Consider the following 144,179-nt stretch of genomic DNA (forward strand, 5'->3'; position numbering starts at 1 on the left):
GACAACGGGAGCGGCAGCAAACAATGGCCGAATGGCAGCGCAGATGGACGGAGTCAACGAAGGGGAGATGGACGCACACCCTAATCCCAAGAGTCGAAGAGTGGTGCAAGCGAAGTCACGGGAGTGTAAACTTCCACCTGACGCAACTTTTAAGCGGCCACGGTTGCTTTAAAGCATACTTGCATAGGTTTGGCCACGAAACAGACGGAGAGTGTCCTGCCTGCGACGGAACGCCAGAGGACGCGGGGCGCATACTCTTCAACTGCGCGAGATTCGCAGCGGAGAGAGAGAGTATGGAGGACTGCTGTGGAGAAAGGCTGACAAAGGAAACACTGGTGAGAGCGATGCTGGAAGACACGCGCAAATGGGAGGCTGTATGCAACTTTGCGTGCGTTGTAATGCGTAAGCTACGCGAGGCCGAGCGCGCCAGAAGACGGCAGACAGGAGGGGCATAGAGTGCCCGCCCGGGCCCTGCGACGCAATACCTGACGGTCGTCCCGCAGGAGCACCTGGCAAACCAAACATACCTACTTAAACACCTAATACTTCTTTCTATACTACTAATTTCTATCCTACTGTATATATCATGTAAACGCTTTTCCCTTCCGTTTTTTCACTACCTAATAAAATATAAAAATTAAAAAAAAAAAAAAAAAAAAAAAACACACACACATCACACAATACAAACCACACCCGAAAGTAGCAGGAGGAACAGAGGAGCAGTGGCAGTGCCAAGGCGGAACAAATACCAGCGTGCCATCATGCATGCATGACAAACAAAACAAAAATACAAACCGAAAACACGAACAGCAAAAAACTCGCTTCTACTTGAAACAAGAAGCCACAGAAACATCTATAGAAACTGAAGCTACAGCAACAACTACAAATTGGCCCGAAAAACCAGTTGGCATATAAATCACATTGTAGGGGACAAATTGAAAGATGGTGCTGCGGGCCGAGCAGAATACAGTTCTGGCACTAAGGCAAGTAGTCCCCTCCCCCATATTATCACCCCTTCGATAGTACATTGACACATTTTTCAGGCATACTTTTGGGGCCTGGAAGCCAGAAAAAATGTCAAGTCTGCTGTTTAATTTAATCCAAATACAAAGGCCATTTGTTGGGAGAATCTGCTGATTCTGAGTCTGAGCTCCAGTGCCTCCAGTGACCTGCCTCGTAGTCTCTGTGCAAATTGAATTTTCTCAGAGCAATCGCAAGCCACAGTAACCAGTGCCTATAAACATCTGAATGTGTAGAATAATTCACAGAGCATAACTAAATGCAGATACAAGGAATCATACGTAATGACCATATCCCTAACGAGCTCCATTGAGGAAAACCCTCACAAACAAATATTATCAGCGGGCCAGAGAGAGAGAGAGAGCCAAGTCCTAAGCATTATTTACTGTACCATGAAGAACTAACACAACGACGACAATAATACCATTGACTGGATTACTGTGCAGGCCAACCGCACAGCACCCACTCCCACTCACAGTCCTTGGCCAGAACCCAGCACAAACATTGAGTTGACTCAATGGCAGGAAATTTAAATGGGAATTTGTCGTCTGTATGCCTGGATGGGACTGTTTATTGTTTATTATTAATAATCGCACAATGAGAACTTAACACTTGTCCCTATTTGGCTCCGCCGGCGCTATATCTCTTCGCTGCAAGTATATTTTGGCCGCCTCCCTTGCTAAAAGGTCGATTGGTGCCGTCCCAGCAATGATCAGAGCCGCGTCGTCGGATACCTACTCTACTAGTCACTGGCAGCACTCTCTCACTCAACTTGGCTGTGACCGCACATCAGTTTGTGAACTTCCGACAGGTCCGGGACTTGGCTCGTAACTTTCTCACCATTTTTTCCCCCCATTTTGGCGCTGGCTAAGTGCATTTTAATTTGTCTTTCATGAAAATGCCAGGCATCGTCTGCTTCGCTCTCTCTTCTCCACGCCACCTGCTGTTTTCTCTGCCTCGGCCATATTCTTCATCCTTTTTTCTTGGTCAGTGCAGCAAATTACAACAAATTAAATTCCCCCAAACTTGCTCCTTGCCAGGCTCCGGGTCCCACCACGGGACAGGTGAGTATGCATATTTTAAATGGTCAACTTCCATCATCTGCTCTCTTCCGCTTTTCCTCTCCTCTCTGTCTCTCTCCCCCCCGTCAAATGCAGTTCATGTCAAAGTTATTTTCATAGCCAATGAAATGGGTTGAAAGAAATGGCAGAGAACCGAAGAAAAGGTAGCCCAAAAATTATATTTTTTTAAAACTTAAAATTTCTCTTGCCGCTCTTGCTTTTTCCGCTTTTTCAGTTGATTCTGACAGTTGGCATAATTGATAAGTCAACGTGGAGCCTGGTGCATGGGGCATGCCAGATATTCCGGGCACGCTCTCACCAAAATTGTAAACTATTTATTTATTTGGCTTCCCTTTTATTTGATTTCAGTTTGTATATACATTGTATTTTAGCATTTGGAAGGAATTGACGCTGGGAAGTTAACAGAACTGAGCAGAAATTATGAATTAGTTATTGCCCATTAGCTCCAAGTGGAGACGGGAGATGGAGAAGAGCCAGAGAGTAAAGGACGGCTAGCGGAAGCTTATGTCTGGCAACACAATTAGCAATTGGCTGCCAAAAATAAAGACTCACCGAAAAGAAAAGGAAGAAAGTTTTTTCCATAACCATCCCGGAACCAAGACGGAACAGTATTAAGATTTTACTAAATCTTTTCAGATATTAATTTGCCTTTAAGGCCGTCTTGTTCTGTGTTCTTCTCTCCTGATATTTCCCCATATAAATGTATTTAACTCCATTATGATTTATGTGTATTATTTATGGCATTCTGGGTTTTTGCTTAACAAATTGCTGTTGACTTTCTTTGTGTGCATTTTCCTAGTTTATTGTTAACATATTTGACAGACCAGACCCCCAAAAGGAGCTCCTTTGAAAAGAAATTTCGTGTGCGGATGCAGGCATTTGCATAGAAACTGTTACTGGACATCCGCCCCTGCTTTATCAGTGGGTCAGCGGTAAAGGCCTCAACCAGTTTTGGCTGGTCAAGAGGCCTATCAGTGGCCATTGGGCCTATCCCAACAACTGATAAGACGGCTAAGAGAAAGGCCCACTGCCACGTTCTCTTTGCTCTCCCAGCAAGAGCAAAACTCTACACACAGAGCCAAGAGAGCGCCAGACGCAAAAAGCAGACGTCGACGTTGCTGCTTCGTGTTGGCCAAGAGCCGACGAAGAGGAATTCGTGCCGATGCCTCTGGTCCCAGCTATGACGTAGACTCTGTCGTCGCTGATGCTGGCGCTACTGGCTCTGTCTCTGCCGCAGTCTCGGCCACTGTCGGCAGCGGCACCGGCAGCGGCAGCGGCACCGACAGCGAGCTTCTGGCGTGGCCAACGCTTGGTTCTGATAAACAGTTTTCGTTTATCATCAGTTTGTCGATGGAACAGTGCGCGACAGGACGTACTCCCGGATCAGAGACTCCAACAGCCCCGACTCGCGTGCTCCACCAGAGACTCAGTTGTGCATCTGTGGGCGTGCGTGTGCCCCTGAGTGTGAGGTGTGTGTTCGCGCGTGCGATTATAAGTGTGTGTGATTCGAACAAACTCTGAACCGCTCCCTTAACAACGCGTGTGATGCACGAGCCAGGTTCCCGAAATTTTTGGCGGTATTTACAACTATAAAATACGTACCCGTTCCCGTAGCCCATCGAAACTTTCATATAAAAATCCCCAACAAAAAACCATTAAAATTTTAACCCAAACAAACAAGAGACAACAAAAATCAGTGAGTATTTTTCAAAAGAATTTCAGCTAATTAGACGGTTTTATGGTCTTCGTTGGGCTTAGTTGCGATTCCGTCTATATTCTCGTATTTATGGATTTTAATTGGGTTTTTAAAATACATTTTCTGTGCAGCAGCAGCATAATTCGTTTCCATCAAATTGCACACGCAACAAGCAACAAGCAGAAAGCAGCGTCTGAAAAAATATTCTGGCGAAAAATGCGTACCGTTCCGACATGAAAAGTCAAAAATTATGCAAATGCAAATCATTTTTTGTTGCTCTATGTTGCCTCCTCCGGATGATGCCTTCCTTCCTTGGCTGCCAAGCGTGCAATATTTAACTTTCGAGTTTTGCATTCAATCCACGTACCAAAACTTGGCCCACACACACATGAGCCGAACTCTGTCCCCGGTCCTGGTTCTGGTTCGAGCTATGGCTTGGGATTGGTCTCTGGCAATGGCTCTGGCTTTGACTTTGGCTTTGGCTTGGGCTCTGGCTCGGTCCACAGCTCTTTTATTGGTAGATGGAAACGGAGATGGGCAAATCCCTGGCATGCTTTTAGTAGACAAAATATGCGCCTCTGGCGCTAAGTTTTTCTGGGCGACATTTGTCACTTTTATTTAAGCACGCAACCAAACCCGGCCCGCCCCGCCCCCCTGCCCAAACGGCTCGTCCCCTGGCAAATAAGATTAACGTTGCTCAAAGTAGTGAGCGCCATAAAACCATTGGAGTGGGCGGCAGATCCTATTCTGACACCGAAACCGAAACCTTAGCGTAAGCCCGAGCCACAGCCAACGACGCACACATGCCCGAGGTGTTTCATTCAACATCAAGTGGCAATGTGGCACGTTCCGCGTTCCGCGTCGCCCAACGCATCTCCTTCGCACTTCACCCGAACATAATATGCCAACAATGTTTAAAAGTTTCGCTGGTTTCGGGGCGAAAATCTAATGCATGGGCCCAGGGCCCAATGCGCATAATTTAGGGTCTAAACAATTTGTATTGCCCAAGCAGATGCCGCAATGAGCCAAGTTTTATGATCTGTCCGTCCGTCCGTTTGGATGTCAGTAAGTCAGATAGGCAGAGCTGCATTAATCCCCTGCAGCCATCAAACGCTCTCGTTCCACAAGCTGTGGCATAAATTAAACAATTGCCGGCCATGCGATTGACCAGCGGGACACTACGCATACGCCTAGTATGCCCTGAGCCGTCGCTTAGGGCCCTCTCTCAAGTATCGACAGAAGCTAAGTCGCTATCCCCGTGGCCGCAATGAAAAATATGAAATATTAAAATTGGCACTGGCCCTGAGAAGCTTTTAAGCAGGCTGACAAAGGAAACACTGGTGAGAGCGATGCTGGAAGACACGCGCAAATGGGAGGCTGTATGCAACTTTGCGTGCGTTGTAATGCGTAAGCTACGCGAGGCCGAGCGCGCCAGAAGACGGCAGACAGGAGGGGCATAGAGTGCCCGCCCGGCCCTGCGACGCAATACCTGACGGTCGTCCCGCAGGAGCACCTGGCAAACCAAACATACCTACTTAAACACCTAATACTTCTTTCTATACTACTAATTTCTATCCTACTGTATATATCATGTAAACGCTTTTCCCTTCCGTTTTTTCACTACCTAATAAAATATAAAAATTAAAAAAAAAAAAAAAAAAAAAAAAAAAAAAAACACACACACATCACACAATACAAACCACACCCGAAAGTAGCAGGAGGAACAGAGGAGCAGTGGCAGTGCCAAGGCGGAACAAATACCAGCGTGCCATCATGCATGCATGACAAACAAAACAAAAATACAAACCGAAAACACGAACAGCAAAAAACTCGCTTCTACTTGAAACAAGAAGCCACAGAAACATCTATAGAAACTGAAGCTACAGCAACAACTACAAATTGGCCCGAAAAACCAGTTGGCATATAAATCACATTGTAGGGGACAAATTGAAAGATGGTGCTGCGGGCCGAGCAGAATACAGTTCTGGCACTATGGCAAGTAGTCCCCTCCCCCATATTATCACCCCTTCGATAGAACATTGACACATTTTTCAGGCATACTTTTGGGGCCTGGAAGCCAGAAAAAATGTCAAGTCTGCTGTTTAATTTAATCCAAATACAAAGGCCATTTGTTGGGAGAATCTGCTGATCTGAGTCTGAGCTCCAGTGCCTCCAGTGACCTGCCTCGTAGTCTCTGTGCAAATTGAATTTTCTCAGAGCAATCGCAAGCCACAGTAACCAGTGCCTATAAACATCTGAATGTGTAGAATAATTCACAGAGCATAACTAAATGCAGATACAAGGAATCATACGTAATGACCATATCCCTAACAAGCTCCATTGAGGAAAACCCTCACAAACAAATATTATCAGCGGGCCAGAGAGAGAGAGAGAGCCAAGTCCTAAGCATTATTTACTGTACCATGAAGAACTAACACAACGACGACAATAATACCATTGACTGGATTACTGTGCAGGCCAACCGCACAGCACCCACTCCCACTCACAGTCCTTGGCCAGAACCCAGCACAAACATTGAGTTGACTCAATGGCAGGAAATTTAAATGGGAATTTGTCGTCTGTATGCCTGGATGGGACTGTTTATTGTTTATTATTAATAATCGCACAATGAGAACTTAACACTTGTCCCTATTTGGCTCCGCCGGCGCTATATCTCTTCGCTGCAAGTATATTTTGGCCGCCTCCCTTGCTAAAAGGTCGATTGGTGCCGTCCCAGCAATGATCAGAGCCGCGTCGTCGGATACCTACTCTACTAGTCACTGGCAGCACTCTCTCACTCAACTTGGCTGTGACCGCACATCAGTTTGTGAACTTCCGACAGGTCCGGGACTTGGCTCGTAACTTTCTCACCATTTTTTCCCCCCATTTTGGCGCTCGCTAAGTGCATTTTAATTTGTCTTTCATGAAGATGCCAGGCATCGTCTGCTTCGCTCTCTCTTCTCCACGCCACCTGCTGTTTTCTCTGCCTCGGCCATATTCTTCATCCTTTTTTCTTGGTCAGTGCAGCAAATTACAACAAATTAAATTCCCCCAAACTTGCTCCTTGCCAGGCTCCGGGTCCCACCACGGGACAGGTGAGTATGCATATTTTAAATGGTCAACTTCCATCATCTGCTCTCTTCCGCTTTTCCTCTCCTCTCTGTCTCTCTCCCCCCCGTCAAATGCAGTTCATGTCAAAGTTATTTTCATAGCCAATGAAATGGGTTGAAAGAAATGGCAGAGAACCGAAGAAAAGGTAGCCCAAAAATTATATTTTTTTAAAACTTAAAATTTCTCTTGCCGCTCTTGCTTTTTCCGCTTTTTCAGTTGATTCTGACAGTTGGCATAATTGATAAGTCAACGTGGAGCCTGGTGCATGGGGCATGCCAGATATTCCGGGCACGCTCTCACCAAAATTGTAAACTATTTATTTATTTGGCTTCCCTTTTATTTGATTTCAGTTTGTATATACATTGTATTTTAGCATTTGGAAGGAATTGACGCTGGGAAGTTAACAGAACTGAGCAGAAATTATGAATTAGTTATTGCCCATTAGCTCCAAGTGGAGACGGGAGATGGAGAAGAGCCAGAGAGTAAAGGACGGCTAGCGGAAGCTTATGTCTGGCAACACAATTAGCAATTTTCTGCCAAAAATAAAGACTCACCGAAAAGAAAAGGAAGAAAGTTTTTTCCATAACCATCCCGGAACCAAGACGGAACAGTATTAAGATTTTACTAAATCTTTTCAGATATTAATTTGCCTTTAAGGCCGTCTTGTTCTGTGTTCTTCTCTCCTGATATTTCCCCATATAAATGTATTTAACTCCATTATGATTTATGTGTATTATTTATGGCATTCTGGGTTTTTGCTTAACAAATTGCTGTTGACTTTCTTTGTGTGCATTTTCCTAGTTTATTGTTAACATATTTGACAGACCAGACCCCCAAAAGGAGCTCCTTTGAAAAGAAATTTCGTGTGCGGATGCAGGCATTTGCATAAAAACTGTTACTGGACATCCGCCCCTGCTTTATCAGTGGGTCAGCGGTAAAGGCCTCAACCAGTTTTGGCTGGTCAAGAGGCCTATCAGTGGCCATTGGGCCTATCCCAACAACTGATAAGACGGCTAAGAGAAAGGCCCACTGCCACGTTCTCTTTGCTCTCCCAGCAAGAGCAAAACTCTACACACAGAGCCAAGAGAGCGCCAGACGCAAAAAGCAGACGTCGACGTTGCTGCTTCGTGTTGGCCAAGAGCCGACGAAGAGGAATTCGTGCCGATGCCTCTGGTCCCAGCTATGACGTAGACTCTGTCGTCGCTGATGCTGGCGCTACTGGCTCTGTCTCTGCCGCAGTCTCGGCCACTGTCGGCAGCGGCACCGGCAGCGGCAGCGGCACCGACAGCGAGCTTCTGGCGTGGCCAACGCTTGGTTCTGATAAACAGTTTTCGTTTATCATCAGTTTGTCGATGGAACAGTGCGCGACAGGACGTACTCCCGGATCAGAGACTCCAACAGCCCCGACTCGCGTGCTCCACCAGAGACTCAGTTGTGCATCTGTGGGCGTGCGTGTGCCCCTGAGTGTGAGGTGTGTGTTCGCGCGTGGGATTATAAGTGTGTGTGATTCGAACAAACTCTGAACCGCTCCCTTAACAACGCGTGTGATGCACGAGCCAGGTTCCCGAAATTTTTGGCGGTATTTACAACTATAAAATACGTACCCGTTCCCGTAGCCCATCGAAACTTTCATATAAAAATCCCCAACAAAAAACCATTAAAATTTTAACCCAAACAAACAAGAGACAACAAAAATCAGTGAGTATTTTTCAAAAGAATTTCAGCTAATTAGACGGTTTTATGGTCTTCGTTGGGCTTAGTTGCGATTCCGTCTATATTCTCGTATTTATGGATTTTAATTGGGTTTTTAAAATACATTTTCTGTGCAGCAGCAGCATAATTCGTTTCCATCAAATTGCACACGCAACAAGCAACAAGCAGAAAGCAGCGTCTGAAAAAATATTCTGGCGAAAAATGCGTACCGTTCCGACATGAAAAGTCAAAAATTATGCAAATGCAAATCATTTTTTGTTGCTCTATGTTGCCTCCTCCGGATGATGCCTTCCTTCCTTGGCTGCCAAGCGTGCAATATTTAACTTTCGAGTTTTGCATTCAATCCACGTACCAAAACTTGGCCCACACACACATGAGCCGAACTCTGTCCCCGGTCCTGGTTCTGGTTCGAGCTATGGCTTGGGATTGGTCTCTGGCAATGGCTCTGGCTTTGACTTTGGCTTTGGCTTGGGCTCTGGCTCGGTCCACAGCTCTTTTATTGGTAGATGGAAACGGAGATGGGCAAATCCCTGGCATGCTTTTAGTAGACAAAATATGCGCCTCTGGCGCTAAGTTTTTCTGGGCGACATTTGTCACTTTTATTTAAGCACGCAACCAAACCCGGCCCGCCCCGCCCCCCTGCCCAAACGGCTCGTCCCGTGGCAAATAAGATTAACGTTGCTCAAAGTAGTGAGCGCCATAAAACCATTGGAGTGGGCGGCAGATCCTATTCTGACACCGAAACCGAAACCTTAGCGTAAGCCCGAGCCACAGCCAACGACGCACACATGCCCGAGGTGTTTCATTCAACATCAAGTGGCAATGTGGCACGTTCCGCGTTCCGCGTCGCCCAACGCATCTCCTTCGCACTTCACCCGAACATAATATGCCAACAATGTTTAAAAGTTTCGCTGGTTTCGGGGCGAAAATCTAATGCATGGGCCCAGGGCCCAATGCGCATAATTTAGGGTCTAAACAATTTGTATTGCCCAAGCAGATGCCGCAATGAGCCAAGTTTTATGATCTGTCCGTCCGTCCGTTTGGATGTCAGTAAGTCAGATAGGCAGAGCTGCATTAATCCCCTGCAGCCATCAAACGCTCTCGTTCCACAAGCTGTGGCATAAATTAAACAATTGCCGGCCATGCGATTGACCAGCGGGACACTACGCATACGCCTAGTATGCCCTGAGCCGTCGCTTAGGGCCCTCTCTCAAGTATCGACAGAAGCTAAGTCGCTATCCCCGTGGCCGCAATGGAAAATATGAAATATTAAAATTGGCACTGGCCCTGAGAAGCTTTTAAGCAGCTTAAATGCTAATTAATTTCTGAAAACAGCCAAAACAGAACAGGCAAAGGCAATGGAAGTGTAAGTGGCATGGAAACGATATTGTCAACATTTGAAGGCGTATAAGATACTGGAGCCCTTGCTCTTGCTCGTAATCGTATCTCCTGCCGTCCGACTCCATTAACATTTAATTTTCGCTGGTGCTCCATTCAAATTTTGGGAGCCACTTCAACGAAATAAATTACAATCAAATGGCTGCGCCAGCCAGCAAAATGTGCCCCGGCAGCCGTAAAGTTTTATATTTCTGCCTTTAAAATGGGGAAAAATTATTAAAAAATTGTGTAATAAAGGGCAGCGACACCGACTGACAGCCGGGCAGGAGGAAGTCAGATGAAGAGCAGACATTAACCTCATGCAGCAGAAACAGCGACAGCGAGACAGCAGCAGGCGAAGGAGCAGGAACAGCCAAAAAATGTTTAGTCATAAACATATTAAAAGCTACTTTGCATAAACTTTGGCCGTCAAGGCTTCTACTCCTTAGAAGCCAGTTGCCTCTGCCGCGGCGGGGACACATTCGCCATTTGCGATTTATTGAAAAGGGAAAAGCAAACGGCGAAAAGCCATAAAAAGCGAGTCCCGTCCGACCGACCCACCGGTGAGGAAAGGGCTACAGAAACCGAAACTGAACAAAAGCGGAGCTGCGAAGGCTGACGGCCTGACGACGAACAGTTGACGACCAAGGAGCGACTTCTAGGAGGGCGCCACCCACTCTTTATTGGCCAGGCCAGCTGACTGGTTAAAGGCTTCATTAAAAACACATTTCTTGCATAAACGTTTTGGTCGAGTCGGCCCGCCATTTGAATAGCAAAATGCGAAAAGCGAACAAATACGATAATATTTTGCATTTGAAAGGCAGCTGTCGGCGTGGAAATGGGAAAACAAACTGAACAACTGACACTGGAACGTGAATTTACTAGTATTCGAGCATGTCAGCCAGCGGGCTGAAAGTGCTGCCAACAATATGAAATTCCAGCTGATATCCTTTCTAAGAAGGATTTGTCTGCGTTGCGTATTTAGTCAGTGAATGGCGGCGGGGAGTTTGAGTAGCGACAGAAAAATAGCAGCAGAAAGCGAAATAGAAACGAGGTGGAACGTTGTGAGTTGCTGCGGACACCGCAACTCTACATTTATACCCGATACTAAGTCAGTATGGCTCTCCTCCGGCAGACGCCGCTAATCTTAAACGACACGACAAAGAGTGCGTGCGAGAGAGACAGAAAATCAGTCTGAGCGTGACGTCGGGCGCTGCGTGGCTACAGAAAATTGATTTCTTGCTTTTGGCTACAAAAATGATCCGATCTGATCCAGATTCAGCAATATGATAGATATGGTCATTATCTATGATTCTGCGTTTTTAGTTTTCTCGAATCTGCAACATTGTGGATGCAACAGATTTTCGTTCTTTGTGTGGGCGGAAGGGGGTAAGACGAAATTTTGAGATATACGTTTTATAGTGAGATCTAACAGGAGTAGGGATACTAAATTTGGTTACTCTAGCGTTAATAGTCTCTGAGATTTGTGGATGCCCCAGATTTTCGTACTTTGCGGGGCGGAAGGGGGTGTGGCGAAATTTGGACACAAACTCGTCTCGGTCCGATATATTAGGAGTGTGGATACCAAATTTGGTTGCTCTGGCTCTTATAGGTTCTGAGATCCTTGAACTCATATTTTGCAATTGGCAAAACCGACCATGAAACCTGTGTGTTAGAGAGAGACAGAGCGAGAAAGAATGAAATTGTTTTCTTGATTCTGGCTATAATAATTATACGATCTGGTTGAGATTTTACACTCTGGAACATATAGTCATCCTCTACGATTCTGCGTTTTTGGTTTTATCGTTTCTTTAAAAATGTAGATGCCACAGATTTTCGTCCTTTGTGGGGGCGGAAGTGGGCGGGGCGAAGTTTTGAAATATACTTGTAGCAGTTACATATCACAGAAGTCTGGATCCAAAACATCGTTGCTCTAGATCTTATAGTCTTTGAGCACTAGGCGCTGAAGGGGACGGACAGACGGACGGACGGACGGACGGACAGACGGACAGACAGACAGGGCTCAATCGACTCGGCTATTGATGCTGATCCAGAATATATATACTTTATGGGGTCGGAAACGATTCCTTCTGGACGTTACACACATCCACTTTTACCACAAATCTAATATACCCCAATACTCATTTTGAGTATCGGGTATAAAAATAGAACGAGGGGCCAACAAAGAGCCAGCGAAATGTACACAAAAGGCTGCATTTGACAGGAGACAGCCTGCCGGGGCAGGACATGGAACTCGGCCAGGACGCTGGCCCACACACACATCAAAAGCACATGCTGCACGCATCGATGGTCCTGCTGCTGCTGCTGCTGTTGCTGTTGCTGGTCTCTCTGCAGCAAGCAGCACCCAGAATTCAGTTCACTATGCCACTAGAACAGTTTAATGTCGTTTAAAGAGTCGCTGCCACAGAACAGCGCGAAACAAAGTCACAAAATGTGGACAAAATGGGAAGAGGCCCTGCCCCTAGTCAGCCGCAAGGGTTCTGGCTGCGGACAATGGCCGCTCCGCTCCACACTGTGCCTGTGCTAGAGTGTTGGCCAGTGTATGCCAGTGTGTTGGCCAGTGTTTTTTTATACCCGATACTCAAAATGAGTATTGGGGTATATTAGATTTGTGGTAAAAGTGGATGTGTGTAACGTCCAGAAGGAATCGTTTCCGACCCCATAAAGTATATATATGCATGATCAGCATCAATAGCCGAGTCGATTGAGAACTGTCCGTCCGTCCGTCTGTCCGTCCCCTTCAGCGCCTAGTGCTCAAAGACTATAAGAGCTAGAGCAACGATGTTTTGGATCCAGACTTCTGTGATATGTCACTGCTACAAAAATATTTCAAAACTTCGCCCCGCCCACTTCCGCCCCCACAAAGAATGAAAATCTGTGGCATCCACATTTTTAAAGAAACGATAAAACCAAAAACGCAGAATCGTAGAGGATGACTATATGTTCTAAAGTGTAAAATCTCAACTAGATCGTATAATTATTATAGCCAGAATCAAGAAAACAATTTCATTCTTTCTCGCTCTGTCTCTCTCTAACACACAGGTTTCATGGTCGGCTTTGCCAATTGCAAAATATGAGTTCAAGGATCTCAGAACCTATAAGAGCCAGAGCAACCAAATTTGGTATCCACACTCCTGTGATATCGGACCTTGACCGTTTCGTGTCCAAATTTCGCCACACCACCTTCCGCCCCCGCAAAGGACGAAAATCTGGGGCATCCACAAATCTCAGAGACTATTAAGGCTAGAGTAACCAAATTTGGTATTCGCACTTCTGTTAGATCTCACTATAAAACGTATATCTCAGAATTTCGCCTCACCCTATTCCGCCCCCACAAAGGACGAAAATCTGTTGCATCCACAATATTGCACATTCGAGAAAACTAAAAACGCAGAATCATAGATAATGACCATATCAATCAGATTGCTGAATCTGGATCAGATCAGATCAGATCATTTTTATAGCCAATAGGAACAAATCAATTTGCACTGGCTACGCAGCCCCCGACGTCACGCTCAGACTGATTTTCTGTCTCTCTCCCACGCACTCCTTGTCGTGTCGTTTAATATTAGCGGCGTCTGCCGGAGGAGAGCCATACTGACTTAGTATCGGGTATAACTGTAGAGTTGCGGTCTCCGCAGCAACTCACAACGTTCCCCTCGTTTTTTATACCCGATACTCAAAATGAGTATTGGGGTATATTAGATTTGTGGTGAAAATGGATGTGTGTAACGTCCAGAAGGAATCGTTTCCGACCCCATAAAGTATATATATTCTTGATCAGCATCAAAAGCCGAGTCGATTGAGCCATGTCTGTCTGTCCGTCTGTCCGTCCGTCCGTCTGTCCGTCTGTCCGTCCCCATCAGCGCCTAGTGCTCAAAGACTATAAGAGCTAGAGCAACGATGTTTTGGATCCAGACTTCTGTGATATGTCACTGCTACAAAAATATTTCAAAACTTCGCCGCGCCCACTTCCGCCCCCACAAAGGACGAAAATCTGTGGCATCCACATTTTTAAAAATACGATAAAACCAAATCGTAGAGAATGACCATATCTTTAAGACTGCAGAATCTGAATTGGATCATATTATTATTATAGCCAGCATCAAGAAAACAATTTCATTTTTTCTCGCCCTGTCTCTCTCTAACACACACGTAGCATATCGGCTTTGCTGAGAGTAAAACATTAGCGCCTTGATCTCAGAGACTATAAAAGCTAGAGCAACCAAATTTGGTATCCACACTCCTTATATATCGGACCGAGACGAGTTTGTTTCAAAATTTCGCCCCGCAAAGGACGAAAATCTGGGGATATTCAAAAATCTCAGAGACTATTAAGGCTAGAGTAACCAAATTTGGTATCCGCACTCCTGTTAGATCTTACTATAAAACGTGTATCTCAAAATTTTTCCCCACCCCCTTCCGCCCCCACAAAGGACGAAAATCTGTTGCATCCGCAATATTGAGGATACGAGAAAACTAAAAACGCAGAATCATAGATATTGATCATATATATCAGATTGCTGAATCTGGATCAGATCAGATCAGATCATTTTTATAGCCAAAAGGAACAAATCAATTTGCACTGGCTACGCAGCACCCGACGTCACGCTCAGACTGATTTTCTGTCTCTCTCGCACGCACTCTTTGTCGTGTCGTTTAATATTAGCGGCGTCTGCCGGAGGAGAGCCACTGACTTAGTATCGGGTATAACCGTAGAGTTGCGGTGTCCGCAGCAACTCACAACGTTCCCCCTCGTTTTATATTCATCTACTTATTTATTTGCTCTATAATATATACTATACAATTTATATTTAACTTAATTTAACGGACAAGAGTATGTTGGGACTAGGGGCCCCGCGGACTGCGGTACTGCCGCAAAGCATTTCTTCGCAGTGGCGTGGACACCTACTCCGTCTGCTCCTTCCGCCTTCTCTCCAAGGACCTAAGCGTTCGCATCACGCTAGAGGCGAACTCCGCGGCCGCTTCCCACACCTTCGGGTCTGCCAGCATCAGCGGCACCAGAGTCTCGGTGCTGACCCTAGACCCTGCTGCTGTCTCCGCTTGAGGTAGCCGCGGAAGCAGCCATGTCCGCTCAGTGCCTGGGTAAGGTAGAAATCCACCTGGCCGTGCTTCCTTTCAACCCAGCATGCTATGCTTGGGATGAGGGTGTGGGTCCATCGGCCTTTGGGTGAGTGGTCATATCGAGTCTGCCATCTGTCTATGCTGGTCCTTCTGGCGGCGTCCTTAATTTCTGCTTTGGAGCGTACCTCGGCTGCACTGTCCGTCATGGCATCATGGATCTCCTTCCTCTCCCTTATCAGCTCCCTGAGCGGAACTTGCCCGGCAATGACTAACGCGGCTTCGTCTGAGATGGTCCGGAACGAGCACGCGATCCTAATGGCGCACAGTCTGTACGTTGCCTCCACTCCTCGCATGTAGCTCCTGACCTTCGCGGCCTCTGCCCACACCGGTGCGGCGTAGAGCATCTGCGACGTCACGACGCTCGTCAGCAGTTTCCTCGTTGCCTGCTTTGGCCCTCTGGTGTTTAGCAGCATCCTGGATAGCGCTCCCGCGGTCCCACCGGCCTTCGTGTGGACGTATTCCAGATGCTCTTTGAAGGACAGGCGCGTGTCGATGAGGACTCCAAGGTACTTGATGGACCTCTGCGATTCGATCGCGGTCCCACCAACCTGCACTCTGGCGGTCTCGACCACTTTACGGCTGGATATCAGGACCGCCTCCGTTTTTTGGGCCGCCAGCTCCAGCCCCGCGGCGGCTAGCCACGCCTCGACGGCTTTTATGGCGACGTTGGCAAGCTCCTCCACTGCGGCAAGTTCCTTCGCTACCGCCACTATTGCGACGTCGTCAGCGAAACCCACCAGGTTAGTGTTAGCTGGCATCGGCCCCGTCGTACATGGCGTTCCAGAGCAGAGGTCCCAAAACGGAGCCCTGCGGGACTCCGGCTGAGACTTCGTGTGCCCTAGAGCCCTGACATGTGTCCATTGTCAGCACACTATTGCTGAAACAGCTGCGCGCTATATTCAAGGTAGCCCGGGATGTTGAAGGACCTCAGTGCCTCCAGCACCCGGGTCCAGTCGGCCGAGTTGAAGGCGTTCCTTATGTCCAGTGTCACCACCAGACAATAGGACTTGGTTCCGCCTCTCCACCTAGTCCCAGCAATGGCTTCCTCCGCCGTTTGTACGACCCTCAAGATGGCGTCCAGCGTCGACCTCCCTTTCCTGAACCCGTATTGGTTCTGGGAGAGACCGCCTGCTGCTTCGATGGCTGCGCTCAGCCTCGCACCGATCACCCTTTCGAAGACTTTTCCCATGGAGTCCAGAAGGCAGATGGGCCTGTAGGAAGAGGCCACCCCTGGCGGCTTGCCCGGCTTGGTTAATAGTAGCAGCCGTTGCCTTTTCCACCTCTCGGGGAACGTCCCCTCCTGGAGGCATTTGTTGAAAAGGCCCGCAACTTCCCTCGGGAGTAGAAGAAGTGCCAGCTTCAACGCGCTGTTGGGGATCGCATCCGGACCCGGAGCCTTCCTAGGTATCAGGTTTCTGCCTGCCTGCAACACCTCGGCTTCCGTAACCTCGCAGATGTCGCTCGGGCTATGCTCGAACCGCAGGGAGCTAGGGATCTGCCGTCCTCGAGGAAACAGTGCCCTGACTATACCCTCCAGTGCCTCTGTATCTGTTGGAGCTTTACTGCCCGCGTTTAGCCTCTTCACCACCATCCTGTACGCGCCTCCCCAGGCGTCCTCTTCGGCGGCATCACACAGCTTAAGGAAGCATTCCCTCTTGCTGTTCCTTATGGCGTTCTTCAGATCCTTCCTCGCCGCTTTGTAGGTCTCGCTGCATCGGGCCAAGCGCGGTGTGCCTCTGGCTCGCTGGAGCAGCCTTCTGGCCCGGTGGCAGGTTCTATGGAGAACCGCAATCGCTTCGCTCCACCAGAAAACTGGATCCTTGTGCTTCCGGAACGTCCCTCTCGGTAGCATGCTCTGGTCGCAGGCGCCTTCAAGTGCGTCCGCCAATTTGGTCGCCATATCGTTGGCTCCGTCTGCATCGTTTGCAGAGTAGCTCTCAAGGGCGCTTGCGAAGGCTTGGGCCCTCAGCGTGTCCTGGCGGTACGCCTTCCCATGCCGGAACGGGGTACCTCTCGATCGGGCAAGGGTGCCCAGGGTGCATAGTATGGCCTCGTGGTCGCTGGCAGTATATACGTCGCTGATCCTCCATCGGGCGTGCCGGGCCAGCGTTCTGCTGGCATAGGTGAGATCGATGATCGACCCTACACCTGCCCTGCTGAAAAATTGTTGGGACCCTTTGTTCAGAAGGACGACGTCCGGAGAGGCAAAAGCCTCCAACACCGTGCGGCCTCTGGCGTTTGTACGGGAGGACCCCCATACCAGGGCCCAGGCGTTGAAGTCGCCTCCGACTACGACGTTGTTCCGTCCTCGCAGATCGCAGCTCAGCTCGTCCATAATGCGGCTGAAAGTCTCCAGTGAGAGGCTGGGTGCCAGGTAGCAGCTGTAGAACCATATGCCGCCTACATACCCTCGGACGAACCCGTCTGCCGACTTGGTGTCGCGCAATTGTGGCGCGTCGACGCCACAGAGCCACAGGGCCGCTTTGCCAGTAAGGTCCGTGGCCCATTCGCTGCTGCTGCCCACCTTATGTGGTTCGCTGAGGAGTGCCACCTCAGAGCCAAGCTCGCGCACCGTCTGCGTCAGGAGATCCTGTGCGGCCCTGCAGTGATTCAGGTTGAGTTGAATCAACTGCATGTCGTCCTGGTTTTGCCGACCCCGCTTCGCGTGGCTGGGCAGTTTTTAGTGCCTGCCTGGTGCGTGACCTCCTTCTTTCCAGCTGCTGAGCAGATGAAGCACGCAGGCTCTTTTTTGCAGCCACTCCTGTCCACTGTACTCTTGCAGTTCCGTGCGATATGCCCGGGTTCCAGGCATCGGTAGCACCTTGGGAGTCCATCTCTTTCCCGGATCCTACATATGGTCCAGCCGATCCTCACCTTGCCGCCTTTCAGGACCGCTTGGCCCAGGGAGAAGGGCAAGCTGACCACCGCCAGCTGGGACTCCGCGTATCCGCGGCGCAGACTGCGGACTCTTACTCGACCCTCGTCAATGTTGAATTGGCGAGTTAGAGCGGCACAGATCTCCTGCTCCGTCGCGAGGGAGTCGATGTCCCGTATCTCCAATATGACCACCTTCGAGTCCTCCGTCATTGCGCGCACAGACGCTCCATCGCCGAGGACACGTGCGATGCTGGCTTTCATGCCCTCAGCACTCTCCACGCTGTCTTTTGCCACCTCCAGCAGAAGGTTGCCGTTTATGGTGCGGCGTACCTTGGAGACGCAGCTTCCCAGGTCGGAAAGCTGGTTGTCGTGTCGTCTGGTGACCATTGCCAGAACCTCGCTGTACGACTTCCCGGGGGCCTGAACTATGACCGCGTCTGGGCGAGCGCGGCGTGCTGCTCTCGGCCTCTTGGCCACCACGCTCCATTCGCTGTCCGGGATTCCGGGGCTCTTGGGCTGCTTCAAGACGCTGGTCGTCGCCACGTCTCCGTGTGGCCGCAACGGGGCCTTTTTAAGGGTCCTCTTGGTTGCGATAGCTCCATTTCGCTGCCTTGGGCGCGTAGGTGGGGTTCCCGGCTCCCCCATTGGACCTTCGGCCACGGATGGCTGGCTAAGTTTACGCCACGGTTCGGTTTGCGTTGCGGCATCTTTCCTCCAGACGGTCGTTGTCTGCTGCTCCTTGTCTGCGCTCCGCGTGCTCTGTGAGCATTTCGGGCACAGGCCTTGGGCGTCGGAGCCTTCCTGCAGCGAGCTTCTACCCGCTGCAGCCTCTTGGCTCGATTCGATGATGTTCGAGTGCAGCTCCTTCATGCGCACGAACAGTGCTCTGGTGGCCATGTTGATGTGGCGCGTATTTTTCTCCATCATCCTGGTCTGAACCTCATCAAGGATTTTTCCCAGCTCCGAGAGGTTCTCAAGGCAGGTAGCCTCCTGGTGGGCCTTGCTCTTCTTGGGCGGCGTTTGCCTCTGGGAACTTCCCGGGCTGGCTGGGTCCCGAACCCTCTTTGGGGTCTCCCTAGAGTCAAGGTCCCGACTCTGCGCCGCTGCTGCTGGAGATGGAGATGGCTCGGGTGCCGGCGATCGGGCGAGCATGCTTCCCCCTTCTGAAGGCGAGCTTTTCATCCTCCTCCATTCCTATTGTTTACTTTAGAATTTGAATTTCGAAATTAAAATCTCCCTCCGTTGGCGCGCAACTCCAGCTCTCTCCAACACTCTGGCAGCCCTGGGTCGATCGGGGCTGTCTGGCAACACCGTCCGTGTGGCAGCTCTACGCGATCACCTGTCTGGCGGCGCGATCAGCTGCTGTGTGTGAAGCTCCGGACGAGAAGAAGAAGAAGGAAGAAAAGTTGAGTGAAAATTCCTTTTTTCCCTCCACCAATAATGTGGAAAGTGGAAGTGGAAGGCGCCAAAACAAGGGTTCACCCCCCCTTCCCCTGCTGCCTGGAGCGCACTGATTGTGCCCCTGCAACAGAGCGGGATGCCGGTGGGGCCGGTTTTTATACGCAGTACGTACCGGTGCGACAGCAACCTGCTCTCAAAAGCTTTTCTTCCAGGTAACACGCGCAGCGCGGATGCTAAAAACGGAAAATCAGGAGCCCGTGATTCAAAACAACCGCACTTGAAAACGCTCAACTCTCCAAACGCTCAACTCTCGTGTTGGCCAGTGTGTGTGTTTGTACATATATAAGCAATTTTCCATTTTTTGTCCCTTTTTAGTTCTGCTTCTTGAAGTTTTAGCTTTTCGCTTTGTTACACGCTGACAGGCAACGGCAACTATGAAAGCGAAACGTAATGAAAATGGCAACAAACAAAATAATTGAAATTTGGTTTAGCTGCGGCAGCAGCGTGGCAGCGGCAGTAACCATGAAAAAATTGGCCAAATGAGAATGAAGGCCAGAACAAAAGGAGCAGCAGCAAGATGGCCACAGCCGAGCCAAGCCAAGGCAGAGGCGAGTGAGCCTTTAAAACCCCCAAAAGAAGGAATAGTAAAAAAAAACCTCAAGAAATAACCTCAGACACAGACCTAGAGCGAGGGAATCGCGCCGAAAGCAATGAGCAGGATGACAATGTCGTCGTATTGTGTGGAGATTTGTCAGTTGATTTTTTTTTTTTTTTTCCTTCTTTTCCTTTTCTTTCCGTATTTTATTTTTTGATCTCTCGTTGCTATGGAAACTTCCTCGGCCGTTGCAAATTACATTTTCCAATCCGCAACGCCCATTCTTGCAGCTTCTGCTTTTGCTTTGACTTTGACTCTAACTCTGACTGTGAGAGACGGGTTTTCCTGGCCATATTCAATTTTCCAATTTCGTATAATTTTCCAGGGAAAGTAAAATCATTTGACAGCAAACACTGTCAAAGCTGGAATGCCCTAAAGAGTGCCCCAGATGATCTTTAATATTCGAGTGCAAATCTTAGTCAGAATCTCATCTTCTTGGGCACTCTCGTCAAGTGCTCAGACAAACATTTGGCCACATTGTTTGAGTTGCAGAGAAATATGCGGAGAACGCCTTAACCCAAACCTTATGGATGGATATCAACTCCAGAAACACACACACACCCACACGAGCTTGCAGAATCGAATTCAAAACAAAACGAGGGGGAACGTTGTGAGTTGCTGCGTACACCGCAACTCTACATTTATACCCGATACTTAGTCAGTATGGCTCTCCTCCGGCAGACGCCGCTAATATTGAACGACACGACAAAGAGCGCGTGCGAGAGAGACAGAAAATCAGTCTGAGCTCGACGTCGGACGCTGCGTAGCCAGTGCAAATTGATTTGTTCCTTTTGGCTATAAAAATGACCTGATCTGATCCAGATTCAGACATCTGATAGATATGATTATTATTTATGATTCTGTGTTTTTAGTTTTCTCGTATCCTCAATATTGTGGATGCAACAGTTTTTCGTTCTATGTGGGGGTGTATAAACGTTTTATAGTGAGATCTAACAGGAGTGCGGATACCAAATTTGGTTACTCTAGCCTTAATAGTCTCTGAGATTTGTGAATATCCCCAGATTTTCATCCTTTGCGGGGGCGGAAGGGGGTGTGGCGAAATTTTGAAACAAACTCGTCTCGGTCCGATATATAAGGAGTGTGGATACCAAATTTGGTTGCTCTAGCTTTTATAGTGTCTGAGATCAAGGCGCTAATGTTTTACTCTCAGCAAAGCCGATATGCTACGTGTGTGTTAGAGAGAGACAGGGCGAGAAAAAATGAAATTGTTTTCTTGATGCTGGCTATAATAATAATACGATCCAATTCAGATTCTGCAGTCTAAAAGATATGGTCATTCTCTACGATTTGGTTTTATCGTATTTTTAAAAATGTGGATGCCACAGATTTTCGTCCTTTGTGGGGGCGGAAGTGGGCGGGGCGAAGTTTTGAAATAGTTTTGTAGCAGTGACATATCACAAAAGTCTGGATCCAAAACATCGTTGCTCTAGCTCTTATAGTCTTATGCACTAGGCGCTGAAGGGGACGGACAGACGGACAGACAGACATGGCTCAATCGACTCGGCTATTGATGCTGATCAAGAATATATATACTTTATGGGGTTGGAAACGATTCCTTCTGGACGTTACACACATCCACTTTTACCACAAATCTAATATACCCCAATACTCATTTTGAGTATAAAAAGGAAAACATGGCCAGGGGAGAGCTCTGAAAAGGCGGATTTCAATACGGATCTGCTGCGATTTGAACTTGTCCAAAGTCTTGACTTTCTCCCGCCCACATACCAAGCGGCGGGCTGCCAAGACATCTGCATTTGTGTGGGTGTGCTTCCGTGTGAATTTCGTGTGCAGTGTTTAGTGGGTTTTGAAGTCCTCGAGGATCGAGGTATTTTTCGCATAGGCCAGTAGTTGCTGTGGCGTCCTCTTGGAGGCATCATCCAGTGATGCCAGCACTGGGGCGCCCAGGTATCTCCTCCTTGCCCTTAAGAGAGCAGGACAGTTGCAGATGAGATGTTCTAGGGTTTCGGTTGCCCCAGGTTCGTCACATTTCCTACAACTGTCTCTGTTTGTGATTCCTATCTTTGTCGCATGCGCCGCAGCCAGGCAGTGTCCCGTTAATATTCCCACTAATAATCTGCAGTCCTTCCGTGGTAGGTGCAGCAGGTAGTGGCTGAGTTTGTCATTGCGTTCCTTGCACATGATTTTCGAGGTTCTGCAGGCGGTGGTACTCCTCCACCTACATTCGGTTTGTGATCCGGCCTGCTTTTCTAGATCGCTTTGCAGCGTTCTGAGGGAGACAGGCATGTTCTCGGTTCTCGTATTCGCCAGCCCGACGCCTTCCTTAGCTAGTACGTCCGCCGTCTCGTTCCCTTCGATGCCCTGGTGGCTGGGAATCCAGTAGATCCGCACTGACTTTGTCGTGCTTAGGGTATCTAGTGCCTCCCTGCTCGCCAAGACATTTCTGGAACTGACTGCGGACGACTGCATGGATCTTATCGCCGCTTGGCTGTCGACGAATAGGTTGACCGCATCGTGTGCTCTTTCAGTGAGAAGAGCGACCTCTGCTGCTTTCCTGATGGTAAAAACCTCTGCCTGGAATATGCTACAATGGTCCGGTAGCTTATATGACAGCCTTATCTCAGGGTCTGTACAGTATAGGCCCGCTCCTACTCCTCCGTCCATCTTGGAGCCGTCCGTATATATATTGAGGTGCTCCGTTTGGTCTCTTCCGATTTTCCAGTCTTCAGGTCCCAAGGATGCAGTTGTTTTTACGTCGAGGCATGTTTGGGGGGTCATGTAATCAGTTGATCTGTTCATTTCCCTTCCAATTGAACTATGCCCGTATTCTTGTGGCGACATATTTCCTGAAGCGATGAGGCGTTGTGCTGCCTTTCCTGCAGTCAGACGGGCGTGGATGTCTAGGGGTTCGATTCCAAGTAGGGTTTCGAGTGCTTTTGTTGGGGTTGACCTCAGCGCCCCTGTAATACAGAGCAAAGCCTGTCGCTGAGTCCTTTTCGTAAGCTTATGATACGTTTTCTTTCCAGTAGCTTGCCACCACACTAAGACTCCATACAGCAGAGTTGGTCGCACCACCGAGATGTAAATCCAATGCATCAGAGCCGGAGATAGGCCCCATGTGCTGCTGAGCATCTTCTTGGATGCATAAAGCGCAATGGTGGCCTTCTTCACCCTTTCCAATACATTGGGTTTCCATGCCAGTTTACTATCCAGTACTGTGCCCAGGTATTGGGGTTGTGTTTTTGGGGTTAGCCTAGTTTGATTTATCTTCGGGGGGGGTCCATATCGGTACCTTGTACCTCTTGGTAAAGAGGATGAGGTCCGTCTTGTCCGCGTTGATACTGAGTCCTACTTCTTCCGCCCACTCGCGTATCTCCCTGAGTGTTCGTTGCATTAGTGAGCTGAGGGTCGATGGGCAAACACCCGTAATAAGTATGCTTATGTCGTCCGCATAAGCTGTTATTATTGGGGCCTTCCTTTCGTATCTCTTGATGAGGTCGTCGACCACCAGATTCCACAGGAGGGGCGACAGGACTCCACCCTGGGGTGTGCCTCTGTGTGCCTCTTTCACCATGGAAGCGGTGCCCCACTCTGATTGCACCCGTCTGCAACCTAGGAGGTTCCTTATCCACAAGTTGATTGCTGGGTGTGTATTAGGCAATTTGTTATTGCTTCCGTAGCCACGTTGTTGAATGTTCCGGAGATGTCCACGAATACTCCCAGTGCTTACTTTTTATTGTGAAGGGCTTTCTCAATGGTAGCTACTACCGAATATAGTGCGGTCTCCACCGATTTCCCTTTAGTATAGGCATGCTGGTTGGTTGACATCAGTCCCCCTACCTCATTCCTGATGTGTAAGTCCAGCAGCTTTTCTAGCGTTTTAAATATAAAGGAGGTAAGGCTTATCGGTCTATAGTCCTTGGGACTCGCATGGCTGCACTTTCCTGCCCTTGGGAGGAAGACAACTCTCGAGGTTCTCCATTGGATAGCGATATAGCCAGTACTTATACAAGCTGTGAATATTGCGGAGAGCCATGGGGTAATCGCCTCTTTGGTCACCTGCATCATGGCTGGGAATATCCCGTCAAGTCCTGGTGCTTTTGTGCCCGCAAAGGAGTCTATTGCCCAGTGGATTCGCTTGGTGGTTAACAGATCTGTTGGGGGGTGTTGTTCCTCGGTTGCTAGGTCCTCGTGCTCTTTGGCATCAGCGACCTCGGTGCAACCAGGGAAATGTTCCTCCATTAGTGCTGTTAGGGCTTCGTCACTGCCCTCTGTCCACTGTCCGTCATCTATCTTTAATTGGCTTTGTATGGTAGGTTTCTGGTACTTTCTCGATGTTGGAGCAGAAGGTCCTCCACGAGTTCCGTTGTGCTTTGCGTATTTCCTTCTTGTAGCTCCTGAGTAGGAGTCTGTATTCCTCATAGACGATCCCTTCGTTCGCTTGTTTGGCGATCTTAAAGAATTCCTTGAGGTTGTCCCTTTGAAGAGAGAGATCCCGGCTCCACCAGAATGGCTTGGACCTCTTCTTCGTCCTCGAGGGTTTGCACGATGTGTGGTAGGCGTCCAGCAACGCGTTGGATAGGGTCTCTAGAGACTTCTCTATGTCCTCCGCGGATTTCACTGTGCCCGGACTCGCGAGCTTCGAAGTAACTGTCTTTTTAAACTTTTCCCAGTTTGTATTCCGGGGGTTTCTATAGACTATTACCTTCGAAGAATGTTTGAAGTCGCACTTAAACTGAATGTACTTGTGATCTGAGAAGGAGGGGCTTTCAAGGACCCTCCAGCTAGATACCGTAGTACTGTTTCCCGTTGCTAGTGTTAGGTCTAGCACGTTGGATGAAGTCGGACCTACGAAGGTGTGCTCCTCCCCGACGTTTGCTATATATAGATTAGTTGCTAGTATAAAGTCTAAGAGTGACTCACCTCTATCATTGATGTCGGTGCTTCCCCACACATTGTGGTGGGCATTGGCATCCGTCCCGATGACGAGTTGATAGTTTTTGGTGCCGGCTTCTGTCACCAGGCTCCTGAGTTCGTCGGGTGGTGCGGGTCTGTCGTGAGCCATGTAGCAGGAAGCCACCAGAAGGCGCTTTTCCTCGCTTTCCAGCATCACAACCGTCAGGTCATCCGTGCTGTAATGAGACATAAGGTAAGCATGGATTCCCTTTCGTACGAGTACGACGGTTCTGTTCCTGCTTACCGATGTTGCGTAGAACAGGTTGTGATTTGAGGACTTTAGTCCGGCCACTGAATTGCCTGTCGCAATCCAGAGCTCCTGGACTAGAGCTATGTCGGCGAGCCCTTGCTCCATGGCGATGAGGAGCTCCGCCGACGCTACCTTGCTTTTATGCAAGTTTAGCTGCAGCACACTCAGCATGGGTGGCTGGCTCACTTGCATCCGACGGGTTGACTACTAACGTCAGGTCACCGTCTTCCTCGTCTTCGTCCTCAAGCTCAAGTCCTTTTCCACCTCGCCTACCTGCAGGGTATGCGCGTCCTTGTCCTCAGGGTGGCGCTTTTTGAGGCGCAGGTAGACGCTACCCATGCCCCACGCCATCTTCCCGAACTTAGGATACAGCAGGTCCTCTGCCTCTTTGTTTATTTGGAGGATCACACATTGGCCCCCCTCGTTGGGTAGTGGGCTACCAATGTGTAGGATCCTCCAGTCGGTCGTTGGCACGTCCGCGTTTTGCCGCTGAAGGAGCTTCAGCGCTCGGTCTCCCTGGATTGTGATGGGGAAGAGTACCTTCGCCTTAGGCTTGGACGGGATAAGCTCTCGGTCCACAACCTCCAGCTTGGCCCCCTCCCACATCGCCTCCAGTCGGCAGACCGTACGCGTCAGCTACCTTAGGGTTGGATCGTCGTTGCACTTTAGGATCTTAACCCCATTTAGCCACCCAGCACCATCGAACGTGGGCATAGGGGCCGCGGGGTCTTCTTCCATGTGTGCAAACAGTGCGTCGACGAGACGCGCGTGCACAAGTGCCACGATCAAATGTCGTTTGGTCACATCGCTGACCTTCGCGTTCGATTTCGATGGCTTCTTGGCCACTTTCGGTGGAGGGGCTGTACTCTTGGGCCCGCGTTGCCGCTTGCTCGCCGGAGTGTCTTTAATGGCACTCTCAGTCGAGCGTTGCCTCTTGGTGGCCATCATCTCTTCCACCTTATTGGCATATTCGCCATTCGACGCCCTCATATGTGGCATCTGGGCGTAATGTAGTCGGCCCTCCTCTACTCGCTGCTCGGCCCAGGCTAGCTTGACCTTCTCCTCCTGGGAGATGTCTACTTTACCTTGCAGCCGGCTTTTGATATTGAGGGCCGCTTTGTATTGCTGGTGCCTGGTTCCGGTGAGCGGAGAAGGCTCTCTTCCTCCGTCCTGCTCATAGAGAGCACGCTCTCCAGATCCGTGTCTGTGTCGACTACGGCATCTGTGCGGCTCAACTTGCAGGCTGCGGAGTGAGTTGTTTTTGTTGTTGTTGTTGTGGCAGTAGCTTTACAACTGACTTGGCCTGCTCCCCAAATCTGAGGTGTGACCGCTGGCGACACGCAGAGAGGATTGCTCCTCCCCGTGCCCGCCGGTGGTAGCAGTCACGCTTCCCACCGACGTTTGGGTTGACATCCCAACCCGTGCTTTATCCTTCTTCGCCTCCATATTTGGCCCGAGGGTCCATACTGGTTAATATTTTTCGGGGGGACCACCCCCGTAGCGTTTTAGGCCTGACGCCGGACCATAGCCTTAGCTAGACACTGCATTACCCCGGACAGAGCAAGCGACAGTGCATTACCCTTGTCCGGGGTAATGCAGTGTCCATTGCCCAGCCGGCACCCTCGTGGAGGGTTCAGCTAGAGGATTTCCGCCAGCTGAGTAGGTATATACATTGTACATATAATTGATTTTCCCAATTACAGGTAAGCATAGGGAACACTGTCGCAGACACATGATCGGGGTGATTACGAATCCAGGTATAATTGTAGCCAACAGGTAATTGCCTGTATTATGCAGTGCTGTTGCTGCTGCTGGTGCTGTGCTCCTGCCTTGCCACCAGTACACAGTACACAACTGCACAGGCAGCACTTCTTGTGGCATATTGGGGGCGGCGTGGCTCTGTCGCCTGTTCAGGGACGAGGCGTCGCCAGCCGCAATTCCTATTCCTATTTCTATGCACAGCATTTTTCCTCATCAATTTTTTACCGGGGACAAGCTCAAAGCAGGATAGTGTAAAAGCGTGACAGAGAGAGTTGGATAGTGTTCAGTCTTCGCCAGTGAGTTAGGGCCAGAGCCTATTTAGGCTCTAACTCCGACATTGGCCAATAGATGGTTTTTTCCTGACCTCATGTTAATAGGAAGCTAGGTTCGAAGGCGCGCATTCTTGCTGTGCTCGGGTCCAGCTCGTCGGATTGGTCGGGGTTCTTTCTCCCCTAGCTACACAGTTTTCCTGACACAAATCAATATAATGCGCTTCAAAAAAAAAAAAACAGGATCTCGACGTTAATATCACTAACCAAAAAAAAAAACTCATTTCCACTCTGCGCCGATACGCATTTAGAAAACGCTTAGAAAAAGTGTAGTTCGTCTTCTGTCTGATGGAGGGAACAGCGGTGATGTATGTCCCTAGTCTTTACCCACCCAACCATGACAAACGCGTTTACATTCGGGCGTTGTCCCATTTCAAAGATTCAACATCTTCTAGTGCATTTTGAGGGAGATAAGCATAAGTACTTGACGGACGGAGACAATATTTAGTTTAGGCAGACATATTCATGATTACCAATTCATTTTATTTTTTTATGTTAAATGTCCCTAACCATAAGAGATTGTATTGATATTTTTTTATATAAATTACAGATATAATCCGATACCTTACATTTACAAATAAACAAAAAATATACAAACTTCCTTCTTCTTGGATCAGCAAAAAAAAAACTTAATTATTTGAGCATTTGAGGGGGGAAATATTCTTTCAAATCAGTATATATATATCTACTTTAACAAACTTACGCCTGCATTGGTGTATAGGCATTGTGGTTTCAGCCACTAGTGGTACTCACAGTAATTGGTTAAACTCATCTGTGTATCGTTGGGCCCAAGATGACTTTGACGGATTCATTTGTATACGCTGTGTAATTTAGAGGTTGGTCAGTATAAATGTATATATATATAAAGAGAAACACATTATCCCAAACTCATATTGCTCAGTTTTCAAAATCTTCAGTTACTTTACAAATTTACTCATTGGAGGAAGCTATTTAGTTACTACATTAATCAACACAATGATAAACGAGATATGAATATGTGGATCTAAACAACTGGTTCTTAGAGCAGCAGCGTATAGATTTTTATGTGATAATGATAAAGGCAAACGGGAACTTGCACTTGAAATTTAGCTTGAGAAGCACGGGAATCAAAATAAAACAAAAATCTGCTGACAGCAAGAGTGGTTCTGAGGCAATGTGGTTTAGGCTAGCCTAATTACTCAATCCTTTGTACATTTTCGTAGGTTGGTGACGATTATGTCCTCCGGCTTTTTGAGATCGGCAGGTTCAAACTGAAGTTCGGACATCCAGCAGTGGTGTATGGTGGTTGGTCTTTCACGAGCCGTAAATGATTTCCGATATTGAGCTAGCCCAACGTCAACGGTTCAGCTTTGTTGTTTTAGTAGTTGATACCGTAGATTGGTTGGCCGGCTTGGCTGTATTAAGATTTTCCAGTACTCCTATCCGTAAATAAAACTGTGTCAGAACCTTATCTTTCCACGGTGGACTAACGTACCTTTGCTTCTTTCAAGAATTTCACTTTATTTGCACTTTTCCCAAGGGTAGTTCAGCTAACGCCACTCTTCGGGTTTATTAATCCAAATAAACAGTGGATGATTGGATAATAGTGAAAAATTGGAAGTTATGTAACTCCACGTGTCTTCACCATTCACTCTGCGATTGCTATCACGAAAATCTATACATACGTGTGCCGTAAGTGAAACTATGCAGGGGAATGATTTCACATGAATAAAATCTATTCGCCTGTACCTATTGCATTCCCAAGCTGAGCTTTAATCTTTAACATAACTGTGCAATCGGATGATCTTCTGGATCTCCTGCATTCCACCAATTTCTTCGAGCTATGCTAGCGAGGGCGGTATGAAAAGTATCTTTCTAGAAAGTGTACCTAACTTGTTCGACCTTTTCCTTTTTCTTTTGATTTTCGAATAGTTGGACACTACAACCACAGATAATGAAACAAGACCTGCTCGAAGGTACATTATCTGAAAAAAATGCTGTTATTTATTCTTCACCTGAATATCTTTGAGATGAAAAACTCCAATCTGACCTGACGGTTCTGATGCTGGAAAGCGAGGAAAAGCGCCTTCTGGTGGCTTCCTGCTACATGGCTCACGACAGACCCGCACCACCCGACGAACTCAGGAGCCTGGTGACAGAAGCCGGCACCAAAAACTATCAACTCGTCATCGGGACGGCTGCCAATGCCCACCACAATGTGTGGGGAAGCACCGACATCAATGATAGAGGTGAGTCACTCTTAGACTTTATACAAGCAACTAATCTATATATAGCAAACGTCGGGGAGGAGCACACCTTCGTAGGTCCGACTTCATCCAACGTGCTAGACCTAACACTAGCAACGGGAAACAGTACTACGGTATCTAGCTGGAGGGTCCTTGAAAGACCCTCCTTCTCAGATCACAAGTACATTCAGTTTAAGTGCGACTTCAAACATTCTTCGAAGGTAATAGTCTATAGAAACCCCCGGAATACAAACTGGGAAAAGTTTAAAAAGACAGTTACTTCGAAGCTCGCGAGTCCGGGCACAGTGAAATCCGCGGAGGACATAGAGAAGTCTCTAGAGACCCTATCCAACGCGTTGCTGGACGCCTACCACACATCGTGCAAACCCTCGAGGACGAAGAAGAGGTCCAAGCCACTCTGGTGGAGCCGGGATCTCTCTCTTCAAAGGGACAACCTCAAGGAATTCTTTAAGATCGCCAAACAAGCGAACGAAGGGATCGTCTATGAGGAATACAGACTCCTACTCAGGAGCTACAAGAAGGAAATACGCAAAGCACAACGGAACTCGTGGAGGACCTTCTGCTCCAACATCGAGAAAGTACCAGAAACCTACCATACAAAGCCAATTAAAGCTAGATGACGGACAGTGGACAGAGGGCAGTGACGAAGCCCTAACAGCACTAATGGAGGAACATTTCCCTGGTTGCACCGAGGTCGCTGATGCCAAAGAGCACGAGGACCTAGCAACCGAGGAACAACACCCCCCAACAGATCTGTTAACCACCAAGCGAATCCACTGGGCAATAGACTCCTTTGCGGGCACAAAAGCACCAGGACTTGACGGGATATTCCCAGCCATGATGCAGGTGACCAAAGAGGCGATTACCCCATGGCTCTCCGCAATATTCACAGCTTGTATAAGTACTGGCTATATCGCTATCCAATGGAGAACCTCGAGAGTTGTCTTCCTCCCAAGGGCAGGAAAGTGCAGCCATGCGAGTCCCAAGGACTATAGACCGATAAGCCTTACCTCCTTTATATTTAAAACGCTAGAAAAGCTGCTGGACTTACACATCAGGAATGAGGTAGGGGGACTGATGTCAACCAACCAGCATGCCTATACTAAAGGGAAATCGGTGGAGACCGCACTATATTCGGTAGTAGCTACCATTGAGAAAGCCCTTCACAATAAAAAGTAAGCACTGGGAGTATTCGTGGACATCTCCGGAACATTCAACAACGTGGCTACGGAAGCAATAACAAATTGCCAAATACACACCCAGCAATCAACCTGTGGATAAGGAACCTCCTAGGTTGCAGACGGGTGCAATCAGAGTGGGGCACCGCTTCCATGGTGAAAGAGGCACACAGAGGCACACCCCAGGGTGGAGTCCTGTCGCCCCTCCTGTGGAATCTGGTGGTCGACGACCTCATCAAGAGATACGAAAGGAAGGCCCCAATAATAACAGCTTATGCGGACGACATAAGCATACTTATTACGGGTGTTTGCCCATCGACCCTCAGCTCACTAATGCAACGAACACTCAGGGAGATACGCGAGTGGGCGGAAGAAGTAGGACTCAGTATCAACGCGGACAAGACGGACCTCATCCTCTTTACCAAGAGGTACAAGGTACCGATATGGACCCCCCCGAAGATCAATCAAACTAGGCTAACCCCAAAAACACAACCCCAATACCTGGGCACAGTACTGGATAGTAAACTGGCATGGAAACCCAATGTATTGGAAAGGGTGAAGAAGGCCACCATTGCGCTTTATGCATCCAAGAAGATGCTCAGCAGCACATGGGGCCTATCTCCGGCTCTGATGCATTGGATTTACATCTCGGTGGTGCGACCAACTCTGCTGTATGGAGTCTTAGTGTGGTGGCAAGCTACTGGAAAGAAAACGTATCATAAGCTTATGGAAAGGACTCAGCGACAGGCTATGCTCTGTATTACAGGGGCGCTGAGGTCAACCCCAACAAAAGCACTCGAAACCCTACTTGGAATCGAACCCCTAGACATCCACGCCCGTCTGACTGCAGGAAAGGCAGCACAACGCCTCATCGCTTCAGGAAATATGTCGCCACAAGAATACGGGCATAGTTCAATTGGAAGGGAAATGAACAGATCAACTGATTACATGACCCCCAAACATGCCTCGACGTAAAAACAACTGCATCCTTGGGACCTGAAGACTGGAAAATCGGAAGAGACCAAACGGAGCACCTCAATATATATACGGACGGCTCCAAGATGGACGGAGGAGTAGGAGCGGGCCTATACTGTACAGACCCTGAGATAAGGCTGTCATATAAGCTACCGGACCATTGTAGCATATTCCAGGCAGAGGTTTTTACCATCAGGAAAGCAGCAGAGGTCGCTCTTCTCACTGAAAGAGCACACGATGCGGTCAACCTATTCGTCGACAGCCAAGCGGCGATAAGATCCATGCAGTCGTCCGCAGTCAGTTCCAGAAATGTCTTGGCGAGCAGGGAGGCACTAGATACCCTAAGCACGACAAAGTCAGTGCGGATCTACTGGATTCCCAGCCACCAGGGCATCGAAGGGAACGAGACGGCGGACGTACTAGCTAAGGAAGGCGTCGGGCTGGCGAATACGAGAACCGAGAACATGCCTGTCTCCCTCAGAACGCTGCAAAGCGATCTAGAAAAGCAGGCCGGATCACAAACCGAATGTAGGGGGAGGAGCACCACCGCCTGCAGAACCTCGAAAATCATGTGCAAGGAACGCAATGACAAACTCAGCCACTACCTGCTGCACCTACCACGGAAGGACTGCAGATTATTAGTGGGAATATTAACGGGACACTGCCTGGCTGCGGCGCATGCGACAAAGCTAGGAATCACAAACAGAGACAGTTGTAGGAAATGTGACGAACCTGGGGCAACCGAAACCCTAGAACATCTCATCTGCAACTGTCCTGCTCTCTTAAGGGCAAGGAGGAGATACCTGGGCGCCCCAGTGCTGGCATCACTGGAAGATGCCTCCAAGAGTACGCCACAGCAACTACTGGCCTATGCGAAAAATACCTCGATCCTCGAGGACTTCAAAACCCACTAAACACTGCACACGAAATTCACACGGAAACACACCCACACAAATGCAGATGTCTTGGCAGCCCGCCGCTTGGTATGTGGGCGTCAAGTCAAGACTTTGGACAAGTTCAAATCGCAGCAGATCCGTATTGAAATCCGCCTTTTCAGAGCTCTCCCCTGGCCATGTTTTCCTTTTTATACCCGATACTCAAAATGAGTATTGGGGTATATTAGATTTGTGGTAAAAGTGGATGTGTGTAACGTCCAGAAGGAATCGTTTCCGTCCCCATAAAGTATATATATTCTTGATCAGCATCAATAGCCGAGTCGATTGAGCCATGTCTGTCTGTCCGTCTGTCCGTCCCCTTCAGCGCCTAGTGCTCAAAGACTATAAGAGCTAGAGCAACGATGTTTTGGATCCAGACTTTTGTGATATGTCACTGCTACAAAACTATTTCAAAACTTCGCCCCGCCCACTTCCGCCCCACAAAGGACGAAAATCTGTGGCATCCACATTTTTAAAAATACGATAAAACCAAATCGTAGAGAATGACCATATCTTTTAGACTGCAGAATCTGAATTGGATCGTATTATTATTATAGCCAGCATCAAGAAAACAATTTCATTTTTTCTCGCCCTGTCTCTCTCTAACACACACGTAGCATATCGGCTTTGCTGAGAGTAAAACATTAGCGCCTTGATCTCAGACACTATAAAAGCTAGAGCAACCAAATTTGGTATCCACACTCCTTATATATCGGACCGAGACGAGTTTGTTTCAAAATTTCGCCACACCCCCTTCCGCCCCCGCAAAGGATGAAAATCTGGGGATATTCACAAATCTCAGAGACTATTAAGGCTAGAGTAACCAAATTTGGTATCCGCACTCCTGTTAGATCTCACTATAAAACGTTTATACACCCCCACATAGAACGAAAAACTGTTGCATCCACAATATTGAGGATACGAGAAAACTAAAAACACAGAATCATAAATAATAATCATATCTATCAGATGTCTGAATCTGGATCAGATCAGGTCATTTTTATAGCCAAAAGGAACAAATCAATTTGCACTGGCTACGCAGCGTCCGACGTCGAGCTCAGACTGATTTTCTGTCTCTCTCGCACGCGCTCTTTGTCGTGTCGTTCAATATTAGCGGCGTCTGCCGGAGGAGAGCCATACTGACTAAGTATCGGGTATAAATGTAGAGTTGCGGTGTACGCAGCAACTCACAACGTTCCCCTCGTTTTGTTTTGAATTCGATTCTGCAAGCTCGTGTGGGTGTGTGTGTGTTTCTGGAGTTGATATCCATCCATAAGGTTTGGGTTAAGGCGTTCTCCGCATATTTCTCTGCAACTCAAACAATGTGGCCAAATGTTTGTCTGAGCACTTGACGAGAGTGCCCAAGAAGATGAGATTCTGACTAAGATTTGCACTCGAATATTAAAGATCATCTGGGGCACTCTTTAGGGCATTCCAGCTTTGACAGTGTTTGCTGTCAAATGATTTTACTTTCCCTGGAAAATTATACGAAATTGGAAAATTGAATATGGCCAGGAAAACCCGTCTCTCACAGTCAGAGTTAGAGTCAAAGTCAAAGCAAAAGCAGAAGCTGCAAGAATGGGCGTTGCGGATTGGAAAATGTAATTTGCAACGGCCGAGGAAGTTTCCATAGCAACGAGAGATCAAAAAATAAAATACGGAAAGAAAAGGAAAAGAAGGAAAAAAAAAAAAAAAAATCAACTGACAAATCTCCACACAATACGACGACATTGTCATCCTGCTCATTGCTTTCGGCGCGATTCCCTCGCTCTAGGTCTGTGTCTGAGGTTATTTCTTGAGGTTTTTTTTTACTATTCCTTCTTTTGGGGGTTTTAAAGGCTCACTCGCCTCTGCCTTGGCTTGGCTCGGCTGTGGCCATCTTGCTGCTGCTCCTTTTGTTCTGGCATTCATTCTCATTTGGCCAATTTTTTCATGGTTACTGCCGCTGCCACGCTGCTGCCGCAGCTAAACCAAATTTCAATTATTTTGTTTGTTGCCATTTTCATTACGTTTCGCTTTCATAGTTGCCGTTGCCTGTCAGCGTGTAACAAAGCGAAAAGCTAAAACTTCAAGAAGCAGAACTAAAAAGGGACAAAAAATGGAAAATTGCTTATATATGTACAAACACACACACTGGCCAACACGAGAGTTGAGCGTTTTCAAGTGCGGTTGTTTTGAATCACGGGCTCCTGATTTTCCGTTTTTAGCATCGGCGCTGCGCGTGTTACCTGGAAGAAAAGCTTTTGAGAGCAGGTTGCTGTCGCACCGGTACGTACTGCGTATAAAAACCGGCCCCACCGGCATCCCGCTCTGTTGCAGGGGCACAATCAGTGCGCTCCAGGCAGCAGGGGAAGGGGGGGTGAACCCTTGTTTTGGCGCCTTCCACTTCCACTTTCCACATTATTGGTGGAGGGAAAAAAGGAATTTTCACTCAACTATTCTTCCTTCTTCTTCTTCTCGTCCGGAGCTTCACACACAGCAGCTGATCGCGCCGCCAGACAGGTGATCGCGTAGAGCTGCCACACGGACGGTGTTGCCAGACAGCCCCGATCGACCCAGGGCTGCCAGAGTGTTGGAGAGAGCTGGAGTTGCGCGCCAACGGAGGGAGATTTTAATTTCGAAATTCAAATTCTAAAGTAAACAATAGGAATGGAGGAGGATGAAAAGCTCGCCTTCAGAAGGGGGAAGCATGCTCGCCCGATCGCCGGCACCCGAGCCATCTCCATCTCCAGCAGCAGCGGCGCAGAGTCGGGACCTTGACTCTAGGGAGACCCCCAAGAGGGTTCGGGACCCAGCCAGCCCGGGAAGTTCCCAGAGGCAAACGCCGCCCAAGAAGAGCAAGGCCCACCAGGAGGCTACCTGCCTTGAGAACCTCTCGGAGCTGGGAAAAATCCTTGATGAGGGTCAGACCAGGATGATGGAGAAAAATACGCGCCACATCAACATGGCCACCAGAGCACTGTTCGTGCGCATGAAGGAGCTGCACTCGAACATCATCGAATCGAGCCAAGAGGCTGCAGCGGGTAGAAGCTCGCTGCAGGAAGGCTCCGACGCCCAAGGCCTGTGCCCGAAATGCTCACAGAGCACGCGGAGCGCAGACAAGGAGCAGCAGACAACGACCGTCTGGAGGAAAGATGCCGCAGCGCAAACCGAACCGTGGCGTAAACTTAGCCAGCCATCCGTGGCCGAAGGTCCAATGGGGGAGCCGGGAACCCCACCTACGCGCCCAAGGCAGCGAAATGGAGCTATCGCAACCAAGAGGACCCTTAAAAAGGCCCCGTTGCGGCCACACGGAGACGTGGCGACGACCAGCGCCTTGAAGCAGCCCAAGAGCCCCGGAATCCCGGACAGCGAATGGAGCGTGGTGGCCAAGAGGCCGAGAGCAGCACGCCGCGCTCGCCCAGACGCGGTCATAGTTCAGGCCCCCGGGAAGTCGTACAGCGAGGTTCTGGCAATGGTCACCAGACGACACGACAACCAGCTTTCCGACCTGGGAATCTGCGTCTCCAAGGTACGCCGCACCATAAACGGCAACCTTCTGCTGGAGGTGGCAAAAGACAGCGTGGAGAGTGCTGAGGGCATGAAAGCCAGCATCGCACGGTTCCTCGGCGATGGAGCGTCTGTGCGCGCAATGACGGAGGACTCGAAGGTGGACATATTGGAGATACGGGACATCGACTCCCTCGCGACGGAGCAGGAGATCTGTGCCGCTCTAACTCGCCAATTCAACATTGACGAGGGTCGAGTAAGAGTCCGCAGTCTGCGCCGCGGATACGCGGAGTCCCAGCTGGCGGTGGTCAGCTTGCCCTTCTCCCTGGGCCAAGCGGTCCTGAAAGGCGGCAAGGTGAGGATCGGCTGGACCATATGTAGGATCCGGGAAAGAGATGGACTCCCAAGGTGCTACCGATGCCTGGAACCCAGGCATATCGCACGGAACTGCAAGAGTACAGTGGACAGGAGTGGCTGCAAAAAAGAGCCTGCGTGCTTCATCTGCTCAGCAGCTGGAAAGAAGGAGGTCACGCACCAGGCAGGCACTAAAAACTGCCCAGCCACGCGAAGCGGGGTCGGCAAAACCAGGACGACATGCAGTTGATTCAACTCAACCTGAATCACTGCAGGGCCGCACAGGATCTCCTGACGCAGACGGTGCGCGAGCTTGGCTCTGAGGTGGCACTCCTCAGCGAACCACATAAGGTGGGCAGCAGCAGCGATTGGGCCACGGACCTTACTGGCAAAGCGGCCCTGTGGCTCTGTGGCGTCGACGCGCCACAATTGCGCGGCACCAAGTCGGCAGACGGGTTCGTCCGAGGGTATGTAGGCGGCATATGTTTCTACAGCTGCTACCTGGCACCCAGCCTCTCACTGGAGACTTTCAGCCGCATTATGGACGAGCTGAGCTGCGATCTGCGAGGACGGAACAACGTCGTAGTCGGAGGCGACTTCAACGCCTGGGCCCTGGAATGGGGGTCCTCCCGTACAAACGCCAGAGGCCGCACGGTGTTGGAGGCTTTTGCCTCTCTGGACGTCTGGATCATCGATCTCACCTATGCCAGCAGCACGCTGGCCCGGCACGCCCGATGGAGGATCAGCGACGTATATACTGCCAGCGACCACGAGGCCATACTATGCACCCTGGGCACCCTTGCCCGATCGTTCCCCGTTCCGGCATGGGAAGGCGTGCCGCCAGGACACGCTGAGGGCCCAAGCCTTCGCAAGCGCCCTTGAGAGCTACTCTGCAAACGATGCAGACGGAGCCAACGATATGGCGACCAAATTGGCGGACGCACTTGAAGGCGCCTGCGACCAGAGCATGCTACCGAGAGGGACGTTCCGGAAGCACAAGGATCCAGTTTTCTGGTGGAGCGAAGCGATTGCGGTTCTCCGTAGAACCTGCCACCGGGCCAGAAGGCTGCTTCAGCGAGCCAGAGGCACACCGCGCTTGGCCCGATGCAGCGAGACCTACAAAGCGGCGAGGAAGGATCTGAAGACCGCCATAAGGAACAGCACGAGGGAATGCTTCCTTAAGCTGGACCCCTGGGGAGGCGCGTACAGGATGGTGGTGAAGAGGCTGAACGCGGGCAGTAAAGCTCCAACAGATACAGAGGCACTGGAGGGTATAGTCAGGGCACTGTTTCCTCGAGGACGGCAGATCCCTAGCTCCCTGCGGTTCGAGCATAGCCCGAGCGACATCTGCGAGGTTACGGAAGCCGAGGTGTTGCAGGCAGGCAGAAACCTGATACCTAGGAAGGCTCCGGGTCCGGATGCGATCCCCAACAGCGCGTTGAAGCTGGCACTTTTTCTACTCCCGAGGGAAGTTGCGGGCCTTTTCAACAAATGCCTCCAGGAGGGGACGTTCCCCGAGAGGTGGAAAAGGCAACGGCTGCTACTATTAACCAAGCCGGGCAAGCCGCCAGGGGTGGCCTCTTCCTACAGGCCCATCTGCCTTCTGGATTCCATGGGAAAAGTCTTCGAAAGGGTGATCGGTGCGAGGCTGAGCGCAGCCATCTCTCTCCCAGAACCAATACGGGTTCAGGAAAGGGATGTCGACGCTGGACGCCATCTTGAGGGTCGTACAAACGGCGAAGGAAGCCATTGCTGGGACTAGGTGGAGAGGCGGAACCAAGTCATATTGTCTGGTGGTGACACTGGACATAAGGAACGCCTTCAACTCGGCCGACTGGACCCGGACGCTGGAGGCACTGAGGTCCTTCAACATCCCGGGCTACCTACGGAATATAGCGCGCAGCTATTTCAGCAATAGGGTGCTGACAATGGACTCTAGGGCATACGAAGTCTCAGCCGGAGTCCCGCAGGGCTCCGTTTTGGGTCCTCAGCTCTGGAACGCCATGTACGACGGGGTCCTACGCCTCCCGATGCCAGCCAACACTAACCTGGTGGGTTTCGCTGACGACGTCGCAATAGTGGCGGTAGCGAAGGAACTTGCCGCAGCGGAGGAGCTTGCCAACGTCGCCATACAAGTCGTCGAGGCGTGGCTAGCCGCCGCGGGGCTGGAGCTGGCGGCCCAAAAAACGGAGGCGGTCCTGATATCTAGCCGTAAAGTGGTCGAGACCGCCAGAGTGCAGGTTGGTGGGACCGCGATCGAATCGCAGAGGTCCATCAAGTACCTTGGAGTCCTCATCGACACGCGCCTGTCCTTCAAAGAGCATCTGGAATACGTCCACACGAAGGCCGGTGGGACCGCGGGAGCGCTATCCAGGATGCTGCTAAACACCAGAGGGCCAAAGCAGGCAACGAGGAAACTGCTGACGAGCGTCGTGACGTCGCAGAAGCCGCGAAGGTGAGGAGCTACATGCGAGGAGTGGAGGCAACGTACAGTCTGTGCGCCATTAGGATCGCGTGCTCGTTCCGGACCATCTCAGACGAAGCCGCGTTAGTCATTGCCGGGCAAGTTCCGCTCAGGGAACTGATAAGGGAGAGGAAGGAGATCCATGATGCCATGACGGACAGTGCAGCCGAGGTACGCCCCAAAGCAGAAATTAAGGACGCCGCCAGAAGGACCAGCATAGACAGATGGCAGACTCGATGGGACCACTCACCCAAAGGCCGATGGACCCACACCCTCATCCCAAGCATAGCATGCTGGGTTGAAAGGAAGCACGGCCAGGTGGATTTCTACCTTACCCAGGCACTGAGCGGACATGGCTGCTTCCGCGGCTACCTCAAGCGCTTCGGCCACGAGACAGAGCACTGGTGCCCCGAGTGTGGCACAGGCATAGAGGAGGACGCTCGCCACGTCCTCTTCGACTGCCACAGGTTTGACCTCGAGCGTCAGACATTGGAGACAGCAGCAGGGTCTAGGGTCAGCACCGAGACTCTGGTGCCGCTGATGCTGGCAGACCCGAAGGTGTGGGAAGCGGCCGCGGAGTTCGCCTCTAGCGTGATGCGAACGCTTAGGTCCTTGGAGAGAAGGCGGAAGGAGCAGACGGAGTAGGTGTCCACGCCACTGCGAAGCAATGCTTTGCGGCAGTACCGCAGTCCGCGGGGCCCCTAGTCACAACATACTCTTGTCCGTTAAATTAAGTTAAATATAAATTGTATAGTATATATTATAGAGCAAATAAATAAGTAATATGAATATAAAAAAAAAAAAAAAAAAACGACACCAATAGAGACACACACACACATAAAAGGGGATGGGAGGAGATAGACAGACCGTGAATCGTGTGAAATGTCAACACTGTGACATGGCAAAGTGGAAATGGTAATTGCGTGTTAATTGCTTTACGCGTTCCAAGTGCTTTCACTATGCACACGGTGGCAGACGGCCTCTTTTCTCTTTTTTCACCATCTCTCCAGGCAACGCAACTAATCAATCTCTCACTGCATGGCCGTATCCGCATCCATACACCCGTACACCCGTACACCCATGAACATAGTACTTGCCATAGCCACAGATATAGCCATAGCAGAGACTCATACGTTTTGAGATATAGCCCGGCATCAGAGTGCAAGAGAAAATTGCGTTTGTCGGCGTTCGGCCATTGCCGGCCATTGGCTGTAACACGTTGCGTATGAGCAATATCTGTGCACGTGAGTGTGTCCATGGTATGTTGGATGCGTGCCTATTCACATTGACTGCAATTGATTCCTCAATCAATGCTTGGGAATGCGATATGCGATGGCCAAGAACTTCATATGTCCATCGGCAATCGTTTCAATATGCATAAACATCCTGCACATAAGCCAAGATTGATATGGAAATTCATTGAAGAAGCAATAGCTATAGAAACGCTGTTCTAACAAGCAAACAACCACTTCTAATGTACTCCTTTAATCCACTCTTCTGTTCTCCTGTCAGAGAAACAATTCTCAAGGCACTCAAGTGAAAATTCATTAACTATAATTATGATTAGTCAAAAGCCATTCCCATTCGATCATTGACATGGGAAGGCCACTCCGGCTCCACATTTGGGATATCATTTCGGGTGACATGTCAACATGTGTTGAACCCGAAACCCTCCCGACCAGTTGCCCCCTCAGAAGACATTTGACTGTCAACATGTTTATTATTCACCTGTGCGTGAACACAGAGGCCATGTTGTTAAAACTTTGGCACATTACGCGAAGAGCAGTAGAGGAGGCCGGCTGGTGCCTGGAGAGGGACAAACAATTGGCAAGAGCAGCATTTGAGAGGCTGGCTTGAAAAATGTAATAAAAGTTCCCAAAATGCGCCGTGTTTGCTTAAGTATTTTTCAGTTAGGAGAAGGAGAAGGAGTAGGAGATGGAGCCCAGAGAGTGAGACGTAGCAGGCTCTAGGGGTAGGTGTCGGGTTGGGCAGCCCCTCTACTGCGGCATCGCCGTGCTGCGTGTGATAAATGCGACAAAGACATGTGTAAAATATGCTTCATGTGCGTTATTATTGCGTTTTATGGCCAATGGGGAAGGGACACACATGCACACAGGCCACCCCTCGCACTGAGGATGCCTGTAGACCCCACCTGACAATACACATTCCGAGATGTCGCCGTTGGGGTTTCTTTCACTTTCTTTTGCTGACTTGTCGAAATGCTCCAAAGTGTTTGAATATCTTGGGCGCAGGCATTTGGAGAATGGCGGAAATTTAGTTTTATACCCGATACTCAAAATGAGTATTGGGGTATATTAGATTTGTGGTAAAAGTGGATGTGTGTAACGTCCAGAAGGAATCGTTTCCGACCCCATAAAGTATACATATTCTTCATCAGCATCAATAGCCGAGTCGATTGAGCCATGTCTGTCTGTCCGTCCGTACGTCTGTCTGTCTGTCCGTCCTCTTCAGCGCCTAGTGCTCAAAGACTATAAGAGCTAGAGCAACGATGTTTTGGATCCAGACTTCTGTGATACGTCACTGCTACAAGAATATTTCAAAACTTTGCCCCGCCCACTTCCGCCCCACAAAGAGCGAAAATCTGTGGCATCCACAATTTCGACGATACAAGAAAACTAAAAACGCAGAATCGTAGAAGATGACTATATCTTTCAGAGTGCGAAATCTGAACCAGATCGTAAAATTATTATAGCCAGAATCAAGAAAACAATTTCATTCTTTCTCGCTCCGTGTGTCTCTAACACACAGGTTTCATGGTCGGTTTTGCCAATTGCAAAATATGTGTTCAAGGATCTCAGAACCCATAAGAGCTAGAGCAAGAAAATTTGGTATTTGGTATTATAGCCAGAATCAAGAAAACAATTTCATTCTTTCTCGCTCTGTCTCTCTCTAACACACAGGTTTCATGGTCGGTTTTGCCAATTGCAAAATATGTGTTCAAGGATCTCAGAACCCATAAGAGCTAGAGCAAGAAAATTTGGTATCCACACTCCTGTGATATCGGACCTTGACCGTTTCGTGTCCAAATTCGCCACACCCCCTTCCGCCCCCGCAACGGACGAAAATCTGGGGCATCCACAAATCTCAGAGACTATTAAAGCTAGAGTAACCAAAGTTAGTATCCGCACTCCTGTTAGATCCCACTATAAAACGTACATCTCAAAATTTCGCCCCACCCCCTTCCGCCCACACAAAGGACGAAAATCTGTTGCATCCACAATATTGCAGATTCGAGAAAACTAAAAACGCAGAATCATAGATAACTACCATATCTATCAGATTGCTGAATCTGGATCAGATCAAAAAATTTTTATAGCCAAAAGGAACAAATCAATTTGCAGTGGCTACGCAGCGCCCGACGTCACGCTCAGACTGATTTTCTGTCTCTCTCGCACGCACTCTTTGTCGTGTCGTTGTAACGAACCGTTCTTTTCCCGTCTGATGCAGCTGGGCTGGCTCAGCGGTAAGAAGGCACGGGTTGGGTCTTGTACTGGTATGCTAATATGCTTTATTGGTATCTTAAGTCTATCTTACGCTATTCCGACTCCGGTGCTGGTTCTCCTAGTGGTTCTCCTCTGTGGTTCGATGAGCGTGTCGCTCCCTGGGCCCCCCACGGCGTCGCCGAGCGTGGCACCACCGGCTCTACTGACTGGGGCTAGCGATTCTTGGCACGTGGCCCAAATCCGCCTCTCAGTCAGGCGCCTGACGCGTTCGCTCTCACTCGACTCACTTGGCTTTTCGGCCCGAGGGTGCCTCACTCCTGGTGGGATGCGCGTCAAGCGTGGCACCGTTGGTTCAAGGGATTGGGGTCTTTGGCTCTTGGCTGCACGCTCGAGTCCGCCTCTCAATCCTCACACGACGCGTTCGCTTTCTAACGTTCTTTTCCCTTCGCTTGGTCTCACTCTTGGGGATCACTATTCACTTCACTCTTGCTAGCTCCGTTTGCTGACTGTGCCCGTTCCTGTGCCCTCCTCTTATAGGCTCGCTTCTGAGTCGGCGCCGCCGATGCCGCCTGGCGCTAACGGCACTTTCCGCCATGCGGTGCCCGTATTTTTCCATCGGCGTTCCTTCATTCCCTTGTCGCTTTCCAACGGGACCTGGCTGGTGGCGTGATCTCATGACCATATTTGGTCATGCGCTGGGCCACTGCCGGCCCGATCCCGTCATCCCGCTGCTCTCTCTCCAGGGGTCCTCCCCTCTCATCTAGGGTCCCCGGGAGAGCTCTCCTCGGGAATTCGACGCCTCCGGATATCCCCGGATAACGGCCGTTAGCGCTTAACCCTATACTGCCCCCTACGTGTGGGAATACCTTAGCTCACACTTCCCCCTTTCTTTTATTGGCGGAAAACCCCGGTTTTCCGCGTCCCAGGTTTGGGATGCTTCAAAAACACCCCGCGACCGGCGCGCGCATGCTTTGTTCTCGACCCGGGTGCCCCCTGGCGACCTCTTTCGGCCTCACGCCTTGCGGTGTTGCCGTATCTCTCCGATGAGCGCGATCGATTCGATTCCCCCTTATCGATAGTTCGCATAGAATCTTCTTTTGCCCCGCCCGATATAGGGTACGGTCGCTATTCTGACCTACTCGATATGACACAGCGTTGCCCTTACGCTCCACTCGATAAAGCGTAGGGTCGTTTTTGTGATCTACTCGATATGTCACAGCGTGCGTATTCTACTTCCGGATCGCGAATTCCTCAATGGACTGGAAACGTACTATTTTCTCGCGATGCCGGGTGTTTTCTTTGTTTATCTTGTGCGCGTCTGGTTTTCCCTACTACCCTTCGCTGGCGCGCATGCCTTCCGCCGGCCCTCTGGATGCTTCGGGTAAGTTTTCCTCCCGCTTTGACGCCTTCCGCCGCCTTCATTCAAGCTTCACCGATCCCCCGCTGTTCCTCTGCTGCAAGGTAAGACCATGATTTTTTTTTTTTTTAAAACACCCCTTTTTTTTTTGGTTTTTTTTTTCTTTTACTTGTTCTTGTTTTCAGTTACCTTTTTTCCCCATTCTTCTTCTCTACTCTTCTTTTCTCCTCAATACCTAGCCGATCGGTGGACACCAATAGCCGGTACCGGATGCCACCGTCGTTGACCAGACGCTTCACCCTCCTTGCGGTTGGCTTTATCCGCGCGAGAGAGCGCGTGACGACGGCCGGCCACTCCTCGCGTTTGACGGACCGCCACTGTGAGTTGTCCGCCGACCTCGTCTGGGGCCACGATGCCTGGCGCTGGAGCTCGGGCCGGCGCGCCTCCGCCCGCTCCCCTGGGCACGACGCCTGTCGGCCCAGCTTCGGACGCTCGCCCTGGCCGGGTTCCGGCCATCGCCAAGGACCTCTCTCCCATGGCTCCGGTGAGTGTTGTTCCGCGGCCTCGTCCTTCTTCGCTTCCGCCGTTGCTCTCGCGCCGTCATCCGCTTCGCCGTCGGTCGCCACCTCGACTTCGGGTGCCGCCGCTGGGCCCTCCGCCGTCAGTGATGTTGGCGTGTTCGTCGTACCCTCCGTCTCGACCTCTGCCGTCCCCCCGGGCGCCTCCTCGGGCACCTCTTCGGCTGTGGGACCACCGCTGGGCCTGTCGACTCCTGTGGCCGTGCCCGCCGCCTCGGGTCCCGCTCGTCACTGGCGCGTGGTGCCTCCTCCCACAGTCGAGCCTCCCTCGCCTCTTGCCCGGGCTGCTGGGGCGCGGGCCCAGAGGCCCACGATATGTGCAGAGTTTGCACGTGCCACATCATGCCGTCTCGTACCGCGGAGCGCACCTCCTGCGAGACGATGGCGGCTCCCTGTGGCCCGTGCCAGTGCTGCTGCTGCTGCTGATGCTGCTGCTGCTGATGCTGCTGACGCTGCTGCTGCTGCTGCTGATCCCCTTGACCGCGCGCGTTGTCAGCCGGCGGCCGACGCTGGAACAGCTCTTCCTCTGCCCCCGGTGAAGGTGGGGCCTGCGGCCGTGGCTCCTCCTCGGACTCGACGTGTTCAGGGGGTGGCTGCCAGAGCTCTTCCTCCTCCACCTCGGCTCGTCGTAGCCTCTCCTGCCACTCCTCTTCGGGCGACTGTACTCGAGCCGCCTTCGGCGCTGGTGGGCACTCCGCCTCCTCCTCATCGCTGGAGATCACCGCCAGCCCGCCTGCCGCGCCCTCCGCCCGCGTCGCCCTTGCCTTCTCCGCTTCCGCACGCAGACGCGCCATCTCCCTTTGCTCCGCTGCGTCGATCCGGCTAATACACCGCCATTGGTGCGCGACGTCCCGTTTGTGGCGCTCCGCCTCCGCTTCTTGCGCCGCCTTTTCAGCCTCCTGCGTGGCCTTCAGCCTCTTTGCCTCCCATACACGCCGTTGCCTCCGCTCCTCCGCCGCCGCGGCCAGCGCGAACCGCCGGTGCCATTCCGCGAGGCGTCGTGCCTCAGCGGCCGCGTTGTTTTCCGCGATGTCGGCCTGCGTTGCCTGCGGCTCTTTGACCGCGGTTTCGGTCGGCGTTGTCTGCGGCTCTTTGACCGCGGTTTCGGTCGGCGTTGGCTGCGGCTCCTCGACCTGTGGGTCTGTCGGCCGCTGATCCCCTCGCCGCGCCGTCGACCTTCCCCTTGTGCGTGCCGACGACTCCTCTTCCTTGGCCGTACGCGTCGAACGCGTGGACGCCCGCTTCGAGGCCCGCTCACTGGGCTCCTCCTTCCGCGTCTCCGTGCGCCCCCTCCTTCCGCACTCAGGCCGCTCCTCGCGCTTGCTGGGGTGGGGCTTCTCGCGCTTGCCGGTGCGGGGCTCTTCGTGCTTGCTGGTCCGGGGCTCCTCGCGCCTGCTGGTCCGGGGCTCCTCGCGCTTGCCGGTGCGGGACTCCTCGCGTCTGCTGGTCCGGTGCTCCTCGCGCTTGCCGGTGTGGGGCTCCGACCGCGGCGAGGAAATACCATCCCAGGACCAGCTCATCTATTACTCCGGGCAACACGAGAAGCGGGATTGTAACGATCTTGTCCCCGAAGGCCAGCTCCACCTCGATCTGGGAATTGATTTCCCGGCTGCGTCCGTCAGCCAGCCGCACCAGCTTCCTCGTCTCTTTCTGTCGCCTCTCTTCCCCCAGTCTACTCGCCGCCTCGCAGCTGATAAAACTGCTTGTCGCCCCGGTATCGACCGTTGCTTTCCAGTTGCTGCCCGCGATCCTCACCACCGCCGACATCTGGACATCCTCCTCCGTGAGTTCTCCTATGAGCTTTGGGGGGCTTCGTCTTGCGACCCTGGCACGGCCCTCCGCGGCTTGGGTCGCGGGGCGTTTCCCGCTTTCTGGCAGCACTGCCATGTCGGGGCTCCTACCTTGGCGCACCTCCAGCAGAATGTTATAGGTCGGCCATTGCATGCTTGTGCCCAATGGCGGTCACTTCCGCATCGTCGACACGCCTGGGCTGGGTTTTCCACGAACCCAGCCTCTATGTTCGTGTTCGCTTGGTCGTCCCGCCGCGTTGAGACCGGCCTTTTTTCCCTTGTCGAATCAGAGCTGGCTGTCGTTTCGCCCTGGCAGCGGCGACATATCTCCGTTACTGCCGGACGAGCGAACGGATTGTTTGCTTTTGCCTTACTCGCCGGACACTCCCGTTGGAACTCCAGCCGGTCCCTCTCCTGAGCCTCAAATTCGTCGGCCAGCGTCATCATGTGATCCAGGTCTCTGCACCTATGTGGCCGGATGAGTACCCTCAGATCGGGCATGCTGTTGTCTCTAATGAGCTCCAACTGCTCTTCGGGCGTGCATTTTAGTGGCCGCATGAGGGTCTGCATCTCCACCATGTAGTCCTTGAATGGCTCTCCCCATCTTTGCTTCCTCAACCTCACCTCCTGGAGTAATTTTTCAAAATACCCCCTCGGCAGGAAGTATGCTTGGAAGCTACGCGCAAATGCGTCCCATGTCTGCCACTGCCTGTTGTTGGCTACAAACCACATGAGCGCCCGACCCTTTAGCAGCTCAGGCATGGCTCGCGGAATTAAATTCCTGTTCCAGGAACTCGAGTGGTTTCGCCGTTCCGTCGAACCGAAACGACCACTCCCTGACCTGCTTGGCGACGTGGGCAAAACTCGAACTGGGCGGTCTCGTGGTTTGTTCATCGAGTCCCCGTCGACGATCCTCCCCTGCTCTCCCTTCTTCCAATCCCTGTGGGTTTCTCGCGCTCCCTTGCTCCGGCTGTGCTGGCCTGGTTGGCTTCTCCCCACTCTCTGCCCGCGGTCGGCTAGGCGATCGGCTTTTCACCGGGACCGCCAGGCTCGCGATGAGCTCCTCTTGGTCCTCGGACGGCCGTCTCCACAGCTTTACTTGCTCCGCACTCGCCGGCAGCGTCAGGCGCTCGTATGGATCCGCCCCGTCCTCCATCTGGGCCGCGGTCACGGCTCCTCCCGCCTTCATCTCCCAGGCCTCGAGCGCGTCCGCATACTCCGGTTCCTCTCCGTGCTTCTCTATCCACTCCTTGAAGATTCGGCGCATCTCGGTCTGAGTGCCTTCCAATCGAAGACCGCACGCCCGCGCGCACTGGACCAAGTCCTCTTTCCTCAATGAATGAACCCATCGTACCGCCCTTCCCAAATGCACTTTGTCTTTTACTTGTCGAGAGGCCCCACGTTGGGCGCCAGTTGTAACGAACCGTTCTTTTCCCGTCTGATGCAGCTGGGCTGGCTCAGCGGTCGGTAGGCTCGCTGCAACAATATTTGTATGTTGCCCCGACGACAAGTAAGAAGGCACGGGTTGGGTCTTGTACTGGTATGCTAATATGCTTTATTAGTCTATCTTACGCTATTCCGACTCCGGTGCTGGTTCTCCTCTGTGGTTCGATGAGCGTGTCGCTCCCTGGGCCCCCCACGGCGTCGCCGAGCGTGGCTCCGCCGGCTCTACTGACTGGGGCTAGCGATTCTTGGCACGTGGCCCAAATCCGCCTCTCATTCAGGCGCCTGACGCGTTCGCTCTCACTCGACTCACTTGGCTTTTCGGCCCGAGGGTTCCTCACTCCTGGTGGGATGCGCGTCAAGCGTGGCACCGTTGGTTCAAGGGATTGGGGTCTTTGGCTCTTCGCTGCACGCTCGAGTCCGCCTCTCAATCCTCACACAACGCGTTCGCTTTCTAACGTTCTTTTCCCTTCGCTTGGTCTCACTCTTGTGGCTCACTATTCACTTCACTCTTGCTAGCTCCGTTTGCTGACTGTGCCCGTTCCTGTGCCCTCCTCTTATAGGCTCGCTTCTGAGTCGGCGCCGCCGATGCCGCCTGGCGCTAACGGCACTTTCCGCCATGCGGTGCCCGTATTTTTCCATCGGCGTTCCTTCATTCCCTTGTCGCTTTCCAACGGGACCTGGCTGGTGGCGTGATCTCATGACCATATTTGGTCATGCGCTGGGCCACTGCCGGCCCGATCCCGTCATCCCGCTGCTCTCTCTCCAGGGGTCCTCCCCTCTCATCTTGGAACCCCGGGAGAGCTCTCCTCGGGAATTCGCCGCCTCCGGATATCCCCGGATAACGGCCGTTAGCGCTTAACCCTATACTGCCCCCTACGTGTGGGAATACCTTTGCTCACACTTCCCCCTTTCTTTTATTGGCGGAAAACCCCGGTTTTCCGCGTCCCAGGTTTGGGATGCTTCAAAAACCCCGCGCGACCGGCGCGCGCGTGCTTTGTTCTCGACCCGGGTGCCCCCTGGCGACCTCTTTCGGCCTCACGCCTTGCGGTGTTGCCGTATCTCTCCGATGAGCGCGATCGATTCGATTCCCCCTTATCGAGAGTTCGCATAGGATCTTCTTTTGCCCCGCCCGATATAGGGTACGGTCGCTATTCTGACCTACTCGATATGACACAGCGTTGCCCTTACGCTCCACTCGATAAAGCGTAGGGTTGTTTTTGTGATCTACTCGATATGTCGCAGCGTGCGTATTCTACTTCCGGATCGCGAATTCCTCAATGGACTGGAAACGTACTATTTTCTCGCGATGCCGGGTGTTTTCTTTGTTTATCTTGTGCGCGTCTGGTTTTCCCTACTACCCTTCGCTGGCGCGCATGCCTTCCGCCGGCCCTCTGGATGCTTCGGGTAAGTTTTCCTCCCGCTTTGACGCCTTCCGCCGCCTTCATTCAAGCTTCACCGATCCCCCGCTGTTCCTCTGCTGCAAGGTAAGACCATGATTTTTTTTTTTTTTTTTTAAACACCCCTTTTTTTTGTTTTTTTTTTTTTTACTTGTTCTTGTTTTCAGTTACCTTTTTTTCCCATTGTTCTTCTCTACTCTTCATTTCTCCTCAATACCTAGCCCGGAATACCTCCTGCCGATCGGTGGACACCAATAGCCGGTACCGGATGCCACCGTCGTTGACCAGACGCTTCACCCTCCTTGCGGTTGGCTTTATCCGCGCGAGAGAGCGCGTGACGACGGCCGGCCACTCCTCGCGTTTGACGGACCGCCACCGTGAGTTGTCCGCCGACCTCGTCTGGGGCCACGATGCCTGGCGCTGGAGCTCGGGCCGGCGCGCCTCCGCCCGCTCCCCTGGGCACGACGCCTGTCGGCCCAGCTTCGGACGCTCGCCCTGGCCGGGTTCCAGCCATCGCCAAGGACCTCTCTCCCATGGCTCCGGTGAGTGTTGTTCCGCGGCCTCGTCCTTCTTCGCTTCCGCCGTTGCTCTCGAGCCGTCATCCGCTTCGCCGTCGGTCGCCACCTCGACTTCGGGAGCCGCCGCTGGGCCCTCCGCCGTCAGTGATGTTGGCGTGTTCGTCGTACCCTCCGTCTCGACCTCTGCCGTCCCCCCGGGCGCCTCCTCGGGCACCTCTTCGGCTGTGGGACCACCGCTGGGCCTGTCGACTCCTGTGGCCGTGCCCGCCGCCTCGGGTCCCGCTCGTCACTGGCGCGTGGTGCCTCCTCCCACAGTCGAGCCTCCCTCGCCTCTTGCCCGGGTTGCTGGGGCGCGGGCCCAGAGGCCCACGATATGTGCAGAGTTTGCACGTGCCACATCATGCCGTCTCGTACCGCGGAGCGCACCTCCTGCGAGACGAACGGCCCGATGGCGGCTCCCTGTGGCCCGTGCCAGTGCTGCTGCTGCTGCTGATGCTGCTGCTGATGCTGCTGCTGCTGATACTGCTGCTGCTGCTGATCCCCTTGACCGCGCGCGTTGTCAGCCAGCGGCCGACGCTGGAACAGCTCTTCCTCTGCCCCCGGTGAAGGTGGGGCCTGCGGCCGTGGCTCCTCCTCGGACTCGACGTGTTCAGGGGGTGGCTGCCAGAGCTCTTCCTCCTCCACCTCGGCTCGTCGTAGCCTCTCCTGCCACTCCTCTTCGGGCGACTGGACTCGAGCCGCCTTCGGCGCTGGTGGGCACTCCGCCTCCTCCTCATCGCTGGAGATCACTGCCAGCCCGCCTGCCGCGCCCTCCGCCCGCGTCGCCCTTGCCTTCTCCGCTTCCGCACGCAGACGCGCCATCTCCCTTTGCTCCGCTGCGTCGATCCGGCTAATACACCGCCATTGGTGCGCGACGTCCCGTTTGTGGCGCTCCGCCTCCGCTTCTTGCGCCGCCTTTTCAGCCTCCTGCGTGGCCTTCAGCCTCTTTGCCTCCCATACACGCCGTTGCCTCCGCTCCTCCGCCGCCGCGGCCAGCGCGAACCGCCGGTGCCATTCCGCGAGGCGTCGTGCCTCAGCGGCCGCGTTGTTTTCCGCGATGTCGGCCTGCGTTGCCTGCGGCTCTTTGACCGCGGTTTCGGTCGGCGTTGTCTGCGGCTCTTTGACCGCGGTTTCGGTCGGCGTTGGCTGCGGCTCCTCGACCTGTGGGTCTGTCGGCCGCTGATCCCCTCGCCGCGCCGTCGACCTTCCCCTTGTGCGTGCCGACGACTCCTCTTCCTTGGCCGTACGCGTCGAACGCGTGGACGCCCGCTTCGAGGCCCGCTCACTGGGCTCCTCCTTCCGCGTCTCCGTGCGCCCCCTCCTTCCGCACTCAGGCCGCTCCTCGCGCTTGCTGGGGTGGGGCTTCTCGCGCTTGCCGGTGCGGGGCTCTTCGTGCTTGCTGGTCCGGGGCTCCTCGCGCCTGCTGGTCCGGGGCTCCTCGCGCTTGCCGGTGCGGGACTCCTCGCGTCTGCTGGTCCGGTGCTCCTCGCGCTTGCCGGTGTGGTGCTCCGACCGCGGCGAGGAAATACCATCCCAGGACCAGCTCATCTATTACTCCGGGCAACACGAGAAGCGGGATTGTAACGATCTTGTCCCCGAAGGCCAGCTCCACCTCGATCTGGGAATTGATTTCCCGGCTGCGTCCGTCAGCCAGCCGCACCAGCTTCCTCGTCTCTTTCTGTCGCCTCTCTTCACCCAGTCTACTCGCCGCCTCGCAGCTGATAAAACTGCTTGTCGCCCCGGTATCGACCGTTGCTTTCCAGTTGCTGCCCGCGATCCTCACCACCGCCGACAGCTGGACATCCTCCTCCGTGAGTTCTCCTATGAGCTTTGGGGGGCTTCGTCTTGCGACCCTGGCACGGCCCTCCGCGGCTTGGGTCGCGGGGCGTTTCCCGCTTTCTGGCAGCACTGCCATGTCGGACTCCTACCTTGCCGCACCTCCAGCAGAATGTTATAGGTCGGCCATTGCATGCTTGTGCCCAATGGAGGTCACTTCCGCATCGTCGACACGCCTGGGCTGGGTTTTCCACGAACCCAGCCTCTATGTTCGTGTTCGCTTGGTCGTCCCGCCGCGTTGAGACCGGCCTTTTTTCCCTTGTCGAATCAGAGCTGGCTGTCGTTTCGCCCTGGCAGCGGCGACATATCTCCGTTACTGCCGGACGAGCGAACGGATTGTTTGCTTTTGCCTTACTCGCCGGACACTCCCGTTGGAACTCCAGCCGGTCCCTCTCCAGAGCCTCAAATTCGTCGGCCAGCGTCATCATGTGATCCAGGTCTCTGCACCTATGTGGCCGGATGAACACCCTCAGATCGGGCATGCTGTTGTCTCTAATGAGCTCCAACTGCTCTTCGGGCGTGCATTTTAGTGGCCGCATGAGGGTCTGCATCTCCACCATGTAGTCATTGAATGGCTCTCCCCATCTTTGCTTCCTCAACCTCACCTCCTGGAGTAATTTTTCAAAATACCCCCTCGGCAGGAAGTATGCTTGGAAGCTACGCGCAAATGCGTCCCATGTCTGCCACTGCCTGTTGTTGGCTACAAACCACATGAGCGCCCGACCCTTTAGCAGCTCAGGCATGGCTCCCGGAATTAAAATTAACTCCAACCCCTACATGTCGGCTGACCACTCGATCTGTTCCAGGAACTCGAGTGGTTTCGCCGTTCCGTCGAACCGAAACGACCACACCCTAACCTGCTTGGCGACGTGGGCAAAACTCGAACTGGGCGGTCTCGTGGTTTGTTCATCGAGTCCCCGTCGACGATCCTCCCCTGCTCTCCCTTCTTCCAATCCCTGTGGGTTTCTCGCGCTCCCTTGCTCCGGCTGTGCTGGCCTGGTTGGCCTCTCCCCACTCTCTGCCCGCGGTCGGCTAGGCGATCGGCTTTTCACCGGGACCGCCAGGCTCGCGATGAGCTCCTCTTGGGTCTCGGACGGCCGTCTCCACAGCTTTACTTGCTCCGCACTCGCCGGCAGCGTCAGGCGCTCGTATGGATCCGCCCCGTCCTCCATCTGGGCCGCGGTCCGCGGCTCCTCCCGCCTTCATCTCCCAGGCCTCGAGCGCGTCCGCATACTCCGGTTCCTCTCCGTGCTTCTCTATCCACTCCTTGAAGATTCGGCGCATCTCGGTCTGAGTGCCTTCCAATCGAAGACCGCACGCCCGCGCGCACTGGACCAAGTCCTCTTTCCTCAATGAATGAACCCATCGTCAGCTCCTCATTTTTATGCCCTCGCGATACCAAACTCAATACCGCCCTTCCCAAATGCACTTTGTCTTTTACTTGTCGAGAGGCCCCTCGTTGGGCGCCAGTTGTAACGAACCGTTCTTTTCCCGTCTGATGCAGCTGGGCTGGCTCAGCGGTCGGTAGGCTCGCTGCAACAATATTTGTATGTTGCCCCGACGACAAGTAAGAAGGCACGGGTTGGGTCTTGTACTGGTATGCTAATATGCTTTATTGGTATCTTAAGTCTATCTTACGCTATTCCGACTCCGGTGCTGGTTCTCCTCGTGGTTCTCCTCTGTGGTTCGATGAGCGTGTCGCTCCCTGGGCCCCCCACGGCGTCGCCGAGCGTGGCACCGCCGGCTCTACTGACTGGGGCTAGCGATTCTTGGCACGTGGCCCAAATCCGCCTCTCAGTCAGGCGCCTGACGCGTTCGCTCTCACTCGACTCACTTGGCTTTTCGGCCCGAGGGTGCCTCACTCCTGGTGGGATGCGCGTCAAGCATGGCACCGTTGGCTCAAGGGATTGGGGTCTTTGGCTCTTCGCTGCACGCTCGAGTCCGCCTCTCAATCCTCACACAACGCGTTCGCTTTCTAACGTTCTTTTCCCTTCGCTTGGTCTCACTCTTGTGGCTCACTATTCACTTCACTCTTGCTAGCTCCGTTTGCTGACTGTCCCCGTTCCTGGTCGCGGCCCTCCTCTTATAGGCTCGCTTCTGCGTCGGCGCCGCCGATGCCGCCTGGCGCTAACGGCACTTTTCGCCATGCGGTGCCCGTATTTTTCCATCGGCGTTCCTTCATTCCCTTGTCGCTGTCCAACGAGACCTGGCTGGTGGCGTGATCTCATGACCATATTTGGTCATGCGCTGGGCCACTGCCGGCCCGATCCCGTCATCCCGCTGCTCTCTCTCCAGGGGTCCTCCCCTCTCATCTTGGGTCCCCGGGAGAGCTCTCCTCGGGAATTCGCCGCCTCCGGATATCCCCGGATAACGGCCGTTAGCGCTTAACCCTATACTGCCCCCTACGTGTGGAATACCTTTCCTCACACGGCGTCTGCCGCAGGAGAGCCATACTGACTTAGTATCGGGTATAACTGTAGAGTTGCGGTGTACTCAGCAACTCACAACGTTCCCCCTCGTTTAATTATAAGTATTTGCACTTGAGACGGTTTCTCGTCGGAGCGAGATCATTGCGGTCCCAGGCGGCCATTGGCGACCCCAGAGCAGTGAGAAGTGAGCATTCACAGGGGACGGGAGACGGGGTCGAAGTCGGAGACGGCAGCGAGTCATCTCTCCCCACGGCCACATAATCCATAACGGGGAGCACAGAGCAAACATCGCACAGAGCACATAATCAAAGGAAGCCTCAAAAAAACAGATAAAACGAGGGGGAACGTTGTGAGTTGCTGCGGAGACCGCAACTACAGTTATACCCGATACTAAGTCAGTATGGCTCTCCTCCGGCAGACGCCGCTAATATTAAACGACACGACAAGGAGTGCGTGCGAGAGAGACAGAAAATCAGTCTGAGCGTGACGTCGGGTGTTTCGTAGCCAGTGCAAATTGATTTGTTCCTTTTTTATACCCGATACTCAAAATGAGTATTGGGGTATATTAGATTTGTGGTAAAAGTGGATGTGTGTAACGTCCAGAAGGAATCGTTTCCGACCCCATAAAGTATATATATTCTGGATCAGCATCAATAGCCGAGTCGATTGAGCCCTGTCTGTCTGTCCGTCCGTCCGTCTGTCCGTCTGTCCGTCCCCTTCAGCGCCTAGTGCTCAAAGACTATAAGAGCTAGAGCAACGATGTTTTGGATCCAGACTTCTGTGATATGTCACTGCTACAAAACTATATCAAAACTTCGCCCCGCCCACTTCCGCCACCACAAAGGACGAAAATCTGTGGCATCCACAATTTTAAAGAAAGAGAAAACCAAAAACGTAGAATTGTAGAGAATGACCATATCTTTAAGACTGCGGAATCTGAATTGGATCATATTATTAATATAGCCAGCATCAAGAAAACAATTTCATTTTTTCTCGCCCTGTCTCTCTCTAACACACACGTAGCATAGGCGGCTTTGCTTAGAGTAAAACATTAGCGCCTAGATCTCAGAGACTACAAAAGCTAGAGCAACCAAATTTGCTATCCACACTCCTAATATATCGGACCGAGACGAGTTTGTTTCAAAATTTCGCCACACCCCTTCCGCCCCCGCAAAGGACGAAAATCTGGGGATATTCAAAAATCTCAGAGACTATTAAGGCTAGAGTAACCAAATTTGGTATCCGCACTCCTGTTAGATCTTACTATAAAACGTGTATCTCAAAGATTCGTCCCACCCCCTTCCGCCCACACAAAGGACGAAAATCTGTTGCATCCACAATATTGCACATTCAAAAAAACTAAAAACGCAGAATTATAGATAACGACCATATCTATCAGATTGCTGAATCTGGATCAGATAGGATCATTTTTGTAGCCAAAAGCAAGAAATCAATTTGCAGTGGCTACGCAGCGCCCGACGTCACGCTCAGACTGATTTTCTGTCTCTCTCGCACGCACTCTTTGTCGTGTCGTTTAATATTAGCGGCGTCTGCCGGAGGAGAGCCATATTGACTTAGTATCGGGTATAACTGTAGAGTTGCGGTGTCCGCAGCAACTCACAACGTTCCCCCTCGTTAGTTTCTCGTATCGTCGAAATTGTGGATGCCACAGATTTTTGCCCTTTGTGGGGGCGGAAGTGGGCGGGGCAAAGTTTTGAAATATTCTTGTAGCAGTGACATATCACAGAAGTCTGTATCCAAAACATCGTTGCTCTCGCTCTTATAGTCTTTGAGCACTAGGCGCTGAAGGGGACGGACAGACGGACGGACGGACAGACGGACAGACGGACAGACAGACATGGCTCAATCGACTCGGCTATTGATGCTGATCAAGAATATATATACTTTATGGAGTCGTAAACGATTCCTTTTGGACGTTACACACATCCACTTTTACCACAAATCTAATATACCCCAATACTCATTTTGAGTACCGGATATAAAAAAAAAAACGAGGCGGAACGTTGTGAGTTGCTGCGGACACTGCAACTCTACGGTTATACCCGATCCTAAGTCAGTATGGCTCTCCTCCGGCAGACGCCGCTAATATTAAACGTCACGACAAAGAGTGCGTGCGAGAGAGACAGAAAATCAGTCTGAGCGTGACGTCGGGCGCTGCGTAGCCACTGCAAATTGATTTGTTCCTATTGGCTATAAAAATGATCTGATCTGATCTGATCCAGATTAAGCAATCTGATAGATATGGTCATTATCTATGATTCTGCGTTTTTAGTTTTCTCGAATGTGCAATATTGTGGATGCAACAGATTTTCGTCCTTTGTGTGGGCGGAAGGGGGTAGGGCGAAACTTTGAGATACACGTTTTATAGTAAAATCTAACAGGAGTGCGGATACCAAATTTGGTTACTCTAGCCTTAATAGTCTCTGAGATTTTTGAATATCCCCAGATTTTCGTCCTTTGCGGGGGCGAAAGGGGGTGTGGCGAAATTTTGAAACAAACTCGTCTCGGTCCGATATATTAGGAGTGTGGATACCAAATAAGGTTGCTCTAGCTTTTTTAGTCTCTGAGATCTAGGCGCTAATGTTTTACTCTAAGCAAAGCCGCCTATGCTACGTGTGTGTTAGAGAGAGACAGGGCGAGAAAAAATGAAATTGTTTTCTTGATGCTGGCTATAATAATAATACGATCCAATTCAGATTCCGCAGTCTTAAAGATATGGTCATTCTCTACAATTCTACGGTTTTGGTTTTTTCATATCTTTAAAATTGTGGATGCCACAGATTTTCGTCCTTTGTGGGGGCGGAAGTGGGCGCGGAGAAGTTTTGAAATAGTTTTGTAGCAGTGACATATCACAGAAGTCTGGATCCAAAACATCGTTGCTCTAGCTCTTATAGTCTTTGAGCACTAGGCGCTGAAGGGGACGGACAGACGGAAAGACGGACGGACGGACAGACAGACAGGGCTCAATCGACTTGGCTATTGATGCTGATCAAGAATATATATACTTTATGGGGTCGGAAACGATTCCTTCTGGACGTTCAACACATCCACTTTTACCACAAATCTAATATACCCCAATACTCATTTTGAGTATCGGGTATAACGAGGGGGAATGTTGTGAGTTGCTGCGAACACCGCAACTCTACGGTTATACCCGATACTAAGTCAGTATGGCTCTCCTCCGGCAGACGCCGCTTATATTAAACGACACGACAAAGAGTGCAAGCGAGAGAGACAGAAAATCAGTCTGAGCGTGACGTCGGGGGCTGCGTAGCCAGTGCAAATTGATTTGTTCCTTTTGGCTCTAAAATTGGTCTGATCTGATCCAGATTCAGCAATCTGATAGATATGGTCGTTATCTATGATTCTGCGTTGTTAGTTTTCTCGAATCTGCCATATTGTGGAGGCAACAGATTTTCGTTCTTTGTGTGGGCGGAAGGGGGTGGAGCGAAATTTTGAGATACACGTTTTAAAGTGAGATCTAATAGGAGTGCATATACCAAATTTGGTTACACTAGCCTTAATAGTCTCTGAGATTTTTGAATATCTTCAGATTTTCGTCCTTTGCGGGGGCGGAAGGGGGTGTGGCGAAATTTTGAAACAAACTCGTCTCGGTCCGATATATTAGGAGTGTGGATACCAAATTTGGTTGCTCTAGCTTTTGTAGTCTCTGAGATCTAGGCGCTAATGTTTTACTCTAAGCAAAGCCGCCCCTATGCTACGTGTGTGTTAGAGAGAGACAGGGCGAGAAAAAATGAAATTGTTTTCTTGATGCTGGCTATAATAATAATAAGATCCAATTCAGATTCCGCAGTCTTAAAGATATAGTCATTCTCTACAATTCTACGTTTTTGGTTTTCTCTTTCTTTAAAATTGTGGATGCCACAGATTTTCGTCCTTTGTGGGGGCGAAAGTGGGCGGGGCGAAGTTTTGAAATATTTTTGTAGCAGTGACATATCACAGAAGTCTGGATCCAAAACATCGTTGCTCTAGCTCTTATAGTCTTTGAGCACTAGGCGCTGAAGGGGACGGACAGACAGACAGGGCTTAATCGACTCGGCTATTGATGCTGATCAAGAATATATATACTTTATGGGGTCGGAAACGATGCCTTCTGGACGTTACACACATCCATTTTCACCACAAATCTAATATACCCCAATACTCATTTTGAGTATCGGGTATAACAATACTCATTTTGAGTATTGGGTATAACAAGGAACTGAAGACAAACGAGGGGGAACGTTGTGAGTTGCAGCGGACACCGCAACTCTACAGTTATACCCGATACTAAGTCAGTAGGAGAGAGAGCCACTCCGGCAGACGCCGCTAATTTGAACGACACGACAAAGAGTGCGTGCGAGAGAGACAGAAAATCAGTCTGAGCGTGACGTCGGGGGCTGCGTAGCCAGTGCAAATTGATTTGTTCCTTTTGGCTATAAAAATGATCTGATCTGATCCGAATTCAGCAATCTGATAGATATGATCATTATCTATGATTCTGCGTTTTTAGTTTTCTCGTATCCTCAATATTGTGGATGCAACAGATTTTCGTCCTTTGTGTGGGCGGAAGCGGGTGGTGCGAAATTTTGAGATACACGTTTTATAGTAAGATCTAACAGGAGTGCGGATACCAAATTTGGTTACTCTAGCCTTAATAGTCTCTCAGATTTTTGAATATCCCCAGATTTTCGTTCTTTGCGGGGGCGAAAGGGGGTGTGGCGAAATTTTGAAACAAACTCGTCTCGGTCCGATATATAAGGAGTGTGGATACCAAATTTGGTTGCTCTAGCTTTTATAGTCTCTGAGATCTAGGCGCTAATGTTTTACTCTAAGCAAAGCCGGCTATGCTACGTGTGTGGTAGACAGACAGGGCGAGAAAAAATGAAATTGTTTTCTTGATGCTGGCTATAATAATGATACGATCCAATTCAGATTCCGCAGTCTTAAAGATATGGTCATCTTCTACGATTCTGCGTTTTTGGTTTTCTCGTATCCTTAAAATTGTTTATGCCACAGATGTTCGTCCTTTGTGGGGGCGGAAGTGGGCGAGGCAAAGCTTTGAAATATTTTTGAAGCAGTGAGATATCACAGAAGTCTGGATACAAAACATCGTTGCTCTAGATCTTATAGTCTTTGAGCACTAGGCGCTGAAGGGGACGGACAGACGGACGGACGGACAACCGGACAGACGTACAGACAGACAGGGCTCAATCGACTCGGCTATTGATGCTGATCAAGAATAAATATACTTTATGGGGTCGGAAACGATTCCTTCTGGACGTTACACACATCCACTTTTACCACAAATCTAATATACCCCAATACTCGTTTGAGTATATTCTTGATCAGCATCAATAGCCGAGTCGATTGAGCCATGTCTGTCTGTCCGTCTGTCCGTCCGTCCGTCTGTCCGTCCCTATTAGCGCCTAGTGCTCAAAGACTATAAGAGCTAGAGCAACGATGTTTTGGATCCAGACTTCTGTGATATGTCACTGCTACAAAAATATTTCAAAACTTCGCCAATGTTTGAGATGCCAAGCTTTTTTGGCACCTATGTGTTTCAAAAATGAAAAGAGATTTTGGGTTAAAATTTATAATTCGTATTTAATCTTGGTGGCTTAGCGGAAGCCGATTGCTTGCTATTGCCAGATAAACTTTATGCGAGATCGATATGCAACCAATGCGCAGAGGGGTTAGCATAGAACTAAACTATAGACGACGGCGTTAGATCAAAGTGATTGCCGAAGTGGCGGCAGCAGATCAAAGTAGTTGCCGACGTGGGGGCGGCAGAGAGCCCCTTTAGCGGGAGAGCGCAGCAGCTCTGCAGAACGTCAACGTTTTACAACATAGGCGGCTTTCTCTGCTCATACAATAATAATGTTAAAGTTACGGTTATTCTTCAGCGGCTGGCCCGAGCATACTCCCCCCGTTGGGAGCTAGTCTCTCACAGATTCCTTAAGGGGCAGCAAACATAGCCGAGTGACGGCCCTCCTGATGTTTCCTGAGGATGTCTTCAGGTCAGCGACGCGACACCCTCCGTCCTTGCCCAAAACGACATCGACCACTCTAGCCAGTGGCCAACGCATTGGAGGAAGATTTTCGTCCTTCACCAGAACGAGGTCGTTCTTGCAGATGTTTTGCGCGGGGGTCCGCCACTTCGCGCGCTCTTGCAAAAGAGTGAGATTCTCTTCGCGCTAACGGCTCCAAAATATTTGCTGTAGTTGGGTGACCCGCTGCCAGCCATCCAGACGATTGTAGTTCAGCTTCGTTAGGTCAGGCTCGAGGATTTGCTCATGGGGGCCGCCTAAAAGCAGATGAGCAGGAGTCAAAACGTCTAAATCATCAGGATTTTCTGAAAGCGAGAGCAAAGGGCGAGAGTTGACAGTTGCAGTGATCTGACAGATCAGAGTGCGCAGCTCGTCGAAGCTAAGCACAGATGGTCCAACTGAGCGGTACAGGTGATATTTTGCGGTCTTCACGGCCGCTTCCCACAACCCGCCAAAATGCGGAGAGCGAGGTGGGATGAAACGCCAGTCGATCGAGTCAGCCAAGCAGGATTCGTGGACCTCCTTCATATGCGGTTCGCTCAGACAAAGCTTCTTTAGCTCCAGAAGCTCGTTCTTGGCCCCAACGAAGTTTGTCGCATTGTCCGACCAAATTTGACTTGGCCTTCCTCGAGTGGAAGTAAAACGCTTTAGTGCGCCTAGAAACGATGCGGTGGTCAAATCCTTTACGAGCTCCATGTGTATAGCCTTAGAAGTGAAACAGATGAATACGCTAATGTAGCACTTGATCGGAGGCCTCGTGCGGATTTCTGATCGGTAGAAAAAAGGTCCACAGTAATCTACTCCAGTGACTTCAAAAGCTCGAGATCCTTCCAACCGTTCCTTAGGTAGGTCTCCCATGATGTGTTCGACCATGCGCGGCCTAGTCCTGAAGCATCTCAAACATCTGCTGACGACCCTTGACACTGCCTTAACACCTCCAATGGGCCAATATTCCAGCCGAATTTTGAGTCTGAATTCCATTTGGATTTGGACTTGCACCTGGTCGGTCAAGGTCCTGACATTCGACATTCATTAATGCGATTAAAACTGCCACAGTTCAAGTGCTCGAGCAGCAGTTGCAGTTCCTAGAACAATAAGCAGGTGAATCAGAGCCAGAACCTAAAACGTGGCCATGGCCAGGGCCTGAGACAGGACCAGAAGAAGACCAGTAGAGGACAGCAGACTCACTAAGCTGGCTAAAGCCAAGAATAAATTACTCCCTGCCTGCTCTCCGACTCTCTGTCTGTCTCCCAGCCCAATCCTCGACTCAATCCTCGACGGCCATTGCCGGCGGCCATGTCGAGCAAATAAACAAACAATTAAAAATAAAAGCGCCAGAACAGAAACTACTCGGAGGAGGGAAAAATCCTCCCGCAGATCCACAACGAAGTGGCTATACCCTTAGCGCAAAGTTCCTGCCTCTATTCACAGTAATTCCACGTTTATCGCTAGACAAAGCCACTCGGAATAGTCACTAAGCCCGACTATCCCCCTCTCTCTGGTGAGGATAGCGTTGGGCGATGGGAAGGCGAAGGAATGTCAGTCAACGTGCCGTATGAGTGTTGTGTCTGCTCTGCTATACTTTGCTTCCATGAGAGCTTTTTCCTATATAGCTGTAGTTTTTTTCTCCAGGCTTCTCCCAGTGGCTCCGACGGGCAGGTAAACAGAACAGTGGAGCCCCCACACACACTCAGGCACACTCATGTGTGGAGACGGTACGCCGCACCATAAACGGCAACCTTCTGCTGGAGGTGGCAAAAGACAGCGTGGAGAGTGCTGAGGGCATGAAAGCCAGCATCGCACGTGTCCTCGGCGATGGAGCGTCTGTGCGCGCAATGACGGAAGACTCGAAGGTGGTCATATTGGAGATACGGGACATCGACTCCCTCGCGACGGAGCAGGAGATCTGTGCCGCTCTAACTCGCCAATTCAACATTGACGAGGCTCGAGTAAGAGTCCGCAGTCTGCGCCGCGGATACGCGGAGTCCCAGCTGGCGGTGGTCAGCTTGCCCTTCTCCCTGGGCCAAGCGGTCCTGAAAGGCGGCAAGGTGAGGATCGGCTGGACCATATGTAGGATCCGGGAAAGAGATGGACTCCCAAGGTGCTACCGATGCCTGGAACCCGGGCATATCGCACGGAACTGCAAGAGTACAGTGGACAGGAGTGGCTGCTGCATCAAATGCGGGGAGAAAGGGCACAAAGTTGCCGAATGCAAAAAAGAGCCTGCGTGCTTCATCTGCTCAGCAGCTGGAAAGAAGGAGGTCACGCACCAGGCAGGCACTAAAAACTGCCCAGCCACGCGAAGCGGGGTCGGCAAAACCAGGACAACATGCAGTTGATTCAACTCAACCTGAATCACTGCAGGGCCGCACAGGATCTCCTGACGCAGACGGTACGCGAGCTTGGGTCTTAGGTGGCACTCCTCAGCGAACCACATAAGGTGGGCAGCAGCAGCGATTGGGCCACGGACCTTACTGGCAAAGCGGCCCTGTGGCTCTGTGGCGTCGACGCGCCACAATTGCGCGACACCAAGTCGGCAGACGGGTTCGTCCGAGGGTATGTAGGCGGCATATGGTTCTACAGCTGTTACCTGGCACCCAGCCTCTCACTGGAGACTTTCAGCCGCATTATGGACGAGCTGAGCTGCGATCTGCGAGGACGGAACAACGTCGTAGTCGGAGGCGACTTCAACGCCTGGGCCCTGGAATGGGGGTCCTCCCGTACAAACGCCAGAGGCCGCACGGTGTTGGAGGCTTTTGCCTCTCTGGACGTCGTCCTTCTGAACGAAGGGTCCCAACAAACTTTCAGCAGGGCAGGTGTAGGGTCGATCATCGATCTCACCTATGCCAGCAGCACGCTGGCCCGGCACGCCCGATGGAGGATCAGCGACGTATATACTGCCAGCGACCACGAGGCCATACTATGCACCCTGGGCACCCTTGCCCGATCGAGAGGTACCCCGTTCCGGCATAGGAAGGCGTACCGCCAGGACCCGCTGAGGGCCCAAGCCTTCACAAGCGCCCTTGAGAGCTACTCTGCAAACGATGCAGACGGAGCCAACGATATGGAGACCAAATTGGCGGACGCACTTGAAGGCGCCTGCGACCAGAGCATGCTACCGAGAGGGACGTTCCGAAAGAACAAGGATCCAGTTTTCTGGTGGAGCGAAGCGATTGCGGTTCTCCGTAGAACCTGCCACCGGGCCAGAAGGCTGCTCCAGCGAGCCAGAGGCACACCGCGCTTGGCCCGATGCAGCGAGACCTACAAAGCGGCGAGGAAGGATCTGAAGACCGCCATAAGGAACAGCAAGAGGGAATGCTTCCTTAAGCAGTGTGATGCCGCCGAAGAGGACCCCTGGGGAGGCGCGTACAGGATGGTGGTGAAGAGGCTGAACGCGGGCAGTAAAGCTCAAACAGATCCAGAGGCACTGGAGGGGATAGTCAGGGCACTGTTTCCTCGAGGACGGCAGATCCCTAGCTCCCTGCGGTTCGAGCATAGCCCGAGCGACATCTGCGAGGTTACGGAAGCCGAGGTGTTGCAGGCAGGCAGAAACCTGATACCTAGGAAGGCTCCGGGTCCGGATGCGATCCCCAACAGCGCGTTGAAGCTGGCACTTCTTCTACTCCCGAGGGAAGTTGCGGGCCTTTTCAACAAATGCCTCCAGGAGGGGACGTTCCCCGAGAGGTGGAAAAGGCAACGGCTGCTACTATTAACCAAGCCGGGCAAGCCGCCAGGGGTGGCCTCTTCCTACAGGCCCATCTGCCTTCTGGACTCCATGGGAAAAGTCTTCGAAAGGGTGATCGGTGCGAGGCTGAGCGCAGCCATCTCTCTCCCAGAACCAATACGGGTTCAGGAAAGGGATGTCGACGCTGGACGCCATCTTGAGGGTCGTACAAACGGCGGAGGAAGCCATTGCTGGGACTAGGTGGAGAGGCGGAACCAAGTCCTATTGTCTGGTGGTGACACTGGACATAAGGAACGCCTTCAACTCGGCCGACTGGACCCGGACGCTGGAGGCACTGAGGTCCTTCAACATCCCGGGCTACCTACGGAATATAGCGCGCAGCTATTTCAGCAATAGGGTGCTGACAATGGACTCTAGGGCATACGAAGTCTCAGCCGGAGTCCCGCAGGGCTCCGTTTTGGGTCCTCAGCTCTGGAACGCCATGTACGACGGGGTCCTACGCCTCCCGATGCCAGCCAACACTAACCTGGTGGGTTTCGCTGACGACGTCGCAATAGTGGCGGTAGCGAAGGAACTTGCCGCAGCGGAGGAGCTTGCCAACGTCGCCATACAAGCCGTCGAGGCGTGGCTAGCCGCCGCGGGGCTGGAGCTGGCGGCCCAAAAAACGGAGGCGGTCCTGATATCTAGCCGTAAAGTGGTCGAGACCGCCAGAGTGCAGGTTGGTGGGACCGCGATCGAATCGCAGAGGTCCATCAAGTACCTTGGAGTCCTCATCGACACGCGCCTGTCCTTCAAAGAGCATCTGGAATACGTCCACACGAAGGCCGGTGGGACCGCGGGAGCGCTATCCAGGATGCTGCTAAACACCAGAGGGCCAAAGCAGGCAAAGAGGAAACTGCTGACGAGCGTCGTGACGTCGCAGATGCTCTACGCCGCACCGGTGTGGGCAGAAGCCGCGAAGGTGAGGAGCTACATGCGAGGAGTGGAGGCAACGTACAGACTGTGCGCCATTAGGATCACGTGCTCGTTCCGGACCATCTCAGACGAAGCCGCGTTAGTCATTGCCGGGCAAGTTCCGCTCAGGGAGCTGATAAGGGAGAGGAAGGAGATCCATGATGCCATGACGGACAGTGCAGCCGAGGTACGCTCCAAAGCAGAAATTAAGGACGCCGCCAGAAGGACCAGCATAGACAGATGGCAGACTCGATGGGACCACTCACCCAAAGGCCGACGGACCCACACCCTCATCCCAAGCATAGCATGCTGGGTTGAAAGGAAGCACGGCCAGGTGGATTTCTACCTTACCCAGGCACTGAGCGGACATGGCTGCTTCCGCGGCTACCTCAAGCGCTTCGGCCACGAGACAGAGGACTGGTGCCCGAGTGTGGCACAGGCATAGAGGAGGACGCTCGCCACGTCCTCTTCGACTGCCACAGGTTTGACCTCGAGCGTCAGACATTGGAGACAGCAGCAGGGTCTAGGGTCAGCACCGAGACTCTGGTGCCGCTGATGCTGGCAGACCCGAAGGTGTGGGAAGCGGCCGCGGAGTTCGCCTCTAGCGTGATGCGAACGCTTAGGTCCTTGGAGAGAAGGCGGAAGGAGCAGACGGAGTAGGTGTCCACGCCACTGCGAAGCAATGCTTTGCGGCAGTACCGCAGTCCGCGGGGCCCCTAGTCCCAACATACTCTTGTCCGTTAAATTTATTTAAATATAAATTGTATAGTATATATTATAGAGCAAATAAATAAGTATATGAATATAAAAAAAAAAAAAATGTGTGGAGACGGGGACTTTAACTGCGTAAATGAGCAAAATACACACCTACACACATAGACACAGACAAAGAGAGACGTGGAGGTGGCCGCATAGTGGTGGATCGGGCACACGGCCAGGGGCACAACGATGAAACAACAACATAGTGTAGCGCTTATTATGCGTATACTTAACATTTATTTCTGCCAGACAGTGTGGGTGAGTGCGAGAATGAGTGCTCGCACACATACATCCATAAGCAGAGATACACACGCATACAGATATACAGATGCGGATACCGACACAGGACAGAGCATAAATCTCATCGTGCATTCATCAATGTCAAGCCACAAGTTTGCTTTTCATTTGTTATGGCTTCGCTGCTTGTCGGTGTGTATGTCCGTTTGGGTGTGGGTGTATGTGTATGAGTGTGCTGTGTGCCTGTGCCTGTGGCTGTGTGCTTTTTGTTGTATTGTTTAGCACCTAAAACGCCAGAGCCTGCATAGAAATCTTTTACAAGAGTCGTTCGATGAATTGGCAGTATGGCGGTGTTCGATGAACAACACGGAAAAGGATAGCCGACAGAAGTGCTAACCAGCAGTCGATTAAATATAAAACAAAACGAGGGGGAACGTTGTGAGTTGCTGCGGACACCGCAACTCTACGGTTATACCCGATACTAAGTCAGTATGGCTCTCCTCCGGCAGACGCCGCTAATATTAAACGACACGACAAAGAGTGCGTGCGAGAGAGACAGAAAATCAGTCTGAGCGTGACGTCGGGCGCTGCGTAGCCAGTGCAAATTGATTTGTTCCTTTTGGCTATAAAAATGATCTGATCTGATCCAGATTCAGCAATCTGATAGATATGATCATTATCTATGATTCTGCGTTTTTAGTTTTCTCGTATCCTCAATATTGTGGATGCAACAGATTTTCGTCCTTTGTGGGGGCGAAAGGGGGTGGGCCGAAATTTTGAGATATACGTTTTATAGTAAAATCTAACAGGAGTGCGGATACCAAATTTGGTTACTCTAGCCATAATAGTCTCTGAGATTTGTGAATATCCCCAGATTTTCATCCTTTGCGGGGGCGGAAGGGGGTGTGGCGAAATTTTGAAACAAACTCGTCTCGGTCCGATATATAAGGAGTGTGGATACCAAATTTGGTTGCTCTAGCTTTTATAGTCTCTGAGATCTAGGCGCTAATGTTTTACTCTAAGCAAAGCCGGCTATGCTACGTGTGTGTTAGACAGACAGGGCGAGAAAAAATGAAATTGTTTTCTTGATGCTGGCTATAATAATGATACGATCCAATTCAGATTCCGCAGTCTTAAAGATATGGTCATTCTCTACAATTCTACGTTTTTGGTTTTCTCATATCTTTAAAATTGTGGATGCCACAGATTTTCGTCCTTTGTGGGGGCGGAAGTGGGCAACGCGAAGTTTTGAAATATTTTTGTAGAAGTGACATATCACAGAAGTCTGGATCCAAAACATCGTTGCTCTAGCTCTTATAGTCTTTGAGCACTAGGCGCTAATAGGGACGGACAGACGGACGGACGGACAGACGGACAGACAGACATGGCTCAATCGACTCGGCTATTGATGCTGATCAAGAATAAATATACTTTATGGGGTCGGAAACGATTCCTTCTGAACGTTACACACATCCACTTTTACCACAAATCTAATCTTTTTGATGTCGTATGTGTACCAATATAATCAAAACTTGAACCAAAATCAGAACAGTCCAAGGTTAACTGACTTTCATTCAGTGTGTGCAGAGTACAGTACAGACCCTTTTCCTCTCCGGCCGTGCCCCACCCCATCGATGATTCGGGTGGATGGATGCCCCTCCATTCGTTTCACGTTTATTTGCATGAGAAAAGAAATCACGTCGCACACGTGGCCGACACACAAATCTTTGAGGCATGCCTCTGCCGGGGGTACATACCGCTGTACATAAACAATATTTCCACCATGCATACATATATGTATCTGTATGTACAATGTACATACTATACTTGTTAGAGAGTGTGTATGTGCCTTTAATGATTTCCAAACTTTGCGCATCTTTAAACATCCTTCTCGGGTTTCACTTTCCTTCAGGTCTTTTGAAGCACGGTTAAGTTGCATGAAGGGTTGTGTGCCCTTTATGGGGGCTCATCTCCATACCCCCTCCATCCACCTGGCTGCTGTAGTTTTGTGACTAATTGATTGAGGAGTGCCGAAAGTGGTATGCCACACCCTTACACCGTCTCACAGCCCCATTCTCGGCTGTAGGATGCAAGCTGCAACGGCAGCAGCATGCATAATGCAAGGAGGCGGAGATGAGTGCCGAGTGTTGCAGCTGCTGCATTACCTGCAACACGGCGGCAAGTGGCATCCAACAGGGGGCCAGGGGGCCCGGAAGTCTGTGCAAAAAGCATGTCAAGCTCTGTGGCACATATAAAATTTATGCTGCAAATGTTGTGGCGGAATGGGCTGACTACTGCATAAACACACACACACACACACACACACACACGAAATGGATAGTTTGAGTTTGAGTTTCCAAGGGCGGTCGTGTTTGCAAGCGAGCTCCGAGTTTTCTACAAACAAAATCCGTATCACGCCTGGAATCAAAACAGAAGACGGTTCAAGTCAGGCTTTCAGCGTCCCGTACTCACTGCGCATGGTGGCTGGCGGCGGAGACTTCCCAGTTGGTTGCAGGGGCAAACGCAGACGAGCAGATAGGCCAGGGGGGGGGGGGGGGTGATCGTTGGTTTTGGCGCATTTCTCTATCCATCGTGTTGGTGGTAGGAAAAATAAAAACAACTTTCACTCAAATCGCTTCACTTGCCTCGATTTATATTCACGGATCAGCTGATCGAGCAGAGGTGCTTACAGCACGGAGTTGCCGGACAGCGTAGGACAGTCATAGGGTTGCCAGATAGGGCCAACCAGTTTGAAAGTTGAGCGCCAACCGGAAAATCGCGCGGGCCCCAAATTTTAAATTTTAAATTTCTAATTTCAAAATCGAGTATTTGGCAGTTACAAACAGGAAGAATGGAGGAGGAGGAAAAGCGGGTCTTTGAGAGGAGAACTAGCCTGCAGCGTTCCCCACCACAGTGGCAGACGACCCGAGGCATTTGGCCCAGGGAGCAGGCAGTTGAGAAGCCGGCCCAGCTAAGCCTTGGTACCGGAACTCCACTTAAGGCGCCCCTTAGAGTGCTGCCAGCACTGACTGTGTCTGCACCAGCAGAAGTCCCTGTCAATCCCTTTGACTTCAGCAGTGCTTCCACAGACAAAAGCGGTACAGGACCAAAGGCCGACGGAGATCTGCGGTCGATCCTGGCTTCGCTGGTAGAAAAGTCGACGGAATTGTCGAAGATGCTGAGGGACGCCCGTTATCTCAATAAGGAGATGAAAGAGTTGGCGCAGAACGTGGTGAGGATGCAAAAGTCCGCGCTTCACAGCTTCGACGCAAAGTTTCAGAGGAAGGAGAGGGTGGAGCGGCGTGATCAGGAGACGAAAAGGAAGCTGGACAAGCCGACGAGGAGCTCGCCGAAGCGGAGAAACAATATGAGTGGCCATCCCACGTTGCAGTCCCGCGAACAACCGGCAAGGAAGTCCGAATCAGCTGCACCTACCAAAGGTGAATGGGAGAAGGTGAAGAGCAGAGCGCACGCTCGGAGGCCAAGGCCCCGTCCGGATGTTATTATCAACGAGCCAAAAGGGGAAATGACTTACGCGGAGATCCTTAACCTCGTCACCCGCAACCAGAGCGAGAAGATGAAGAAGGTCGGCGAGAGTGTGAGCAGAGTGAACAGCCAAAGGTGCTCTTCTATTGGAGCTCAAAGACGCCTCGAAGGAGACCGCGCAGCTGCTTCGCGAGGACATAGGCACTGTCCTAGGAGGCAAGGCGGAGGCGCGAGCACTCACCCAGCAGACGAGGCTAGAGATGCTCGACTTGGATGAGATGGCTACTTCGGAGGACGTGAGGAAGGCCTTCAGCGAGCAAATGGGGATTACACTCGATGTGGACGCCATTAAGAGTTTGCGCCCAGGCTTTGGTGGTACCCAGCGGGCTATTATTTGCCTGCCGGCGACCCTTGCGACGAAGGCGCTATCCGTTGGTAAGGTTAAAGTGGCATGGTCCGTCTGCCGCATACGGGAGCGAAATCTGCCGTTAAAGTGCTTCAGGTGCCTTGATATCGGCCACGTTGCTCTTAATTGCAAAAGCTCTGTAGACAGAAACGGGTGGTGCTTCCGCTGTGGGTCTGAGGAGCACAAGATAAGCGACTGCCACAATGAGGCAAAATGCTTCCTTTGTGTCGGAAAGGGCAAGCCCCACTCACACGTAGCTGGTAGCCACAGGTGCCCCATGGCACCCAAAGAGAAGGCAAGTCAAAACGCTGGACATGGTTAGGTTTTACCAAATAAACCTAAACCATTGCGAGGCTGCCACAGATCTGCTCTCTCAGTCGGTGCGTGAAATGAGATCGGACGTTGCCATAATTAGCGAACCCAACATTTCCCCGAGGATGGATTCTGGGTCCCAAAGCTCCTCAGGCAAAGCAGCAATATGGGCTTGCGGTAAGCCTCCTCTGCGGCCCTCAGTGTGCGCTGAGTTCCGACATTTCGTCAGGGCAAAACTGGGGAACTTATGGATTTACAGCTGCTATCTCCCACCAAGCTTGAGCCGTCATAGCTTCGCTGCGGCGATGGACGAATTGGCCGACGACGCCAGGCACCACAAACCAAATGTGATTGCTGGCGACTTCAATGCTTGGGCCCAGGAGTGGGGCAGTGACATCTCCAGAAGCAGCAGCTCGGACGCCATATACAAGGGACACGCACTGCTTGAGGCCTTCGCTGCGTTGGACGTAGCATTGTTGAATCAGGGGACCGCGAATACCTTCAACAGGGGTGGCTCTGGGTCAGTCATCGACCTTACATTCGCCTCTAGCAGCCTTTCCCTCTGTCCACCTGGCGCCTGGGGAACCACTATACGGCCAGCGACCACGAGGCAGTGGTGTTCTCGATAGGCGGAGAAGGTGGTTGCAGACTGACCAGGGCAACGCAGACAAGCCAGAGAGCAGCCTACAATCCCGAATCAATGCGGATTCCAAGGTTCTTGGAGGCGCTGAGGAATATGGAGGTCGGAGGCTCAGCTCAACAGATGGTCAACCAGCTTCTGGAGTCCCTACTGCTCGCATGCGATGCCAGTATGAGTCGCAAGAGGCCATTCATGGGTAAGCAATCGCCGACCTATTGGTGGAATGACGAGATCCAGGAGGCCAGACGCACTTGCCTGTCAGCTAGAAGGCGATATCAACGGGCTCGCAGAAGGAGTGGCACTAGCTGGCCAAGGCTACAGGCGGAGTACTGCGGAGCTAGAAAAGCCCTAAAGAACGCCATCAAGGAGAGCAAGAGGGAGTGCTTCCTGCAGCCTTGCGACTCAGCCGAGAAGGATCCGCGGGGACGTGCCTACAAGACGGTAATGAAGCGAATTCATGGCAGCAACGCGGGGCCGCCGTCTGAACCAGACCAGTTGCGGACGATTGTTGAGGCATTGTTCCCATCCGGGGCTCACGGTCTTGCCAGCAGTGCCGTCGCACACCAGCCTGCATACTCGGTCGAACCGGTCACGGAGGACGAAATCGTCGCCCTGGCCCAAAGCTTAAAGGCCAAGAAGGCTCCAGGCCCTGATGGAATCCCCAACCGTGCGGTAAAACTGGCGATGGCATACAACCCGCACGAGTTTGCTAAGGCATTCACGCAGTGCCTGCGGGAAGGAGTATTTCCGCCGCAGTGGAAGTTGCAACACCTGGTGCTCTTGCCAAAGCCAGGAAAGCCGCCGGACGATCCCTCCTCGTTTCGACCGATTTGCTTAATCGACTCGCTGGGGAAGACTCTGGAACAGATAATCCGTAGAAGACTAGACAACGCCGTCGAGGATGCTGGGGGACTTTCACCAAACCAATTCGGCTTCAGGAGTGGGAGGTCAACGGTGGACGCCATAGGCAGGGTAGTTGACATAGCCTCCAAGGCAGTGGAGGGAGCTCGATGGAAGGGCGTCAAGAAGGAATACTGCCTGATTGTCACCCTAGACATCAGGAACGCCTTCAATACGGTGAAGTGGGAGTGCATCCTGGACTCACTTAACCGGCGCGGTGTACCCCAATACCTTCAGGCAATCGTAAGGAGCTACTTCGCGGGGAGACTGCTGGAGTATAATACGGAGGCCGGCGCGCAGACTCACGGCATAACGGCAGGAGTTCCCCAAGGATCAGTGATGGGTCCCCTATTATGGAACATTGCCTACGATGGAGTCATGAGATTAGCTCTTCCAGGCGGATGTCAGCTAACCTGCTACGCAGATGATGTCGCCCTGACGGTGGTGGCCAAGCACCTGGACGTCGTCGAAGCAAATTGTGACACCGCAATCCAGCTGACTGCAGACTGGCTCCGCTCTGCGGGACTAGAGATAGCCGCTCATAAAACCGAGGCAGTATTGGTGAGCACCCGTTCGACTGTGGAGACCGCTCACATCAGGGTTGGCGACCAGAGACTATCGTCGAAACGAGCCATTCGGTATCTGGGCGTGATGATCGACACCAGGCTCAGTTTCCGTGAACACCTAAGCTACGTCCAGCAGAAAGCGGCAAACACGAGTCGGGCGCTGTTCCGAATACTGCTGAACACCCATGGCCCGAAGCAGGAGAGGAGGATTCTGCTGACCAGTGTAGTCCGCTCAGCCATGACCTACGCAGCAGACGTATGGGCGGATGGAATTAAAGTTGCCAGCTACGCTAGGGGCGTAAAAGCCACTCATCGCCTCTGCGCGCTCCGGATCTGCTGCGGCTTTCGGACCATATCCGACGACGCTGCCCTAGTCCTGGCGGGTGTCCTTCCAATTGACCTTCTGGTGCTTGAGGAGAGGGCCGTGGCCGAGGCCATCCGGGCCGGCGCGGCAAGGAGAGACGCGCGCAAGCAGGCCCGTGAAGGAAGCCTCAGAGCATGGCAAAGCCGCTGGGACGGCTCTGATAAAGGACGGTGGACACACCGCCTGATTCCGGATGTCCGATATTGGATCGGCAGGCGACACGGTGTGGTCAATTTCCATTCCACACAGCTTCTGAGCGGACACGGCTGCTTCAGCCATTAACTTTGGAGGTTCGGCCACGAGAACTCGCCGAACTGCTCGTGGTGCGGCGACGCCACTGAAGACGCTGAGCACATCATTTTTCAATGTGGGCGCTTCTCACTTATTAGGGAGGAGTTGTGGCGAGCCGCCGGCGGGCAGCTCACGCCGAACAACCTGATCGAGAAGATTGTGGAAGACCCCATGGTATGGTCGGCCTGGAGCAACTTTGCAGCCGGCGCCATGAAGGAGCTGCGTAGGTGCGAGCGCCGAAGGAACGAGAGTGGCTAGGAGGAACCATGGTCCCTGCGAAGCAATGCTTTGCGGCCGTCCCGCAGAGACCCGGAACTTCCTGCCGGTCTCTCCAACTCAATACAGCTCCCTGTCTAGCTTTAGTTAAGTCCCAGGCTTATAAAATTTAATAAAATTAAGAGACACACACACGAAAAAGGGACACACGCACAAGGCTCATAAATTTGTATTGTGTGGTAAAGATGTCCCCCGCTCCACCGTTCGCATCATCGCTAGACTGGTTCGTAAGGGAGTCCGGCCGAAGGCCCGAGTAAACAACAATCCTCCACAGTTTTGGGCTCGTCAATAGCATACGAAGCATTCTGGATACGGGGTACCGGATTAAGAGTGAGCTGGGGAATGGGGAATGCGCGATGGATACACACAAAGTAATGAAGCAAAGTGCCTTCGCACGCCATTCAGCGCGAAATCAACTGGTCCTTGAGTCGCTCCCAGTCCCGGAGTCCAGATTGCAGTTGTTGTTTCTGTTTCTGTTGCTGTTGCCGTTGCTGGTGCGACTGTCAAATAAATTCATTTCACTGTCTGGAAACGTCGGGCTTCGCATCGGGGCCTGACGTATGGACAGCGAGGACTACGTCGACGGATGCCTTGGCCTAGAGTTGGTGGTGCAGGAAGTGTTATTTAAATGCAGGATATTGTATGAAGAAATTTATTATCATTCCGCCCTGACATTAAAGAAAATATAGAGATATATGCATGCTCGTTTTCGCCTGGCACGTGGATGTATGCTGGTAGACAACGCTGCTCAAAAGTAATTAAAAGCCAACAATTCCGGACCATATATTTTATTACGGGACAAACAGCACACTCCGCTCTCCACTTTCCACTTGCCACAGCTCTGCATTCATTCTCTGCCACATCGGCTTTTATTTATTAATTGCCCCAATAATCAAGCTATTAGTTCTTTTCGGGCAAAGCTCAGATATTTTTCGAGATATTTACTCGAATTAGAATTCCCCAATTTTCCAAAATATCAACATTTGTTTACAGCTTTTACACGCTCTTTCCGTGTTGCGCATTCCACACTTTTGGGATGCAAAAAACCGTAAAAGCGCAACTATTTTAATCGTCGCTTATCCAAAGGCCTGGCTAGAAATGTACCCTGACTCCAGTCATAGGTGTTCCTCAGTCCTCCCTCAATATGGCGTGCAATATGAATACGAAAATTGTTGGCTGCAAGGGAATATATTTTTGCAGCTTACTCGTGCACTATGTTTATATTTGAATGTCATTCATTGTTATGCTCGATGACATGCGAGTGTCAGAGGAATTATTGTTTTTAATTTCCAGTGGAAAAAGTGGAAAAAATTGGAATAAAATTAGTTTACTATTATTTTTCTAGCGAATCCCTTTGACAGAGTATCCCCGGCTTCGACAGCCCGCATTTCCGACCTTTCTGTTGTTGGTTTTTACTTTTTCGAGGATAAAAAAATGCATTTGAACTTATTTATTTCACGCCAGCGTTTTCAAATAAACTGGAGTTTAAATATTTTTACATTTCAAATTCCGCTTTTATTCGGATTTTGTGAAGAATTCTGTGGAAGGCGGGAAAGTTTACAGGCGGTACAGTTTTGTTTCTCTGGTGAAAGCTGCGGCTTGAATAATTGAACAAAAGCTGCAGGCAATTGAATATTAATGAGCAATTAGAGAAGAGCCCTCGACAAATACTAGTAGCTATGTCCAGGCTAATTACAATTCGAATTCCCAGAGCTGCGTATGGATAATATTTATGGTACTCTCAGAGCAAAGCCATAAACTATTTAGAATGGAAGCAGAGAAGGAGAGAAGGTGCCGACACAGACTCAGGCGATATAAATTATTTGCAGCAGACTGATTGGAGAACCCATTGCCAGCCAGCCCTACCGACTGCAATGGCAGTGCGAGCAGAATCGTAAAAAAGAGAGGGGATCCAAACTGAGAAGGCAAAATAGAAAATGGGAAACAAAACAGGCAGGCAATGGAGCTGATGCTGTATACATAACAGCTGCAACCGCAAGCGGGAAGTGCGAGTGGCATGTGCCATGAGACATGGAGCATGGACAGGCCGCATGAAGGCTGGTTGGCTGACTGGCAGGCCGGCTGGCAGGCTGGCTGGCTGGCTTGCTGAAAGGCCGTCCAGGACGTGGAAACAAAGCGCAAACACTCGACTGCAAAGATAGAGAAAAATGGTGCTTGAAATGAAGCGGAAGTGGTGCAAAAAGGAACCGACAACAACTCATACAGAACCGGGGCACAGACGGAGTGCGGCTTGGGGGAACGGGCGAGTGTCTCCACCCAGTCAGCCACTTACAGAGCTGAACTAATATGTACATTAGTATCTTCACAATGCATGTGAACCAACTGATAAATGTCTGGTCATGTCTGAATCTCTATAAATCTATGTGTGTGTGTAGTCCGTGTGTGCGGTGAATCAAATCGAGCGTCGCATGAAAAATTTATGTCATTTATTTTACTTTATTTTATTTTATTGTATTCCATTTCATTCACTTGCTCTACCATCCCCCCTCCCCCCATTTCGAACAGCAAACATCTGGCATTGGCAGAGGCAGAGGCAAACAATGTGACATCGCTTTGGCCTGCATTCGGAAAACTGCATTTTTATAGGCCACACACACGCACACAGAAACACGAACATCCAAATAGGCACACTCATATGACGAGCATAACAATTGTGTGTCCTTTGGCATCAGAGGGAGAGATTGACAAGTTCCTTGGCAAGGGCCGTAGAGATTTGAGCTCGGAGAATGTGTCCAAAAATGCGTCAGTTTATTCTGTCAGTCGTAGAATATGGACAAGTATTAAACACGTGCCTGCATCGATGGAGAACGCTTCGTTCTGCCCTCGCGTTTCTGCTATTCTCGTGATTTATGACTCGGCAAAGGGCAAACAAGAACGAAAAGTAAAGAGTAGAGTGCGCCTGGTAACTATTTATCCCTGGCAGAAGGCGGCAAGAAAGGCAAGGCAAGGCAGCCACAACTATTGCATAGATAGGCAATTTTCGTAATTGCTGCGATGCGGATATGAATAGGACAGGGAGGGGGTAAAGGGAAGGAGCGGTGCTCCGAGCAAAATGCGGTGAACCAAAGTTGATTTATAGCCCGGTGTGTACTGGTCGGCTGCTTCAAAGGACACACTGCATAAATATGCGATAAGCCCACCTCCCGACCTTAAAAAGCGAGGGACATGCTCGCACACAGGCATAGACAGAATCACACAGATGCAGTTGGCATACACTTGCATAATGTATGCGGCAGGCGAGGGCTGGACGAACCGCAACAAGTGCACTCAGCGAAGAAGTGGAAGACTGGGCCAGAGAACCTTCCACGATAGTCAGGTGTATCTCTGTATGTCTGTGTATGTGTGTGCATTTAAGCGACATGTGTCGTCTTCACACTCAAATGCACTTCAAACGAGCCACGCTCACGTATCCCCACATGAACAGCCATTCGTGCTCTCCCCTGTGCCGTGGCCATAGTTCCCTTGAACACTCACGGCTGGCATAAGCTTCCGTATTAAATCGACTTTGAACTTGAAAATGTTAGTTACATGATCACTCACAGACACAGACACAGGCAGCACACAAGCATAAGCGTGCACGATAGTGGCATTTGAAGGATATTGTGCGGCGGTGTGGCGGTTCCACCTAATAATTTCGAGGAACGGCATGCGAACCGGCTGCCATTTCTAAAAACCCCCGCCTTGAGCTCTGGTGAGTCTTTTATGCACTTGTCCGAATTCCATTTCGGTTTGCATGAAAGTAATGCAAGTCCTCATTACACTAAGAGATGGCAACCGAAGGGGACAAGGACTGGCATTCATCCACTCGTAGATATAACTGACAAAAGCTAATCCAAGTGCCTGCTAATCAAGTGGTGGTGCAGTTGGAGTGCAGGGCTAAGCAGGGGTAAGCCGCATAAAGGGGAAAGCCCTACAAGTCGTCTTTGTGGCATTGTCTATCAGACTCGACTCGACTCTGCCGCAGCGCAGCGCAGCGCAGCATGTAATGGAAGCATTTTAATGAGCTATGCCTTCAGTCACTTTCAGTTTCTGTTCTGTTATGTTAAGTTTTCCTAGGGCTCTCGGGAAAGCTCACTTGGCATTTTAAGCTGTGTAATTAGCAGTTCATGCATTAGGTTACTGTGCAGCAACTTGTAAACAAATTCAATTCGAGACGAGATACGAAAAAATAAAACACCAGCAAGTCGCAGATGCCAGACTCTTTTGGGTGAATATGGAAGAGATTAATATTGAAAGGTCGCATAAAAAAGGTGGCTTCAATAACCAAATGCTACCTCTGTTTTCAGCAAGATGCCCATCAACCACATATGATGCATAGTCTGGGGGGTCGTCCTAGGCCAAGCCAAATCTATCGCAATGTTGGCCAAATCCCCTGTTTTGGCCTAGAGTGTGTTCGGAGACTATAAACTCAGCTGGCATTAAATATGCAACATTCTCGCTCGGGGTTTTATGGCGCCGCAATGTATACTATGCAAACGAACATGTGTGCGTACTCGAAGTACGTGTGTGTGTGTGCGTATGCATGTAGTTCCATACGATGACACTTTACCAGGAGCTTGACAGTTCCCTCGCATCGCTCTTGGGGTATTTTCTTTCGTTTGCTTTCATTTTTATACGTTTTAAATTTATTTTGCTGAAAGGCAGAGCAAGTAGGAGACGAAAGCAGCCGCTGGCGATGGCGCCCGTCGCACGCACGCAAAACTTCCGCCCCACACATGTATTAACTCTTAATTTTATTAAATTTTATAAGCCTGGGACTTAACTATAGCTAGACAGGGAGCTGTATTGAGTTGGAGAGACCGGCAGGATGTTCCGGGTCTCTGCGGGACGGCCGCAAAGCATTGCTTCGCAGGGACCATGGTTCCTCCTAGCCACTCTCGTTCCTTCGGCGCTCGCACCTACGCAGCTCCTTCATGGCGCCGGCTGCAAAGTTGCTCCAGGCCGATCATACCATGCGGTCTTCCACAATCGCCTTCGATCAAGTTGTTCGGCGTGAGCTGCCCGCCGGCGGCTCGCCACATTGAAAAATGATGTGCTCAGCGTCTTCAGTGGCGTCGCCACACCACGAGCAGTTCGGCGAGTCCTCGTGGCCGAACCTCCAAAGGTAATGGCTGAAGCAGCCGTGTCCGCCCAGAAGCTGTGTGGAATGGAAATTGACCGCACCGTGTCGCCTGCCGATCCAATATCGGACATCCGGAATCAGGCGGTGTGTCCACCGTCCTTTATCAGAGCCGTCCCAGCGGCTTTGCCATGCTCTGAGGCTTCCTTCACGGGCCTGCTTGCGCGCGTCTCTCCTTGCCGCGCCGGCCCGGATGGCTTCGGCCACGGCCCTCTCCTCAAGCACCAGAAAGTCGATAGGTAGGACACCCGCCAGTACTAGGGCAGCGTCGTCGGATATGGTCCGAAAGCCGCAGCAGATCCGGAGCGCGCAGAGGCGATGAGTGGCTTTTACGCCCCTAGCGTAGCTGGCAACTTTAATGCCATCCGCCCATACGTCTGCTGCGTAGGTCATGGCTGAGCGGACTACGCTGGTCAGCAGAATCCTCCTCTCCTGCTCCGGGCCACGGGTGTTCAGCAGTATTCGGAACAGCGCCCGACTCGTGTTTGCCGCTTTCTCCTGGACGTAGCTTAGGTGTTCACGGAAACTGAGCCTGGTGTCGATCATCACGCCCAGATACCGAATGGCTCGTTTCGACGATAGTCTCTGGTCGCCAACCCTGATGTGAGCGGTCTCCACAATCGAACGGGTGCTCACCAATACTGCCTCGGTTTTATGAGCGGCTAGCTCTAGTCCCGCAGAACGGAGCCAGTCTGCAATCAGCTGGATTGCGGTGTCGCAATTTGCTTCGACGACGTCCAGGGGCTTGACTACCACCGTCAGGGCGACATCATCTGCGTAGCAGGTTAGCATCGTAGGCAATGTTCCATAAGAGGGGACCCATCACTGATCCTTGGGGAACGCCTGCCGTTATGCCGTGAGTCTGCGCGCCGGCCGCCGTATTAGACTCCAGCAGTCTCCCCTCGAAGTAGCTCCTTACGATTGCCTGAAGGTATTGGGGTACACCGCGCCGGTTAAGTGAGTCCAGGATTCACTCCCACTTCACCGTATTGAAGGCGTTCCTGATGTCTAGGGTGACAATCAGGCAGTATTCCTTCTTGCCGCCCTTCCATCGAGTTCCCTCCACTGCCTTGGAGACTATGTCGACTACCCTGCCTATGGCGTCCACCGTTGACCTCCCACTCCTGAAGCCGTATTGGTTTGGTGAAAATCCCCCAGCATCCTCGACGGCGTTGTCCAGTCTTCTACGGATTATCTGTTCCAGAGTCTTCCCAGCGAGTCGATTAAGCAAATCGGTCGAAGCGAGGAGGGATCGTCCGGCGGCTTTCCTGGGTTTGGCAATAGCACCAGGTGTTGCAACTTCCACTGCGGCGGAAATAGACCTTCCCGCAGGCACTGCGTGAATGCCTTAGCAAACTCGTGCGGGTTGTATGCCATCGCCAGTTTTACCGCACGGTTGGGGATTCCATCAGGGCCTGGAGCCTTCATGGCCTTTAAGCTTTGGGCCAGGGCGACGATTTCGTCCTCCGTGACTGGTTCGACCGAATATGCAGGCTGGTGTGCGACGGCACTGATGGCAAGACCGTGAGCCCCGGATGGGAACAATGCCTCAACAATCGTCCGCAACTGGTCTGGGTCAGACGGCGACCCCGCGTTGCTGCCATGAATTCGCTTCATTACCGTCTTGTAGGCACGTCCCCGCGGATCCTTCTCGGCTGAGTCGCAAGGCTGCAGGAAGCACTCCCTCTTGCTCTCCTTGATGGCGTTCTTTAGGGCTTTTCTAGCTCCGCAGTACTCCGCCTGTAGCCTTGGCCAGCTAGTGCCACTCCTTCTGCGAGCCCGTTGATATCGCCTTCTAGCTGACAGGCAAGTGCGTCTGGCCTCCTGGATCTCGTCGTTCCACCAATAGGTCGGCGATTGCTTACCCTTGAATGGCCTCTTGCGACTCATACTGGCATCGCAAGCGAGCAGTAGGGACTCCAAAAGCTGGTTGACCATCTGTTGAGCTGAGCCTCAGACCTCCATATGCCTCAGCGCCTCCAAGAACCTTGGAATCCGCATTGATTCGGGATTGTAGGCTGCTCTCCGGCTTGTCTGCGTTCCCTGGTCAGTCTGCAACCACCTTCTCCGCCTATCGAGAACACCACTGCCTCGTGGTCGCTGGCCGTATAGTGGTTCCCCAGGAGCCAGGTGGACAGAGGGGAAAGGCTACTAGAGGCGAATGTAAGGTCGATGACTGACCCAGAGCCACCCCTGTTGAAGGTATTCGCGGTCCCCTGATTCAACAATACTACGTCCAACGCAGCGAAGGCCTCAAGCAGTGCGTGTCCCTTGTATATGGCGTCCGAGCTGCTGCTTCTGGAGATGTCGCTGCCCCACTCCTGGGCCCAAGCATTGAAGTCGCCGGCAATCACATTTGGTTTGTAGTGCCTGGCGTCGTCGGCCAATTCGTCCATCGCCACAGCGAAGCTATGACGGCTCAAGCTTGGGGGGAGATAGCAGCTGTAAATCCATAAGTTCCCCAGTTTTGCCCTGACGAAATGTCGGAACTCAGCGCACACTGAGGGCCGCAGAGGAGGCTTACCGCAAGCCCATATTGCTGCTTTGCCTGAGGAGCTTTGGGACCCAGAATCCATCCTCGGGGGAAATGTTGGGTTCGCTAATTATGGCAACGTCCGATCTCATTTCACGCACCGACTGAGAGAGCAGATCTGTGGCAGCCTCGCAATGGTTTAGTTTTATTTGGTAAAACCTAACCATGTCCAGCGTATTGACTTGCCTTCTCTTTGGGTGCCATGGGGGCCCTGTGGCTACCAGCTACGTGTGAGTGGGGCTTGCCCTTTCCGACACAAAGGAAGCATTTTGCCTCATTGTGGCAGTCGCTTACCTTGTGCTCCGCAGACCCACAGCGGAAGCACCACCCGCTTCTGTCCACAGAGCTTTTGCAATTAAGTGCAACGTGGCCGATCTCAAGGCACCTGAAGCACTTTAACGGCAGGTTTCGCTCCCGTATGCGGCAGACGGACCATGCCACTTTGACCTTTCCAACGGATAGCGCCTTCGTCGCAAGGGTCGCCGGCAGGCAAATAATAGCCCGCTGGGTACCACCAAAGCCTGGGCGCAAACTCTTAATGGCGTCCGCATCGAGAGTAATCCCCATTTGCTCGCTGAAGGCCTTCCTCACGTCCTCCGTGGTAGCCATCTCATCCAAGTCGAGCATCTCTAGCCTCGTCTGCTGGGTGAGTGCTCGCGCCTCCACCTTGCCTCCTAGGACAGTGCCTATGTCCTCGCGAAGCAGCTGCGCGGTCTCCTTCGAGGCGTCTTTGAGCTCCAATAGAAGAGCACCTTTGGCTGTTCACTCTGCTCACACTCTCGCCGACCTTCTTCATCTTCTCGCTCTGGTTGCGGGTGACGAGGTTAAGGATCTCCGCGTAAGTCATTTCCCCTTTTGGCTCGATGATAATAACATCCGGACGGGGCCTTGGCCTCCGGGCGTGCGCTATGCTCTTCACCTTTTAAGGGGCGCCTTAAGTGGAGTTCCGGTACCAAGGCTTAGCTGGGCCGGCTTCTCAACTGCCTGCTCCCTGGGCCAAATGCCTCGGGTCGTCTGCCACTGTGGTGGGGAACGCTGCAGGCTAGTTCTCCTCTCAAAGACCCGCTTTTCCTCCTCCTCCATTCTTCCTGTTTGTAATTGCCAAATACTCGAATTTGAAATATGAACTTTAAAATTTAAAATTTGGGGCCCGAGCGATTTTCCGGTTGGCGCTCAACTTTCAAACTGGTTGGCCGATCTGGCAACCCTATGACTGTCCTACGCTGTCCGGCAACTCCGTGCTGTAAGCACCTCTGCTCGATCATCTGATCCGTGAATATAAATCGAGGCAAGTGAAGCGATTTGAGTGAAAGTTGTTTTTATTATACCCGATACTCAAAATGAGTATTGGGGTATATTAGATTTGTGGTAAAAGTGGATGTGTGTAACGTCCAGAAGGAATCGTTTCCGACCCCATAAAGTATATATATTCTTGATCAGCATCAATAGCCGAGTCGATTGAGCCCTGTCTGTCTGTACGTCTGTCCGGTTGTCCGTCCGTCCGTCTGTCCGTCCCCTTCAGCGCCTAGTGCTCAAAGACTATAAGATCTAGAGCAACGATGTTTTGATCCAGACTTCTGTGATATCTCACTGCTTCAAAAATATTTCAAAACTTCGCCCCGCCCACTTCCGCTCCCACAAAGGACGAAAATCTGTGGCATCCACAATTTTAAAGATATGAGAAAAACAAAAACGTAGAATTGTAGAGAATGACCATATCTTTAAGACTGCGGAATCTGAATTGGATCGTATTATTATTATTGCCAGCATCAAGAAAACAATTTCATTTTTTCTCGCCCTGTCTCTCTCTAACACACACGTAGCATAGAGCAACCAAATTTGGTATCCACACTCCTAATATATCGGACCGAGACGAGTTTGTTCCACACCCCCTTACGCCCCCGCAAAGGACGAAAATCTGTTGCATCCACAATATTGCACATTCGAGAAAACTAAAAACGCAGAATCATAGATAATGACCATATTGCTGAATCTGGATCAGATCAGATCATTTTTATAGCCAATAGGAACAAATCAATTTACAGTGGCTACGCAGCGCCCGACGTCACGCTCAGACTGATTTTCTGTCTCTCTCGCACGCACTTTTTGTCGTGTCGTTTAATCTTAGCGGCGTCTGCCGGAGGAGAGCCATACTGACTTAGTATCGGGTATAACTGTAGAGTTGCGGTGTCCGCAGCAACTCACAACGTTCCCCCTCGTTATTTATCGTGCCAAGTGATTCTGTGTAATTGCAGAAATTGCGTTAAATTATTTAACAAGCGGTGGGGCTGACGGATGGAGCAGGGCGGAGGGGTAGTGGTAAGAGATGGAGAGGCAGCAGCAACATTTCAAATTCATTTAGACTTTACGCACAATGCAAAGAGGAAATTGAATTCAATAAATTTTGTTGCCAAAAATGCCACAGACCTACAGGAAATTATTTTCCACCAAAAAAAGGAGAATAAACAAAACCGAGAAACGAATGAAAATTGAATTTCTATTTATATACAAACATATTAGTTATCGGTCGGTGGGGAATTTATTGTCTAATTCAATTTTATTGCAGTTTCAGGTTCGCCCGAAATGCCGCTGAACGAGGTGACGCACTGGGACGACCAAACGACCGACGACAATTGGTTATGCGGAAGCCGGATGTGAAATTTACTTCAAGGATATGAAAATAACACATCAAATGGCCCATAAACACACACGAAACCGAACGGAAGAGCTTAAATAAACCATACAACAACACAGCCGAAAAAAGAGAGTACAAAAACAACAGCAAAAAAAAAGCAACACTGCCGGAACAACAGCAACAATATCCACACAACAGCAACAGCAGCATCAAATCAGTAAGAGGAAGTCGAAACAGAACAGAACAGAACAAAAGAAAAGAACAGAGGAAAAGAAAAGCGAAAGCGAAAGCCAAAAGCCAAAATTGTAAATGCTTCGTGTAAACACTTGAAAGCTCGTTAGGATAATACATCCTGTGCCTGCCACTACACACACACACACACACACACACACACACACACAAATAAACGAGAAAGGGACATCGGTAGAGGCCGCAAAGGGCATCTCCTTGTGTCACCATGCGCCGCCAACAGTGTCTGAGTAGCCGCCATCAGGACAAGCAGCAGCACCTCAGCCAGTACTACCAGCACAGCCACAGCTGCACCCACACTCACAGAGCTACACAGCAGGTACAGGACGAGTGCCCTTTTCAGGCCATTGCCATTGCATAGCTTCCGTTTCCGTCTGCTCACTCGCTTGCCTCATTTCCGCTGCGGCTGCAATTAAGCGAACAACCCCGAAAAGTATCAGCAAAATGGCGCGCGACACCAAATTTAACGGTGGGTTATCACGAGAATCTCCTACAGCTTCAGCATCCTTTAAATTTCCCTCTATATCTCTCTGAATATTTCAGATGCACTCGACTACATTTACATAGCCAATACCATGAATGATAACGCCTATCTCATAACGGAGCCCCAGCCCGATCTCCCCGATGACGACCACGACAAGGACGATGATGAAGAGGAGCAAGAGGCAGAAGATACGAACAATAACAAGCAGAGAAAGCATTACTATGGCTCTGGGCCTGAAAAGAGAAAACATTTCCGGAGCTCCCTAGCCCTGAGTGCAACTACCACCGACCCTACCACCGGCCCTACCTCACCCCTGACCACAGCCGCCCTAGCCGCAGCGGCAGCGAGTGCCTCAGTGGCCGCCGCAGCAGCCAGGATCACAGCCAAGGCTGCCCACCGAGCTCTGACCACCGCAGGAGGATCGAGCAATGGCAAAGAGGTGGCGTTGGCGACGGCGACGGCGACAGCGACGGGCAACTGGCTATGGCCAATGGCAGTGCGGGGATCAATGTGACGACCAGCGAAGTGGCAGAAGATGATTTCACGTATCTGCTGCGGATGGCAGTAACATCGGTGCTGCTTGGACTGATGATACTGGTCACCATCATTGGTGAGTACCCGGAGGAGTCTGGCATTCTCCTTAAGCCAAAGCCCAAACAGTCGTGGTCCCCGTCCCAGGCCCACCCCAAACAAATTCCTCGAATGCCAGTCTCATGCACGCGCCGGGGCCTGTGACTGGGCCCCCTTAAAATCCGTGGGGACTAAGGCAAACAATTCAATAAGGAGGCAGCCGACTTGATTGCTGGGAGGCACAAGCAGATGGACAGGGGCAACGGAAGCCAGGAGCACTCGGCCCTGAGAGGAGCCTTGGCTTCAGTTGTAGATAATAAAATACGCGTAACTGATATTTATGATACTGGCAGAGCATTTTATATTATTTATTATTGCTGTTATAATGGCTCAGAGCAGAAGCGGCAGAAGCGGCAGCAGCAGCAGAGGCATCAGCTCTCAGTTATTAATAAGGCGGCTCAATGAGGGGAGAATGATAGGATAGCCAGGGAATGAGAATTGGGTTGGCGGAGGGCGCATGGCGAATGGCGGATGCTTTTGTTGCCGGCTACATTCATTACACGCATTTAGCCATAAATCCGAAGGCAAACAAACAGACAGAAGGAGGGAGGCTTCCATCAAGGCAAGGACACGCCGCATTAAAGTTGACAGTCAATCAATCAATCAATCACATCTCCCGCCCCCCGCACACACACAAAAATTTCCATGAGCTTAACTTTATTGTGAGATAGTTTAGTTTTTAGTAGTTAGCTGCGGAGCGTCCGCTTAAATACTGTGTGACACTTTGTCATAGTTAAAATACATAAAATGACCACAAATAAACATACAAATATTCTAGCGCACGTGTAACTCGATCAGCCTCTTATGTGCAGACCGATAGCATATTACACCTCCCTTTTTAGAGAAATAACGTACATATTTATATAGAGTTATTTAAAAGTGTAGTGTATTACGACTTATTGTATATAATTTTTTCGAATTTATATATCTTGTCTTTTGTGTTGATAATTAGAAAAATCGTTGTTATTCGATTTTTATACCCGATACTCAAAATGAGTATTGGGGTATATTAGATTTGTGGTAAAAGTGGATGTGTGTAACGTCCAGAAGGAATCGTTTCCGACCCCATAAAGTATATATATTCTTGATCAGCATCAATAGCCGAGTCGATTGAGCCCTGTCTGTCTGTCCGTCTGTCCGTCCGTCCGTCCGTCCCCTTCAGCGCCTAGTGCTCAAAGACTATAACATCTAGAGCAACGATGTTTTGGATCCAGACTTCTGTGATATGTCACTGCTACAAAAATATTTCAAAACTTCGCCCCGCCCACTTCCGCCCCCACAAAGGACGAAAATCTGTGGCATCCACATTTTTAAAGATACGATAAAACCAAAAACGCAGAATCGTAGAGGATTACTATATGTTCTAGAGTGTAAAATCTCAACCAGATCGTATAATTATTATAGCCAGAATCAAGAAAACAATTTCATTCTTTCGCGCTCTGTCTCTCTCTAACACACAGGTTTCATGGTTGGCTTTGCCAATTGCAAAATATGAGTTCAAGGATCTCAGAACCTATAAGAGCCCGAGCAACCAAATTTGGTATCCACACTCCTGTGATATCGGACCTTGACCGTTTCGTGTCCAAATTTCGCCACACCCCCTTCCGCCCCCGCAAAGGACGAAAATCTGGGGCATCCACAAATCTCAGAGACTATTAAGAGTAGAGTAACCAAATTTGGTATCCGCACTTCTGTTGGATCTCACCATAAAACGTATGTCTCAGAATTTCGCCCCACCCTTTTCCGCCCCCACAAAGGACGAAAATCTGTTGCATCCACAATATTGCACATTCGAGAAAACTAAAAACGCAGAATCATAGAAAACGACCATATCTATCAGATTGCTGAATCTGGATCAGATCAGATCGTTTTTATAGCCAAAAGGAACAAATCAACTTACACTGGCTACGCAGCGCCCGACGTCACGCTCAGACTGATTTTCTGTCTCTCTCGCACGCACTCCTTGTCGTGTTGTTTAATATTAGCGGCGTCTGCCGGAGGAGAGCCATACTGACTTAGTATCGGGTATAACTGTAGAGTTGCGGTCTCCGCAGCAACTCACAACGTTCCCCCTCGTTCGATTTTTTTTTATACCCGATACTCAAAATGAGTATTGGGGTATATTAGATTTGTGGTGAAAGTGGATGTGTGTAACGTCCAGAAGGAATCGTTTCCGATCCCATAAAGTATATATATTCTTGATCAGCATCAATAGCCGAGTCGATTGAGCCCTGTCTGTCTGTACGTCTGTCCGGTTGTCCGTCCGTCCGTCTGTCCGTCCCCTTCAGCGCCTAGTGCTCAAAGACTATAAGATCTAGAGCACCGATGTTTTGGATCCAGACTTCTGTGATATCTCACTGCTTCAAAAATATTTCAAAACTTCGCACCGCCCACTTCCGCCCCCACAAAAGACGAAAATCTGTGGCATCTACATTTTTAAAGATACGATAAAACCAAAAAAGCAGCGTCGTAGAGGATGACTATATGTTCTAGATCGTAAAATCTCAATCAGATCGTATAATTATTAGAGCCAGAATCAAGAAAACAATTTCATTCTTTCGCGCTCTGTCTCTCTCTAACACACAGGTTTCATGGTCGGTTTTGCCAATTGCAAAATATGAGTTCAAGGATCTCAGAACCTATAAGAGCCAGAGCAACCAAATTTGGTATCCACACTCCTGTGATATCGGACCTCGACCGTTTCGTGTCCAAATTTCGCCACACCCCCTTCCGCCCCCCCAAAGGACGAAAAACTGGGGCATCCACAAATCTCAGAGACTATTAAGGCTAGAGTAACCAAATTTGGTATCCGCACTTCTGTTAGATCTCACTATAAAACGTATATCTCAGAATTTCGCCCCACCCCCTTCCGCCCCCACAAAGGACGAAAATCTGTTGCATCCACAACATTGCAGATTCGAGAAAACTAAAAACGCAGAATCATAGAAAACAACCATATCTATCAGATTGCTGAATCTGGATCAGATCAGATAATTTGTATAGCCAAAAGGAACAAATTAATTTGCACTGGCTACGCAGCGCCCGACGTCACGCTCAGAGTTCAGAATCATAGAAAACAACCATATCTTTGAGATTGCTGAATCTGGATCAGATCAGATAATTTGTATAGCCAAAAGGAACAAATTAATTTGCACTGGCTACGCAGCGCCCGACGTCACGCTCAGACTGATTTTCTGTCTCTCTCGCACGCACTCTTTGTCGTGTCGTTTAAAATTAGCGGCGTCTGCCGGAGGAGAGCCATACTTACTTAGTATCGGGTATAACCGTAGAGTTGCGGTGTCCGAAGCAACTCACAACGTTCCCCCTCGTTTATAGAATGTTTTATTTATAGGTTGATCAGACCTTTTTCATGAAAGCTTTCAATTAATATATTTCTTTAACCTATCCTTATGTACTTTATGTAGTTTATTATACCCGATACTCAAAATGAGTATTGGGGTATATTAGATTTGTGGTAAAAGTGGATGTGTGTAACGTCCAGAAGGAATCGTTTCCGACCCCATAAAGTATATATATTCTTGATCAGCATCAATAGCCGAGTCGATTGAGCCCTGTCTGTCTGTACGTCTGTCCGGTTGTCCGTCCGTCCGTCTGTCCGTCCCCTTCAGCGCCTAGTGCTCAAAGACTATAAGATCTAGAGCAACGATGTTTTGTATCCAGACTTCTGTGATATCTCACTGCTTCAAAAATATTTCAAAACTTCGCACCGCCCACTTCCGCCCCCACAAAAGACGAAAATCTGTGGCATCTACATTTTTAAAGATACGATAAAACCAAAAAAGCAGCGTCGTAGAGGATGACTATATGTTCTAGATCGTAAAATCTCAATCAGATCGTATAATTATTAGAGCCAGAATCAAGAAAACAATTTCATTCTTTCGCGCTCTGTCTCTCTCTAACACACAGGTTTCATGGTTGGCTTTGCCAATTGCAAAATATGAGTTCAAGGATCTCAGAACCTATAAGAGCCCGAGCAACCAAATTTGGTATCCACACTCCTGTGATATCGGACCTTGACCGTTTCGTGTCCAAATTTCGCCACACCCCCTTCCGCCCCGCAAAGGACGAAAATCTGGGGCATCCACAAATCTCAGAGACTATTAAGAGTAGAGTAACCAAATTTGGTATCCGCACTTCTGTTGGATCTCACCATAAAACGTATGTCTCAGACTTTCGCCCCACCCTTTTCCGCCCCCACAAAGGACGAAAATCTGTTGCATCCACAATATTGCACATTCGAGAAAACTAAAAACGCAGAATCATAGATAATGACCATATCTATCAGATTGCTGAATCTGGATCAGATCAGATCGTTTTTAAAGCCAAAAGGAACAAATCAACTTACACTGGCTACGCAGCGCCCGACGTCACGCTCAGACTGATTTTCTGTCTCTCTCGCACGCACTCCTTGTCGTGTTGTTTAATATTAGCGGCGTCTGCCGGAGGAGAGCCATACTGACTTAGTATCGGGTATAACTGTAGAGTTGCGGTCTCCGCAGCAACTCACAACGTTCCCCCTCGTTCGATTTTTTTTTATACCCGATACTCAAAATGAGTATTGGGGTATATTAGATTTGTGGTGAAAGTGGATGTGTGTAACGTCCAGAAGGAATCGTTTCCGACCCCATAAAGTATATATATTCTTGATCAGCATCAATAGCCGAGTCGATTGAGCCCTGTCTGTCTGTACGTCTGTCCGGTTGTCCGTCCGTCCGTCTGTCCGTCCCTTCAGCGCCTAGTGCTCAAAGACTATAAGATCTAGAGCAACGATGTTTTAGATCCAGACTTCTGTGATATCTCACTGCTTCAAAAATATTTCAAAACTTCGCACCGCCCACTTCCGCCCCACAAAAGACGAAAATCTGTGGCATCTACATTTTTAAAGATACGATAAAACCAAAAAAGCAGCGTCGTAGAGGATGACTATATGTTCTAGATCGTAAAATCTCAATCAGATCGTATAATTATTAGAGCCAGAATCAAGAAAACAATTTCATTCTTTCGCGCTCTGTCTCTCTCTAACACACAGGTTTCATGGTTGGCTTTGCCAATTGCAAAATATGAGTTCAAGGATCTCAGAACCTATAAGAGCCCGAGCAACCAAATTTGGTATCCACACTCCTGTGATATCGGACCTTGACCGTTTCGTGTCCAAATTTCGCCACACCCCCTTCCGCCCCCGCAAAGGACGAAAATCTGGGGCATCCACAAATCTCAGAGACTATTAAGAGTAGAGTAACCAAATTTGGTATCCGCACTTCTGTTGATCTCACATAAAACGTATGTCTCAGAATTTCGCCCCACCCTTTTCCGCCCCCACAAAGGACGAAAATCTGTTGCATCCACAATATTGCACATTCGAGAAAACTAAAAACGCAGAATCATAGATAATGACCATATCTATCAGATTTCTGAATCTGGATCAGATCAGATCGTTTTTATAGCCAAAAGGACCAAATCAACTTACACTGGCTACGCAGCGCCCGACGTCACGCTCAGACTGATTTTCTGTCTCTCTCGCACGCACTCCTTGTCGTGTTGTTTAATATTAGCGGCGTCTGCCGGAGGAGAGCCATACTGACTTAGTATCGGGTATAACTGTAGAGTTGCGGTCTCCGCAGCAACTCACAACGTTCCCCCTCGTTCGATTTTTTTTTTATACCCGATACTCAAAATGAGTATTGGGGTATATTAGATTTGTGGTGAAAGTGGATGTGTGTAACGTCCAGAAGGAATCGTTTCCGACCCCATAAAGTATATATATTCTTGATCAGCATCAATAGCCGAGTCGATTGAGCCCTGTCTGTCTGTACGTCTGTCCGTTGTCCGTCCGTCCGTCTGTCCGTCCCCTTCAGCGCCTAGTGCTCAAAGACTATAAGATCTAGAGCAACGATGTTTTGGATCCAGACTTCTGTGATATCTCACTGCTTCAAAAATATTTCAAAACTTCGCACCGCCCACTTCCGCCCCCACAAAGACGAAAATCTGTGGCATCTACATTTTAAAGATACGATAAAACAAAAAAGCAGCGTCGTAGAGGATGACTATATGTTCTAGATCGTAAAATCTCAATCAGATCGTATAATTATTAGAGCCAGAATCAAGAAAACAATTTCATTCTTTCGCGCTCTGTCTCTCTCTAACACACAGGTTTCATGGTCGGTTTTGCCAATTGCAAAATATGAGTTCAAGGATCTCAGAACCTATAAGAGCCAGAGCAACCAAATTTGGTATCCACACTCCTGTGATATCGGACCTCGACCGTTTCGTGTCCAAATTTCGCCACACCCCCTTCCGCCCCCCCAAAGGACGAAAAACTGGGGCATCCACAAATCTCAGAGACTATTAAGGCTAGAGTAACCAAATTTGGTATCCGCACTTCTGTTAGATCTCACTATAAAACGTATATCTCAGAATTTCGCCCCACCCCTTCCGCCCACACAAAGGACGAAAATCTGTTGCATCCACAACATTGCAGATTCGAGAAAACTAAAAACGCAGAATCATAGAAAACAACCATATCTATCAGATTGCTGAATCTGGATCAGATCAGATAATTTGTATAGCCAAAAGGAACAAATTAATTTGCACTGGCTACGCAGCGCCCGACGTCACGCTCAGAGTTCAGAATCATAGAAAACAACCATATCTTTGAGATTGCTGAATCTGGATCAGATCAGATAATTTGTATAGCCAAAAGGAACAAATTAATTTGCACTGGCTACGCAGCGCCCGACGTCACGCTCAGACTGATTTTCTGTCTCTCTCGCACGCACTCTTTGTCGTGTCGTTTAAAATTAGCGGCGTCTGCCGGAGGAGAGCCATACTTACTTAGTATCGGGTATAACCGTAGAGTTGCGGTGTCCGCAGCAACTCACAACGTTCCCCCTCGTTTATAGAATGTTTTATTTATAGGTTGATCAGACCTTTTTCATGAAAGCTTTCAATTAATATATTTCTTTAACCTATCCTTATGTACTTTATGTAGTTTATTATACCCGATACTCAAAATGAGTATTGGGGAATATTAGATTTGTGGTAAAAGTGGATGTGTGTAACGTCCAGAAGGAATCGTTTCCGACCCCATAAAGTATATATATTCTTGATCAGCATCAATAGCCGAGTCGATTGAGCCTGTCTGTCTGTCCGTCTGTCCGTCCGTCCGTCTGTCCGTCCCTATCATCGTCAAAGTGCTCAAAGACTGTAAAAGCTAGAGCAACGATGTTTTGGATCCAGACTTCTGTGATATGTCACTGCTACAAAAATATTTCAAAACTTCGCCTTGCTCACTTCCGCCCCCACAAAGGACGAAAATCTGTGGCATCCACAAATTCAGAGATACGAGAAAACTGAAAACGCAGAATCGTAGAGGATGACTATATGTTTTAGAGTGTAAAATCTGAACCAGATCGTTTAATTATCATAGCCAGAATCAAGAAAACAATTTCATTCTTTCTCGCTCTGTCTCTCTCTAACACACAGGTTTCATGGTCGGTTTTGTCAATTGCAAAATATGAGTTCAAGGATCTCAGAACCTATAAGAGCCAGAGCAACCAAATTGGGTATCCACACTCCTGTGATATCGGACCTTGACCGTTTCGTGTCCAAATTTCGCCACACCCCCTTCCGCCCCGCAAAGGACGAAAATCTGGGGCATCCACAAATCTCAGAGACCTTTAAGGCTAGAGTTACCAAATTTGGTATCCGCACTTCTGTTAGATCTCACTACAAAACGTATATCTCAGAATTTCGCCCCACCCCCTTCCGCCCCCACAAAGGACGAAAATCTGTTGCATCCACAAATTGAGATACGAGAAAACTAAAAACGCAGAATCATAGAAAACAACCATATCTATCAGATTGCTGAATCTGGATCAGATCAGATAATTTGTATAGCCAAAAGGAACAAATCAATTTGCACTGGCTACGCAGCGCCCGACGTCACGCTCAGACTGATTTTCTGTCTCTCTCGCACGCACTCTTTGTCGTGTCGTTTAAAATTAGCGGCGTCTGCCGGAGGAGAGCCATACTGACTTAGTATCGGGTATAACCGTAGAGTTGCGGTGTCCGCAGCAACTCACAACGTTCCCCCTCGTTTATAGAATGTTTTATTTATAGGTTGATCAGACCTTTTTCATGAAAGCTTTCAATTAATATATTTCTTTAACCTATCCTTATGTACTTTATGTAGTTTATTATACCCGATACTCAAAATGAGTATTGGGGTATATTAGATTTGTGGTAAAAGTGGATGTGTGTAACGTCCAGAAGGAATCGTTTCCGACCCCATAAAGTATATATATTCTTGATCAGCATCAATAGCCGAGTCGATTGTCTGTCTGTCCGTCAGTCCGTCCGTCCGTCTGTCCGTCCCCTTCAGCGCCTAGTGCTCAAAGACTATAAGAGCTAGAGCAACGATGTTTTGGATCCAGACTTCTGTGATATGTCACTGCTACAAGAATATTTCAAAACTTTGCCTCGCCGACTTCCGCCCCCACAAAGGACGAAAATCTGTGGCATCCACAAATTCAGAGATACGAGAAAACTGAAAACGCAGAATCGTAGAGGATGACTATATGTTTTAGAGTGTAAAATCTGAACCAGATCGTATAATTATCATAGCCAGAATCAAGAAAACAATTTCATTCTTTCTCGCTCTGTCTCTCTCTATCACACAGGTTTCATGGTCGGTTTTGCCAATTGCAAAATATGAGTTCAAGGATCTCAGAACCTATAAGAGCCAGAGCAACCAAATTTGGTATCCACACTCCTGTGATATCGGACCTTGACCATTTGTGTCAAAATTTCGCCACACCCCCTTCCGCCCCGCAAAGGATGAAAATCTGGGGATGTTCACAAGTCTCAGAGACTATTAAGGCTAGAGTAACCAAATTCGGTATCCGCACTCCTGTTAGATCTCACTATAAAACGTATATCTCAAAATTTCGCCCCACCCCCTTCCGCCCCACAAAGGACGAAAATCTGTTGCTTCCACAATATTTAGGATACGAGAAAACTAAAAACGCAGAATCATAGAAAACGACCATATCTATCAGATTGCTGAATCTGGATCAGATCAGATAATTTGTGTAGCCAAAAGGAACAAATCAATTTGCACTGGCTACGCAGCGCCCGACGTCACGCTCAGACTGATTTTCTGTCTCTCTCGCACGCACTCTTTGTCGTGTCGTTTAATATTAGCGGCGTCTGCCGGAGGAGAGCCATACTGACTTAGTATCGGATATAACTGTAGAGTTGCGGTGTCCGCAGCAACTCTCAACGTTCCCCCTCGTTTTTATCCTTTTTTAATACCCGATACTCAAAATGAGTATTGGGGTATATTAGATTTGTGGTAAAAGTAGATGTGTGTAACGTCCAGAAGGAATCGTTTCCGACCCCATAAAGTATATATATTCTTGATCAGCATCAATAGCCGAGTCGATTGTCTGTCTGTCCGTCAGTCCGTCCGTCCGTCTGTCCGTCCCCTTCAGCGCCTAGTGCTCAAAGACTATAAGAGCTAGAGCAACGATGTTTTGGATCCAGACTTCTGTGATATGTCACTGCTACAAGAATATTTCAAAACTTTGCCTCGCCCACTTCCGCCCCCACAAAGGACGAAAATCTGTGGCATCCACAAATTCAGAGATACGAGAAAACTGAAAACGCAGAATCGTAGAGGATGACTATATGTTTTAGAGTGTAAAATCTGAACCAGATCGTTTAATTATCATAGCCAGAATCAAGAAAACAATTTCATTCTTTCTCGCTCTGTCTCTCTCTATCACACAGGTTTCATGGTCGGTTTTGTCAATTGCAAAATATGAGTTCAAGGATCTCAGAACCTATAAGAGCCAGAGCAACCAAATTGGTATCCACACTCCTGTGATATCGGACCTTGACCGTTTCGTGTCCAAATTTCGCCACACCCCCTTCCGCCCCGCAAAGGACGAAAATCTGGGGCATCCACAAATCTCAGAGACTATTAAGGCTAGAGTAACCAAATTTGGTATCCGCACTTCTGTTAGATCTCACTATAAAACGTATATCTCAGAATTTCGCCCCACCCCTTCCGCCCCACAAAGGACGAAAATCTGTTGCATCCACAATATTGAGGATACGAGAAAACTAAAAACGCAGAATCATAGAAAACAACCATATCTATCAGATTGCTGAATCTGGATCAGATCAGATAATTTGTATAGCCAAAAGGAACAAATTAATTTGCACTGGCTACGCAGCGCCCGACGTCACGCTCAGACTGATTTTCTGTCTCTCTCGCACGCACTCTTTGTCGTGTCGTTTAATATTAGCGGCGTCTGCCGGAGGAGAGCCATACTGACTTAGTATCGGGTATAACCGTAGAGTTGCGGTGTCCGCAGCAACTCACAACGTTCCCCTCGTTTATAGAATGTTTTATTTATAGGTTGATCAGACCTTTTTCATGAAAGCTTTCAATTAATATATTTCTTTAACCTATCCTTATGTACTTTATGTAGTTTATTATACCCGATACTCAAAATGAGTATTGGGGTATATTAGATTTGTGGTAAAAGTGGATGTGTGTAACGTCCAGAAGGAATCGTTTCCGACCCCATAAAGTATATATATTCTTGATCAGCATCAATAGCCGAGTCGATTGTCTGTCTGTCCGTCAGTCCGTCCGTCCGTCTGTCCGTCCCTTCAGCGCCTAGTGCTCAAAGACTATAAGAGCTAGAGCAACGATGTTTTGGATCCAGACTTCTGTGATATGTCACTGCTACAAGAATATTTCAAAACTTTGCCTCGCCGACTTCCGCCCCCACAAAGGACGAAAATCTGTGGCATCCACAAATTCACAGATACGAGAAAACTGAAAACGCAGAATCGTAGAGGATGACTATATGTTTTAGAGTGTAAAATCTGAACCAGATCGTTTAATTATCATAGCCAGAATCAAGAAAACAATTTCATTCTTTCTCGCTCTGTCTCTCTCTAACACACAGGTTTCATGGTCGGTTTTGTCAATTGCAAAATATGAGTTCAAGGATCTCAGAACCTATAAGAGCCAGAGCAACCAAATTGGTATCCACACTCCTGTGATATCGGACCTTGACCGTTTCGTGTCCAAATTTCGCCACACCCCCTTCCGCCCCGCAAAGGACGAAAATCTGGGGCATCCACAAATCTCAGAGACCTTTAAGGCTAGAGTAACCAAATTTGGTATCCGCACTTCTGTTAGATCTCACTATAAAACGTATATCTCAGAATTTCGCCCCACCCCTTCCGCCCCACAAAGGACGAAAATCTGTTGCATCCACAATATTGAGGATACGAGAAAACTAAAAACGCAGAATCATAGAAAACGACCATATCTATCAGATTGCTGAATCTGGATAAGATCAGATAATTTGTATAGCCAAAAGGAACAAATCAATTTGCACTGGCTACGCAGCGCCCGACGTCACGCTCAGACTGATTTTCTGTCTCTCTCGCACGCACTCTTTGTCGTGTCGTTTAATATTAGCGGCGTCTGCCGGAGAGAGCCATACTGACTTAGTATCGGGTATAGCCGTAGAGTTGCGGTGTCCGCAGCAACTCACAACGTTTCCCCTCGTTTATAGAATGTTTTATTTATAGGTTGATCAGACCTTTTTCATGAAAGCTTTCAATTAATATATTTCTTTAACCTATCCTTATGTACTTTATGTAGTTTATTATACCCGATACTCAAAATGAGTATTGGGGTATATTAGATTTGTGGTAAAAGTGGATGTGTGTAACGTCCAGAAGGAATCGTTTCCGACCCCATAAAGTATATATATTCTTGATCAGCATCAATAGCCGAGTCGATTGTCTGTCTGTCCGTCAGTCCGTCCGTCCGTCTGTCCGTCCCCTTCAGCGCCTAGTGCTCAAAGACTATAAGAGCTAGAGCAACGATGTTTTGGATCCAGACTTCTGTGATATGTCACTGCTACAAGAATATTTCAAAACTTTGCCTCGCCCACTTCCGCCCCACAAAGGACGAAAATCTGTGGCATCACAAATTCAGAGATACGAGAAAACTGAAAAACGCAGAAGCGTAGAAGACTACTATATGTTTTAGAGTGTAAAATCTGAACCAGATCGTTTAATTATCATAGCCAGAATCAAGAAAACAATTTCATTCTTTCTCGCTCTGTCTCTCTCTATCACACAGGTTTCATGGTCGGTTTTGCCAATTGCAAAATATGAGTTCAAGGATCTCAGAACCTATAAGAGCCAGAGCAACCAAATTTGGTATCCACACTCCTGTGATATCGGACCTTGACCATTTTGTGTCAAAATTTCGCCACACCCCCTTCCGCCCCCGCAAAGGATGAAAATCTGGGGATATTCACAAATCTCAGAGACTATTAAGGCTAGAGTAACCAAATTTGGTATCCGCACTCCTGTTAGATCTCACTATAAACGTATATCTCAAAATTTCGCCCCACGCCCTTCCGCCCCACAAAGGACGAAAATCTGTTGCATCCACAATATTGAGGATACGAGAAAACTAAAAACGCAGAATCATAGAAAACGACCATATCTATCAGATTGCTGAATCTGGATCAGATCAGATAATTTGTGTAGCCAAAAGGAACAAATCAATTTGCACTGGCTACGCAGCGCCCGACGTCACGCTCAGACTGATTTTCTGTCTCTCTCGCACGCACTCTTTGTCGTGTCGTTTAATATTAGCGGCGTCTGCCGGAGGAGAGCCATACTGACTTAGTATCGGGTATAACTGTAGAGTTGCGGTGTCCGCAGCAACTCTCAACGTTCCCCCTCGTTTTTATATCCTTTTTTTATACCCGATACTCAAAATGAGTATTGGGGTATATTAGATTTGTGGTAAAAGTGGATGTGTGTAACGTCCAGAAGGAATCGTTTCCGACCCCATAAAGTATATATATTCTTGATCAGCATCAATAGCCGAGTCGATTGTCTGTCTGTCCGTCAGTCCGTCCGTCCGTCTGTCCGTCCCCTTCAGCGCCTAGTGCTCAAAGACTATAAGAGCTAGAGCAACGATGTTTTGGATCCAGACTTCTGTGATATGTCACTGCTACAAGAATATTTCAAAACTTTGCCTCGCCCACTTCCGCCCCCACAAAGGACGAAAATCTGTGGCATCCACAAATTCAGAGATACGAGAAAACTGAAAACGCAGAATCGTAGAGGATGACTATATGTTTTAGAGTGTAAAATCTGAACCAGATCGTTTAATTATCATAGCCAGAATCAAGAAAACAATTTCATTCTTTCTCGCTCTGTCTCTCTCTATCACACAGGTTTCATGGTCGGTTTTGTCAATTGCAAAATATGAGTTCAAGGATCTCAGAACCTATAAGAGCCAGAGCAACCAAATTGGTATCCACACTCCTGTGATATCGGACCTTGAACGTTTTGTGTCCAAATTTCGCCACACCCCCTTCCGCCCCCGCAAAGGACGAAAATCTGGGGCATCCACAAATCTCAGAGACCTTTAAGGCTAGAGTAACCAAATTTGGTATCCGCACTTCTGTTAGATCTCACTATAAAACGTATATCTCAGAATTTCGCCCCACCCCCTTCCGCCCCCACAAAGGACGAAAATCTGTTGCATCCACAATATTGAAGATACGAGAAAACTAAAAACGCAGAATCATAGAAAACGACCATATCTATCAGATTGCTGAATCTGGATCAGATCAGATAATTTGTATAGCCAAAAGGAACAAATCAATTTGCACTGGCTACGCAGCGCCCGACGTCACGCTCAGACTGATTTTCTGTCTCTCTCGCACGCACTCTTTGTCGTGTCGTTTAATATTAGCGGCGTCTGCCGGAGGAGAGCCATACTGACTTAGTATCGGGTATAACCGTAGAGTTGCGGTGTCCGCAGCAACTCACAACGTTCCCCTCGTTTATAGAATGTTTTATTTATAGGTTGATCAGACCTTTTTCATGAAAGCTTTCAATTAATATATTTCTTTAACCTATCCTTATGTACTTTATGTAGTTTATTATACCCGATACTCAAAATGAGTATTGGGGTATATTAGATTTGTGGTAAAAGTGGATGTGTGTAACGTCCAGAAGGAATCGTTTCCGACCCCATAAAGTATATATATTCTTGATCAGCATCAATAGCCGAGTCGATTGTCTGTCTGTCCGTCAGTCCGTCCGTCCGTCTGTCCGTCCCCTTCAGCGCCTAGTGCTCAAAGACTATAAGAGCTAGAGCAACGATGTTTTGGATCCAGACTTCTGTGATATGTCACTGCTACAAGAATATTTCAAAACTTTGCTTCGCCCACTTCCGCCCCCACAAAGGACGAAAATCTGTGGCATCCACAAATTCAGAGATACGAGAAAACTAAAAACGCAGAATCGTGGAGGATGACTATATGTTTTAGATTGTAAAATCTGAACCAGATCGTTTAATTATCATAGCCAGAATCAAGAAAACAATTTCATTCTTTCTCGCTCTGTCTCTCTCTAACACACAGGTTTCATGGTCGGTTTTGTCAATTGCAAAATATGAGTTCAAGGATCTCAGAACCTATAAGAGCCAGAGCAACCAAATTGGTATCCACACTCCTGTGATATCGACCTTGACCGTTTCGTGTCCAAATTTCGCCACACCCCCTTCCGCCCCCGCAAAGGACGAAAATCTGGGGCATCCACAAATCTCAGAGACCTTTAAGGCTAGAGTAACCAAATTTGGTATCCGCACTCCTGTTAGACACAATATATATCTCAAAATTTCGCCCCACCCCTTCCGCCCCACAAAGGACGAAAATCTGTTGCATCCACAATATTGAGGATACGAGAAAACTAAAAACGCAGAATCATAGAAAACGACCATATCTATCAGATTGCTGAATCTGGATCAGATCAGATAATTTGTGTAGCCAAAAGGAACAAATCAATTTGCACTGGCTACGCAGCGCCCGACGTCACGCTCAGACTGATTTTCTGTCTCTCTCGCACGCACTCTTTGTCGTGTCGTTTAATATTAGCGGCGTCTGCCGGAGGAGAGCCATACTGACTTAGTATCGGGTATAACCGTAGAGTTGCGGTGTCCGCAGCAACTCACAACGTTCCCCCTCGTTTATAGAATGTTTTATTTATAGGTTGATCAACTTTTTCATGAAAGCTTTCATTAATATATTTCTTTAACTATCCTTATGTACTTTATGTAGTTTATTATACCCGATACTCAAAATGAGTATTGGGGTATATTAGATTTGTGGTAAAAGTGGATGTGTGTAACGTCCAGAAGGAATCGTTTCCGACCCCATAAAGTATATATATTCTTGATCAGCATCAATAGCCGAGTCGATTGTCTGTCTGTCCGTCAGTCCGTCCGTCCGTCTGTCCGTCCCCTTCAGCGCCTAGTGCTCAAAGACTATAAGAGCTAGAGCAACGATGTTTTGGATCCAGACTTCTGTGATATGTCACTGCTACAAAAATATTTCAAAACTTCGCCTCGCCCACTTCCGCCCCCACAAAGGACGAAAATCTGTGGCATCCACAAATTCAGAGATACGAGAAAACTGAAAACGCAGAATCGTAGAGGATGACTATATGTTTTAGAGTGTAAAATCTGAACCAGATCGTTTAATTATCATAGCCAGAATCAAGAAAACAATTTCATTCTTTCTCGCTCTGTCTCTCTCTAACACACAGGTTTCATGGTCGGTTTTGTCAATTGCAAAATATGAGTTCAAGGATCTCAGAACCTATAAGAGCCAGAGCAACCAAATTGGTATCCACACTCCTGTGATATCGGACCTTGACCGTTTCGTGTCCAAATTTCGCCACACCCCCTTCCGCCCCGCAAAGGACGAAAATCTGGGGCATCCACAAATCTCAGAGACCTTTAAGGCTAGAGTAACCAAATTTGGTATCCGCACTTCTGTTAGATCTCACTATAAAACGTATATCTCAGAATTTCGCCCCACCCCTTCCGCCCCACAAAGGACGAAAATCTGTTGCATCCACAATATTGAAGATACGAGAAAACTAAAAACGCAGAACCATAGAAAACGACCATATCTATCAGATTGCTGAATCTGGATCAGATCAGATCATTTTTATAGCCAAAAGGAACAAATCAATTTGCACTGGCTACGCAGCGCCCGACGTCACGCTCAGACTGATTTTCTGTCTCTCTCGCACGCACTCTTTGTCGTGTCGTTTAATATTAGCGGCGTCTGCCGGAGAGAGCCATACTGACTTAGTATCGGGTATAACCGTAGAGTTGCGGTGTCCGCAGCAACTCACAACGTTCCCCCTCGTTTATAGAATGTTTTATTTATAGGTTGATCAGACCTTTTTCATGAAAGCTTTCAATTAATATATTTCTTTAACCTATCCTTATGTACTTTATGTAGTTTATTATACCCGATACTCAAAATGAGTATTGGGGTATATTAGATTTGTGGTAAAAGTGGATGTGTGTAACGTCCAGAAGGAATCGTTTCCGACCCCATAAAGTATATATATTCTTGATCAGCATCAATAGCCGAGTCGATTGTCTGTCTGTCCGTCAGTCCGTCCGTCCGTCTGTCCGTCCCCTTCAGCGCCTAGTGCTCAAAGACTATAAGAGCTAGAGCAACGATGTTTTGGATCCAGACTTCTGTGATATGTCACTGCTACAAGAATATTTCAAAACTTTGCCCCGCCAACTTCCGCCCTCACAAAGGGCGAAAATCTGTGGCATCTACAATTTCGACGATACGAGAAAACTAAAAACGCAGAATCGTAGAGGATGACTATATGTTTTAGAGTGTAAAATCTGAACCAGATCGTTTAATTATCATAGCCAGAATCAAGAAAACAATTTCATTCTTTCTCGCTCTGTCTCTCTCTAACACACAGGTTTCATGGTCGGTTTTGTCAATTGCAAAATATGAGTTCAAGGATCTCAGAACCTATAAGAGCCAGAGCAACCAAATTGGTATCCACACTCCTGTGATATCGGACCTTGACCGTTTCGTGTCCAAATTTCGCCACACCCCCTTCCGCCCCCGCAAAGGACGAAAATCTGGGGCATCCACAAATCTCAGAGACTATTAAGGCTAGAGTAACCAAATTTGGTATCCGCACTCCTGTTAGACACAATATATATCTCAAAATTTCGCCCCACGCCCTTCCGCCCCACAAAGGACGAAAATCTGTTGCATCCACAATATTGAGGATACGAGAAAACTAAAAACGCAGAATCATAGAAAACGACCATATCTATCAGATTGCTGAATCTGGATCAGATCAGATAATTTGTGTAGCCAAAAGGAACAAATCAATTTGCACTGGCTACGCAGCGCCCGACGTCACGCTCAGACTGATTTTCTGTCTCTCTCGCACGCACTCTTTGTCGTGTCGTTTAATATTAGCGGCGTCTGCCGGAGGAGAGCCATACTGACTTAGTATCGGGTATAACTGTAGAGTTGCGGTGTCCGCAGCAACTCTCAACGTTCCCCTCGTTTTATGTTTTTTTTATTATCGACTTTTTCTTTTTTTATTTCTTTTTTTATTCTTTTTTTTTATACCCGATACTCAAAATGAGTATTGGGGTATATTAGATTTGTGGTAAAAGTGGATGTGTGTAACGTCCAGAAGGAATCGTTTCCGACCCCATAAAGTATATATATTCTTGATCAGCATCAATAGCCGAGTCGATTGAGCCTGTCTGTCTGTCCGTCGTCCGTCCGTCCGTCTGTCCGTCCCCTTCAGCGCCTAGTGCTCCAAGACTATAAGAGCTAGAGCAACGATGTTTTGGATCCAGACTTCTGTGATATGTCACTGCTACAAGAATATTTCAAAACTTTGCTTCGCCCACTTCCGCCCCACAAAGGACGAAAATCTGTGGCATCCACAAATTCAGAGATACGAGAAAACTGAAAACGCAGAATCGTAGAGGATGACTATATGTTTTAGAGTGTAAAATCTGAACCAGATCGTTTAATTATCATAGCCAGAATCAAGAAAACAATTTCATTCTTTCTCGCTCTGTCTCTCTCTAACACACAGGTTTCATGGTCGGTTTTGTCAATTGCAAAATATGAGTTCAAGGATCTCAGAACCTATAAGAGCCAGAGCAACCAAATTACGTATCCACACTCCTGTGACCTTGACCGTTTCGTGTCCAAATTTCGCCACACCCCTTCCGCCCCGCAAAGGACGAAAATCTGGGGCATCCACAAATCTCAGAGACCTTTAAGGCTAGAGTAACCAAATTTGGTATCCGCACTTCTGTTAGATCTCACTATAAAACGTATATCTCAGAATTTCGCCCCACCCCTTCCGCCCCACAAAGGACGAAAATCTGTTGCATCCACAATATTGAAGATACGAGAAAACTAAAAACGCAGAATCATAGAAAACGACCATATCTATCAGATTGCTGAATCTGGATCAGATCAGATCATTTTTATAGCCAAAAGCAACAAATCAATTTGCACTGGCTACGCAGCGCCCGACATCACGCTCAGACTGATTTTCTGTCTCTCTCGCACGCACTCTTTGTCGTGTCGTTTAATATTAGCGGCGTCTGCCGGAGAAGAGCCATACTGACTTAGTATCGGGTATAACCGTAGAGTTGCGGTGTCCGCAGCAACTCACAACGTTCCCCTCGTTTATAGAATGTTTTATTTATAGGTTGATCAGACCTTTTTCATGAAAGCTTTCAATTAATATATTTCTTTAACCTATCCTTATGTACTTTATGTAGTTTATTATACCCGATACTCAAAATGAGTATTGGGGTATATTAGATTTGTGGTAAAAGTGGATGTGTGTAACGTCCAGAAGGAATCGTTTCCGACCCCATAAAGTATATATATTCTTGATCAGCATCAATAGCCGAGTCGATTGTCTGTCTGTCCGTCAGTCCGTCCGTCCGTCTGTCCGTCCCCTTCAGCGCCTAGTGCTCAAAGACTATAAGAGCTAGAGCAACGATGTTTTGGATCCAGACTTCTGTGATATGTCACTGCTACAAGAATATTTCAAAACTTTGCCCCGCCCACTTCCGCCCTCACAAAGGGCGAAAATCTGTGGCATCTACAATTTCGACGATACGAGAAAACTAAAAACGCAGAATCGTAGAGGATGACTATATGTTTTAGAGTGTAAAATCTGAACCAGATCGTTTAATTATCATAGCCAGAATCAAGAAAACAATTTCATTCTTTCTCGCTCTGTCTCTCTCTAACACACAGGTTTCATGGTCGGTTTTGTCAATTGCAAAATATGAGTTCAAGGATCTCAGAACCTATAAGAGCCAGAGCAACCAAATTGGTATCCACACTCCTGTGATATCGGACCTTGACCGTTTCGTGTCCAAATTTCGCCACACCCCCTTCCGCCCCGCAAAGGACGAAAATCTGGGGCATTCACAAATCTCAGAGACCTTTAAGGCTAGAGTAACCAAATTTGGTATCCGCACTCCTGTTAGACACAATATATATCTCAAAATTTCGCCCCACGCCCTTCCGCCCCACAAAGGACGAAAATCTGTTGCATCCACAATATTGAGGATACGAGAAAACTAAAAACGCAGAATCATAGAAAACGACCATATCTATCAGATTGCTGAATCTGGATCAGATCAGATAATTTGTGTAGCCAAAAGGAACAAATCAATTTGCACTGGCTACGCAGCGCCCGACGTCACGCTCAGACTGATTTTCTGTCTCTCTCGCACGCACTCTTTGTCGTGTCGTTTAATATTAGCGGCGTCTGCCGGAGGAGAGCCATACTGACTTAGTATCGGGTATAACGTAGAGTTGCGGTGTCCGCAGCAACTCACAACGTTCCCCTCGTTTATAGATTTTTTTTATAGTTGATCAGACTTTTTCATGAAGCTTTCATTAATATTTTTTTAACTATCCTTATGTACTTTATTATTTATTATACCCGATACTCAAAATGAGTATTGGGGTATATTAGATTTGTGGTAAAAGTGGATGTGTGTAACGTCCAGAAGGAATCGTTTCCGACCCCATAAAGTATATATATTCTTGATCAGCATCAATAGCCGAGTCGATTGTCTGTCTGTCCGTCAGTCCGTCCGTCCGTCTGTCCGTCCCCTTCAGCGCCTAGTGCTCAAAGACTATAAGAGCTAGAGCAACGATGTTTTGGATCCAGACTTCTGTGATATGTCACTGCTACAAGAATATTTCAAAACTTTGCCCCGCCCACTTCCGCCCTCACAAAGGGCGAAAATCTGTGGCATCTACAATTTCGACGATACGAGAAAACTAAAAACGCAGAATCGTAGAAGATGACTATATGTTTTAGAGTGTAAAATCTGAACCAGATCGTTTAATTATCATAGCCAGAATCAAGAAAACAATTTCATTCTTTCTCGCTCTGTCTCTCTCTAACACACAGGTTTCATGGTCGGTTTTGTCAATTGCAAAATATGAGTTCAAGGATCTCAGAACCTATAAGAGCCAGAGCAACCAAATTGGGTATCCACACTCCTGTGATATCGGACCTTGACCGTTTCGTGTCCAAATTTCGCCACACCCCCTTCCGCCCCGCAAAGGACGAAAATCTGGGGCATCCACAAATCTCAGAGACCTTTAAGGCTAGAGTAACCAAATTTGGTATCCGCACTTCTGTTAGATCTCACTATAAACGTATATCTCAAAATTTCGCCCCACGCCCTTCCGCCCCACAAAGGACGAAAATCTGTTGCATCCACAATATTGAGGATACGAGAAAACTAAAAACGCAGAATCATAGAAAACGACCATATCTATCAGATTGCTGAATCTGGATCAGATCAGATCATTTTTATAGCCAAAAGGAACAAATCAATTTGCACTGGCTACGCAGCGCCCGACATCACGCTCAGACTGATTTTCTGTCTCTCTCGCACGCACTCTTTGTCGTGTCGTTTAATATTAGCGGCGTCTGCCGGAGGAGAGCCATACTGACTTAGTATCGGGTATAACTCTAGAGTTGCGGTGTCCGCAGCAACTCTCAACGTTCCCCCTCGTTTTTATTTTTTTATATCCTTTTTTTATTATACCCGATACTCAAAATGAGTATTGGGGTATATTAGATTTGTGGTAAAAGTGGATGTGTGTAACGTCCAGAAGGAATCGTTTCCGACCCCATAAAGTATATATATTCTTGATCAGCATCAATAGCCGAGTCGATTGTCTGTCTGTCCGTCAGTCCGTCCGTCCGTCTGTCCGTCCCCTTCAGCGCCTAGTGCTCAAAGACTATAAGAGCTAGAGCAACGATGTTTTGGATCCAGACTTCTGTGATATGTCACTGCTACAAGAATATTTCAAAACTTTGCCCCGCCAACTTCCGCCCTCACAAAGGGCGAAAATCTGTGGCATCTGCATTTCGACGATACGAGAAAACTAAAAACGCAGAATCGTAGAGGATGACTATATGTTTTAGAGTGTAAAATCTGAACCAGATCGTTTAATTATATAGCCAGAATCAAGAAAACAATTTCATTCTTTCTCGCTCTGTCTCTCTCTACACACAGGTTTCATGGTCGGTTTTGCAATTGCAAAATATGAGTTCAAGGATCTCAGAACCTATAAGAGCCAGAGCAACCAAATTGTATCCACACTCCTGTGATATGACCGATTTGTGTCAAATTTCGCCACACCCCTTCCGCCCCGCAAAGGAGAAAATCTGGGATCACAAATCTCAGAGACTTTAAGGCTAGAGTAACAAATTGGTATGACTCTGTTAGATCTAATGAAATTGACAGATCGAATATAAACAAGAAAAAATTTATCGCTCTGTTCTCCACACCCTTCCGCCACCAACAAAGAGACAGAAAAATCTGTTGCATCCACAATATTGAAGGATACGAGAAAAACTAAAAAACGCAGAATCATAGAAAACGACCATATCTATCAGATTGCTGAATCTGGATCAGATCAGATAATTTGTGTAGCCAAAAGGAACAAATCAATTTGCACTGGCTACGCAGCGCCCGACGTCACGCTCAGACTGATTTTCTGTCTCTCTCGCACGCACTCTTTGTCGTGTCGTTTAATATTAGCGGCGTCTGCCGGAGGAGAGCCATACTGACTTAGTATCGGGTATAACTGTAGAGTTGCGGTGTCCGCAGCAACTCTCAACGTTCCCCTCGTTTTTTTTTTTTTATCCTTTTTTTTTTTTTTTTTTTTTTTTTTTTATTTTTTTATACCCGATACTCAAAATGAGTATTGGGGTATATTAGATTTGTGGTAAAAGTGGATGTGTGTAACGTCCAGAAGGAATCGTTTCCGACCCCATAAAGTATATATATTCTTGATCAGCATCAATAGCCGAGTCGATTGTCTGTCTGTCCGTCGTCCGTCCGTCCGTCTGTCCGTCCCCTTCAGCGCCTAGTGCTCAAAGACTATAAGAGCTAGAGCAACGATGTTTTGGATCCAGACTTCTGTGATATGTCACTGCTACAAGAATATTTCAAAACTTTGCCTCGCCCACTTCCGCCCCACAAAGGACGAAAATCTGTGGCATCTACAATTTCGACGATACGAGAAAACTAAAAACGCAGAATCGTAGAGGATGACTATATGTTTTAGAGTGTAAAATCTGAACCAGATCGTTTAATTATCATAGCCAGAATCAAGAAAACAATTTCATTCTTTCTCGCTCTGTCTCTCTCTAACACACAGGTTTCATGGTCGGTTTTGTCAATTGCAAAATATGAGTTCAAGGATCTCAGAACCTATAAGAGCCAGAGCAACCAAATTACGTATCCACACTCCTGTGACCTTGACCGTTTCGTGTCCAAATTTCGCCACACCCCCTTCCGCCCCCGCAAAGGACGAAAATCTGGGGCATCCACAAATCTCAGAGACCTTTAAGGCTAGAGTAACCAAATTTGGTATCCGCACTTCTGTTAGATCTCACTATAAAACGTATATCTCAGAATTTGGCCCACCCCCTTCCGCCCCCACAAAGGACGAAAATCTGTTGCATCCACAATATTGAGGATACGAGAAAACTAAAAACGCAGAATCATAGAAAACGACCATATCTATCAGATTGCTGAATCTGGATCAGATCAGATCATTTTTATAGCCAAAAGCAACAAATCAATTTGCACTGGCTACGCAGCGCCCGACATCACGCTCAGACTGATTTTCTGTCTCTCTCGCACGCACTCTTTGTCGTGTCGTTTAATATTAGCGGCGTCTGCCGGAGAAGAGCCATACTGACTTAGTATCGGGTATAACCGTAGAGTTGCGGTGTCCGCAGCAACTCACAACGTTCCCCCTCGTTTATAGAATGTTTTATTTATAGGTTGATCAGACCTTTTTCATGAAAGCTTTCAATTAATATATTTCTTTAACCTATCCTTATGTACTTTATGTAGTTTATTATACCCGATACTCAAAATGAGTATTGGGGTATATTAGATTTGTGGTAAAAGTGGATGTGTGTAACGTCCAGAAGGAATCGTTTCCGACCCCATAAAGTATATATATTCTTGATCAGCATCAATAGCCGAGTCGATTGTCTGTCTGTCCGTCAGTCCGTCCGTCCGTCTGTCCGTCCCCTTCAGCGCCTAGTGCTCAAAGACTATAAGAGCTAGAGCAACGATGTTTTGGATCCAGACTTCTGTGATATGTCACTGCTACAAGAATATTTCAAAACTTTGCCCCGCCCACTTCCGCCCTCACAAAGGGCGAAAATCTGTGGCATCTACAATTTCGACGATACGAGAAAACTAAAAACGCAGAATCGTAGAAGATGACTATATCTTCTAGAGTGCAAAATCTGAACCAGATCGTATAATTATTATAGCCAGAATCAAGAAAACAATTTCATTCTTTCTCGCTCTGTCTCTCTCTATCACACAGGTTTCATGGTCGGTTTTGTCAATTGCAAAATATGAGTTCAAGGATCTCAGAACCTATAAGAGCCAGAGCAACCAAATTTGGTATCCACACTCCTGTGATATCGGACCTTGACCATTTTGTGTCAAAATTTCGCCACACCCCCTTCCGCCCCCGCAAAGGATGAAAATCTGGGGATATTCACAAATCTCAGAGACTATTAAGGCTAGAGTAACCAAATTTGGTATCCGCACTCCTGTTAGACACAATATATATCTCAAAATTTCGCCCCACGCCCTTCCGCCCCACAAAGGACGAAAATCTGTTGCATCCACAATATTGAGGATACGAGAAAACTAAAAACGCAGAATCATAGAAAACGACCATATCTATCAGATTGCTGAATCTGGATCAGATCAGATAATTTGTGTAGCCAAAAGGAACAAATCAATTTGCACTGGCTACGCAGCGCCCGACGTCACGCTCAGACTGATTTTCTGTCTCTCTCGCACGCACTCTTTGTCGTGTCGTTTAATATTAGCGGCGTCTGCCGGAGGAGAGCCATACTGACTTAGTATCGGGTATAACTGTAGAGTTGCGGTGTCCGCAGCAACTCTCAACGTTCCCCCTCGTTTTTATCCTTTTTTATACCCGATACTCAAAATGAGTATTGGGGTATATTAGATTTGTGGTAAAAGTGGATGTGTGTAACGTCCAGAAGGAATCGTTTCCGACCCCATAAAGTATATATATTCTTGATCAGCATCAATAGCCGAGTCGATTGAGCCTGTCTGTCTGTCCGTCCGTCCGTCTGTCCGTCTGTCCGTCCCCTTCAGCGCCTAGTGCTCAAAGACTATAAGAGCTAGAGCAACGATGTTTTGGATCCAGACTTCTGTGATATGTCACTGCTACAAGAATATTTTAAAACTTTGCTTCGCCCACTTCCGCCCACACAAAGGACGAAAATCTGTGGCATCCACAAATTCAGAGATACGAGAAAACTGAAAACGCAGAATCGTAGAGGATGACTATATGTTTTAGAGTGTAAAATCTGAACCAGATCGTTTAATTATCATAGCCAGAATCAAGAAAACAATTTCATTCTTTCTCGCTCTGTCTCTCTCTAACACACAGGTTTCATGGTCGGTTTTGTCAATTGCAAAATATGAGTTCAAGGATCTCAGAACCTATAAGAGCCAGAGCAACCAAATTGGTATCCACACTCCTGTGATATCGGACCTTGACGGTTTCGTGTCCAAATTTCGCCACACCCCCTTCCGCCCCCGCAAAGGACGAAAATCTGGGGCATCCACAAATCTCAGAGACCTTTAAGGCTAGAGTAACCAAATTTGGTATCCGCACTTCTGTTAGATCTCACTATAAAACGTATATCTCAGAATTTCGCCCCACCCCTTCCGCCCCCACAAAGGACGAAAATCTGTTGCATCCACAATATTGAGGATACGAGAAAACTAAAAACGCAGAATCATAGAAAACGACCATATCTATCAGATTGCTGAATCTGGATCAGATCAGATCATTTTTATAGCCAAAAGCAACAAATCAATTTGCACTGGCTACGCAGCGCCCGACGTCACGCTCAGACTGATTTTCTGTCTCTCTCGCACGCACTCTTTGTCGTGTCGTTTAATATTAGCGGCGTCTGCCGGAGGAGAGCCATACTGACTTAGTATCGGGTATAACTGTAGAGTTGCGGTGTCCGCAGCAACTCACAACGTTCCCCTCGTTTATAAATTTTTATTATAGGATCAACCTTTTCATGAAAGCTTTATTAATATTTTTTTTTTTTTTTTTTTTTTATACCGATACTCAAAATGAGTATTGGGGTATATTAGATTTGTGGTAAAAGTGGATGTGTGTAACGTCCAGAAGGAATCGTTTCCGACCCATAAAGTATATATATTCTTGATCAGCATCAATAGCCGAGTCGATTGTCTGTCTGTCCGTCAGTCCGTCCGTCCGTCTGTCCGTCCCCTTCAGCGCCTAGTGCTCAAAGACTATAAGAGCTAGAGCAACGATGTTTTGGATCCAGACTTCTGTGATATGTCACTGCTACAAGAATATTTCAAAACTTTGCCCGCCACTTCCGCCCACAAAGGCGAAAATCTGTGGCATCTACAATTCGAGATACGAGAAAACTAAAACGCAGAATCGTAGAGATGACTATATTTTAGAGTGCAAAATCTGAACCAGATCGTTAATTATCATAGCCAGAATCAAGAAAACAATTTCATTCTTTCTCGCTCTGTCTCTCTCTAGTTTCATCTCGCAGTCTTTGTCAATTGCAAATATGAGTTCAAGGATCTCAGAACCTATAAGAGCCAGAGCAACCAAATTGGTATCCACACTCCTGTGATTCGGACCTTGACCATTTCGTGTCAAAATTTCGCCACACCCCCTTCCGCCCCCGCAAAGGATGAAAATCTGGGGCATTCACAAATCTCAGAGACTTTAAGGCTAGAGTAACCAAATTTGGTATCCGCACTTCTGTTAGATCTCACTATAAAAGTATATCTCAAAATTTCGCCCCACCCCTTCCGCCCCACAAAGGACGAAAATCTGTTGCATCCACAATATTGAGGATACGAGAAAACTAAAAACGCAGAATCATAGAAAACGACCATATCTATCAGATTGCTGAATCTGGATCAGATCAGATATTTTTATAGCCAAAAGCAACAAATCAATTTGCACTGGCTACGCAGCGCCCGACGTCACGCTCAGACTGATTTTCTGTCTCTCTCGCACGCACTCTTTGTCGTGTCGTTTAATATTAGCGGCGTCTGCCGGAGGAGAGCCATACTGACTTAGTATCGGGTATAACTGTAGAGTTGCGGTGTCCGCAGCAACTCTCAACGTTCCCCCTCGTTTTTATCCTTTTTTTTTTTTTTTTTTTTTTTTTTTTTTATACCCGATACTCAAAATGAGTATTGGGGTATATTAGATTTGTGGTAAAAGTGGATGTGTGTAACGTCCAGAAGGAATCGTTTCCGACCCCATAAAGTATATATATTCTTGATCAGCATCAATAGCCGAGTCGATTGAGCCCTGTCTGTCGTCGTCCGTCCGTCCGTCTGTCCGTCCCCTTCAGCGCCTAGTGCTCAAAGACTATAAGAGCTAGAGCAACGATGTTTTGGATCCAGACTTCTGTGATATGTCACTGCTACAAGAATATTTCAAAACTTTGCTTCGCCCACTTCCGCCCCACAAAGGACGAAAATCTGTGGCATCCACAAATTCAGAGATACGAGAAAACTGAAAACGCAGAATCGTAGAGGATGACTATATGTTTTAGAGTGTAAAATCTGAACCAGATCGTTTAATTATCATAGCCAGAATCAAGAAAACAATTTCATTCTTTCTCGCTCTGTCTCTCTCTAACACACAGGTTTCATGGTCGGTTTTGCCAATTGCAAAATATGAGTTCAAGGATCTCAGAACCTATAAGAGCCAGAGCAACCAAATTGGTATCCACACTCCTGTGATATCGGACCTTGACCGTTTCGTGTCCAAATTTCGCCACACCCCCTTCCGCCCCCGCAAAGACGAAAATCTGGGGCATCCACAAATCTCAGAGACCTTTAAGGCTAGAGTAACCAAATTTGGTATCCGCACTTCTGTTACATCTCACTATAAAAGTATATCTCAAAATTTCGCCCACCCCTTCCGCCCCACAAAGGACGAAAATCTGTTGCATCCACAATATTGAGGTACGAGAAAACTAAAAACGCAGAATCATAGAAACGACCATATCTATCAGATGCTGAATCTGGATCAGATCAGATCATTTTTATAGCCAAAAGCAACAAATCAATTTGCACGCTACGCAGCGCCCGACGTCACGCTCAGACTGATTTTCTGTCTCTCTCGCACGCACTCTTTGTCGTGTCGTTTAAATAGCGGCGTCTGCCGGAGGAGACCATACTGACTTAGTATCGGTATAACTGTAGAGTTGCGGTGTCCTCAGCAACTCACAACGTCAAAATTTCGCCACACCCCCTTCCGCCCCCGCAAAGGATGAAAATCTGGGGATATTCACAAATCTCAGAGACTATTAAGGCTAGAGTAACCAAATTTGGTATCCGCACTCTGTTAGACTACAATATATATCTCAAAATTTCGCCCCACCCCTTCCGCCCCACAAAGGACGAAAATCTGTTGCATCCACAATATTGAAGATACGAGAAAACTAAAAACGCAGAATCATAGAAAACGACCATATCTATCAGATTGCTGAATCTGGATCAGATCAGATCATTTTTATAGCCAAAAGCAACAAATCAATTTGCACTGGCTACGCAGCGCCCGACATCACGCTCAGACTGATTTTCTGTCTCTCTCGCACGCACTCTTTGTCGTGTCATTTAAGATTAGCGGCGTCTGCCGGAGGAGAGCCATACTGACTTAGTATCGGGTATAACTGTAGAGTTGCGGTGTCCTCAGCAACTCACAACGTCAAAATTTCGCCACACCCCCTTCCGCCCCCGCAAAGGATGAAAATCTGGGGATATTCACAAATCTCAGAGACTATTAAGGCTAGAGTAACCAAATTTGGTATCCGCACTCCTGTTAGACACAATATATATCTCAAAATTTCGCCCCACCTCCTTCCGCCCCCACAAAGGACGAAAATCTGTTGCATCCACAATATTGAGGATACGAGAAAACTAAAAACGCAGAATCATAGAAAACGACCATATCTATCAGATTGCTGAATCTGGATACAGATCAGATAATTTGTATAGCCAAAAGGAACAAATCAATTTGCACTGGCTACGCAGCGCCCGACGTCACGCTCAGACTGATTTTCTGTCTCTCTCGCACGCACTCTTTGTCGTGTCGTTTAATATTAGCGGCGTCTGCCGGAGGAGAGCCATACTGACTTAGTATCGGGTATAACTGTAGAGTTGCGGTGTCCTCAGCAACTCACAACGTCAAAATTTCGCCACACCCCCTTCCGCCCCGCAAAGGATGAAAATCTGGGGCATCCACAAATCTCAGAGACCTTTAAGGCTAGAGTAACCAAATTTGGTATCCGCACTTCTGTTACATCTCACTATAAAATGTATATCTCAAAATTTCGCCCCACCTCCTTCCGCCCCCACAAAGGACGAAAATCTGTTGCATCCACAATATTGAGGATACGAGAAAACTAAAAACGCAGAATCATAGAAAATGACCATATCTATCAGACTGCTGAATCTGGATCAGATCAGATCATTTTTATAGCCAAAAGCAACAAATCAATTTGCAGTGGCTACGCAGCGCCCGACGTCACGCTCAGACTGATTTTCTGTCTCTCTCGCACGCACTCTTTGTCGTGTCGTTTAATATTAGCGGCGTCTGCCGGAGGAGAGCCATACTGACTTAGTATCGGGTATAACTGTAGAGTTGCGGTGTCCGCAGCAACTCTCAACGTTCCCCCTCGTTTTTATCCTTTTTTATACCCGATACTCAAAATGAGTATTGGGGTATATTAGATTTGTGGTAAAAGTGGATGTGTGTAACGTCCAGAAGGAATCGTTTCCGACCCCATAAAGTATATATATTCTTGATCAGCATCAATAGCCGAGTCGATTGAGCCCTGTCTGTCTGTCCGTCCGTCCGTCTGTCCGTCTGTCCGTCCCCTTCAGCGCCTAGTGCTCCAAGACTATAAGAGCTAGAGCAACGATGTTTTGGATCCAGACTTCTGTGATATGTCACTGCTACAAGAATATTTCAAAACTTTGCTTCGCCCACTTCCGCCCCCACAAAGGACGAAAATCTGTGGCATCCACAAATTCAGAGATACGAGAAAACTGAAAACGCAGAATCGTAGAGGATGACTATATGTTTTAGAGTGTAAAATCTGAACCAGATCGTTTAATTATCATAGCCAGAATCAAGAAAACAATTTCATTCTTTCTCGCTCTGTCTCTCTCTAACACACAGGTTTCATGGTCGGTTTTGTCAATTGCAAAATATGAGTTCAAGGATCTCAGAACCTATAAGAGCCAGAGCAACCAAATTACGTATCCACACTCCTGTGACCTTGACCGTTTCGTGTCCAAATTTCGCCACACCCCCTTCCGCCACCGCAAAGGACGAAAATCTGGGGCATCCACAAATCTCAGAGACCTTTAAGGCTAGAGTAACCAAATTTGGTATCCGCACTTCTGTTAGATCTCACTATAAAACGTATATCTCAGAATTTCGCCCCACCCCCTTCCGCCCCACAAAGGACGAAAATCTGTTGCATCCACAATATTGAAGATACGAGAAAACTAAAAACGCAGAATCATAGAAAACGACCATATCTATCAGATTGCCGAATCTGGATCAGATCAGATCATTTTTATAGCCAAAAGCAACAAATCAATTTGCACTGGCTACGCAGCGCCCGACATCACGCTCAGACTGATTTTCTGTCTCTCTCGCACGCACTCTTTGTCGTGTCGTTTAATATTAGCGGCGTCTGCCGGAGGAGAGCCATACTGACTTAGTATCGGGTATAACTGTAGAGTTGCGGTGTCCGCAGCAACTCTCAACGTTCCCCCTCGTTTTTATCCTTTTTTATACCCGATACTCAAAATGAGTATTGGGGTATATTAGATTTGTGGTAAAAGTGGATGTGTGTAACGTCCAGAAGGAATCGTTTCCGACCCCATAAAGTATATATATTCTTGATCAGCATCAATAGCCGAGTCGATTGTCTGTCTGTCCGTCAGTCCGTCCGTCCGTCTGTCCGTCCCCTTCAGCGCCTAGTGCTCAAAGACTATAAGAGCTAGAGCAACGATGTTTTGGATCCAGACTTCTGTGATATGTCACTGCTACAAGAATATTTTAAAACTTTGCTTCGCCCACTTCCGCCCACACAAAGGACGAAAATCTGTGGCATCCACAAATTCAGAGATACGAGAAAACTGAAAACGCAGAATCGTAGAGGATGACTATATGTTTTAGAGTGTAAAATCTGAACCAGATCGTTTAATTATCATAGCCAGAATCAAGAAAACAATTTCATTCTTTCTCGCTCTGTCTCTCTCTAACACACAGGTTTCATGGTCGGTTTTGCCAATTGCAAAATATGAGTTCAAGGATCTCAGAACCTATAACAGCCAGAGCAACCAAATTGGGTATCCACACTCCTGTGATATCGGACCTTGACCGTTTCGTGTCCAAATTTCGCCACACCCCCTTCCGCCCCCGCAAAGCACGAAAATCTGGGGCATCCACAAATCTCAGAGACCTTTAAGGCTAGAGTAACCAAATTTGGTATCCGCACTTCTGTTACATCTCACTATAAAATGTATATCTCAAAATTTCGCCCCACCTCCTTCCGCCCCCACAAAGGACGAAAATCTGTTGCATCCACAATATTGAGGGTACGAGAAAACTAAAAACGCAGAATCATAGATAATGACCATATCTATCAGACTGCTGAATCTGGATCAGATCAGATCATTTTTATAGCCAAAAGCAACAAATCAATTTGCAGTCGCTACGCAGCGCCCGACGTCACGCTCAGACTGATTTTCTGTCTCTCTCGCACGCACTCTTTGTCGTGTCGTTTAAGATTAGCGGCGTCTGCCGGAGGAGAGCCATACTGACTTAGTATCGGGTATAACTGTAGAGTTGCGGTGTCCTCAGCAACTCACAACGTCAAAATTTTGCCACACCCCCTTCCGCCCCCGCAAAGGATGAAAATCTGGGGATATTAACAAATCTAAGAGACTATTAAGCCTAGAGTAACCAAATTTGGTATCCGCACTCCTGTTAGACACAATATATATCTCAAAATTTCGCCCCACCCCCTTCCGCCACCACAAAGGACGAAAATCTGTTGCATCCACAATATTGAGGATACGAGAAAACTAAAAACGCAGAATCATAGAAAACAACCATATCTATCAGATTGCTGAATCTGGATAAGATCAGATAATTTGTATAGCCAAAAGGAACAAATCAATTTGCACTGGCTACGCAGCGCCCGACGTCACGCTCAGTCTGATTTTCTGTCTCTCTCGCACGCACTCTTTGTCGTGTCGTTTAAGATAAGCGGCGTCTGCCGGAGGAGAGCCATACTGACTTAGTATCGGGTATAACTGTAGAGTTGCGGTGTCCTCAGCAACTCACAACGTCAAAATTTCGCCACACCCCCTTCCGCCCCCGCAAAGGATGAAAATCTGGGGCATCCACAAATCTCAGAGACCTTTAAGGCTAGAGTAACCAAATTTGGTGTCCGCACTTCTGTTACATCTCACTATAAAATGTATATCTCAAAATTTCGCCCCACCTCCTTCCGCCCCCACAAAGGACGAAAATCTGTTGCATCCACAATATTGAGGGTACGAGAAAACTAAAAACGCAGAACCATAGATAATGACCATATCTATCAGACTGCTGAATCTGGATCAGATCAGATCATTTTTATAGCCAAAAGCAACAAATCAATTTGCAGTCGCTACGCAGCGCCCGACGTCACGCTCAGACTGATTTTCTGTCTCTCTCGCACGCACTCTTTGTCGTGTCGTTTAAGATGAGCGGCGTCTGCCGGAGGAGAGCCATACTGACTTAGTATCGGGTATAACTGTAGAGTTGCGGTGTCCTCAGCAACTCACAACGTCAAAATTTCGCCACACCCCCTTCCGCCCCCGCAAAGGATGAAAATCTGGGGATATTCACAAATCTCAGAGACTATTAAGGCTAGAGTAACCAAATTTGGTATCCGCACTCCTGTTAGACACAATATATATCTCCAAATTTCGCCCCACCCCCTTCCGCCACCACAAAGGACGAAAATCTGTTGCATCCACAATATTGAGGATACGAGAAAACTAAAAACGCAGAATCATAGAAAACAACCATATCTATCAGATTGCTGAATATGGATAAGATCAGATAATTTGTATAGCCAAAAGGAACAAATCAATTTGCACTGGCTACGCAGCGCCCGACGTCACGCTCAGTCTGATTTTCTGTCTCTCTCGCACGCACTCTTTGTCGTGTCGTTTAATATTAGCGGCGTCTGCCGGAGGAGAGCCATAGTGACTTAGTATCGGGTATAACTGTAGAGTTGCGGTGTCCTCAGCAACTCACAACGTCAAAATTTCGCCACACCCCCTTCCGCCCCCGCAAAGGATGAAAATCTGGGGCATCCACAAATCTCAGAGACCTTTAAGGCTAGAGTAACCAAATTTGGTGTCCGCACTTCTGTTACATCTCACTATAAAATGTATATCTCAAAATTTCGCCCCACCTCCTTCCGCCCCACAAAGGACGAAAATCTGTTGCATCCACAATATTGAGGGTACGAGAAAACTAAAAACGCAGAATCATAGATAATGACCATATCTATCAGACTGCTGAATCTGGATCAGATCAGATCATTTTTATAGCCAAAAGCAACAAATCAATTTGCACTGGCTACGCAGCGCCCGACGTCACGCTCAGACTGATTTTCTGTCTCTCTCGCACGCACTCTTTGTCGTGTCGTTTAATATTAGCGGCGTCTGCCGGAGGAGAGCCATACTGACTTAGTATCGGGTATAACTGTAGAGTTGCGGTGTCCGCAGCAACTCTCAACGTTCCCCCTCGGTTTTTATCCTTTTTTATACCCGATACTCAAAATGAGTATTGGGGTATATTAGATTTGTGGTAAAAGTGGATGTGTGTAACGTCCAGAAGGAATCGTTTCCGACCCCATAAAGTATATATATTCTTGATCAGCATCAATAGCCGAGTCGATTGAGCCCTGTCTGTCTGTCCGTCCGTCCGTCTGTCCGTCTGTCCGTCCCCTTCAGCGCCTAGTGCTCAAAGACTATAAGAGCTAGAGCAACGATGTTTTGGATCCAGACTTCTGTGATATGTCACTGCTACAAGAATATTTCAAATCTTTGCTTCGCCCACTTCCGCCCACACAAAGGACGAAAATCTGTGGCATCCACAAATTCAGAGATACGAGAAAACTGAAAACGCAGAATCGTAGAGGATGACTATATGTTTTAGAGTGTAAAATCTGAACCAGATCGTTTAATTATCATAGCCAGAATCAAGAAAACAATTTCATTCTTTCTCGCTCTGTCTCTCTCTAACACACAGGTTTCATGGTCGGTTTTGCCAATTGCAAAATATGAGTTCAAGGATCTCAGAACCTATAACAGCCAGAGCAACCAAATTGGGTATCCACACTCCTGTGATATCGGACCTTGACCGTTTCGTGTCCAAATTTCGCCACACCCCCTTCCGCCCCCGCAAAGCATGAAAATCTGGGGCATCCACAAATCTCAGAGACCTTTAAGGCTAGAGTAACCAAATTTGGTATCCGCACTTCTGTTACATCTCACTATAAAATGTATATCTCAAAATTTCGCCCCACCTCCTTCCGCCCCCACAAAGGACGAAAATCTGTTGCATCCACAATATTGAGGGTACGAGAAAACTAAAAACGCAGAACCATAGATAATGACCATATCTATCAGACTGCTAAATCTGGATCAGATCAGATCATTTTTATAGCCAAAAGCAACAAATCAATTTGCAGTCGCTACGCAGCGCCCGACGTCACGCTCAGACTGATTTTCTGTCTCTCTCGCACGCACTCTTTGTCGTGTCGTTTAAGATAAGCGGCGTCTGCCGGAGGAGAGCCATACTGACTTAGTATCGGGTATAACTGTAGAGTTGCGGTGTCCTCAGCAACTCACAACGTCAAAATTTCGCCACACCCCCTTCCGCCCCCGCAAAGGATGAAAATCTGGGGATATTCACAAATCTCAGAGACTATTAAGGCTAGAGTAACCAAATTTGGTATCCGCACTCCTGTTAGACACAATATATATCTCCAAATTTCGCCCCACCCCCTTCCGCCACCACAAAGGACGAAAATCTGTTGCATCCACAATATTGAGGATACGAGAAAACTAAAAACGCAGAATCATAGAAAACAACCATATCTATCAGATTGCTGAATATGGATAAGATCAGATAATTTGTATAGCCAAAAGGAACAAATCAATTTGCACTGGCTACGCAGCGCCCGACGTCACGCTCAGTCTGATTTTCTGTCTCTCTCGCACGCACTCTTTGTCGTGTCGTTTAATATTAGCGGCGTCTGCCGGAGGAGAGCCATACTGACTTAGTATCGGGTATAACTGTAGAGTTGCGGTGTCCTCAGCAACTCACAACGTCAAAATTTCGCCACACCCCCTTCCGCCCCCGCAAAGGATGAAAATCTGGGGCATCCACAAATCTCAGAGACCTTTAAGGCTAGAGTAACCAAATTTGGTGTCCGCACTTCTGTTACATCTCACTATAAAATGTATATCTCAAAATTTCGCCCCACCTCCTTCCGCCCCCACAAAGGACGAAAATCTGTTGCATCCACAATATTGAGGGTACGAGAAAACTAAAAACGCAGAATCATAGATAATGACCATATCTATCAGAGTGCTGAATCTGGATCAGATCAGATCATTTTTATAGCCAAAAGCAACAAATCAATTTGCAGTCGCTACGCAGCGCCCGACGTCACGCTCAGACTGATTTTCTGTCTCTCTCGCACGCACTCTTTGTCGTGTCGTTTAATATTAGCGGCGTCTGCCGGAGGAGAGCCATACTGACTTAGTATCGGGTATAACTGTAGAGTTGCGGTGTCCGCAGCAACTCTCAACGTTCCCCCTCGTTTTTATCCTTTTTTATACCCGATACTCAAAATGAGTATTGGGGTATATTAGATTTGTGGTAAAAGTGGATGTGTGTAACGTCCAGAAGGAATCGTTTCCGACCCCATAAAGTATATATATTCTTGATCAGCATCAATAGCCGAGTCGATTGAGCCCTGTCTGTCTGTCCGTCCGTCCGTCTGTCCGTCTGTCCGTCCCCTTCAGCGCCTAGTGCTCAAAGACTATAAGAGCTAGAGCAACGATGATTTGGATCCAGACTTCTGTGATATGTCACTGCTACAAGAATATTTCAAAACTTTGCTTCGCCCACTTCCGCCCCACAAAGGACGAAAATCTGTGGCATCCACAAATTCAGAGATACGAGAAAACTGAAAAGGCAGAATCGTAGAGGTTAACTATATGTTTTAGAGTGTAAAATCTGAACCAGATCGTTTAATTATCATTGCCAGAATCAAGAAAACAATTTCATTCTTTCTCGCTCTGTCTCTCTCTAACACACAGGTTTTATGGTCGGTTTTGTCAATTGCAAAATATGAGTTCAAGGATCTCAGAACCTATAAGAGCCAGAGCAACCAAATTACGTATCCACACTCCTGTGACCTTGACCGTTTCGTGTCCAAATTTCGCCACACCCCCTTCCGCCACCGCAAAGGACGAAAATCTGGGGCATCCACAAATCTCAGAGACCTTTAAGGCTAGAGTAACCAAATTTGGTATCCGCACTTCTGTTAGATCTCACTATAAAACGTATATCTCAGAATTTCGCCTCACCCCCTTCCGCCCCCACAAAGGACGAAAATCTGTTGCATCCACAATATTGAAGATACAAGAAAACTAAAAACGCAGAATCATAGAAAACGACCATATCTATCAGATTGCTGAATCTGGATCAGATCAGATCATTTTTATAGCCAAAAGCAACAAATCAATTTGCACTGGCTACGCAGCGCCCGACATCCGCCCGACCCCCGCAAAGCACGAAAATCTGGGCATCCGCAAATCTCAGAGACCTTTAAGGCTCGAGTAACCAAATTTGGTATCCGCACTTCTGTTACATCTCACTATAAAATGTATATCTCAAAATTTCGCCCCACCTCCTTCCGCCCCCACAAAGGACGAAAATCTGTTGCATCCACAATATTGAGGGTACGAGAAAACTAAAAACGCAGAATCATAGATAATGACCATATCTATCAGACTGCTGAATCTGGATCAGATCAGATCATTTTTATAGCCAAAAGCAACAAATCAATTTGCAGTCGCTACGCAGCGCCCGACGTCACGCTCAGACTGATTTTCTGTCTCTCTCGCACGCACTCTTTGTCGTGTCGTTTAAGATTAGCGGCGTCTGCCGGAGGAGAGCCATACTGACTTAGTATCGGGTATAACTGTAGAGTTGCGGTGTCCTCAGCAACTCACAACGTCAAAATTTCGCCACACCCCCTTCCGCCCCCGCAAAGGATGAAAATCTGGGGATATTCACAAATCTCACAGACTATTAAGGCTAGAGTAACCAAATTTGGTATCCGCACTCCTGTTAGACACAATATATATCTCAAAATTTCGCCCCACCCCCTTCCGCCACCACAAAGGACGAAAATCTGTTGCATCCACAATATTGAGGATACGAGAAAACTAAAAACGCAGAATCATAGAAAACAACCATATCTATCAGATTGCTGAATCTGGATAAGATCAGATAATTTGTATAGCCAAAAGGAACAAATCAATTTGCACTGGCTACGCAGTGCCCGACGTCACGCTCAGACTGATTTTCTGTCTCTCTCGCACGCACTCTTTGTCGTGTCGTTTAAAATTAGCGGCGTCTGCCGGAGGAGAGCCATACTGACTTAGTATCGGGTATAGCTGTAGAGTTGCGGTGTCCTCAGCAACTCACAACGTCAAAATTTCGCCACACCCCCTTCCGCCACCGCAAAGGATGAAAATCTGGGGATATTCACAAATCTCACAGACTATTAAGGCTAGAGTAACCAAATTTGGTATCCGCACTCCTGTTAGACACAATATATATCTCAAAATTTCGCCCCACCCCCTTCCGCCACCACAAAGGACGAAAATCTGTTGCATCCACAATATTGAGGATACGAGAAAACTAAAAACGCAGAATCATAGAAAACAACCATATCTATCAGATTGCTGAATCTGGATAAGATCAGATAATTTGTATAGCTGACTTAGTATCGGGTATAACTGTAGAGTTGCGGTGTCCTCAGCAACTCACAACGTCAAAATTTCGCCACACCCCCTTCCGCCCCCGCAAAGGATGAAAATCTGGGATATTCACAAATCTCACAGACTATTAAGGCTAGAGTAACCAAATTTGGTATCCGCACTCCTGTTAGACACAATATATATCTCAAAATTTCGCCCCACCCCCTTCCGCCACCACAAAGGACGAAAATCTGTTGCATCCACAATATTGAGGATACGAGAAAACTAAAAACGCAGAATCATAGAAAACAACCATATCTATCAGATTGCTGAATCTGGATAAGATCAGATAATTTGTATAGCCAAAAGGAACAAATCAATTTGCACTGGCTACGCAGTGCCCGACGTCACGCTCAGACTGATTTTCTGTCTCTCTCGCACGCACTCTTTGTCGTGTCGTTTAAAATTAGCGGCGTCTGCCGGAGGAGAGCCATACTGACTTAGTATCGGGTATAGCTGTAGAGTTGCGGTGTCCTCAGCAACTCACAACGTCAAAATTTCGCCACACCCCCTTCCGCCCCCGCAAAGGATGAAAATCTGGGGATATTCACAAATCTCACAGACTATTAAGGCTAGAGTAACCAAATTTGGTATCCGCACTCCTGTTAGACACAATATATATCTCAAAATTTCGCCCCACCCCCTTCCGCCCCACAAAGGACGAAAATCTGTTGCATCCACAATATTGAGGATACGAGAAAACTAAAAGCGCAGAATCATAGAAAACAACCATATCTATCAGATTGCTGAATCTGGATAAGATCAGATAATTTGTATAGCCAAAAGGAACAAATCAATTTGCACTGGCTACGCAGCGCCCGACGTCACGCTCAGACTGATTTTCTGTCTCTCTCGCACGCACTCTTTGTCGTGTCGTTTAATATTAGCGGCGTCTGCCGGAGGAGAGCCATACTGACTTAGTATCGGGTATAACTGTAGAGTTGCGGTGTCCGCAGCAACTCTCAACGTTCCCCCTCGTTTTTATCCTTTTTTATACCCGATACTCAAAATGAGTATTGGGGTATATTAGATTTGTGGTAAAAGTGGATGTGTGTAACGTCCAGAAGGAATCGTTTCCGACACCATAAAGTATATATATTCTTGATCAGCATCAATAGCCGAGTCGATTGAGCCTGTCTGTCTGTCCGTCCGTCCGTCTGTCCGTCTGTCCGTCCCCTTCAGCGCCTAGTGCTCAAAGACTATAAGAGCTAGAGCAACGATGTTTTGGATCCAGACTTCTGTGATATGTCACTGCTACAAGAATATTTCAAAACTTTGCTTCGCCCACTTCCGCCCCCACAAAGGACGAAAATCTGTGGCATCCACAAATTCAGAGATACGAGAAAACTGAAAAGGCAGAATCGTAGAGGTTGACTATATGTTTTAGAGTGTAAAATCTGAACCAGATCGTTCAATTATCATTGCCAGAATCAAGAAAACAATTTCATTCTTTCTCGCTCTGTCTCTCTCTAACACACAGGTTTCATGGTCGGTTTTGTCAATTGCAAAATATGAGTTCAAGGATCTCAGAACCTATAAGAGCCAGAGCAACCAAATTACGTATCCACACTCCTGTGATATCGGACCTTGACCGTTTCGTGTCCAAATTTCGCCACACCCCCTTCCGCCCCCGCAAAGGACGAAAATCTGGGGCATCCACAAATCTCAGAGACCTTTAAGGCTAGAGTAACCAAATTTGGTATCCGCACTTCTGTTAGATCTCACTATAAAACGTATATCTCAGAATTTCGCCCCACCCCCTTACGCCCCCACAAAGAACGAAAATCTGTTGCATCCACAATATTGAAGATACAAGAAAACTAAAAACGCAGAATCATAGAAAACGACCATATCTATCAGAATGCTGAATCTGGATCAGATCAGATAATTTGTGTAGCGAAAAGGAACAAATCAATTTGCACTGGCTACGCAGCGCCCGACGTCACGCTCAGACTGATTTTCTGTCTCTCTCGCACGCACTCTTTGTCGTGTCGTTTAATATTAGCGGCGTCTGCCGGAGGAGAGCCATACTGACTTAGTATCGGGTATAACTGTAGAGTTGCGGTGTCCGCAGCAACTCTCAACGTTCCCCCTCGTTTTTATCCTTTTTTATACCCGATACTCAAAATGAGTATTGGGGTATATTAGATTTGTGGTAAAAGTGGATGCGTGTAACGTCCAGAAGGAATCGTTTCCGACCCCATAAAGTATATATATTCTTGATCAGCATCAATAGCCGAGTCGATTGAGCCCTGTCTGTCTGTCTGTCCGTCTGTCCGTCCCCTTCAGCGCCTAGTGCTCAAAGACTATAAGAGCTAGAGCAACGATGTTTTGGATCCAGACTTCTGTGATATGTCACTGCTACAAGAATATTTCAAAACTTTGCTTCGCCCACTTCCGCCCCCACAAAGGACGAAAATCTGTGGCATCCACAAATTCAGAGATACGAGAAAACTGAAAACGCAGAATCGTAGAGGATGACTATATGTTTTAGAGTGTAAAATCTGAACCAGATCGTTTAATTATCATAGCCAGAATCAAGAAAACAATTTCATTCTTTCTCGCTCTGTCTCTCTCTAACACACAGGTTTCATGGTCGGCTTTGCCAATTGCAAAATATGAGTTCAAGGATCTCAGAACCTATAACAGCCAGAGCAACCAAATTGGGTATCCACACTCCTGTGATATCGGACCTTGACCGTTTCGTGTCCAAATTTCGCCACACCCCCTTCCGCCCCGCAAAGCACGAAAATCTGGGGCATCCACAAATCTCAGAGACCTTTAAGGCTAGAGTAACCAAATTTGGTATCCGCACTTCTGTTACATCTCACTATAAAATGTATATCTCAAAATTTCGCCACACCCCCTTATGCCCCCGCAAAGGATGAAAATCTGGGGATATTCACAAATCTCAGAGACTATTAAGGCTAGAGTAACCAAATTTGGTATCCGCACTCCTGTTAGATCTAACTATAAAACGTGTATCTCAAAATTTCGCCCCACCCCCTTCCGCCCACACAAGGGACGAAAATCTGTTGCATCCACAATTTTGCACATTCGAGAAAACTAAAAACGCAGAATCATAGAAAACGACCAAATCTATCAGAATGCTGAATCTGGATCAGATCAGATAATTTGTGTAGCGAAAAGCAACAAATCAATTTGCAGTGGCTACGCAGCGCCCGACGTCACGCTCAGACTGATTTTCTGTCTCTCTCGCACGCACTCTTTGTCGTGTCGTTTAAGACTAGCGGCGTCTGCCGGAGGAGAGCCATACTGACTTAGTATCGGGTATAACTGTAGAGTTGCGGTGTCCTCAGCAACTCACATCGTCAAAATTTCGCCACACCCCCTTCCGCCCCCGCAAAGGATGAAAATCTGGGGATATTCACAAATCTCAGAGACTATTAAGGCTAGAGTAACCAAATTTGGTATCCGCACTCCTGTTAGACACAATATATATCTCAAAATTTCGCCCCACCCCCTTCCGCCACCACAAACGACGAAAATCTGTTGCATCCACAATATTGAGGATACGAGAAAACTAAAAACGCAGAATCATAGAAAACAACCATATCTATCAGATTGCTGAATCTGGATAAGATCAGATAATTTGTATAGCCAAAAGGAACAAATCAATTTGCACTGGCTACGCAGCGCCCGACGTCACGCTCAGACTGATTTTCTGTCTCTCTCGCACGCACTCTTTGTCGTGTCGTTTAATATTAGCGGCGTCTGCCGGAGAAGAGCCATACTGACTTAGTATCGGGTATAACCGTAGAGTTGCGGTGTCCGCAGCAACTCACAACGTTCCCCCTCGTTTATAGAATGTTTTATTTATAGGTTGATCAGACCTTTTTCATGAAAGCTTTCAATTAATATATTTCTTTAACCTATCCTTATGTACTTTATGTAGTTTATTATACCCGATACTCAAAATGAGTATTGGGGTATATTAGATTTGTGGTAAAAGTGGATGTGTGTAACGTCCAGAAGGAATCGTTTCCGACCCCATAAAGTATATATATTCTTGATCAGCATCAATAGCCGAGTCGATTGTCTGTCTGTCCGTCAGTCCGTCCGTCCGTCTGTCCGTCCCCTTCAGCGCCTAGTGCTCAAAGACTATAAGAGCTAGAGCAACGATGTTTTGGATCCAGACTTCTGTGATATGTCACTGCTACAAGAATATTTCAAAACTTTGCCCCGCCCACTTCCGCCCTCACAAAGGCGAAAATCTGTGGCATCTACAATTTCGACGATACGAGAAAACTAAAAACGCAGAATCGTTGAAGATGACTATATCTTCTAAAGTGCAAAATCTGAACCAGATCGTATAATTATTATAGCCAGAATCAAGAAAACAATTTCATTCTTTCTCGCTCTGTCTCTCTCTATCACACAGGTTTCATGGTCGGTTTTGCCAATTGCAAAATATGAGTTCGAGGATCTCAGAACCTATAAGAGCCAGAGCAACCAAATTTGGTATCCACACTCCTGTGATATCGGACCTTGACCATTTTGTGTCAAAATTTCGCCACACCCCCTTCCGCCCCCGCAAAGGATGAAAATCTGGGGCATCCACAAATCTCAGAGACCTTTAAGGCTAGAGTAACCAAATTTGGTATCCGCACTTCTGTTACATCTCACTATAAAATGTATATCTCAAAATTTCGCCCCACCTCCTTCCGCCCCACAAAGGACGAAAATCTGTTGCATCCACAATATTGAGGTACGAGAAAACTAAAAACGCAGAATCATAGAAAACGACCATATCTATCAGATTGCTGAATCTGGATCAGATCAGATCATTTTTATAGCCAAAAGGAACAAATCAATTTGCACTGGCTACGCAGCGCCCGACGTCACGCTCAGACTGATTTTCTGTCTCTCTCGCACGCACTCTTTGTCGTGTCGTTTAATATTAGCGGCGTCTGCCGGAGGAGAGCCATACTGACTTAGTATCGGGTATAACCGTAGAGTTGCGGTGTCCGCAGCAACTCACAACGTTCCCCCTCGTTTATAGAATGTTTTATTTATAGGTTGATCAGACCTTTTTCATGAAAGCTTTCAATTAATATATTTCTTTAACCTATCCTTATGTACTTTATGTAGTTTATTATACCCGATACTCAAAATGAGTATTGGGGTATATTAGATTTGTGGTAAAAGTGGATGTGTGTAACGTCCAGAAGGAATCGTTTCCGACCCCATAAAGTATATATATTCTTGATCAGCATCAATAGCCGAGTCGATTGTCTGTCTGTCCGTCAGTCCGTCCGTCCGTCTGTCCGTCCCCTTCAGCGCCTAGTGCTCAAAGACTATAAGAGCTAGAGCAACGATGTTTTGGATCCAGACTTCTGTGATATGTCACTGCTACAAGAATATTTCAAAACTTTGCCCCGCCCACTTCCGCCCTCACAAAGGCGAAAATCTGTGGCATCTACAATTTCGACGATACGAGAAAACTAAAACGCAGAATCGTAGAAGATGACTATATCTTCTAGAGGGCAAAATCTGAACCAGATCGTATAATTATTATAGCCAGAATCAAGAAAACAATTTCATTCTTTCTCGCTCTATCTCTCTCTATCACACAGGTTTCATGGTCGGTTTTGCCAATTGCAAAATATGAGTTCAAGGATCTCAGAACCTATAAGAGCCAGAGCAACCAAATTTGGTATCCACACTCCTGTGATATCGGACCTTGACCATTTTGTGTCAAAATTTCGCCACACCCCCTTCCGCCCCCGCAAAGGACGAAAATCTGGGGAAAATCTCACAAATCTCAGAGACTATTAAGGCTAGAGTAACCAAATTTGGTATCCGCACTCCTGTTAGACACAATATATATCTCCAAATTTCGCCCCACCCCCTTCCGCCCCACAAAGGACGAAAATCTGTTGCATCCACAATATTGAGGATACGAGAAAACTAAAAACGCAGAATCATAGAAAACGACCATATCTATCAGATTGCTGAATCTGGATCAGATCAGATAATTTGTGTAGCCAAAAGGAACAAATCAATTTGCACTGGCTACGCAGCGCCCGACGTCACGCTCAGACTGATTTTCTGTCTCTCTCGCACGCACTCTTTGTCGTGTCGTTTAATATTAGCGGCGTCTGCCGGAGGAGAGCCATACTGACTTAGTATCGGGTATAACTGTAGAGTTGCGGTGTCCGCAGCAACTCTCAACGTTCCCCCTCGTTTTTATCCTTTTTTATACCCGATACTCAAAATGAGTATTGGGGTATATTAGATTTGTGGTAAAAGTGGATGTGTGTAACGTCCAGAAGGAATCGTTTCCGACCCCATAAAGTATATATATTCTTGATCAGCATCAATAGCCGAGTCGATTGAGCCCTGTCTGTCGTCGTCCGTCCGTCTGTCCGTCCCCTTCAGCGCCTAGTGCTCAAAGACTATAAGAGCTAGAGCAACGATGTTTTGGATCCAGACTTCTGTGATATGTCACTGCTACAAGAATATTTCAAAACTTTGCTTCGCCCACTTCCGCCCCCACAAAGGACGAAAATCTGTGGCATCCACAAATTCAGAGATACGAGAAAACTGAAAACGCAGAATCGTAGAGGATGACTATATGTTTTAGAGTGTAAAATCTGAACCAGATCGTTTAATTATCATAGCCAGAATCAAGAAAACAATTTCATTCTTTCTCGCTCTGTCTCTCTCTAACACACAGGTTTCATGGTCGGTTTTGCCAATTGCAAAATATGAGTTAAAGGATCTCAGAACCTATAACAGCCAGAGCAACCAAATTGGGTATCCACACTCCTGTGATATCGGACCTTGACCGTTTCGTGTCCAAATTTCGCCACACCCCCTTCCGCCCCCGCAAAGCACGAAAATCTGGGGCATCCACAAATCTCAGAGACCTTTAAGGCTAGAGTAACCAAATTTGGTATCCGCACTTCTGTTAGATCTCACTATAAAATGTATATCTCAAAATTTCGCCCCACCTCCTTCCGCCCCCACAAAGGACGAAAATCTGTTGCATCCACAATATTGAGGATACGAGAAAACTAAAAACGCAGAATCATAGATAATGACCATATTTATCAGATTGCTGAATCTGGATCAGATCAGATCATTTTTATAGCCAAAAGCAACAAATCAATTTGCAGTGGCTACGCAGCGCCCGACGTCACGCTCAGACTGATTTTCTGTCTCTCTCGCACGCACTCTTTGTCGTGTCGTTTAATATTAGCGGCGTCTGCCGGAGGAGAGCCATACTGACTTAGTATCGGGTATAACCGTAGAGTTGCGGTGTCCGCAGCAACTCACAACGTTCCCCTCGTTTATAGAATGTTTTATTTATAGGTTGATCAGACTTTTTCATGAAAGCTTTCAATTAATATATTTCTTTAACCTATCCTTATGTACTTTATGTAGTTTATTATACCCGATACTCAAAATGAGTATTGGGTATATTAGATTTGTGGTAAAAGTGGATGTGTGTAACGTCCAGAAGGAATCGTTTCCGACCCCATAAAGTATATATATTCTTGATCAGCATCAATAGCCGAGTCGATTGTCTGTCTGTCCGTCAGTCCGTCCGTCCGTCTGTCCGTCCCCTTCAGCGCCTAGTGCTCAAAGACTATAAGAGCTAGAGCAACGATGTTTTGGATCCAGACTTCTGTGATATGTCACTGCTACAAGAATATTTCAAAACTTTGCTTCGCCCACTTCCGCCCCCACAAAGGACGAAAATCTATGGCATCCACAAATTCAGAGATACGAGAAAACTGAAAACGCAGAATCGTAGCGGATGACTATATGTTTTAGAGTGTAAAATCTGAACCAGATCGTTTAATTATCATAGCCAGAATCAAGAAAACAATTTCATTCTTTCTCGCTCTGTCTCTCTCTAACACACAGGTTTCATGGTCGGCTTTGCCAATTGCAAAATATGAGTTAAAGGATCTCAGAACCTATAACAGCCAGAGCAACCAAATTGGGTATCCACACTCCTGTGATATCGGACCTTGACCGTTTCGTGTCCAAATTTCGCCACACCCCTTCCGCCCCGCAAAGCACGAAAATCTGGGGCATCCACAAATCTCAGAGACCTTTAAGGCTAGAGTAACCAAATTTGGTAACCGCACTTCTGTTAATCTCACTATAAATGTATATCTCAAAATTTCGCCCCACCTCCTTCCGCCCCACAAAGGACGAAAATCTGTTGCATCCACAATATTGAGGTACGAGAAAACTAAAAACGCAGAATCATAGATAATGACCATATCTATCAGATGCTGAATCTGGATCAGATCAGATCATTTTATAGCCAAAAGCAACAAATCAATTTGCAGTGCTACGCAGCGCCGACGTCACGCTCAGACTGATTTCTGTCTCTCTCGCACGCACTCTTTGTCGTGTCGTTAAATTAGCGGCGTCTGCCGGAGGAGAGCCATACTGACTTAGTATCGGTATAACTGTAGAGTTCGGTGTCCTCAGCAACTCACAACGTCAAAATTTCGCCACACCCCTTCCGCCCCGCAAAGGATGAAAATCTGGGATATTCACAAATCTCAGAGACTATTAAGGCTAGAGTAACCAAATTTGGTATCCGCACTCCTGTTAGACACAATATATATCTCAAAATTTCGCCCCACCCCTTCCGCCCCACAAAGGACAAAATCTGTTGCATCCACAATATTGAGGATACGAGAAAACTAAAAACGCAGAATCATAGAAAACACCATATCTATCAGATTGCTGAATCTGGATCAGATCAGATATTTTATAGCCAAAAGAACAAATCAATTTGCACTGGCTACGCAGCGCCCGACGTCACGCTCAGACTGATTTTCTGTCTCTCTCGCACGCACTCTTTGTCGTGTCGTTTAATATTAGCGGCGTCTGCCGGAGGAGAGCCATACTGACTTAGTATCGGGTATAACCGTAGAGTTGCGGTGTCCGCAGCAACTCACAACGTTCCCCCTCGTTTATAGAATGTTTTATTTTTAGGTTGATCAGACTTTTTCATGAAAGCTTTCAATTAATATATTTCTTTAACCTATCCTTATGTACTTTATGTAGTTTATTATACCCGATACTCAAAATGAGTATTAGGGTATATTAGATTTGTGGTAAAAGTGGATGTGTGTAACGTCCAGAAGGAATCGTTTCCGACCCCATAAAGTATATATATTCTTGATCAGCATCAATAGCCGAGTCGATTGTCTGTCTGTCCGTCAGTCCGTCCGTCCGTCTGTCCGTCCCCTTCAGCGCCTAGTGCTCAAAGACTATAAGAGCTAGAGCAACGATGTTTTGGATCCAGACTTCTGTGATATGTCACTGCTACAAGAATATTTCAAAACTTTGCTTCGCCCACTTCCGCCCCCACAAAGGACGAAAATCTATGGCATCCACAAATTCAGAGATACGAGAAAACTGAAAACGCAGAATCGTAGAGGATGACTATATGTTTTAGAGTGTAAAATCTGAACCAGATCGTTTAATTATCATAGCCAGAATCAAGAAAACAATTTCATTCTTTCTCGCTCTGTCTCTCTCTAACACACAGGTTTCATGGTCGGCTTTGCCAATTGCAAAATATGAGTTAAAGGATCTCAGAACCTATAACAGCCAGAGCAACCAAATTGGGTATCCACACTCCTGTGATATCGGACCTTGACCGTTTCGTGTCCAAATTTCGCCACACCCCCTTCCGCCCCCGCAAAGGACGAAAATCTGGGGCATCCACAAATCTCAGAGACCTTTAAGGCTAGAGTAACCAAATTTGGTATCCGCACTTCTGTTACATCTCACTATAAAATGTATATCTCAAAATTTCGCCCCACCTCCTTCCGCCCCCACAAAGGACGAAAATCTGTTGCATCCACAATATTGAGGGTACGAGAAAACTAAAAACGCAGTATCATAGATAATGACTATATCTATCAGATTGCTGAATCTGGATCAGATCAGATCATTTTTATAGCCAAAAGCAACAAATCAATTTGCAGTGGCTACGCAGCGCCCGACGTCACGCTCAGACTGATTTTCTGTCTCTCTCGCACGCACTCTTTGTCGTGTCGTTTAATATTAGCGGCGTCTGCCGGAGGAGAGCCATACTGACTTAGTATCGGGTATAACCGTAGAGTTGCGGTGTCCGCAGCAACTCACAACGTTCCCCCTCGTTTATAGAATGTTTTATTTATAGGTTGATCAGACATTTTTCATGAAAGCTTTCAATTAATATATTTCTTTAACCTATCCTTATGTACTTTATGTAGTTTATTATACCCGATACTCAAAATGAGTATTAGGGTATATTAGATTTGTGGTAAAAGTGGATGTGTGTAACGTCCAGAAGGAATCGTTTCCGACCCCATAAAGTATATATATTCTTGATCAGCATCAATAGCCGAGTCGATTGTCTGTCTGTCCGTCAGTCCGTCCGTCCGTCTGTCCGTCCCCTTCAGCGCCTAGTGCTCAAAGACTATAAGAGCTAGAGCAACGATGTTTTGGATCCAGACTTCTGTGATATGTCACTGCTACAAGAATATTTCAAAACTTTGCCCCGCCCACTTCCGCCCTCACAAAGAGCGAAAATCTGTGGCATCTACAATTTCGACGATACGAGAAAACTAAAAACGCAGAATCGTTGAAGATGACTATATCTTCTAGAGTGCAAAATCTGAACCAGATCGTATAATTATTATAGCCAGAATCAAGAAAACAATTTCATTCTTTCTCGCTCTGTCTCTCTCTATCACACAGGTTTCATGGTCGGTTTTGCCAATTGCAAAATATGAGTTCAAGGATCTCAGAACCTATAAGAGCCAGAGCAACCAAATTTGGTATCCACACTCCTGTGATATCGGACCTTGACCATTTCGTGTCAAAATTTCGCCACACCCCCTTCCGCCCCCGCAAAGGACGAAAATCTGGGGCATCCACAAATCTCAGAGACCTTTAAGGCTAGAGTAACCAAATTTGGTATCCGCACTTCTGTTAGATCTCACTATAAAATGTATATCTCAAAATTTCGCCCCACCTCCTTCCGCCCCACAAAGGACGAAAATCTGTTGCATCCACAATATTGAGGGTACGAGAAAACTAAAAACGCAGAATCATAGATAATGACCATATCTATCAGATTGCTGAATCTGGATCGATCAGATCATTTTATAGCCAAAAGCAACAAATCAATTTGCAGTGGCTACGCAGCGCCCGACGTCACGCTCAGACTGATTTTCTGTCTCTCTCGCACGCACTCTTTGTCGTGTCGTTAAATTAGCGGCGTCTGCCGGAGGAGAGCCATACTGACTTAGTATCGGGTATAACTGTAGAGTTGCGGTGTCCTCAGCAACTCACAACGTCAAAATTTCGCCACACCCCTTCCGCCCCGCAAAGGATGAAAATCTGGGATATTCACAAATCTCAGAGACTATTAAGGCTAGAGTAACCAAATTTGGTATCCGCACTCCTGTTAGACACAATATATATCTCAAAATTTCGCCCCACCCCTTCCGCCACCACAAAGGACAAAAATCTGTTGCATCCACAATATTGAGGATACGAGAAAACTAAAAACGCAGAATCATAGAAAACAACCATATCTATCAGATTGCTGAATCTGGATAAGATCAGATAATTTGTATAGCCAAAAGGAACAAATCAATTTGCACTGGCTACGCAGCGCCCGACGTCACGCTCAGACTGATTTTCTGTCTCTCTCGCACGCACTCTTTGTCGTGTCGTTTAATATTAGCGGCGTCTGCCGGAGGAGAGCCATACTGACTTAGTATCGGGTATAACCGTAGAGTTGCGGTGTCCGCAGCAACTCACAACGTTCCCCCTCGTTTATAGAATGTTTTATTTATAGGTTGATCAGACCTTTTTCATGAAAGCTTTCAATTAATATATTTCTTTAACCTATCCTTATGTACTTTATGTAGTTTATTATACCCGATACTCAAAATGAGTATTGGGTATATTAGATTTGTGGTAAAAGTGGATGTGTGTAACGTCCAGAAGGAATCGTTTCCGACCCCATAAAGTATATATATTCTTGATCAGCATCAATAGCCGAGTCGATTGTCTGTCTGTCCGTCAGTCCGTCCGTCCGTCTGTCCGTCCCCTTCAGCGCCTAGTGCTCAAAGACTATAAGAGCTAGAGCAACGATGTTTTGGATCCAGACTTCTGTGATATGTCACTGCTACAAGAATATTTCAAAACTTTGCCCCGCCCACTTCCGCCCTCACAAAGAGCGAAAATCTGTGGCATCTACAATTTCGACGATACGAGAAAACTAAAAACGCAGAATCGTTGAAGATGACTATATCTTCTAGAGTGCAAAATCTGAACCAGATCGTATAATTATTATAGCCAGAATCAAGAAAACAATTTCATTCTTTCTCGCTCTGTCTCTCTCTATCACACAGGTTTCATGGTCGGTTTTGCCAATTGCAAAATATGAGTTCAAGAATCTCAGAACCTATAAGAGCCAGAGCAACCAAATTTGGTATCCACACTCCTGTGATATCGGACCTTGACCATTTTGTGTCAAAATTTCGCCACACCCCCTTCCGCCCCCGCAAAGGATGAAAATCTGGGGATATTCACAAATCTCAGAGACTATTAAGGCTAGAGTAACCAAATTTGGTATCCGCACTCCTGTTAGACACAATATATATCTCAAAATTTCGCCCCACCCCCTTCCGCCCCACAAAGGACGAAAATCTGTTGCATCCACAATATTGAGGATACGAGAAAACTAAAAACGCAGAATCATAGAAAACAACCATATCTATCAGATTGCTGAATCTGGATCAGATCAGATAATTTGTGTAGCCAAAAGGAACAAATCAATTTGCACTGGCTACGCAGCGCCCGACGTCACGCTCAGACTGATTTTCTGTCTCTCTCGCACGCACTCTTTGTCGTGTCGTTTAATATTAGCGGCGTCTGCCGGAGGAGAGCCATACTGACTTAGTATCGGGTATAACTGTAGAGTTGCGGTGTCCGCAGCAACTCTCAACGTTCCCCCTCGTTTTTATCCTTTTTTTATACCCGATACTCAAAATGAGTATTGGGGTATATTAGATTTGTGGTAAAAGTGGATGTGTGTAACGTCCAGAAGGAATCGTTTCCGACCCCATAAAGTATATATATTCTTGATCAGCATCAATAGCCGAGTCGATTGAGCCCTGTCTGTCTGTCCGTCCGTCCGTCTGTCCGTCTGTCCGTCCCCTTCAGCGCCTAGTGCTCCAAGACTATAAGAGCTAGAGCAACGATGTTTTGGATCCAGACTTCTGTGATATGTCACTGCTACAAGAATATTTCAAAACTTTGCCCCGCCCACTTCCGCCCTCACAAAGGGCGAAAATCTGTGGCATCTACAATTTCGACGATACGAGAAAACTAAAAACGCAGAATCGTTGAAGATGACTATATCTTCTAGAGTGCAAAATCTGAACCAGATCGTATAATTATTATAGCCAGAATCAAGAAAACAATTTCATTCTTTCTCGCTCTGTCTCTCTCTAACACACAGGTTTCATGGTCGGTTTTGTCAATTGCAAAATATGAGTTCAAGGATCTCAGAACCTATAACAGCCAGAGCAACCAAATTGGTATCCACACTCCTGTGATATCGGACCTTGACCGTTTCGTGTCCAAATTTCGCCACACCCCCTTCCGACCCCGCAAAGGACGAAAATCTGGGGCATCCACAAATCTCAGAGACCTTTAAGGCTAGAGTAACCAAATTTGGTATCCGCACTTCTGTTAGATCTCACTATAAAATGTATATCTCAAAATTTCGCCCCACCTCCTTCCGCCCCCACAAAGGACGAAAATCTGTTGCATCCACAATATTGAGGGTACGAGAAAACTAAGAACGCAGAATCATAGATAATGACCATATCTATCAGATTGCTGAATCTGGATCAGATCAGATCATTTTTATAGCCAAAAGCAACAAATCAATTTGCACTGGCTACGCAGCGCCCGACATCACGCTCAGACTGATTTTCTGTCTCTCTCGCACGCACTCTTTGTCGTGTCGTTTAATATTAGCGGCGTCTGCCGGAGGAGAGCCATACTGACTTAGTATCGGGTATAACTGTAGAGTTGCGGTGTCCGCAGCAACTCTCAACGTTCCCCCTCGTTTTTATCCTTTTTTATACCCGATACTCAAAATGAGTATTGGGGTATATTAGATTTGTGGTAAAAGTGGATGTGTGTAACGTCCAGAAGGAATCGTTTCCGACCCCATAAAGTATATATATTCTTGATCAGCATCAATAGCCGAGTCGATTGTCTGTCTGTCCGTCAGTCCGTCCGTCCGTCTGTCCGTCCCCTTCAGCGCCTAGTGCTCAAAGACTATAAGAGCTAGAGCAACGATGTTTTGGATCCAGACTTCTGTGATATGTCACTGCTACAAGAATATTTCAAAACTTTGCCCCGCCCACTTCCGCCCTCACAAAGGGCGAAAATCTGTGGCATCTACAATTTCGACGATACGAGAAAACTAAAAACGCAGAATCGTTGAAGATGACTATATCTTCTAGAGTGCAAAATCTGAACCAGATCGTATAATTATTATAGCCAGAATCAAGAAAACAATTTCATTCTTTCTCGCTCTGTCTCTCTCTAACACACAGGTTTCATGGTCGGTTTTGTCAATTGCAAAATATGAGTTCAAGGATCTCAGAACCTATAAGAGCCAGAGCAACCAAATTGGTATCCACACTCCTGTGATATCGGACCTTGACCGTTTCGTGTCCAAATTTCGCCACACCCCCTTCCGCCCCGCAAAGGACGAAAATCTGGGGCATCCACAAATCTCAGAGACCTTTAAGGCTAGAGTAACCAAATTTGGTATCCGCACTTCTGTTAGATCTCACTATAAAATGTATATCTCAAAATTTCGCCCCACCTCCTTCCGCCCCACAAAGGACGAAAATCTGTTGCATCCACAATATTGAGGATACGAGAAAACTAAAAACGCAGAATCATAGAAAACGACCATATCTATCAGATTGCTGAATCTGGATCAGATCAGATCATTTTTATAGCCAAAAGGAACAAATCAATTTGCACTGGCTACGCAGCGCCCGACGTCACGCTCAGACTGATTTTCTGTCTCTCTCGCACGCACTCTTTGTCGTGTCGTTTAATATTAGCGGCGTCTGCCGGAGGAGAGCCATACTGACTTAGTATCGGGTATAACCGTAGAGTTGCGGTGTCCGCAGCAACTCACAACGTTCCCCCTCGTTTATAGAATGTTTTATTTATAGGTTGATCAGACCTTTTTCATGAAAGCTTTCAATTAATATATTTCTTTAACCTATCCTTATGTACTTTATGTAGTTTATTATACCCGATACTCAAAATGAGTATTGGGGTATATTAGATTTGTGGTAAAAGTGGATGTGTGTAACGTCCAGAAGGAATCGTTTCCGACCCCATAAAGTATATATATTCTTGATCAGCATCAATAGCCGAGTCGATTGTCTGTCTGTCCGTCAGTCCGTCCGTCCGTCTGTCCGTCCCCTTCAGCGCCTAGTGCTCAAAGACTATAAGAGCTAGAGCAACGATGTTTTGGATCCAGACTTCTGTGATATGTCACTGCTACAAGAATATTTCAAAACTTTGCCCCGCCCACTTCCGCCCTCACAAAGAGCGAAAATCTGTGGCATCTACAATTTCGACGATACGAGAAAACTAAAAACGCAGAATCGTAGAAGATGACTATATCTTCTAGAGTGCAAAATCTGAACCAGATCGTATAATTATTATAGCCAGAATCAAGAAAACAATTTCATTCTTTCTCGCTCTGTCTCTCTCTATCACACAGGTTTCATGGTCGGTTTTGCCAATTGCAAAATATGAGTTCAAGGATCTCAGAACCTATAAGAGCCAGAGCAACCAAATTTGGTATCCACACTCCTGTGATATCGGACCTTGACCATTTTGTGTCAAAATTTCGCCACACCCCCTTCCGCTCCCGCAAAGGACGAAAATCTGGGGCATCCACAAATCTCAGAGACCTTTAAGGCTAGAGTAACCAAATTTGGTATCCGCACTTCTGTTAGATCTCACTATAAAATGTATATCTCACAATTTCGCCCCACCCCATTCCGCCCCACAAAGGACGAAAATCTGTTGCATCCACAATATTGAGGATACGAGAAAACTAAAAACGCAGAATCATAGAAAACGACCATATCTATCAGATTGCTGAATCTGGATCAGATCAGATAATTTGTGTAGCCAAAAGGAACAAATCAATTTGCACTGGCTACGCAGCGCCCGACGTCACGCTCAGACTGATTTTCTGTCTCTCTCGCACGCACTCTTTGTCGTGTCGTTTAATATTAGCGGCGTCTGCCGGAGGAGAGCCATACTGACTTAGTATCGGGTATAACTGTAGAGTTGCGGTGTCCGCAGCAACTCTCAACGTTCCCCCTCGTTTTTATCCTTTTTTATACCCGATACTCAAAATGAGTATTGGGGTATATTAGATTTGTGGTAAAAGTGGATGTGTGTAACGTCCAGAAGGAATCGTTTCCGACCCCATAAAGTATATATATTCTTGATCAGCATCAATAGCCGAGTCGATTGAGCCCTGTCTGTCTGTCCGTCCGTCCGTCTGTCCGTCTGTCCGTCCCCTTCAGCGCCTAGTGCTCAAAGACTATAAGAGCTAGAGCAACGATGTTTTGGATCCAGACTTCTGTGATATGTCACTGCTACAAGAATATTTCAAAACTTTGCCCCGCCCACTTCCGCCCTCACAAAGAGCGAAAATCTGTGGCATCTACAATTTCGACGATACGAGAAAACTAAAAACGCAGAATCGTGAAGATGACTATATCTTCTAGAGTGCAAAATCTGAACCAGATCGTATAATTATTATAGCCAGAATCAAGAAAACAATTTCATTCTTTCTCGCTCTGTCTCTCTCAAACACACAGGTTTGATGGTCGGTTTTGCAATTGCAAAATATGAGTTCAAGGATCTCAGAACCTATAAGAGCCAGAGCAACCAAATTGGTATCCACACTCCTGTGATATCGGACCTTGACCATTTTGTGTCAAAATTTCGCCACACCCCCTTCCGCCCCCGCAAAGGATGAAAATCTGGGGATATTCACAAATCTCAGAGACTATTAAGGCTAGAGTAACCAAATTTGGTATCCGCACTCCTGTTAGATCTCACTATAAAAGTATATCTCAAAATTTCGCCCCACCCCCTTCCGCCCCACAAAGGACGAAAATCTGTTGCATCCACAATATTGAGGATACGAGAAAACTAAAAACGCAGAATCATAGAAAACGACCATATCTATCAGATTGCTGAATCTGGATCAGATCAGATTATTTGTATAGCCAAAAGGAACAAATCAATTTGCACTGGCTACGCAGCGCCCGACGTCACGCTCAGACTGATTTTCTGTCTCTCTCGCACGCACTCTTTGTCGTGTCGTTTAATATTAGCGGCGTCTGCCGGAGGAGAGCCATACTGACTTAGTATCGGGTATATCTGTAGAGTTGCGGTGTCCGCAGCAACTCACAACGTTCCCCCTCGTTTATAGAATGTTTTATTTATAGGTTGATCAGACCTTTTTCATGAAAGCTTTCAATTAATATATTTCTTTAACCTATCCTTATGTACTTTATGTAGTTTATTATACCCGATACTCAAAATGAGTATTGGGTATATTAGATTTGTGGTAAAAGTGGATGTGTGTAACGTCCAGAAGGAATCGTTTCCGACCCCATAAAGTATATATATTCTTGATCAGCATCAATAGCCGAGTCGATTGTCTGTCTGTCCGTCAGTCCGTCCGTCCGTCTGTCCGTCCCCTTCAGCGCCTAGTGCTCAAAGACTATAAGAGCTAGAGCAACGATGTTTTGGATCCAGACTTCTGTGATATGTCACTGCTACAAGAATATTTCAAAACTTTGCCCCGCCCACTTCCGCCCTCACAAAGAGCGAAAATCTGTGGCATCTACAATTTCGACGATACGAGAAAACTAAAAACGCAGAATCGTTGAAGATGACTATATCTTCTAGAGTGCAAAATCTGAACCAGATCGTATAATTATTATAGCCAGAATCAAGAAAACAATTTCATTCTTTCTCGCTCTGTCTCTCTCTATCACACAGGTTTCATGGTCGGTTTTGCCAATTGCAAAATATGAGTTCAAGGATCTCAGAACCTATAAGAGCCAGAGCAACCAAATTTGGTATCCACACTCCTGTGATATCGGACCTTGACCATTTTGTGTCAAAATTTCGCCACACCCCCTTCCGCCCCCGCAAAGGACGAAAATCTGGGGCATCCACAAATCTCAGAGACCTTTAAGGCTAGAGTAACCAAATTTGGTATCCGCACTTCTGTTAGATCTCACTATAAAATGTATATCTCAAAATTTCGCCCCACCCCTTCCGCCCCACAAAGGACGAAAATCTGTTGCATCCACAATATTGAGGATACGAGAAAACTAAAAACGCAGAATCATAGAAAACGACCATATCTATCAGATTGCTGAATCTGGATCAGATCAGATCATTTGTATAGCCAAAAGGAACAAATCAATTTGCACTGGCTACGCAGCGCCCGACGTCACGCTCAGACTGATTTTCTGTCTCTCTCGCACGCACTCTTTGTCGTGTCGTTTAATATTAGCGGCGTCTGCCGGAGGAGAGCCATACTGACTTAGTATCGGGTATAACCGTAGAGTTGCGGTGTCCGCAGCAACTCACAACGTTCCCCCTCGTTTATAGAATGTTTTATTTATAGGTTGATCAGACCTTTTTCATGAAAGCTTTCAATTAATATATTTCTTTAACCTATCCTTATGTACTTTATGTAGTTTATTATACCCGATACTCAAAATGAGTATTGGGGTATATTAGATTTGTGGTAAAAGTGGATGTGTGTAACGTCCAGAAGGAATCGTTTCCGACCCCATAAAGTATATATATTCTTGATCAGCATCAATAGCCGAGTCGATTGTCTGTCTGTCCGTCAGTCCGTCCGTCCGTCTGTCCGTCCCCTTCAGCGCCTAGTGCTCAAAGACTATAAGAGCTAGAGCAACGATGTTTTGGATCCAGACTTCTGTGATATGTCACTGCTACAAGAATATTTCAAAACTTTGCCCCGCCCACTTCCGCCCTCACAAAGAGCGAAAATCTGTGGCATCTACAATTTCGACGATACGAGAAAACTAAAAACGCAGAATCGTTGAAGATGACTATATCTTCTAGAGTGCAAAATCTGAACCAGATCGTATAATTATTATAGCCAGAATCAAGAAAACAATTTCATTCTTTCTCGCTCTGTCTCTCTCTATCACACAGGTTTCATGGTCGGTTTTGCCAATTGCAAAATATGAGTTCAAGGATCTCAGAACCTATAAGAGCCAGAGCAACCAAATTTGGTATCCACACTCCTGTGATATCGGACCTTGACCATTTTGTGTCAAAATTTCGCCACACCCCCTTCCGCCCCCGCAAAGGATGAAAATCTGGGGATATTCACAAATCTCAGAGACTATTAAGGCTAGAGTAACCAAATTTGGTATCCGCACTTCTGTTAGACACAATATATATCTCAAAATTTCGCCCCACCCCTTCCGCCCCACAAAGGACGAAAATCTGTTGCATCCACAATATTGAGGATACGAGAAAACTAAAAACGCAGAATCATAGAAAACGACCATATCTATCAGATTGCTGAATCTGGATCAGATCAGATAATTTGTGTAGCCAAAAGGAACAAATCAATTTGCACTGGCTACGCAGCGCCCGACGTCACGCTCAGACTGATTTTCTGTCTCTCTCGCACGCACTCTTTGTCGTGTCGTTTAATATTAGCGGCGTCTGCCGGAGGAGAGCCATACTGACTTAGTATCGGGTATAACTGTAGAGTTGCGGTGTCCGCAGCAACTCTCAACGTTCCCCCTCGTTTTTTTTTTTTTTTATCCTTTTTTTTTTTTTTTTTTTTTTTTTTTATTTTTTTATACCCGATACTCAAAATGAGTATTGGGTATATTAGATTTGTGGTAAAAGTGGATGTGTGTAACGTCCAGAAGGAATCGTTTCCGACCCCATAAAGTATATATATTCTTGATCAGCATCAATAGCCGAGTCGATTGTCTGTCTGTCCGTCAGTCCGTCCGTCCGTCTGTCCGTCCCCTTCAGCGCCTAGTGCTCAAAGACTATAAGAGCTAGAGCAACGATGTTTTGGATCCAGACTTCTGTGATATGTCACTGCTACAAGAATATTTCAAAACTTTGCCCCGCCCACTTCCGCCCTCACAAAGAGCGAAAATCTGTGGCATCTACAATTTCGACGATACGAGAAAACTAAAAACGCAGAATCGTAGAAGATGACTATATCTTCTAGAGTGCAAAATCTGAACCAGATCGTATAATTATTATAGCCAGAATCAAGAAAACAATTTCATTCTTTCTCGCTCTGTCTCTCTCTATCACACAGGTTTCATGGTCGGTTTTGCCAATTGCAAAATATGAGTTCAAGGATCTCAGAACCTATAAGAGCCAGAGCAACAAAATTTGGTATCCACACTCCTGTGATATCGGACCTTGACCATTTCGTGTCAAAATTTCGCCACACCCCCTTCCGCCCCGCAAAGGATGAAAATCTGGGGATTCACAAATCTCAGAGACTATTAAGGCTAGAGTAACCAAATTTGGTATCCGCACTCCTGTTAGACACAATATATATCTCAAAATTTCGCCCCACCCCTTCCGCCCCACAAAGGACGAAAATCTGTTGCATCCACAATATTGAGGATACGAGAAAACTAAAAACGCAGAATCATAGAAAACGACCATATCTATCAGATTGCTGAATCTGGATCAGATCAGATAATTTGTATAGCCAAAAGGAACAAATCAATTTGCACTGGCTACGCAGCGCCCGACGTCACGCTCAGACTGATTTTCTGTCTCTCTCGCACGCACTCTTTGTCGTGTCGTTTAATATTAGCGGCGTCTGCCGGAGGAGAGCCATACTGACTTAGTATCGGGTATAACTGTAGAGTTGCGGTGTCCGCAGCAACTCTCAACGTTCCCCCTCGTTTTTATCCTTTTTTATACCCGATACTCAAAATGAGTATTGGGGTATATTAGATTTGTGGTAAAAGTGGATGTGTGTAACGTCCAGAAGGAATCGTTTCCGACCCCATAAAGTATATATATTCTTGATCAGCATCAATAGCCGAGTCGATTGAGCCTCTGTCTGTCCGTCGTCCGTCGTCCGTCTGTCCGTCCCCTTCAGCGCCTAGTGCTCAAAGACTATAAGAGCTAGAGCAACGATGTTTTGGATCCAGACTTCTGTGATATGTCACTGCTACAAGAATATTTCAAAACTTTGCCCGCCCACTTCCGCCCCACAAAGGACGAAAATCTGTGGCATCCACAAATTCAGAGATACGAGAAAACTAAAAACGCAGAATCGTAGAGATGACTATATGTTTTAGAGTGTAAAATCTGAACCAGATCGTTTAATTATTATAGCCAGAATCAAGAAAACAATTTCATTCTTTATCGCTCTGTCTCTCTCTAACACACAGGTTTCATGGTCGGCTTTGCCAATTGCAAAATATGAGTTAAAGGATCTCAGAACCTATAAGAGCCAGAGCAACCAAATTGGTATCCACACTCCTGTGATATCGGACCTTGACCGTTTCGTGTCCAAATTTCGCCACACCCCCTTCCGCCCCGCAAAGGACGAAAATCTGGGGCATCCACAAATCTCAGAGACTTTAAGGCTAGAGTAACCAAATTTGGTATCCGCACTTCTGTTAGATCTCACTATAAAAGTATATCTCAAAATTTCGCCCCACCCCTTCCGCCCCACAAAGGACGAAAATCTGTTGCATCCACAATATTGAGGATACGAGAAAACTAAAAACGCAGAATCATAGAAAACGAC

General features: G+C 47.9%; 2 protein-coding genes across 2 annotated transcripts; both read left to right on the forward strand.

The window, feature by feature from the left end:
* Positions 1 to 8,439: 8,439 nt before the first annotated feature.
* Positions 8,440 to 84,464, forward strand: LOC117192029 (5-hydroxytryptamine receptor 2A-like). The gene is made up of 3 exons (XM_033396751.1): positions 8,440 to 8,607; positions 83,058 to 83,844; positions 83,919 to 84,464. Exons 2-3 carry the CDS (start codon positions 83,820 to 83,822, stop codon positions 84,371 to 84,373), a joined length of 480 nt encoding a protein of 159 aa, XP_033252642.1. The 5' UTR covers positions 8,440 to 8,607; positions 83,058 to 83,819; the 3' UTR covers positions 84,374 to 84,464.
* On the forward strand, positions 48,884 to 61,039 carry LOC117190421. The gene is made up of 3 exons (XM_033395498.1): positions 48,884 to 49,056; positions 49,271 to 49,591; positions 60,999 to 61,039. The coding sequence occupies exons 1-3, from the start codon at positions 48,930 to 48,932 to the stop codon at positions 61,037 to 61,039; spliced, it is 489 nt and encodes a 162-aa protein (XP_033251389.1). The 5' UTR covers positions 48,884 to 48,929.
* Positions 84,465 to 144,179: the final 59,715 nt, after the last annotated feature.

The sequence above is a fragment of the Drosophila miranda genome (assembly GCF_003369915.1).
Source record: "Drosophila miranda strain MSH22 chromosome Y unlocalized genomic scaffold, D.miranda_PacBio2.1 Contig_Y1_pilon, whole genome shotgun sequence".
NCBI classification, from domain to species: domain Eukaryota; kingdom Metazoa; phylum Arthropoda; class Insecta; order Diptera; family Drosophilidae; genus Drosophila; species Drosophila miranda.

What these genes read in the sequence shown, in the direction of transcription:
- LOC117190421 (XM_033395498.1), top strand. Translation starts at nt 48,930, where the DNA reads ATGGACTGGAAACGTACTATTTTCTCGCGATGCCGGGTGTTTTCTTTG. An exon ending in CGGCCCTCTGGATGCTTCGG is followed by an intron (nt 49,057 to 49,270) that starts GTAAGTTTTCCT and finishes CTCAATACCTAG; the next exon opens with CCCGGAATACCTCCTGCCGA. An exon ending in ACCTCTCTCCCATGGCTCCG is followed by an intron (nt 49,592 to 60,998) that starts GTGAGTGTTGTT and finishes AAACTGCCACAG; the next exon opens with TTCAAGTGCTCGAGCAGCAG.
- LOC117192029 (XM_033396751.1), top strand. Translation starts at nt 83,820, where the DNA reads ATGGCGCGCGACACCAAATTTAACG. An exon ending in GCGCGACACCAAATTTAACG is followed by an intron (nt 83,845 to 83,918) that starts GTGGGTTATCAC and finishes TGAATATTTCAG; the next exon opens with ATGCACTCGACTACATTTAC.